This window comes from Thamnophis elegans, unplaced genomic scaffold (assembly GCF_009769535.1).
Source record: "Thamnophis elegans isolate rThaEle1 unplaced genomic scaffold, rThaEle1.pri scaffold_59_arrow_ctg1, whole genome shotgun sequence".
Lineage (NCBI taxonomy): Eukaryota > Metazoa > Chordata > Lepidosauria > Squamata > Colubridae > Thamnophis > Thamnophis elegans.
The window spans coordinates 189757-321977 of NW_022473899.1; the positions used below are offsets into that span (position 1 = coordinate 189757).

The 132221-nt window shown below is 57.5% G+C and overlaps 9 protein-coding genes across 16 annotated transcripts in view; 5 read left to right on the top strand and 4 right to left on the bottom strand.

Moving 5' to 3' along the window:
* The first annotated feature begins 7811 nt into the window (after window positions 1–7811).
* LOC116523585 (H-2 class II histocompatibility antigen, E-S beta chain-like) lies at window positions 7812–16093 on the top strand. Its single transcript, XM_032238698.1, has 6 exons — window positions 7812–7995; window positions 9274–9561; window positions 13365–13646; window positions 13799–13912; window positions 14152–14175; window positions 15248–16093. Exons 1-6 carry the CDS (start codon window positions 7911–7913, stop codon window positions 15259–15261), a joined length of 807 nt encoding a protein of 268 aa, XP_032094589.1. The 5' UTR covers window positions 7812–7910; the 3' UTR covers window positions 15262–16093.
* A 4986-nt stretch (window positions 16094–21079) lies between these two features.
* Window positions 21080–36855, bottom strand: LOC116523575 (ral guanine nucleotide dissociation stimulator-like 2). Its single transcript, XM_032238681.1, has 17 exons — window positions 36388–36855; window positions 35799–35894; window positions 35474–35703; window positions 35203–35262; window positions 34479–34761; window positions 31890–32105; window positions 31691–31794; window positions 30458–30542; window positions 25459–25542; window positions 25304–25378; window positions 24304–24339; window positions 24077–24198; window positions 23888–23980; window positions 23676–23805; window positions 23240–23473; window positions 22453–22567; window positions 21080–22203 (listed from the first exon to the last, which is right to left on the bottom strand). Exons 1-17 carry the CDS (start codon window positions 36514–36516, stop codon window positions 21998–22000), a joined length of 2298 nt encoding a protein of 765 aa, XP_032094572.1. The 5' UTR covers window positions 36517–36855; the 3' UTR covers window positions 21080–21997.
* Window positions 36856–37693: 838 nt separating this feature from the next.
* Window positions 37694–42736, bottom strand: RPS18 (ribosomal protein S18). Its single transcript, XM_032238708.1, has 6 exons — window positions 42590–42736; window positions 41565–41663; window positions 40192–40278; window positions 38229–38330; window positions 37951–38042; window positions 37694–37804 (listed from the first exon to the last, which is right to left on the bottom strand). Exons 1-6 carry the CDS (start codon window positions 42719–42721, stop codon window positions 37729–37731), a joined length of 588 nt encoding a protein of 195 aa, XP_032094599.1. The 5' UTR covers window positions 42722–42736; the 3' UTR covers window positions 37694–37728.
* A 292-nt stretch (window positions 42737–43028) lies between these two features.
* VPS52 (VPS52 subunit of GARP complex) lies at window positions 43029–55147 on the top strand. Of its 2 annotated transcripts, none has more exons than XM_032238683.1 (20): window positions 43029–43162; window positions 45803–45886; window positions 46519–46571; window positions 46659–46734; window positions 46853–46920; window positions 48547–48722; window positions 48844–48994; window positions 50453–50553; window positions 50767–50899; window positions 51022–51079; window positions 51253–51386; window positions 52062–52217; window positions 52487–52605; window positions 52713–52836; window positions 53118–53213; window positions 53648–53755; window positions 53847–53912; window positions 54209–54320; window positions 54409–54527; window positions 54614–55147. In XM_032238683.1, the coding sequence occupies exons 1-20, from the start codon at window positions 43075–43077 to the stop codon at window positions 54758–54760; spliced, it is 2169 nt and encodes a 722-aa protein (XP_032094574.1). In that variant the 5' UTR covers window positions 43029–43074; the 3' UTR covers window positions 54761–55147. The 2 variants fall into 2 exon arrangements, with proteins under 2 accessions (XP_032094574.1, XP_032094575.1); XM_032238684.1 differs by having other exon boundaries at window positions 43029–43161; window positions 45805–45886; window positions 46656–46734.
* A 2025-nt stretch (window positions 55148–57172) lies between these two features.
* Window positions 57173–98403, bottom strand: COL11A2 (collagen type XI alpha 2 chain). Its single transcript, XM_032238718.1, has 66 exons — window positions 98334–98403; window positions 90704–90874; window positions 90191–90401; window positions 88991–89153; window positions 88768–88893; window positions 85388–85666; window positions 84604–84708; window positions 81940–81999; window positions 81056–81097; window positions 80908–80970; window positions 80256–80330; window positions 79979–80068; window positions 79727–79783; window positions 79511–79564; window positions 79224–79277; window positions 79043–79096; window positions 78622–78675; window positions 78473–78526; window positions 78193–78237; window positions 77951–78004; window positions 77799–77843; window positions 77103–77156; window positions 76532–76576; window positions 76359–76412; window positions 76127–76171; window positions 75623–75676; window positions 75173–75217; window positions 74365–74418; window positions 74173–74280; window positions 74038–74091; window positions 73847–73900; window positions 73082–73126; window positions 72798–72851; window positions 72485–72529; window positions 72112–72165; window positions 71964–72017; window positions 70701–70754; window positions 70495–70602; window positions 70121–70210; window positions 69516–69569; window positions 68777–68884; window positions 68507–68614; window positions 68353–68406; window positions 68193–68246; window positions 67857–67964; window positions 66567–66620; window positions 66387–66440; window positions 66243–66296; window positions 65479–65532; window positions 65005–65112; window positions 64597–64650; window positions 64449–64502; window positions 63378–63431; window positions 62689–62742; window positions 62107–62214; window positions 61793–61846; window positions 61646–61699; window positions 61430–61537; window positions 61297–61350; window positions 61178–61213; window positions 60996–61049; window positions 60095–60371; window positions 59418–59530; window positions 58702–58770; window positions 57752–57994; window positions 57173–57319 (listed from the first exon to the last, which is right to left on the bottom strand). The coding sequence occupies exons 1-66, from the start codon at window positions 98401–98403 to the stop codon at window positions 57173–57175; spliced, it is 5340 nt and encodes a 1779-aa protein (XP_032094609.1).
* A 5224-nt stretch (window positions 98404–103627) lies between these two features.
* On the bottom strand, window positions 103628–110025 carry RXRB (retinoid X receptor beta). 6 transcript variants are annotated; one of them, XM_032238691.1, is made up of 10 exons: window positions 109790–110025; window positions 107575–107800; window positions 107344–107497; window positions 107038–107217; window positions 106667–106899; window positions 106363–106492; window positions 106114–106246; window positions 105865–105956; window positions 105487–105592; window positions 103628–105238 (listed from the first exon to the last, which is right to left on the bottom strand). In XM_032238691.1, the coding sequence occupies exons 2-10, from the start codon at window positions 107704–107706 to the stop codon at window positions 105091–105093; spliced, it is 1308 nt and encodes a 435-aa protein (XP_032094582.1). In that variant the 5' UTR covers window positions 107707–107800; window positions 109790–110025; the 3' UTR covers window positions 103628–105090. The 6 variants fall into 6 exon arrangements, with proteins under 6 accessions (XP_032094582.1, XP_032094577.1, XP_032094578.1 ...); XM_032238686.1 differs by having other exon boundaries at window positions 107575–107807; XM_032238687.1 differs by having other exon boundaries at window positions 109786–110025.
* A 141-nt stretch (window positions 110026–110166) lies between these two features.
* SLC39A7 (solute carrier family 39 member 7) lies at window positions 110167–113786 on the top strand. The gene is made up of 8 exons (XM_032238692.1): window positions 110167–110260; window positions 110427–110805; window positions 111059–111227; window positions 111319–111402; window positions 111642–111770; window positions 112212–112334; window positions 112442–112638; window positions 112775–113786. Exons 2-8 carry the CDS (start codon window positions 110431–110433, stop codon window positions 113024–113026), a joined length of 1329 nt encoding a protein of 442 aa, XP_032094583.1. The 5' UTR covers window positions 110167–110260; window positions 110427–110430; the 3' UTR covers window positions 113027–113786.
* A 1358-nt stretch (window positions 113787–115144) lies between these two features.
* Window positions 115145–119576, top strand: HSD17B8 (hydroxysteroid 17-beta dehydrogenase 8). 2 transcript variants are annotated; one of them, XR_004257090.1, is made up of 9 exons: window positions 115145–115252; window positions 115369–115562; window positions 115654–115770; window positions 116598–116693; window positions 116797–116886; window positions 117617–117701; window positions 117933–117975; window positions 119080–119154; window positions 119258–119576. XR_004257090.1 is itself a non-coding variant. In XM_032238705.1 (9 exons), the coding sequence occupies exons 1-9, from the start codon at window positions 115207–115209 to the stop codon at window positions 119272–119274; spliced, it is 759 nt and encodes a 252-aa protein (XP_032094596.1). In that variant the 5' UTR covers window positions 115145–115206; the 3' UTR covers window positions 119275–119576. The 2 variants fall into 2 exon arrangements, 1 of the variants encoding a protein (XP_032094596.1); XM_032238705.1 differs by having other exon boundaries at window positions 116801–116886.
* An 11060-nt stretch (window positions 119577–130636) lies between these two features.
* The window catches only part of RING1 (ring finger protein 1), a 4257-nt gene continuing 2672 nt past the window's right edge, over window positions 130637–132221 (top strand). Inside the window, exons 1-2 of the mRNA XM_032238696.1 lie at window positions 130637–130757; window positions 131664–131839. Of these exons, the coding sequence (XP_032094587.1) occupies window positions 131762–131839 (78 nt within the window). The 5' untranslated portion in view covers window positions 130637–130757; window positions 131664–131761. The remainder of the gene's footprint in view (window positions 130758–131663; window positions 131840–132221) is intronic.

Here is a 132221-nt window from a genome sequence, read left to right on the forward strand (position 1 = left end):
TCACAGCAAGGGCTGCGACCCCACCCCCCACAGCCCCCCAGCCGCTTCACCCGAAATCCCTCTGGCACTTAGCCAAGGCCCCTGGATCCAGAGGAACCCCAGACAGTCCGTGTGTAGGAGCCTCATCAGCATCTCCCGTTCCTGAGAGGTGATCTCAGGGATCCACTTGCTCTCTGCCCAACAGAGTCCGGACCACTTGGATCCTGCCTTGGATTCCCTCCCCCAGGATTCTCCATCTCTTCTCAAAGCTTTCAATCCACAGCAACTTCATCTACATTGCTGTTCTCCTGCTCCGAATCCCTTCGCTTTACTTCACTTTGCTATAAAAATAAACTATTTAGGAATACCCTGGAATCAGTCTTTCCTTCCTCCTCTTCCCTTCCCTTCCTTCAGACTCCAAACTTTTTCTCTGTCTTTTCCTCCTCCCTCCCTTTCTCCCTTCCTTTTGTCTATTTCTCCTTCCTTCATTCCTTCCTTCCTTTTTCCCTTCCTCTGGTCTATTTCTCCTTCCTTCCTTCCTTCCTCCCCCTCTTTTCCCTTCCATTTCTTCACTCACAATCTTTCTCTGTGTTTTTCTCCTTCCACTCTTCCTTCTTCCTTTCCTCCTTCTTCCTTCTTCCTCTTTCCTGCACCTGCAGGAGGGTCATCCCTGGACTGAGGTCAGAACTGGCTTAGGAAATGGGGGGGGCACATCCCAGGGAGGCGAAGAATATAACCTGTGTAACCAGTACCAACATGGGTTTTTCAAAAACAAAGAATTTCATTCTTTGACAAATAGACTAAATTAGGAGACCAGAGAAATACCGGTGGACATTGTTCCTTAGACTTCAGCAAGGCATTTGACAAAGTAGACCACAACCTGCTTCTTGGTTAGCTAGGAAAAAACGGGATGGAAGCAATGTTCCCTCTAATTTTTTTTCAGTGAGAGCAGAAATGTATAGTTTTTGAGCGGCACATTTTCATGCCTGAACACCTGGATTTTTTTCACAGATGTCACCTAAGACAACAACGAAATCAGTATTATTTGAAACTCAAAGTTATGTTTATCAAGGTACCCGCTTAATTAAAAGTGTCATATAATATCAGTATCACTTAACAACGCTCCTGCTTAGCAACCAAAAGGTTGGCTCAGAAAGTCTGGCATTTGAAGCACGCAAGTCTTAAAGCTGTCAAGTTACAAGACCTTTGCACCCCTACCCTTTAGGGGAAAAAAACCCCAGGGGTCTTCAAACCTGACAGCTTTAAGACTTGTGGACTTCAACTCCCAAAATTCCTCCTCCAGTCATTTTGTTCTTTCGCCTCGGCGCCGCTCTGGCTACCTCTGTCCGGACCTGGCAGCTGCGGGGACCGTCTCAGCCAGGATCTGCTCCAATCTTCGTTTTTTTCACCGGGGAGGGCGCCGCTGAAGATGCCGACAAGGCCCCACCAGCAGAATAAATGCTGCCCCGCCCTCCTCCTCCAACAGCACCACCGCATTTGCTGCCCGGTGCTGTGGTGGCGCCTCCCCCCTCCTCTCGAGCACCTGAGGTGGGCACCTCGTTACCCTGCCGCCGCCTCCTCCTCCGCCGTGCTTTTGAGAAGCCATGGGGCCTTTTTTTCCTGCTCCGCCCCCTTCGCCGCCTTCCTACTGGCTCCCGCGATGGCGTCGCTGTCAGGTTCCTCCTCATCACCTCACCTTTGCCAGCACTCGGGTGCCCGTTTCCCCTCCCGCGGTTGATCTGCTTCTGCCATCGAGCTCCTGCCCCCGCAGGAAAAGAAACCGGCCTCATGGCTCCTCAAAAGCACGGCGGAGGAGGAGGGGGCAGGGGTAACGTGGTGCCCAGCTCAGTGCTGTGAGCGGAGGGGGAGGCGGCGCTGACACGGGTGGGGCACCGGCAGGAGCTTTGGCGCTTGACCTCAACCGCAGGGTTGGAGGCAAATCTGGCAGTGGCTGTTGGGGGAGGAGGAGAAGGCAGCATATATTCCGGTGGTAGCGGGGGCTTTGGGGCTTCACTTCAGCGGTGGCCCTGCCCCCGGTCAAAAAACCGAAGATGGAGCAGATCCAGTCTAGGATTGACTGCCCACAAAGGACCTCCCTGGGCTTGCTTTGCTGAACACGGGGCGACTGGTGGTAGTTTGAGCGAGCGTGACCGGCGCCTAGGAGGTCCTAGGAGACTGCCGTGCCATGTAAGCTCCTACCACCCCCCCCCGCGTGCCCGGTGCTAACCCTAACCAGGACAGAAAACGGAGGCCCCCTCAGCTTCCGGAGCCTGTTACATTAGAAATCACTGCGCGGCAGTTGGAAACTGCCGCACGGTGTTTTCTTGCCACGTGTGCAGCGGTGGAATATTGCCCAGAGTATCCTCCCTGCTGCCTCTATCCCTGGTTTCCATAGTCCCCCCGAAAGGAAGAAACATAGTCCTGGTTATGAAAGGACGAACCGTAGTTCTTGCCCTCGAAAGGACGGACGCCTGGGACAAGAAGCCTTTTTTTAGGTGCGGTAGGGGGGACCTTCCTCTTCTCCTTATTCTCCACCAGGTACGGATCCAACGCATCCCCAAAGAGGCAACCGCCTTTAAACGGAGCAGAAGGCAGTCTCCACTTATGGCGCACATCGGCCTGCCACTGCCGCAGCCCCAGCAGTCTGCCTGATGCCAGCAATGAGGCCACTAGCTGCAAATCGTGCAGATGACAGGCGAATTGCACCACTGCCACTAGCTTCGCAATGTCCTGGTGTGCGCGTGTATATCCGCGATTGGGATACGCTGCTGAAGGTCGTGAAGCCAAAGAAGACAAGGGCGGGTGAGAAAGGAGGCCGTGGTAGAAGCCCTTACCGCCCAAGCAGCAGCCTGGTGTCCTCTCTGCAGGGTGAGGTCTGCTTTCTTCTCTTCTGGCTTCAGGACATCCTCTGGGGCTCCTGGCATCTGAGCCGGAGTGTACAGTGCAATTACAGGAGCGTCAATCAAAGAGATGGACATGAACTGAGCCAATTCATTAGCTGCATTGAAACATTTTTTATCTAAAGCCGAAGGGCCTGGCCCAGATGTTGGATTTGCCCATTGATGTTGAATTAAGTCCACAAATATTTTTGGCATAGGAACTGTTTCTGCTGGAAGAGATTGCTCCGAATACAAAGATTCAGCGCAGACAGTTGTTGGCCTGGGGGTTGAAGCCGCTGGCTGAGACTCAATCTTTGAGGCTACTTTGGCCTTGTAGAGCAGGGATTGGGAAAGAGTCGGAGGGAAGAGGCCTGAGAGGGCTTTTTGCTCCCTCTTCCTGCCCTCATCCTCCGAAAGCTCATCCTCCTTAGGTTCAGTGAGGTGGCACTGGCAATCATATCTTGAAGGTTAGGCAAATACATAGGATTGCCCCATAATAGCTGCATCCATCCTTTGGACAGCTGGTGGAAGTATGTCATCTCTAACAGGTAGAGGGGCTTGGGGCCCCTGAGGTAGACCCAGATATTTGAGACATCAATGGGGTATATTGGATTAGTAGAAGGCTAATCTCTGTTTTGCCTGACTCAGGGACTGAGTCTAAAGCTGGTCTACCTTTATTTTATTCTATTTTTTGTGGATTTGAAGTGCTTTTGACAGCAATTGACAGTCAGCTGTTGAATTGTATTGCAGTTTGGGAAGAGCCATCTAGTGGCAAGTACAAAGTACTACACCAGCTAATGAAATGGGGGGGAGGTGAGATTGCAGCTGTGAAGTGTGATCTTGGCTACAGGAAGGGATACTTTGAAACAGTGAGAATTGCTAAGGAGTCTTTGTTTTTGTAACATTGTTTGACTGCTGCAACTACCTAGAGCTGTGGAAGAAAACTTCAACTTGGACTGGACTGGATTAATTCTAAAATTGAGCAATAGAATTTGGAAGACCCTAAATTGGCAACTAAATGTGGTATAACCCCAAAATTTAAAAATCTGTTAAAACAATTAAACGTATAATGGAGATTTGGATGTATGATGACACTACTGTTAAAACTAACCTCTTATTATGGATATCTATCCATCCATCCGTCCATTATCTATCTCTATCTATCTATCTATAAATCTATCTATCATATCTATATCTATCTATCTATCATATCTATATCTATCTATCATCTATCCATCTATCTATCTATCTATCTATCTATCTATCTATCTATCTATCTATCTATCTATCTATCAAATCTAAATAGCCACCCATCTCACCACAAGTGATTCTGGGTCACATACAGCAAAGCTAAAAACAGGAATATACTTGAAAGTATTTAAAAACACATTCAAAGCAATGAAAAATACTTTAAAAAGAAGGAATATTAGGCAAAGAGTCACTTTTTTTTAGTGCCATTGTAACTTTGTCTGGATGAACCGTTATAGGTCAAGGACTGTTGTCTTCAATGTGCTTTGACTGAGGGAGAAGGGACTCCATCTAATCAGGAGGTCAGGAAGGGCCTCTTCAGCCACTTCTGGAGGCCCAGAGGAAGAAAGGGGCTGCCCCACCTGGAGGCTCAGCCATGGGGCAGAGGAGGACAGTCCCTGAGCTGCCCTGATGAAGAATGGAGGCTTGTTGCCTGATGGATCCTGGCCAGTTCCTCAGTTCCGCTTCGGAGGAGCCCAACGCTTCAGGCTGGAGAAGCGAAATTGGAGCGTCTCTTTAGCTGTTGGGGGTTGGAGGAAGAAGTGCTGCTCTGTGCGTGTGTGTGTGTGTGTGTGTGTGTGTGTTGGGGGAGGGGGAAGCATGAAAAGAGCCTAGAAGTTCTGCTTTAATCAGGAGAGCGATGGGCCTCCCACCAGAGTCTGCCTGGATCTGGGGCCAATTTTGTGTGTCCAAACACACAATTGTGGGACCCATTCAAACTCCGCCGCCTCCTTCAGCTGCAGGGGGGACCCAGTTCTGCCCTGCTGAGACCGGTGGGGGGGGCAGGGTAGAGTTTGACCTCTCGTCACCTCAGGACTGGATTACTGTAATGCGCTCTACATGGGGCTGCCCCTGAAAAGTGTTCGGAGACTACAGTTAGTCCAGAATGCAGCTGCGCAAGCGATACTGGGTGTACCTAGGTATACCCACACTACACCTATCCTCGGCGAGCTGCACTGGCTTCCTATTGGTCTCCGAGCACGATTCAAGGTACTGGTTATCACCTTTAACGCCCTACATGGCCTAGGACCCGGATATCTACGAGACCGTCTTCTGCCACACACCTCCCTAAGACCAATAAGATCGCACAGGATGGGCCTTCTCCAGGTGCCATCAGCTGGACAATGCCGACTGGCGACGCCTCGGAGTAGGGCCTTCTCTGTTGCCGCTCTGGCCCTATGGAATGAGCTACCCCCAGAGATCCGGGCCCTACCCACTCTCATGGCCTTCCGAAAAGCTATCAAAACCTGGCTATTCCGGCAGGCCTGGGGCTGTTGACCTCTTGATTGAGGTCCAGCCCCGCTTAGATTGGGTGCATGTTGTGTCTCTTTTAAATTTGACGTGTTTATCTGTTTTTAATCTTTTTTAATTTCCATTTCTGTAAGCTGCCTGGAGTCCTCCGGGATTGGGCGGCCTATAAATTTAATAAACAGTTAAACAGTAAACAGTTAAACATTTAGGAAAACCCTGGAATCAAACTTTCGTTCCTCCTCTTCCCTCGTGGCACGACAAAACCGCGCTCGTCAAAATAGCGGTGATTAAACCGCACCGTTAAAGCCGCAACGTCATCACCACGCGTCATCACCGCCGCGACAACAACGCGGCAACAGAAGGGCATTCTACATGCTTCGTTCTTTGCCTAACTGAACCTCCAAAGGTAGCCCTCCTCCTCCAGCTGACAGGGGCAGCGGGCACGGGGCAAAGCGGCTGCCCAGCAGCAGCAGCCCGCGGGAACGGGGGCAAAGCGGGCTTGCCCGGCGGAAGCAGGCCAACCCTCTTCTTCCTCAACAACATCTTCTTGGATGGACGGCCGCCGCCGCTGGGCAAGCCCGCTTCGCCAGCCCCGGGAGAGCCTCAGTCGCCGCCGCTGCCACGTCCTCCTCCACCACCGGAGCCTCCCCCGGAGGAAGAGGCAGGGCGGGAATTGTCGGCGGCCCCGCTCGGCCCACCCGTGGGCTTCCTGCTGCCCCCCGCGGCTGAGCTGGACCCTTCCCACGGGCTGCTGCTGCTGGGCAGCCCGCTTTGCCCCGTGCCCGCTGTCGCTGTCAGCTGGAGGAGGAGGGCTACCTTTGGAGGTACAGAGGCAAAGAACGAGCATGTAGAACGCCCTTCTGTCACCGCGCTGTTGTCGCGGGGGTTGGGTCGTGTTTTTCTTAGCGCTTCGGACGCCGCGGTTTGGCCTCCGCACTTATGTCGGCGCGGATAAGGGCTTCGCGGTTTTGTGGTGGAACCCTCTTCCCTTCCCTTCCTTCAGACTCTAAACTCTTTCTCTGTCTTATGCTCCTCCCTCCCTTCCTCCCTTCCTTTTGTCTATTTCTTCTTCCTTCATTCCTTCATTCCTTTTTCCCTTCCTCTTGTCTATTTCTCCTTCCTTCCTTCCTCCCCCCCTTCTCTTTCTTTTTCCCTTCCATTTCTTCACTCACAATCTTTCTCTGCATTTTTCTCCTTCCACTCTTCCTTCTTTCCTTCCCTCCTTCTTCCTTCTTCCTCTTTCGGGCACCTGCAGGAGGGTCTTCCCTGCACTGGGGTCAGAACTGGCTTAGGAAATGGGTGGTCGCATCCCAGGGAGGCGAAGAATATAACCTGTGTAACCAGTAGCCAACAAGAGTTTTTCAAAAACAAAGAATTTCATTCTTTGACAAATTGACTAAATAAGGAGACCAGAGAAATACGGTGGACATTGTATCCTTAGACTTCAGCAAGGCATTTGACAAAGTAGACCACAACCTGCTTCTTGGATAGCTAAGAAAAAGGGGGACGGAAGCATCACCCCCAGAGGGACTCCTAACTGGCTGACAAAACGTATCCAATGAGGAGCCCTTAATGGGTCTGCATCTACCTGGAGGAAGTGAGCAGTGGGGCACCCCAAGGTTCCGTCTTGTGGGCAGCATCCATGGGTTTCACTGGGGTCCTTCAGCTGTTGATGGGGGCGGAGCTGTTGGGGATCCCTGGAAGAGGAGGGGGGAAGGAGACTCCTGGTAAGAAGGGGGCTGGGAGGGACCCACGGATGCTGGGGAGCAGAGTGGGGAGAGAAAGGAGCTGAGACCCCCCAGGAGAGACTTTGGGGAAGGGGTTGGAGGGCAAGAGAAGTGGGAGCTTCAAGGCCCAAATCCCTTTGGAGCCCCCAAAGCTTCTTCCGTTAAAATAGGAAGGAGACGGAAAGCGAAAGAGGGAAACTGAGGCATTTTCAGACCTGAATCCACAAATGCCACCAAAACTCCGTATAAGAAAAAGAATTTGGCAGCTTCAGAAAATTCACTTTTTCTTCTGAATCTCAAACTTGAGCCTTTGAAAGTCAAGCAAGAGGGGAGCTTGGAGCCCTTTTGGGAGCCCCTGAATTTGGGGAGGGGACCAAGGACCCCCCACCCTATAATCCCCCATTCCTCAATCAGGACCTGGAAGGCGGGGGGGGGGAGGGGAGGCTTTGAGAGAAGGGCCTCGGAGATTAACTCCCCCAAACTCCCCCTTTTGTGAAGGGGGAGGGAGACCCTTCCTTTGAGGTGGTCTTAGAATATTCTGGGGCGGGAAAAGGGGTCTTGGGCTGAATAACCAACTCGAGTTTCTTCTCTGCGCCGAACTAAGTCTTCTATCGGGTGAAGTGGAGGGAGGCTCTGCCCGGAGACCGATGACGCTGCAGAAGGGAGGATTCCCATTGGTCCTCCTGCTCCTTCTGGACACTCCCAAGGCCGAAGTCCGAGAAAAACTCCTCCTCCCCCCAATCCAGACCCACCGATTCCGCCTCTGGGGCTGGAGGCATCGGCGTCTTTCTCCTCTGTCTTTGGGGGCGCTTGTGGGGCGGCATCCATGGCTTTTGCTGGACTCCCCCTGATGCTGCTGGTGGGGGCGCTGGCCCGGATCCCCGGAAGCGAAGAGGGGAAGGAGACCCCCGGTAAGGAGGGGGCTGGGCGGGGGAGGAGGGGGTTGGGGTGGGGAGGAGGTTGGGAAAGACCCCCGGAGGGGGAAAGGAAACTGCAGGGTCTCCAAGAGCTTCCAACAGCCTCGATCTCTGCGTGGTCTCCTCCCCCTTCCTCCCAAATTACCCCCCTCACAGGGGGACGGAGAGGGACCTCACCCCTTTCCCCGATGGTAGCCGAGGTGGGGATCGCAGCCAGGCCCCTCTCTCGGCCGTCCCCCTCCCCTTGTGTCTGGATGGGAGGGGGCTGCCTGGAAAGAGGAAGGGAAGCGAAAGCGAAAGAGGGAAAGTGAGGCATTTTCAGCCCTGAATCCCCAGAAGGAAAAAGATGCATTTGAGCAAAAGGATTTTGGCTTCTTCAGAAACTTCACTTTTTCTTCTGAATCTCAAATTTGAGGCTTTGGAGGTCAGGCAAGAGGGGAGCTTCCGTCCCTTCTGGGGGAGACCCTGAATTTGGGGAGGAGAACAAGGACCCCCCACCCCACATAATCCCCCATGGCTCCATAGGGACCTGGAGGGGGCGGAGGAAGTGAGAGAAGGGGATTTGGGGGCTCTGAGTCGCTCCTCTCAATTGGCTCTCAAAAACTGCCCTTTGTGAAGGGGGCTGGAGACCCTCCCTTTGAGAGGCTCTTGGGGGAGGGTGCAAGGGGTCTTTTGGGGGAGGGGATAGGAAACAGGTGTGAATCCCGAGGATCCCCCAAGGGAGGGAGTTGCGCTGAAGATTAGAGGGAAAGAGGGAAAGTTGGGGCGACCCAGGGAAGGTGGGGGTTGTAGGGCTGGGAGACCCCAGGAGTCTCAGTCTCAGTCTAGATGTCCTCATTGTGCCCCCTCCCCATGTTCCCCTCCCCCCAAAGGAAGGGAGGGTGGGAGATATGGATATTAGCTTCCCTCCAGCCCTCCCCCCATCATTCCTCCCCCTTTAGATCCAACGTTCCCTGCTCGACCAGCTGAGTTTCTGCCTGCCTTTCCCCCCCCTGGGAGGATGGGGGGGTCCACCAGGAGGCTCCTCCCACCCCTCCCCTCCCCTCCTTCTTTCCTGCCCCCCACCCAGACCCCCCCCCCGCCCAGTGAATCTGCCCCCCCTCTGGGACTGAGGGAGACCCCTTCCCTCCTCCAGGGGACGTCCTACGCCTGTCTTTTCCGGAAGGTGCCCCGCCATCCTCCGTTCCCGAGTGGATCCCTCATTTGCTAGCGGCTGGGAACGATGGGCCCTGGAGTCCCTCCTGACAGCCTTCCTCCTTCCCCCCATCGCAGCCCATTTCCTGCACCAGGGGAAGGGCGAGTGCCGCTTCCTCAACGGGACGCAGCGGGTGAGGTTCCTGGTCAGGTACTTCTACGACCGGCAGGAGATCGTCCGCTTCGACAGCGACCTCGGGAAGCACGTGGCCGTCACGGAGTTTGGGAAGGCGTTTGTGGACAAGTGGAACAGCGATAAGCAATTCATGCAGATCATGAAGGCCGAAGTGGATTCCTTCTGCCGGCACAACTACGGGGTGTACAGCTACAAGACGTCCAAGGAGGAGCGCCTAGTTGGCCGGAGAGGTGAGTCCGAGGGAGGGGGGAGTTTGAGGGGAGGGGGGAGAGTTGTGGGGCAGGGGGGAGTTTGGGGGCGGGGATGCGGGGACCCCCCCTTTTCCTCCCCTTCCCTTGACGGAGACTCTCCCGGGTGAAGTTTCCTTCTTTAGTTCTTCTCCTCCTCCCTCCAATTCTCCCTCTGAGCCTCATTCCCACAACTCCCCCTTTTCCTCCCAAATCTTCCCCTGCCCGGAATCTGGGATCCCCTGGATCCCCCTCCCAAGAGATCAAACCTCTTCATCCACCAACTTTTAGAGCTCAGGAAATAAGTAGGTAAGTAAGTAAAATAAATAAATACATGAAATTAAATCAACACATTAAAATTAAATAAATAAAATTAAAAATTAAAACTTAATAAAATAAACAAATAAAATATATACACAAATAATAAAAATACATAAATAATAGAATACATAAATAATAAAATAAATACATAATAAAATATATTCATAAATAATATAATATATAAATAATAAACTAAATAAATTAATAAACTGGCTAAATAAAATAAATAATAAACTAAACAATGAAATATAAATCCATCCATCCAGATAGAATTTGTAATCATGAATCAAACCGGAATCAAACCAGAATCACAAACAAATAATAAAATAAATACATACATAATAAAATAAATACATAATGTAATAAACAAATAATAAACTTAATAAATTAATAAACTGGCTAAATGAAATAAATAATAAACTAAACAATGAAATATAAATCCATCCATCCAGATAGAATTTATAATCATGAATCAAACCGGAATCAAACCGGAATCCTGGTCTGGCGTTTCCTCTGCCTTGAGCGGAAGCTGATTCAGAGGCTGAGAAATTCCATTCAGCTGATTTTGGGGGGTCCGGGAGAAAAGCCCCCCTTGGAGCCCCCTTTTTGCCCACAGACTCAGCTTCCCCTGCAGCCCCATCGCTTCCGTCTTCCTTCCTGGGGAGGGTCCTGATTTGGGGGAGGGGAGAGTCCAAACCCCCCACAAACCTTAAGACTGAATTTGGGGTCCCTGGATTGTTTGAGCGTCTCTTCCACCTTCTTTGCAAACTGCCCAGATTTGTTTTCCTAATTTACATTCTCCCCGTAATAATAATAATAATTGTACTTATTTCTATCGACTGATGGGGTTTCAGAGGCCAAACATGGTGGAAATGAAGGATTCCAGCTGCCCTTGTTGCCATCCGGCCTTTCCAGGGGGATTTTCCTCCTTTGATGGGAAGTGGGAAAAGGGAAGAATATCCTGAGTCTGAGCTTCCCATTGGGAGCCCAGGAGCTTCTCCAGAAATCATCTCTGACCACAGAGTGAAATCAGAGGTTTCTCCCCCATCAGAGGGAAAAAAAACCAGCCCCATCCTAAGAGAGAAAGGCCTTTGACGGGGAGATCCTGGGCTTTTCCTCCTTGCCTCAATTATTCCATATTTCAGGGGAACCGAAAGAGATTTTGTTCTGCACAGATTCCGTCTCATTCTCACTCCTCAATTCTTCCCAGCAAAGCCAGGAGGAGGATCACATCCATGTAAGAGGATCTCAGAATTAGGAAATGAATGGATAATATTCTCTCCTAATATTTGAGAGATTGTTTGAAATAGTTTTTACCAGCAAAGAGGATGTTTTCCTGGAGATAATAATCCCCTGATTGATAATATTCAACATTTAATTATTTCTTACTATCAATTCAACATTCTTGTCATCTGGCACACTTGAAATAATTCTCATTCCAGCAATATTTACCATAGAAATTTCCTCACTTCTGCTAATATATCTAATGATTTTTTATAACTCCTGAAAGTGCCTTTGTTCCGTTTCTTTTAATAAATATTCCGTGCATTTAGAGCAAATTGTTGTTCCTGCTGCAGTTCAGGAGACCTGAAATCACAGGATGTTTCTTGAGTCTCTTTGGGGAAATTTTCTCTTCCTTTTTCTTTGACTTCTGAGCTGACTTTTCTCTCCGGAGAGATCCGGGCGTCTCCTTCCCCCGAGGGGCCAAAGCTTTTCTCTGGCCACCAAGAGAGGCTCTCAGCCTTTCCTGAACTCTCCCCAAAATTAACTGAGCCTCGATTTCTCTGGGGAAAAATCCCATCTGAGTCTTCTGCTTGTTGTTCAATGAACCCCAACAAAGGAGCATCTCAATAATTGCAATACTTTAACCCCAAACTTCCAAAATTAGCATCAATTCTATGGGTGCTTCATCAGAAAGACAAACGTAACTCTGGGTCACATTTTTCACTGCATTCGTCATTAAAGTTGAAAATAAAGCTTGAATATCACAGTGTGAGGCAGACAAAATGTATTGTGTGTTCCTGCTGTTTTAAACTGGGAGGTCTCCAAATGTGCATTGAATTAAATTCCTGGATGGACAGAAGGAGAAAGTTGTGTTTCGGAGGAGGGTGGGGGTGTTTAAAAATAAAAAAATGGGACTTCTATTGGGTTTCAATCTGCCCCCATCTTTAGTTCTGAGTCTCCTCCACAAAATAAGAGAAAAGACAGAAGCCTTGGAAATTAAAATGATTTAATAAATTAGGCATACCAATAAATGATTTAGCATGAACAGCTGATTGGCGATTGGATCTGCCTTCCAGAATACGGCCTATCAGCTGTTCTAGGCTGCGGGGATCACCACCACGCATCACCGCTGTCGCCGCCCATCACCACTGCCTCTCACTGTGTGTGTTTGTGTGTGTGTTTGAGAGAGGGGGGAGGGAGGGAGAGAGGGAGGAAGGAGGGGAAGGGAGAAGAGAAAGAAAAAGAAAGGAGGAAACTTATTTAGCAAAGGAGAAAAACAAATGCTGTCACTTTAAATCGGAATTGAGCATGCCTCGCTATGGAATTCTGGGAGTTGAAGTCCACAAGTCTAAAAAAATTGCTGCCTCACCAGCCATAAACCTCACCGCACGTCACTGCCATTTCCACCTATCCCTGCCTCTGCAAACTCCATTTTCAGAATCTGTGCGTCCCACTTTTGACCTGTTCCAGGCGACAGGGATGGCTACCACTATCGCCACCACCTGGAATGGGCCAAAAATGGAGCACGTGGAGGAAGAAAATGGGGTCTGCGGACGCTGAAAATGGGATACGTGGAGTCCAAAAATGGGTGCGCGGAGGAAATGATAGGCAGTGATGATCCCTGCGACCTGGAACAGCTGATAGGTGGAATTTCGGGAGGTTTTTAAGGAGAGATTGGACAGCCTCTTGTCTGAAATATTACTGAAATATTATTAATTATATTACTTGTCTGAAATGTTTCCTGCCTGAGCAGGGGGTTGGACTAGAAGACCTCCAAGGCCCCTTCCGACTGTTATTCTGTTCTTCTGCTGTGGGATTTGCCTATTTTGACGATTCTTCCCTTTTGATGAGGTCACCTGATCCCAACCAGGAAGGATTTAGGTTTCCCCATTTTTCAGGATCCCTTTTCATCTCTTCCTGCAATTTGCTATGGAAGATGACTCCAAACACCGTCCCAGAGGTCTTTTCTCAAAAGGCAACTGGACTTTGTTTTTCCTTCAAGACATTTTGCTTCTCATCCAAGAAGCTTCGATTTGGGCCCTCGGAACTGAAGAAACTTCTCGGATGAGAAGCAAAATGTCTTTTGGGGGGGAAAAGCTCCTTTGGGACAACCATGACCGGGATTGACTGAGAATCTCCACAGAAACTCAAAACACGGAATATTTTTAAGAGAGAAAAGGAGTCTTGAACTAACCAACTTGGTCTTCTGTTCCGGGCCCTCCTGTGTCTCTCATGTGCCTCCTTCCCCTCCTTCCCTCCAGCCAAGCCCACCGTCACCATCTCCCCCACCAAGATGGAGCCCGATTCCCCCAACATCATCCTCCTCTGCATTGCGACGGGCTTTTACCCCGTGGAGATCGAGATCCAGTGGCTGAAGAACGGCCAGCCAGAGAAGGAGGGCGTGGCCTATGGGGAGGAGCTCCAGAACGGAGACTGGACCTACCAGCTCATGGTGATGCTGGAGACCCAGCCCCAGCGGGGGGACGTCTACACTTGCAAGGTGGAGCACGCCAGCCTGGAGGCCCCCATCACTGTCCAATGGGGTAAGCCCCTCCCGTCCTGCTCTGGGGACCCCATCCTATCCTGAGAAGGGGGAGATACCCTCCCTGTCTGGGGAGAGTCAGAATGGACCCTCCTCCTGGGGGAAGGTGGGCCTGATCCTCCTGCTCAGGTGAGGCTCCTTCTCCTTTCCCAGAGCCCCGTACCTCCAGCTCTGCCAAGAGCAAACTCTGGACGGGGATAATGGGAGCTGTGATAGGAGTGGCCTTCTTTTCGGTGGGGCTCTTCTCTTACCTGAGGGCCAAGAAAGGTGAGTCTGGGGGGCTGGATGAGAGGTTGTGGGGAGGGGACCATCTAGGGGAGGCCTCTCATGAAGCTCAGCAGGTGGCCAAGAGGGTCTCCTTGAGAAATATTTTTGTCAGCTTCTCTTGTTTGAGGGGCTTTTAAGGGAAGATCATGCAACCTATTATGGGCTATCGAAGGGGAGGGGGACCCCCTGAGTCCTCCAGAACCATGAAGGGTCCTGATTGGGTCTTTTTCTCCTTCCAGCAATTCCCATCCAACCTCCTGCAGGTGAGTTTCTCCTCTTCCTCCCTCATCTGAAGTCCTGTGGATACAGCAAAGTTATGAAATTTGGGGCAGCTTTTACTTACAGAGATCTGAAAAAGTATTGCAATCAAAAACGAAAGCTAAAATCTTGCCCAGAATCTTTCCATGTTTTGGGGAATTGCAAAAGGGAAGGGAAGGAGGGGCCATTCCTTCCCATTCCTCCCTCAAGGAGGAAGGACCCCAAGGTTTACATTCCCACATGCATTTTGTAAGCAACCCACCCATTCAGTTAGGCTCACTGTGGAAGGGGGTTCCTGAGGGTATTCAGGCAGGGGGACAAATCCCACCCCTGTGGCTATTTGAAAGGAGTGAGTCCAATGCTACTATGCACTGTGGTGTTGAAGGCCACTTCAGCAGATGGCAGGAGATGTTCCCACCTAAATTGCTGATAATTAATGTAGGATCTCAGGTATTGTTCTATCACTGCATTAGCTCGTCCCGCAGCTCCATTGGTGCTTGGATGGAAGGTGGAGCTAAGCCCTTGAGATGACCCCATCAACTTAATAAACTCCCTCCTAAACTTCGCCCTGAACTGGACTCCCCTCCCCCATCCGAGATGATCCTTCTTGGCCCCCCATTCAGACTCAATTGGGTTCATTAGTTGGAACCTTGACAGGCTCCTCTTCCTGACCCCCCCCCCCTCTTCTCCTTGTGAGAATTCACACAATTTCTGGCCAAGTGACCCATCGCTCCACCTTTTCCTGCCACCCCCTTTGTAGCCCCATCTTCTTTCTTCATATGGAAGGTCTGCAGGGAGGGGGGAGGGGGGTGTTCTCTTAATTAACCTTCTAATTAAGTCAGGGAGAATTCCAAAATCCCCTGGAGATGAAATGGGGAGGAATCCCTCATCCATCCCAGCCTTTTCGTTCCTGCAATGGGCACATTCTCCTTCTATCTGTCCCTGCCCATCAACCACCCCCCTGCAGTGTGGGGTCTGCCTTTGGGGTTGGGGGACTAAAAGGGAAGATAAATATGATTTTTACACTAAACGTTTCTCTTTATATTCTAATTTTCTTCCCCATCTCTTTTTCTACAGCACTCATGAATTAATCCTGTTCTCTGATGCAAAAGGAAATGATTTCTTTAGTAGCTGATACGTCAGCCTCTGCTTTGCTGCTGCTTCGGCTGCCATTGAAACGGGGAGGAGGGGCATGGTATTTGGGAGGGGTTACTAATTGTGCTGGAGGAAGATTCTGGAGTTCTGCTGCCTGTCGGACTGCGCATGCGGAGGAGGTTTCCCGCCAAGGCCAACGGCACCGACATTCCATCTTGGTGATGCCTTTCGAAGTTATCTCACACCTGACAATTGGGAGAATTATGATTGGACTGTAACTGGGATGCCAAGGGGTGGGGAATGGGTTATTCTATATATCGCTCGCTTTCGCGCCTAAATAATCAGTCTTCGCTTTGCTACGCTTCTGATCATTTATAATTAGTAAAAGTACACTTGATTTCTATCAATGGAGTCTTGTGGTTTTCTTTCCTAATTACTCAATGAAGGAGTGCTGACATGATGATTCTTTGTTCTGTTTGCAACCTCTGAGAAATGGAGGCTGAAGTGGCAGGTTGGGGAGAGGAGAAGAATTTCAACCTGGACCTTCTGCTGCTGAGACTCCCCCCAGGCTTCCTTTGAGGGCCTCCCTTTCTTGGGAGGGAGGCTTGCAGACAATCTAGATTGCCCCCAGGAATGCTGGGTGAACCTGTCCCTCCAGCCCCCTCATCTCTCCTAGCTTTGAACCCACAGCAGCTTCATCTACATTATTCTTACTATTAATCACTTCCCTTCGCTTTGCTATAAAGAAATAAACTTCTGATGTAAGAAAACCCTGGAATTCTTCCTTCCTTCCTCTTCTTCCTCTTTCCTGCCCCCACAGGAGGCTCCTCCCTCCGCTGCCTCTGGGTCGACCATCCTGGCTGCTTCAGGTCAAAAGCCAGAACTGGTTTGGGTGGGCATATCCAGGGAGGAGAAGGGTCTGGACTCCCTCCTGCTTGGAGGCCCCCCTTCCCCTCAAGGCCCCTCTTGAGGAGCAGAATGCCAGCAGACACAGTCGTCTCCAAGCACTTTTGGGGAGCCATTGGTGGCAATTTCCCCCTACACTCACCCAGCCATTTCAGCCAATTTCTCTCCTTCACAACCGGAGGCTCCTGCCCCATTTTGGCACCCAAAGCCTCCCTCCCTCTTTGGGGCTCAGATTCTAATGGTATGGGGTCTCCTGCTTGATGGTACAGATGGTGATGTGTCTCCCCTACTCGAGCAAGGGGTTGATCTAGATGACCTCTGAGAAATCCACCTGAAGCCATTCCTGATGTAGAAGACATTTGCCACGGAGGGGAAGATCAGCCCTGTGGGAAAGAGGGGTGGGTGGGTGTTCAATGGGACAGCCCTGAGTGGAGGACCTCTCGCTTCTTCCCAGCATCCCTAGATGATCCTAGTCAGCTCTCCAACTGAGCCTCGCCCCCTCCAGAGGTCATCCAGACTGGCTCTGCAGGACTCCAGCAGCCTCGATCTCTTAAGGGCAGAACTTTCCCCTCCCCTTCCTCATCTGGGGTCTTGGGGTCACCCCAGGAAGAATCGGTCAGTGTGTGATTTCAGGAATTGTCTCAAACACGGAGAAGATTTGGGCTCCTGTTGGAAATCCCTCCCCTTGCAAGACAGCGTGGAAGAACCTGGAAAAGGGAGAAACATCAAACATCTCAATGGCAGGAAAAAGAAATCAGATTTCCTTAACAAAGAAAAGACATTATTGGTGGAAGAGGCTTCATTGCTCAGGGGAACTGAACCAGCAATTCGTAGACAATCAAACCAGGGGGCTTAGCTGTTTCACAGGTGTGGGGAACGTATCAAAGACGTGACTGGGGGGCTTAAAGAAATAATGATGCCCACAGATTATTATTATCCCTTTTTCCTCTTTCATGCGGGGAGGAAAGAAAAAGACCCTGGAAACTACAGACCAATCTCGCTGTGTTGCCTCACCTCTAAAGTCACGGAATCAATTATAAACCAGCCCTTCGCCCTCCACTTAGAAACAAACAACTTTCTAACAAGCAGTTTGGATTCAGGAAAAAATTGTCCTCTAATCTGCAACTCCTACACTGCAGAAACATTTGAGTCACACATCTTGACCAGGGTAAAGCAATAGATGCAATTTACATAGACTTCTGCAAAGCCTTTGAATCAGTGGTACATGATAAACTACTGTTGAAACTAAGTTCTTACGGCATTTCTGGATTACTACATAAATGGATAGCCATACTCCTAATAAACGGAGTAAAGGTGAAACCCAAAGGCAGATGTCAATCAAGGAGAGAAGCAACTTAGAGCTAAAGAGAAATTTCCTGACACTCAGAAGAATTGATCAGTGGAACAATTTGCCTCCAGAAGTTGTGAATTCTCCAACACTGGAACTTTTTAAAAAGATGTTGGATAACCATTTGTCTGAAGTGGTGTAGGGTTTCCTACCTAGGAAGGGGGGTGGACTAGAAGACCTCCAAGGTCCCTTCCAACACTGTTATTCTATTCTAAGGAGGGGGCTGGGAGAGACCCACGGATGCTGGGGAGCAGAGTGGGGGGGGAGAAAGGAGCTGAGACCCCCCCAGGAGAGACTTTGGGAAAGGGGTTGGAGGGCAAGAGAAGTGGGAGCTTCAAGGCCCAAATCCCTTTGGAGCCCCCAAAGCTTCTTCCGTTAAAAGAGGAAGGAGACGGAAAGCGAAAGAGGGAAACTGAGGCATTTTCAGACCTGAATCCACAAATGCCACCAAAACTCCGTATAAGAAAAAGAATTTTGGCAGCTTCGGAAAATTCACTTTTTCCTCTGAATCTCAAATTTGAGGCTTTGAAAGTCAAGCAAGAGTGGAGATTGGAGCCCCTTTGGGGAGCTGCTTAATTTGGGGAGGGGACCAAGGACCCTAATTCCTCAATCAGGACCTGGAGGGGGGTGGAATTTGAGAGAAGCGCATTTGGGTGTCTGAATTAACTTCCCCAAACTCTCCCGTTTGTGAAGGGGGGGGAGAGACCCTCCCTTTGAGGGGGTCTTAGGGGGCTCTGGGGGTGTTTTGGGACAGGAAACTTCAACTGATCCCTTCCTTCTTCCTGTACCTTTCTCCTACTCCCACTCTTCCCCTTCCTACCCTCTCTCCTCCTCCTTTCCATCCTCCTCTCCTTACCTCTTTCTTTTCACCCTCTCTCCCTTCTCTACTTTCTTCCTTCCTCCTCTCCTTCTCCTTCCTTCTTCCCTTACCTCTCCTTTGCTCCTGTTCTTCCTCTTTCCCTTCCTACCCTTTCTCCTTCCTTTTCTCTCCCTTCCATCCTCCTTTCCTTTCCCTTTCTCCCTCCCTCCATTCTCTACTTTCCTCCTTCCTCCTCTCCTTCCCCTTCCTTCTTCCCGTACCTTTCTCCTACTCCTGCTCTTCCTCTTCCCCTTTCTTCCCACTCTCCTCCTCTTTCTCTCCTTTCCATCCTCCTCTTCTTACCTCTTTCTTCTTTCCCCCGTCTTCCTTTCACTCTCTCCTCCTCTCTCCCTTTCTTTTTCTATTGTTGTTGGTGCGTCTATTTTAAATCTCAGTTTATGTTTCCTTGGGATGGTATTTCCGCCAACCCAGACATAATTTAGTATCATTTCTTATTCCCTTACTTTTGCTAACCTGTCCTAACTATACTTCCACACACACAAACACTTTGTATCTCTCTGTTGTATATATACTTATATATTTGGTACACACAACAATTAAAAAAAAACACAAAAAGAAAAAAACCCATCATCACATATAGCATGTTGTTTGGTTACAGGTATTTTAGCATCCATATTCTCAAATGATATTTACCATCTCAGATTTTCCATCTAGTATAACTGAATACCTCCCTTTCATTTGACATTATATATTCAGTTACCATTAGTATTATTTTTTCCAAAAAATCATGCTTTCCATACATTCTTAATTATCTATTTGATAACAGTTAGAATTATTATAAATAACAAGATACCATTGTAGTACGTTCTTAGCGTTATACATTATATCACCAGTCCTCTTATTGAATATACATAAAATCATTATTATCCTTATCCTTTTTAAAGCAAAAAGTTCTAGAGTATTCAATGCATAGATATATTAGTTTTCCATTGTATCATTGTTAATTTATTTCACAGCATGATTGTGTTATCATTTAACTCCTTCAAGATTCTTCCCTCTTCCTCTGGGTAGGTTAATTTTGCTGGAATATTGCCTTTAATATAGAAGATGACTCCTCTTTTCTTGCAGTTCGCCAGTGTTGGAGACATTTTCCCAAGCTTCGGTTGAATTAGTAGATCTTCATTTCTCTTTTGGATCTGCACTCTTGTAGGCAACTTGTGGCAAGTTTTAACTTCTCTGATTTATAGAATGCTTTTTTTTCTTTTAGTTACCAAATTAAGTCCATTAATGTTAATTGTAATCATTTTTCTTTCCTCCATGTTTATACTTTATATACAGGGTTTATAGTTCCAGTAGATCTGGGTTCTCGTTTTTCTCTACAGCTTACATCCCCCACCCACCTTCTTCTTTCTCAATTCCACCTACAGCTCCTTCTATTTTTTCAGTCACAGTTGTGGGTGATTCCAGTAGTTGTACCACAGAACCATCTTTCCCAGTTTTCTCAGCCATTTCTCTAAAATATTCTGCATAAAAAGCTTCTGCCTTCTCAGTTGTATCTATCCTGTGTCTTTGTCCTTGCCATGTACATAGTAGACCTTCCGGTATGAGCCATCTGTAATTAACACCTTTTAAAATCAGAACTCTGGTCAGGAATTGGTATTCTCTTCTCCTCTCTCTCACCTCTCTCGGGATTTGTTTGAGGACTACAATCTCCTTGCCTTTGTATTCTAATTTTCTATCTCTCATTTTCTGTAAGATTTGTAATTTGGTTGTTTTCTTAGTAAATCTTACATGCACTTCCCTTGGAAGAGCATTCCTCATTGCATATCTTGTATATCCTCTAAAGGATTCGTCAATCATATCTATCATCTTATCTTGGGAAATATCTAATGCATCTATCAGAATCTTGGATATTATCTGAACTAAGTTCTCTCCCTTTTCTTCTTCTATGTTTTGAAATCTTAAGAAAAATTCAGACCTATCCATCTCCCATCTTAGTAGTCCACTACTCTCTCTTTCAACATCGCTTAGTCTGCTCTCTAGCTTCTTGGTTTTCTTCTCTCCTTCTTGGATTTTATCTTCAATTTTTTGAATCCTGTCTTCATATTTCGTCATCCAGTTATGCATACTTTCAATTTTCCCTTCCATTTTATCAACATTTTGTACTATGCTTTAGTTTTGTTGTTCCATTATCTCCATTTTTTTCCCATACTCTCAAACCTCTTTACAAGGGTGTCTAACTTGTCATCCTTACTATCAAGTCCTGTTTGCATTTTCTGCATCGCTTCCATGAGTGTTTCAAAATTTGCTCCTTTCTCTTTTTCTTGCTGAAGCATTGGCTGTATTGTCCTCTGGCCTCCCGCAAGTGAGGGGGTGGAAGTTGATATAGAGCCAAGGGGGGCTGCTTTTCTACTCACAGTCAGCAAGTTTTAGAAGGTGTAAGATTATAAGTACAATGCAAAAAAAGCGTAAAAGACAGAAAAAGGGGGGAGAGTGGAAATCTGTCTTAAGAGAGAAGATGAAAAAAGGAGAGACGGGAGAGATAGTGAAAGAATAAAGAAAGAGGGAAAGAGAGAGAAAGAAAAAAAACTCTTCAGATTGTTTTGCTCAAAATTTGAAAGGGCCGGATCCTTCCTCCCTCCGATCCCTGCCCATCAATCACGCCCCTGCAATGGGGGCCTTCGGGGGGGGGGGAACTGAAAGGGAAGGGGTCTGTTATCCCCCATAGATTCTCCACAAATACTTACACCAAAGATTTTATTTCATATTTTATTTTTCTTCCAAATCTTGAGCACTCGTGAGTTAATCTGGTTATCCTATGCAAAAGGGTATTATTTTTTTCCCCCTCTAGCTGATGGGATTTCTGGCTTTTTCTGCAATCTTTGGAAAGACGGATGCTCAACGGCGGCTGGACCTTCTCCTGCTGGGGCTCCCCGGCTTCCACACTTTTTTTTCAGGGAGGCCGTAGAGCCACCTAGTCTACCCCAGGCTTGCCGGTCGCCCAGACCCCCCCCCCACAATCACAGCAACAGCTGCGACCCTCCAGCTGAAATCCCTCTTGCCCTTAGGCAAGATCACCAGATCCAGGAAGATCCCAGAGGCTGTAGGGATCTCCAGGCAGCCTGAGATCCCCCATTCTTCAGCAGTGACCCATCCTGGTCGGCAGCTTCCCCTGCAACCTTTATCAACCCCCCCTCAAACAAAAGAACACAACTCCCATCACTCGGGGGGAAGGAGGACCAGACAATGGGCTGTTTCAGAGATGCTGGCAGGGCAGAGAAGCCATCAAGGGGGATGGGGGGAAACAGCCCCCTCCCCCATATTTGTATCTCAGCAAAGTCTCTGCTGAACAGGCATGCAGGTGTCCACACACACACACACACACTTCTCCTTAAAGAAGCCACAATGAAGGCCCTTCAGTCACCTGAGACCACTTGAGAGCCTATTCCGGGACTGACCACTCAGCCCCACAGCTGCCCCATAGTCCTTCCTGCCTTTGGGTCCTCTGGGCAGCGGAGATTCCAAGACTCTTGCACAGCCTGGGGTGCTGCTGAGGCCTTCCCCCCCCCACTTCATGTCCTGGGTGGGGGTCCCAGTCTTGACTTGGGGGGTCCCCAACAGAGCCGTGTGTGACCCCTCCTTTCACAGCTCGTCCCCCTCAGAAAAGGGCCCGGGCGATCCTTCGGCCGGTGGCCTTGATCTTCGGGAAGGTGGCGCAGATGTCCATCTCCCTGGCTCGGGGGCTCCTGGGTGGGGGGGTTGGAGGGGGAGTCTTGCTCGGGGGGCCCTTGGGCCGGAGCAGGAAGTCCAGGCTGAAGCCGTTCCTGGCATAGAAGACGTTTGACATGGGGGGGAAGACCAGCTCTGTGGGAGAGAGGGGGGGGAGGTCAAGGGGGCAGTCCCAAGAGGAAGGCCCCTCCCTCCTCCCCAGCAACCTCCCTCCAGCAATCCCCCCCATCTAGACCAGCAGGCCTCATCAGGGCTCCCACCCCATCTGAATTGGAAGACGGGAGATGTCGCCCCACCCTCCCAGGTTGGCTTCCCCCAAAAGCTCACCCCACCCACCCAGCCCTCCTTGTGGGGCAGCCCCACCAACAGCCTCCCCCTCCTTACCTCGGCCATCCGGCAACAACTGCACCAGCTCGTAGTCTTGGGCCAGATTCTGGTCCTGGTTGTGTTTCTCCAGCACCTTTGCCACCACGGTGGGGGCCTTATCCTGGCTTGTTACCTGGGGAGGAACATGGAGAAAGGGGGTCGGCCGGCGGCCCCATGGAGGCCTCCCCCAGAGCCAGAAATGCCATCCGGGGCTTGCCAAGCGAGACCCTTCCCATGCTTGGTCTGCCCTGTTCGGCCTCTGCAGCCCTTCCAGGGACCTCTAAGGGGAATGGCGGTCTGGCTGGTCAGAGAAAAAGCTCATCAGTGCTGGCTGAAAACTGGAACTCGGCCACTGAAATCCCGAGAGCCAAACTCCAAACATTGCTTAGTTTTAAAGACTTTTAGTTGCTTTTTATTTATCTTTCTACAGTCTATAAACTGCCCATCCAGCCGAGGAGACAAATTTAATAAAACTAGTAATTACAGGTATCCTTGACTTACAACCACAACTGAGGCCACAATTTCTGTTGCTAAGCAAGACAAGTGAGTTTTGCCCCATTTTTACGACCTTTCTTGCCACAGTCCTTAAGTGAATCACTGCAGTCATTGAGTTGGTAACATGGTTGTTAAGTGAATCCGGCTTCCCCCTCTACTTTTGCTCGTCAGAAAGTCGCAAAGGGGGATCCCATGAACCCGGGACACAGAAACTGTGTTGCCAGGCATCTCAACTCTGATCAGGTGACCGTAGGGATGCTACAACGGTCGTTAAGTGTGAAAACCCCCAAATCCCCCCCGCCTCGCTCACCAGGATGCTCTTGTAGAGGGTGCCGTTCTGCAGGGCCATGCTGACCCGGATGATGCAGCAGTCCGAGGGGGAGGCGCCTCCCTTGTCGGGGGCCTGGGGGTAGACGGAGCCGCAGGAGGCCGAGCGCCGGTGGCCCTTGATGAAGCCGCCCCCCGTGGCAGGAAGGGCGGCCAGGCCATCCGCGGGGGATGACGGGGGTGACGTGTCCAAGGCCGAGACGGAGGGCCACTTGCCCTGAGGAGGAGGGGAAGGGAAGTGAGGCAGCGGGAACTGGTGCTGGGTTCCGTGAAAGGGCCCTGCAAGGTCCCAGCCGTGGAGATTCTCTGGGGAAGCTGTCCTGTGACACCCTCCCCCACTTGAAAAAGGGTCCCTGGCAGAAAACTGGCCCTGAGGATCCAGGAGGAGTCTGGAGGAAGGACGGGCAGTCCTCACTCACCTGGACTGGTTGGGGGCCCCCCAGGGCGGTAGGGGAGGCAGCTGACGGGCCCAGGAGGTTGGGTGAGACCTGTGGGGAGCCACTTCTGTCCCAGGGCAGTGGGGCACTTACTCCCAGCGAAGTGATCAGGCTGGGAAGGAAACAGAGGAGTCAGTGGGAAATAGTGGGGGGGAGGGCAGAGACCCCAGAGACCCTCCCCTCCCGGTCCTCACTCTGTGCAGCGTGTGATCACCAAGGTGGGCTTGCTGGCCTTGGGGGCAGCCCCTCCCTCGCTGGGGGCCTCAATGGCGCAGGAGAGCTGGTAGCTGGAAGGGAGAGAGGGCGGTGAATCGGGAAGGGAGAGAGGGCGGGGGAAGGTCTGGGCCCAGCCCCCCCACCCTCTCCACAGTCCCTGCCCCCACCTCTGGGCCTCGCTGAGGGCAGGCAGGCACCGCAGCCATCGCTGGAGGGCCCCGTCAGGGACCAAGGTGTAGTTACGGCACTTGGCCTGCAGGAGGCGTAGCCGGGTGAGGATGTCAAACTCCTGCAGGGAAGGAGGAGAAGAGAAAGGAGCAGGGGGTCCTTCCAAGGGGGGAGGGGCCAAGGGGGTCTCCTATTACACACACACACACACACACACAGCTCTTACCTTCCGGTGCTTCTCAAAGTTGATGTAGCCGCTGTTCTGCAGAGAGAGCCGAGAGATGCCCAGTCAGCCCCCAGGCCTATGATGCCCCCCCCCACGAGAGCTGCGCCGGTCCCTGTTGAGTCCCACCACCTGCATCACACACACACACACACACACAGACATACACACACAGTTGATCAGCTGCAACTGTGTCGCCCACACCAGGGGTCTCCAACTGTGGCCACGTTAAGACTGGTGGAATTCTGGGAGTTAAAGTGGTTGGGGTTGGAGACCCCTGGCTTACCCAACTGCGGAGTTCCTTTTCAGGCATGTTCAGAGAGGCGCCTCCCCCCCCCCTCCTACAAACTCTTGTCGATTGATTTTTGCCAAAGTGACAGGCATCCCTGGTTGAATTCCCACCTCCCTTCGAAGCAGGCGCAAACATTTTGAAGCCAATCTTGTTGCCAACCTTCTGTTCCCATAATCCACAGCACCCAACAAGCGGGGGGGGGGGAAGCTGCTGCAGGCCCCCTTGGAAGAGGCTGACGCAATGCTACACATACATACACACATACACACAGAGTAGCCCTCAACTTACAACCACAATGGTACCCCAAGTATCCGTTGCTAAGCAAGGATGTTGTTAAGTGCATTTTGTCCCCCTTTTCTGACCCCTTTTTGACTACAGTTGTTAACTCCATCACTGCAGTTGCTAAGCGAATAATTGGTCGTAAGTGTGAAACCCAGTCCTGATTCACTTTTTCCAGTGTCATCGTATCTCTGAACAATCGACGGAGGGTTGTAACTTGAGAACCATCTGCACACACAACCTTCAGCCTGATCAGCCAACGCTTTGGGCACCCAACAGATGTGCCAGCTTTGCTGCTCTACACACACACACACAAACACACACAGACACGGACGGCCTGCAGACCCCTCCCTCTGCCACCCAAGCCCCATTGCTGGGGGAGGGGCAGCAGCAAAAAACCCCTAGCTCTTCCCCCCACCTCCCCGGACTCACCTGCAGGCGGGTGGGAGTGGCCACATCCAGCATCACCAGGTCCTTCAGGAAGGTGCCCAGGTAGGGGATCACGCCCTGCAGGGACACCGGAGGGTAAGGACCACGAGCCCCCTGTCCCCACCCCCGTCCTCGAGATCAGACTCCCCCCCCCTCACCAATGGCCGTTGTTCCAGTAGCCTCCGCTGATGCTTGCGATGAGGGAGCTCGGCCCCTCCTGCTGCTGCTCCAGGCCCTGCTTCCTGGAGGAGCAAAAGGGGAAGAGATTGAGAGATTGAGATTTGTTTTATTTATTTGCCGACCTATTCCCTACAGGGACTCAGGGCGGCGAACAACTCAAACGGGAAAGGGAACACACAAATACAAGACAAGCATTTAAGATAGCCAACAACCACACCTGTCGAGAGGGGAAGGGAGCTCGTCAACCCCAGGCCTGCCGACATAGCCAGGAAGGCCTGGAGAGAGGTGAGGGTCCGAATCTCTGTGGGGAGTTCGTTCCAAAGGGCCGGAGCTGCAACAGAGAAGGCCCTCCCCCGGGTCGTAGCCAGATGGCATTGGCTAGTAGACGGAACCCGGAGGAGGCCGACCCTGTGCGATCTAATGGGTCTTTGGGAGGTAATTGGCAGTAGGCGGTCTCTCAAGTACCCAGGTCCAATACCATGAAGGGCTTTATAAATGATAACTAGCACCTTGAAGCGTATCCGGAGACCGATTGGAAGCCAGTACAGCTCACGGAGGATAGGTGTAACGTGGGTGTATCGAGGTACACCCACAATCGCTCGCGCGGCTGTATTCTGGACAAGTTGAAGTCTCCGAATGCTCTTCAAGGGCTGCCCCATGTAGAGCGCATTGCAGTAGTCCAGTCTTGAGGTCATGAGGGCGTGAGTGACTGTTGCGAGTGCCTCCCGGTTCAAGTAGGGACGCAACTGGTGCACCAGGCGAACCTGGGCAAATGCCCCCCTGGTCACAGCCGACAAATGATGTTCTAAAGTCAGCTGTGGGTCCAGGAGGACTCCCAAGTTGCGAGCCCTGTCTGAGGGGCATAGAATTTCACCCCCCAGCCTGAGCGATGGAATACTAACCAAATTTTGGGGAAGGAAACACACCAGCCACTCGGTCTTGTCTGGATTGAGTACAAGCTTGTTAACCCCCATCCAGACCCTGACAGCCTCCAGGCACTGGCACATCACGTCGACCGCTTCACTGAGTTGGCACGGGGCGGACAGATACAACTGAGTAACGTCTGCGTATTGATGGTATTTTATCCCGTGCCGTCGAATGATCTCACCCAGTGGCTTCATGTAGATGTTAAACAGGAGGGGGGACAGGACCGAACCCTGAGGAACCCCATATTTCAGGGGCCTAGGGGTCGACCTCTGCCCCCCAACCAACACCGACTGCGACCTGTCCGAGAGGTAGGAGGAGAACCACCGCAAAACGGTGCCTCCCACCCCCACCTCTCGCAACCATCGCAGAAGGATACCATGGTCGATGGTATCGAAGGCCGCTGAGAGGTCAAGAAGCACTAGGATGGAGGAATGACCTCCATCCCTGGCTCTCCAGAGATCATCGGTCAGTGCGACCAAAGCGGTTTCCGTGCTGTAGCCAGGCCTGAATCCAGACTGAAAGGAGTCCAGATAATCGGCTTCATCCAAGGACCGTCGGAGTTGAGAGGCCACCACTTTCTCAACAACCTTCCCAATAAAGGGGAGGTTGGAGACTGGACGGTAGTTGTTCAAAATGGCTGGATCCAGCGATGGCTTCTTCAGGAGGGGTCTCACCACCGCTGTCTTCAATGCCGGTGGGAAGAAGCCCTCCCGGAGAGAGGCATTCACCATCGCCTGGATCCAGCTCCGTGTCACCTCCTTGCTGTTCGCGACCAGCCAGGAGGGACACGGGTCCAGTATACATGTGGCAGCACTCACCGCTCCCATGGCCTTGTCCACTTCACCAGGGGCAACAGGTTGAAAGTCAGTCCAGAGAAGAGCTGGGAGGGGGAGGAAACACCCCCACACACACACACTAATAGCCTCCCCAAGGCCTACAGGAGCCCCCATAATGCAGCACTGAGATTGGGGGGCACAGCAAACATCCAGCTTTGATCCACTATCAAGGCAACCTCCAAATCCCCTTCAAGGGTCTTGCAGGGACCCATCACCCCCTGCTAAGATGCGTCCCGGGACGATTGGATTTAAAAATCCAAGGATGGTGGGAGGCAGCCATCTTGTGTGCGCGCAAACAATCAGTACTTGGAAGCCAGGGGAATAATACCACAATTGTGTTTTCCATCCCTCCAGAAAACGGCCACCCCAGAAATGCAGATGTTAAAGCCCCGTTTATCTAAACGCGAACACCGGCCTCCAAGGCTGCTTTCTCTACCTGCCTCGGCCTCTCTCCCCTCCGGCCCTCTCTTCCCATCAAGAAACGTTTGGCCGTTTCCTGACGCAAGGAGGTCGCACCGGCAGCAGGAAGGTGGGTGGGCTTCGCTGCCTGTTACATACCGCAGGGGCCCCCAACGCCTGCTCCATGGAAGGGCGCTGGGCCAGAGCAGCCCCATCACGGGATGCAGGCAGCACACAAAACCCTCCGGTCCGTGGGAAATCTCCATGGAAATGGTCCCTGGTGCCCCAAAATTGGGGTGGGGGGGTCGGGCCCTGCCATACAGTATCTAAAGAGGTGAAAACCACGGTTTCTTCTTTTGGGATTAGCAATATTATTGCTTCTGTCCATGATTCAGGCATCTTGGCTTTTCCTAAAACTTCATTAAACATTTCCACTCCTAGCTCTTCCAATATTATTTTATTGTATTTGTATAATTCCACCGGTATTCCGTCTGGTCCTGGGGTTTTATTATTCTTCTGGTTTATCAGGACTAAGTCCACTTCGGCTAACCGTGATTGGCCTGTTTATCGCCTCCCTTTGTTCTTTTGAGATTGGTGTTATCTTTTCTGTGTTTAAATAGTGTTTTATTTTGGTTTCCTCCACACTATCTTGCGCTTATAGTTTTGCGAAGTATTTATGAATAATATGCTTCTTTTCTTCCGCTTTGTATTGAATTCTTCCCTCGTCATCTTTTAATTGATATATCATCCTTTTTTTTTCATTCTTCGATCTGTATTCCAGCAATCGTCCAAGTTTGCTGGCTTGTTCAAAGTAATTTTGTCTGGCTGCTTTAATTTTCTGTGCTAATTCCTTAGTTATTAAGTTGATCTTATGTTTTATCATGTCTCTCCGTTTAATATGTTCAGTTGCCATGTTTTTACCCGCGTTAAATACTTTCGGCCTAGTTGATCGAGTCTCCATTTACATGTTACATACAGTTGTTTGCCGCTACCAGGTGTGGTTTTTCGCCATGGGAGTTGTTTTATTTATCAAGTTTCTGTACCGCCCATCTTACCTAAGCGATTCTTGTTAGTTTTTTGGTAACGGTATTGTTTCCTGCTTGGCTGTTTGTCTGGGGTTAATCCCTGCTTATCTGGGCATTGGCTGTTGGGAGGGGATCTGCTCTGGTACTCTCCTTCCTTCTTGCCGTCTCGTTCGAATGGCAAGCGAACATGTTCCATCTCTTTGTGGCTATTGATGGCTGATTTGTCTGAATGCCAACCTTACAGGAATCCCCTAGGATTTTTAGTCTTAGTTTGGTCTAAGATGCTTAGCGGAAACTATGGTCAAGCCTGACCATATGCTGAGTTGTTGTGGCCTGTCAACAGCCGGCCTCTACACAGCCGAATCAGAAGAGGAGGAGGAGGAGGAGGCAGGGGAGGCAGGGTCAGTATCAAGGCAACCTGAGTGCTCCGAGGGGGAAGAGGGAATGGACCTAGCAGAGAGAGAGAGAGACAGACAGAGGCGGAACCTGGGCTGTCCGTCAGCCCTCAGATGGGGAGTCAACAGTCCCCAGGTCTGGAGGTGGCTGAGGAGGAAGAGGAGGAACAGCTGGGCCCAGTGCCTGACGTGAGGATGTGCAGAAGGCAGAGGAGAGGAGAGCAGTGGAAATCTATGGGCCGGTCCTTGGGACGGAAGAACTACCTCTGCTAATGAAGCTCCACCCTAGCTCTGGGGATAAAAGGCAAGGGGTGGAGATGAATAGATGTGGCAGACAACGATTCACCTTCCGGCCGGTTGGACTTGTTCGCCTGTGTTGAGAGAAAAACGTTTTGCCGGGGCTCCTGGCGCTCCTAATTAAAGGAATCTTTGAGTTAACTCCAGAGGGTTTGTTGTGTTTGGGAAGCTGGGTCAGAACATAAGTTGTCACCATTTGGTGTTCATGGATGCATCTGCTAATCTAGGCTAGGGTTAGGGTTGCCACGGTATCTGTTTTGCTGGAAAATAGCGGCCTGCTTTCTTTTTCTGGTGTTCTGGATTGCTGCAGTGTGTTTTGTATCCATCTGAATTACGTTCTTACAAAAGTTGGGTTGTTATTTGTTTACCAAGTTACTTGGAAACGAAAAGACCAACAGGGATGGGAACAAAAAGACTGGAATTCCTCCTTGTCAGCAGCCAACACCCAGATAAGCAGGGATTAACCCCAGACAAACAACCAAGCAGAAAACAATGCCCTAATCAAGGACTTACGGTGGAGAAAAATCACACTTACACCAACACTTACAGCAGCTACTGTGTGAAAACAGAGAGCAAATCACACACTCGCTAGCGCTGGAGGTGTGACCGAGTCTGGTAACAAAACGTCTGCAAGGAAACAACCAAAGGACTCCACAGTCCAATCGTAAACTACAGAGATTGTCTTCTATTGCTACCAGCCAGATAAACGTGGATTAATACCAGACAAACCATCAAGCGTCAAACAATATCAAGGAAGTACCATGGGGGAAATCACACTCCCACCAACACTGGCAAGGCAAGATATTCTACATAAATGGGGAGCAAACCCCACACTCCCTCACACTGATGATGTCACCTAGTTGGAAAACAAAACACCCTCCCCCCAAGCAAACAACCATGGTTCCAACAATCATGGTTCAATCCTGAGCTGTAGATATTTTCTCTTACTAAAAGAGGTTTATTCCCCCTTTTCTCTTGCTGAAATTCTTGGGGTGGGGCTGCATCCCCAGAGGAAATTTCAAAGCCCCTCCCATGCAGGTGTCGCACCCCCCAAGTCACAGTCCGGGCAGCAGGGAGGAGAGGACCATGGGGCCTTACCTGGAAGAGGAGCTGCCGGCTTTGGCTGTAGTTATCTTGCTCTGAGCAAATGGCGCTGAGCTCCTCGTAGCAACGGGCTGATTCCCTGCCAGCAGAGAAGAGGCATGGTTTTCTCGTGAGGGTGGGGGGAGCACCCCACCCCAGAGCCCAGAGACCAGTCTGGTCTGGAAGAAATGCTCCTGATTGCCATTACAGGACTAATGGGTCCTTGTTGAAACGAGGGGCTCCAGGGAACACAGAGCCCATCCTCCACTGCGGTTCCCGGAGGCAGAGGATCTGGGCCTTCCTGGGACGGCACCTGCTTTCCAGAATTCCCTTCTCCCAGCCCTGGCTCTGCCTTACGGGTATTCCTTGCCGTACGACCAGAACTGAGCCCAGCATTTCCGCTGCTAAACAAGCCAAAATGAATTACGGTCCATTTTACGACTGTTAAGTGGATCACTGTCGTTAAGTGAATCCAGCTCCCCCCATTAGCTTTGCATGTTGGAAGCTGGCTAGGAAGATCCCAAACAGTGATCATGTGACACCCCACACCCCAAGATGTGGCAACTGTCACAAAGACAAGTCAGTTGCCAGGCACATGAATTTTGATCACACACCCCTGGGGATGCTGCAACAGTCATAAGTGTGGAATGGTTGTAAGTCAAGGAGTAGCCGTATCGCAGCACACTTTAAAAGGGGGGGTGTTATACCCAACAAGCAGCACCCCCTTTTCCACAGGTGTCTCCTCTTTCCCTCACATCTACATCTTGACTGGGGCCCTTTCAATTGCCTTGCAAGGGTGCAGGGCAGGGGTGGGTTTCAACCGGTTCCCGGCGGTCCCTGCGATCCGGTTGGTCGCCGAACCCAGAAGTAAGTAACTTCCGGGAACGGCGAAGGCCCCCCCCCCGCGCCTGCGCGCGCCCGCGCCCGCTCCTTACCCGGTTTTGCCGAATTCTGCGCTTCCACGCATGCGCAGGACGCATACAGCGCCTGCGCGATCCCCCAGGAGCAGCTGGAGCATCGCACAGATGCTAGTACGCATGCGTGCGCCACGCGCGTGCACGCACATGCTGCGCGCATGCGCGAGGACGCCGCCGGCCTCATTCCAACCGAACCGGTTGGAACGGGGTGAGAAACCCACCCCTGGTGCAGGGCCCGTTTTCCTCCCACCCCACAGATCGGGGACTCGGCATGGGGCAGGGGACTGAGGGGCGGCAGCTAGCGGTTCCTTCCTGCCCCCTCCTCACCCACCTAGACGTCTCCTCCCAGGTCCGCTTCAGTCGGTGTAAAGACGTGGACTGCAGGGCGGAGACCACAGCGTACAGCGAGGAGAAGTTGCGCAGGAGGAGGCACTCCTGAGAGGGGGCAGAAAAAGAGAGAGCAGAGAGAGGGGGGCGTTGGGGGTCCGGATCCAGGAGGCCATTCCGGGAAGGGCCAAATCGGGACCCACCTCAGCCACACAGATCCACTTTTCCAGCAGCCGGGCCCGCTGGGTGGCACGCAGCCCCGTGTCCCACAGGCAGGTAAAGATCACGGCGTTGGCCACAAGGTTAAACTGAGCCACGGTGGCCCGGACGGTGGGGCAGTCCCCCTCGTGGCCCTTCTTATCGCGCTGAGACCAGGCAGAGCCAAGGCACTCGTGGGGCACCAGGCGCAGGAAGAGGTCCTGGAGGGGGAACGGACAGAGAGGAGTCACCGGAGATCATCCCTGTCTCTCCCCACCCCAAAACAGGCACCGCGCAACCACACTTCAGGGCAGGGATGTCAAATTCAAGGTACTTAGATCTGGCCCACAAGGCCGTCCTGGAAACGGTGAAGCCGTGGTGGCCTGTGGTGCCTCTGCCAGCAAAAGCAGAGCTCGAGAGGGCCACAGGAAGCCTGTCTGGACTCCATTTTCCCTGGCAAAGGGCTGCAGGCCATTGTGGCAAAAAATGGACCTTGACGGGTGACGTCAAGCTGGCCACGCCCACCCTGACCACGCCCACGGACATACAAACACACACAGACAAGGTCAAACACAACCCTGATGCGGCCCTCAATGAAATTGAGTTTGACACCCCTGGTCTATGGAAATTCTCAGTCATGCAGGACATGGTTGCCCCAAAGGGGCTTTTTCAAGAGGCAACAGAGACCTTTCAGGAGCTCCTCCATAACAGATAACAACAAACAAACAAACAAACAAATAAATAAATAAATAAATATACATAAATAAAAATAATAAATTAATAATAAATAATAATAAATGAATAAATTAATAATAAATAATAATAATAATAATAATAATAATAAATAAAAATTAAATATAAATATAAATAATAAATGAATGAATGAATAATAAATAATAATAAATGAATAAAAATAATAAATGAGTAAATAAATAAATAATAAATAAATAATAAACAAACATACATAAATATACATAAATAAAAATAATAAATGAATAAATAATTAATAATGAATAAATGAATAATGAATAATGAATAAATAATAAATTAATAAATAATAATAATAAATAATAATAATAAATAATAGATAAATAGATAAATAAATAAATAATAAAAATAATAAATAAAAATTAAATATAAATATAAATAAAATGAATGAATGAATAATAAATAATAATAAATGAATAAAAATAATAAATGAATAAATAAATAATAAATAAATAAATAATAAACAAACATAAATAAATATACATAAATAAAAATAATAAATAAATAAATAAATAATAAATAAATAAATAATAAACAAACATAAATAAGTATACATAAATAAAAATAATAAATGAATAAATAATTAATAATAAATTAATAATGAATAAATGAATAACTAATAAATTAATAAATAATAATAATAAATAAATAATAAAAATAGATAAATAGATAAATAAATAAATAAATAATAAAAATAATAAATAAAAATTAAATATAAATATAAATAATAAATGAATGAATAATAAATAATAATAGATAATAATAATGAATAAATAAATAAATAATAAAATAATAATAATAAAGAATAAAGAATAATAAAGAAAGAATGAATGAATGAATGAATACATAAAGCAACGTTGTCATTCCGTACGTTGCAGGCATATCAGAGAAGCTCAGAAGGATCTTCAGCCAACACAACACACACGCACACTTCAAACCCAAGAATGCACTAAGGCAGAAACTTCTCCACCCCGGAGATAAAACACCCAGACAGAAACTCAGCAACGTGGCGTATGCAGTGTATACAATGCAGTGAGACATTGGAGATGCAATGGGGAAACAAAAGAGCCGCTTCACAAACGCACAACAGAGGGGAACAAACCTCTGCATCAAAAAGACAAAGGCCGCCCTTTTGAAGACAGCGAAGTCCACCTTTTGGGCAGGGAGGACCGCTGATTTGGAAGAGGGGTCCAAGAGGCCGTTTACGTCAGAATTACGTCCCACAACAGAGGGTGGGGGGAGAGATACAATATCATCTCTCTCCAGCCCCCAACACAGGAGTCCTTTCGGCAGTTCCAAGGAGGCTCCACACCCATTTGAACCACTCAGGTGACCCTGAGGACAGAGATAAACCCCCACGTGGCCTCTTTGGGACTCCCTAAAAGAATGGAAATGACCAGCAAGGAATATAAATCCTTCCATTCCCCGTCAGCCCGGAAAGCCCAGTTGCCTCTTGAAAAAAAGGCACCTTTGGGGGAGCCACAGGTAAGAAAAGGAACACAAAGGAAGCCTGCGAAAGTATAAAAACGCCATGCTGAAAGGAGGCCGCTGTAGACCCTGCAATGGAGGCACACAACCTCCAGGTGGCGCACTGCAGGGAAATTTAAGTGCACTGCAGGGAAAAAACAACTTTCGGGTGTTCCACGGAGGGAAATAAAGGGGGCAGCTCAGCCAGGTGTGGGGCCTGGATACCTTGAACCCCATAAGCCACTGCCCGCTGCCGGGACGCTCCCCCAAATCCTCTTCCTCCCCACAACTCTGTGGGGGCACGGAGAGACGATGCCACAGCTGAAGCGTGGAGGCCCCAGCCTGGCCCTCGCACTCACCCCGTCCTGCGCTGTGAGGTGCGCAGCTACCTCCTCCGCCTGCAGCCCCAGGACGTAGTGGGGATCGGGGTCCACGTCTTGGCCGGGGCCCTCCTCTTGCCCGTGCTCAGTCGCCGGAGGGCTTCTCCTGCTTGGGGTGTCCGGCAGGCTCTTCTCGGGCCCCGGGCTGCTTCCCCAGGCCCAGTGCAGCCAGCTGACCAGCTGCTCCCGCAGGCGGGGCTCCAGCCCCATGAAGTCCTGGGGGTAGCCGTCCAGCCAGGAGCAGAGCAGCGAGGCGAGGGCTCTGTGGGGAGGGGGGAGACGGAGACACAATCGGGGCTGGACCACCACCCAAGCCCCAACTAAGACCAAGGGGGCAAACCCTCCCAGCACCTAACCTCGCTGGCCAACCAACAGGGCCCTGGTATTTTGAGATAGACTGCTCCTGAGGCTGGAGGTTCTGCAGAGCCCTCAGACAAAGGGCTGCTGCAGTGGGTCTTCCTTTGGTCTCCCCTCCCCGGCCAGGTGCCCCACCCTGGGTGGAGACCGGCAACCCCAAGGCTGGCCCCCTGCACAGCCCAGCCGAAGGACGGACCCTGCACAGAGGCCCGACCCAGAGCAGGGCTGCCTCGGAGCATTCCCAGGGTCAGCCCATCCTCCACAGCGAAAGGAGAAGCCCCAATTTTACCAGCAGAGGGAGGGGGGGTTGTTGGGGAGGGACGGGGGCCAGAAGGGGGAGACTCACCGCTGCAGGTCCTCCGTCTTTTGGGGGCTGCGAGCATTGGATCCGGTCACTGCCTGGAGCCTTTGGGGGGGGGGGGCGGAAACAGAGCAGCTTCAAAAACCAGAAGGATGACTAACCCCCCCCCCCAAAAGAAGTGGTTCTGTGGTATCTTCCCAACAGCCCTGTGAGGTGGGCCAGGCTGAGAAGGAGGTGCAGGGCCACTGGGCAGCACCTGCGGAATCCCATCTGCGACTCTCCCCCCCCCAACGCCTCCCCCGAGACCACCGCCCACCTCTCCAGGAGGAGCCCCAGAACGACGGTCGGCTGGGCGAAGCCGCGGTAGGTGGCCAGGAAGGCCGGCCGGTAGCCCGCGTCCCCGAGGGACGGAGCCTCCAGCAGGTGCCGCACCAGGCGGGGCAGCGAGCCGGCCTTCAGCGCCCGGGACTGCACAACGGCGGCGGCGGGAAAGGGGGATCCTGCGCTGCCCTCGGACGGCTCCGCTCCGCCGGCAGTCCCCGCGACCTGCAGGGGGAGAAGGAGGCAGGCGGAGAGCGGGAGGAAGCGGCGGCCCGAGCCCCGCGCGACCCCCGACCGACGGCCCCGCCGCCTCCACTTACCCCGCGGCCGGCGCCTCCGCGGGACCCCTCCGGCCCCCGCGCGCTGACGGTGTAGACGGCGCCCTCCTCCGCCTCCTCCCACGAGGTCAGCGGGCCCTGCGGGGAGGGGAGGAGAAGAGGGTCTGCAGCCGCCCGGGAGACCCCCGCCCATCCCTCGCCCCCCGCCCACCCGCCCCCGCTGCCAGCCAGCTACCTTGGCGGGCAGGCAGTACCAGCGCGTGCGGGTCAGCGGCGGCCCCTCGCCCGCCACCCCCCGGCTCCAGGCAGCCCCCCAGGCGGAGGAGGCCCTTCATGGGTTTGGGGGCTTCCGCGCGGGACCCTTCGGGGGCCGCCACCCACCGCCGGGCCTCGCCCGCCCCGCCAACTTGCTGCGCCTTCCGCTTCGTCGCCGCCCGCCCGCCCGCCGAGCGCCACTTCCCCAAACAGGCCGGGCCGCATTCCAGCTCCCGAGCCGCAGCAGGCAGGCAGGCAGGCAAGCTCCGGGGCCGCCCAGCAGCGGCTCGCCCGCCCCGCCGGAGCCCGGCCCCGGTTGCCCCGCGCCTGGGGTGGAGGGAAGCGGAGGTGCCCGCAGAGCCCCCCGGCTGCTCACCGGCTCGTCGTCCGGCTGGCGCCGCTGCTGGGCATCGGGGCTGCGGCTGCGGACGGCTCGGAGCGTCACCGCCGGCTGGCCCTCGCCGTCGCCCGGCAGCAGGAGGGAGCGGAGGGAGCGGTTCAGCATCCGGACCCGCCGCGGCTCCGGGAAGGGCTCTCGGGCGGCGCTTCCCGTGAAGGAGCCCCTCGCCCGCCGCTAGCCGTCCAGGCGCATCTCGGGGAAGCCGGGAGGCTGCGGGAGCCGCGCGGGCGGCGCGGACAGGCGAGAACCGGAGCTTTCCGGGCGACAGATCCGCGGTGCCCGGGCGGCGGCTCTAGCGGGAAGCCGGGGGGAGGCGATGCGAGGTCGGGTGGCGCCGCGCCAAAGGCTGGAAGCGGATCCGGCTGGAAGCGGAGAGGCGGCCGCCGAGCGGACCGGCTGTTGGGACGTTTCCTTCCTGCCTCGTTAAGGCAGGGCGAGCGCTGGGCGGACCCGGGAAACGCCGCAGTCGCCCGCCTGGCTGGCTTCAGGGCTGCGGGCAGGGCGGCGGTCGAGGGCGATGGGAGTTGTAGTCCCCTCCGACGCCTCCCAAGGCCACTTAGCAGCTGGCTCCCTCCCCCCCTCGGGAAAGGGCACACGGGGGCTGGGGGGGGCGCCTGTTGCCTCCAGCAGCTGCAAACCAGCCAAGGAGGGACCCCCCCTCCCCACATTCTAACCTGGGTTAGTTGTGCCAACCCAGCCAGAACCAGGCCTGGCCAGAGACACCCCCCCCAAGTGGAGGCACCAGCAGGAACCCCACAGGCGCAGTCTAACCCCCCCCTCCCCAAGAGCCATGCAATGGAGTCACCTGGTGTCCCCATCCAGCCGCACTACAGCAACCCTCATCCCCAGGCAGAAGCACCTGGGCATTTCATGGCCTCTGGGCCACATCTGGCTCCCCTTGTCCAGCCCACACGAGGTCCGTCAGGAATCAAATGTGTATAAAGAAACACCAGACAACGGTTGGCCTCCGCTTGAAAGTGGCCTTTTTTCAATTTACATTTTGTGTGTGTCTGTGTGTGTGTGTCCATCGTCCGTGCTTGCCTGCGCACCTTCACAACCCTTCAAGTTCCGCCCTCCACAACAGCCACAACTTCTCCTGTCGGAAAATTAAGGGCCCACCCCCAGAAACCCCCAGCCCCAATTTGGCAATGGCCCAGTCCTGCACTCTCCATTCTGGATGGGAGACCACCTGGAAGCCCCAGGCCCCACCCCTTTGGCCCCGCCACAGCCCTCACCGGGCTCCCAGCTCTGCCCCCCCCCCCCAAGGAAGAGACGGCGAGAGACCCGTGAGGAAAAGATTTTATTAGCACAAAAGGTTTACTTCTTCTTGGAGACGCCCACAGTTCTGCCACGGCGCCCGGTGGTCTTGGTGTGCTGGCCACGGACACGGAGGCTGGCGAGGGGGGAAAGAATTGGGCTAATGAGGACAACAGATCAGGAAGGGGTCCCTGCGGCCACCCCCTCCACCCACCCAGCCCAAAGTGCAGCTGTTGGGAGAGGGCTGGGGCCCCTTCCCCCCCCCACGCCTCCCCCACTCACCCCCAGAAGTGGCGCAGGCCGCGGTGGGCCCGGATCTTCTTCAGGCGCTCCAAATCCTCGCGCAGCTTGTTGTCCAGCCCGTTGGCCAAGACCTGTCGGGGGAAGAGGAGGCGGCCTCAGCAAAGGGGCCGTATCTCCCCTGGGGGCTCTACTGCCCAGAGCCCCCTGCCCGGCCTCTGCTGTGCCCAAACATCCCCAAGGCCCTCCGGCTGCCAGTTCCGGCTCCCTCTTTGCCACCTCCCCCTCCGCAAGGAAAAGTTCCAGGCGCCGACTCTCACCTGGCTGTACTTGCCGTCCTTGACGTCCTTCTGCCTGTTGAGGAACCAGTCGGGGATCTTGTACTGCCGGGGGTTCTGCATGATGGTGATGACGCGCTCGACCTGGGGAGACCGAGAGGTCAGAGGGCCCCACTGGGCAGGGCACGAGGCTGGGAGGGAGCCGAGGGTGGGCAAGGAGGGGCTCCCACCAACAATGTTAATTTTTTTTTTCAGTGTGAGCAGAAAAGTATAGTGTTTGAGCGGCACATTTTCATGCCTGAGCACCTGATTTTTTTTCACAGATGTCACCCAAGACAACAACGAAATCAGCATTATTTGAAACTCAAAGTTATGTTTATTCAAGGTACCCGCTTAATTAAAAGTGTTATATAATATCAGTATCACTTAACAACGCTCCTGCTTAGCAACCAAAAGGTTGGCTCAGAAAGTCTGGCATTTGAAGCACGCAAGTCTTAAAGCTGTCAAGTTACAAGACCTTTGCACCCCTAACCCTTTAGGGAAGAAAAACCCCCAGGGGTCTTCAAACCTGACAGCTTTAAGACTTGTGGACTTCAACTCCCAGAATTCCTCCTCCAGTCATGTTGCTCTTTCTCCTCGGCGCCGCTCTGGCTACCTCCCTCCGGACCTGGCAGCTGCGGTGACGTCATCAGCCTGGATCTGCTCCATCTTCGGTTTTTTTCACTGGGGGCAGGGCCGCCGCTGAAGATGCCGACAAGCCGCCTCCTCCTCCTCCAATAACACCACCGCATTTGCCAACTGGCGCTGCAGCTGAGGTGAAGCCGCCAAAGCTCCCACTGGTGCCCCCACCCGTGGCAGCAGCGGCGGTGCCTCCCTCTCCATTCGGAGCACCTGAGCTGGGCACCACGTTATCCCTGCCGCTGCCTCCTCCTCCACTGTGCCTTTTTTCCCTGCTCCCGCCCCCTCCGCCGCCTTCCTACTGGCTCCCGCGATGGGGCCGCCGTCAGGTTCCTCCTCACCACCTCACCTTTGACAGCGCTCTGGCAGCCTTTTCCCCTCCCGCGGTCGGTCCGCACCTGCCATCCAGCTCCCGTCCCACAGGAAATAAAAGGCCTCGTGGCTCCTCAAAAGCACGGCGGAGGAGGAGGGGGTAGGGGTAACGCAGGGCCCAGCTCAGGTGCTCCGAGCGGAGGGGGAGGTGCCGCTGCCATGGGCTTTGGCGGCTTTACTTCAGCCGCAGCGCCGGGTGGCAAATCCGGCAGTGCTATTGAAGGAGGCGGCAGCAGTTATTCCGGTGGCGGCAGAGGCTTTGGGGCTTCACTTCAGCCACAGTGCCGGGCGCAAGCGGCTAGCATTGGCTGCCCACAAAGACCTCCGGGCTTGCTTTGCTGAACACGGGGCGACTGACGGTAGTTTGAGCGGTGCAGCCAGCACCTAGGAGGTCCTAGGAGACCGGCTGTGCTGCGTCATCCCCCCTCCCCCAGCACCCATGCTAACCCTAACCAGGAGAGAAAAGCTGAGGCCCCTCAGCTTCCGGAGCCTCCGACATTAGAAATCGTGGCAGTTGGAAACTGCTGCGCAGTGTTTTCTTGCCACCTGCGCGGCCGCACACCTTAGAGGGAACTTTGCCCACCAGGTGATCAGCTGGACGCCATTTCAACCCCACCCCATGGACACGTCCCCCTGCCCCAGCTGGCAACGAGTCCTGGGCCGGAGGCCGGAACGATTTCTGCCTTGGAAGTAAGAGACAAGGCCTTGTTTCGAGGCTCCAGGCCCCTCCCCTCGTGGGGTGCCTAAGAAAGCGCTGGGGGTAGAATCACAGAGGGACCCAAGAGGTCATCCAATCCCTGCATTCAGGATAGCTATTCTGCCTCCAGAGGGACCATCGGGGTTCCTGGGCTCCCCTGCTCCCCCCAAAAAAGGCACTCCAGGGACTCCCCCACCCCACCCCCTTCACCCGGCCCGAAATCCAGACCCCCCAGAGCTGCTCCCCAGCTCTTCTCACCTCATCCTCCGTGAGCTCCCCAGCCCGCTTGGTCAGGTCGATGTCTGCTTTCCGCAACACCACGTGAGCGTAGCGCCTGCCCACCCCCTGCGGAGGAAAGCGGGAGACGCTCAGAGGGGGACCCCCAGGGAAGCCAGGCAGAACACACACACACACACACACACCCTCTCTGCGATGGGCTGCCCCAGTTGCTTGCACCCCCAGGACCATCACGATACACTCCGCCATCAGCATTCACAAGGCACCTGGCTTTATGAATCCACACAACTTAGCGAGTGGGGGGGGGGTTGTCTCTCAAATTCAAGGTGCAGGAGGGAGGGGGGAGTGTCACGTTTTCATATCTTAGCAGAACAAGGGGGGGGGGGCTTCCACTGCAGCTTTTCTGCCCTCCCCCCCCCAATTGAAAGCCAACACAGCAGAGCCCCAACGGAAGTTGAGCCAATGCACCAATAACGATAAACGTGATTTTTAACCGATCTGCGTTGCACAGCTCAAAATTCCAGACTTCAAGGATCTTCGCTTGGGCGGGTGGACCTGGAGCAGCCCCTCAATAAAGACCCACGAAGGGGGTGACCACACCCAAGACCCTCACTCAGCTCTTGGGGAGGAGGAGGCCGGCCTGGCCGGAGCAGAACCGGTCTCAGGGGAAGCATCAATCAGTTATTATTAATGTTATTCGATTTCTACGCTTATGCAATCAATTGCCTTTTCTCCGGCATTGAACCTCCCGAAGGGAAATCCGCGGGGACCCTGAACGTCCTCAGGTAGTCCTCAACTTACAGCCCTTTACTTAGTGGCCACTCTGAAGTTACAACTGAAACAGGTGACTTAGGAGCGTTTTCCACACTTACGACCACTGTGCCATCCCCATGGTCATGTGATCAAAACTCAAGACACTTGGCAACTGACTTGTATTTACGACAAAGTGTCCCGGGGTTGCGACCTCCTGACGAGCAAAGTCAAGGGGGAAGCCAGATCCGCTTAACAACCGTGTTACTAAGTTAACAAATGCCAGGATTCCACTCAACAGTGGCAATAAAAGTCGTACAATGGGGCAAAACCCGCGTAGCAAATGTTTCATTTAGCATCTGAAATTTGGGGCTCTATTGTAGTTGCAACCCGAGGACTTCCCGTACGTGTTATTAGGGGCTCCAGAGAGACATTGGCAAGAGCCGCAGGGAAGACGCCGGACTCTGACCGGGCCCCCTGGCACCACCTAAGGCTCGGACGGCCCAGCAAAGGCCTCACCACTTCTCCGTCCTCTCGCCCAGCTCCAGGAAGGAAAGGGGCCACCCCCCCACACACACACACCCCATCGCCCCCTGGCCGTCACACAGCAGCCCCACAGCTCTGCCAGGCGGCTTCTCACCCACCTTGATGGCGGTGATGGCGAAGGCGATCTTGCGCCGCCCATCGATGTTGGTGTTCAGGACACGCAGGATGTGCTGGAACTTCTCTGGGATCACGAGAGACTTGTGGGGAGAAGGAAGTGGGGTGAGAATCGGCCTTGCAAGCGGGGGGGGGGGGGACACTGGCATGAGACCCCTGTGCTGCCTCCATTGCGGCCCCCCCACCCCACCCCCAGGACCAAGAAAGCCCCACTGAGCTCTGCTGCTGCTCCTCAGCGCCAGAGACCAAGGCTGGAGAAGCGCCAGGACCAGGTTCCATATTTGGCACCCTGATAAACACTGATACACAACGCTAATAACCTGCACTACAGATAGTTCTCAACTTACAACAGTTCAATTAGTGACCGTTCAAAGTTATAAGCAAGGGGCTTAGGGCTGCTTTGCACAATTTCAGGTGCTTTGCACAAACGGCTCATATTTACGACGGCTGGAGCGTCTCAATCCCCCCCCCTTTTGCGACCTTCTGACCAGCAAAGTCGAGGGCGAAGCCAGATTCACTTACCGCCCGTGTTACTAATTTAAAAGCTGCAGTGATTCACTTTACAACGGTGACAAGAAAGGTCGTAGAGTGGGGCAGAACTCAATTAATGCCTCACTCAACAGCATAAAAGGTTGGGCTCAATTGTGGTCGTAAGTCGAGGAACATAGGCATACGAGCAAACCCAATCGCAGGTTTAAACAATGCGCGCCTATAAACTACGTTGGCAATACAGCAGACGAGAGAAAGCATTAAACTAGGATGAAACCATGATATAACCGTCATAATGTAGATCCCCAGAATGTCACGGAGGGGCGACACAGGCCCTCTCGGCCAGGTAGAAGCTCAATTCAACCTGGAGGGGGTGAAGCTCCGCCTCGCACGGGGAGCGACCCATTCCAGCCCCGTCCCCCCCGCAGAAGACCCCCGGCACCCCCGGACCCACAACGGACCCTCCGAGCGCGGCCCCCGAGGCGGATGGCGGTGGATTATTGGCCTCCCCATCGCTCACCATGGCTGCGGACCGGCTCCTCTCGCTCTCCACTCGGCCGGAAAAGGAAGCGGCGCAGCGCGAGAGGCCCCGACGATAGTCCCGCCCCCGAAGCCGAAGTGAAACTACCCACACTTCCGGTGTGGCGACCATAGAGTCAGACACGGATGAGCGTCTCTCGCCGCAGCGGCCTTACACTATGCCCTACACCATAGAGCGATAAAATGTAGAGAGGCGCCCTGCGTATCATCTCTGAGAGAGCGAGGGACGACGTGTGTCCTCCCTATTGTGTTCGGAGGGGAAACTAGAACGGGGAAACAAAAGTTCCGACCCGCTGAACACTTAGAAGCGCCCTTTTTATTTCTTTTTCCAGTCGGAAGGAAGTCTCAGTGACTCCTGCCGCGGACGGTAACGTCGCTGCCGGAATCCCTAGGAGTCGCCCAAAGGTTTAGCGGGGACCGGAAGCGTTCCTCCCGCGACCCGGAAGTGGTGCAGCAGGTGCGGCGATGGCGTCCGCGGTGGGCTCCGAACCGGAGGAGACGCGGCGGCGCCCGCAGGGACACCTCGGCCCGGGGGACACGGAGGAGGAGGAGGTGGGCGGCGCTCGGTCCCCGTCCCTCCCTCGGCCCCGCTCCCGGAGCCGCCCGTCTTCGTCCTCCCGACCGAGGCTCCTTTCACCTTTGACCCCGAGCCCCCCGCAGCCTTTCCTGGGGGGGGGATGCACCGGGCGGGTGGCCTCCTGCGACCCTGGGGGTCCCGGCCTGCCTGCGGGACGGGCGGAGATGCTACTCCCGTGCTACGTCCTGGGACGCCCCCTCCCTTCTTCTGGGGTGGGTGGGTGTGAAGGGGGGCAGAGGGGGGGGGGGGGCTGAGCCTGGTCTGCGCATGTCAGCCCCACCTGTGCCCCACCTGCCTTGCCAGGGGCGCCCCATAAGCTGAAGGGGCTGCAGGAGGGGCTCTTCCCCATTCCTCCACCTTCCATGGTTGGGGCCCCCAGATGGGATAGGGGTGTTGGGCCGACCCCTCCCCCCATATGACAGTGGGGGGGAAGAGACCCCCCCCTCTTTCTCTCATACACACACACACGCGCACACAGAGGCCAGGGGGCCTTGGACACCTGCCCCATGGCGATTCTGGGGCTCTTAACAATTATGGTGATTTTACCATGGTTTCATTCTGGTTTTAACGCTTTTATCTCCTCCTTCCCCTAATGCCAACGTAGCCTGTTGTGTAAACCTGTGTTGGAAGAAGTCTGGCTCCAGTTCCAAGTTGGGGGGGCGGGGGGAAGACACCCTGGCTTCATGGAAGTTGTTTGGAAAGAAGGTTTTAATGGACAGGGCCACGTGGTCCTGGGGAAAAGGGGGGGGATCCCATGCCTCAAAGATGTTGGAGGAGGAGAAGAAGAAGAACAAGAACAACCAGCCAGAGTCCCTGGGTTTTATGCCCTCTCTGGGCTCTTCCTGTATAAGAAATGCATTCTGATTGGTTGTCAGACTCCCAGGGATTGTGTGTGGGGGGGGTGTTTCTTAGCTAACTTTGTAGGCTGTCCTGAGTCCCAAGCTTGGTTGAGCCTTGCTGGGTGATGCAATCTTCCCAGGTGCCCGTGTGGTGAGATGGGTAGAGGGCTAATCCTACCTTTGTTGGCTCTCGGGTGAGGGCATTTGCCTATGAATAGACCCAGCTGTCTCTTTCTCTCTTAAGTGCCCTGCTGTGGGCTCTTGAGGAAGGTGGGGGCTATTAAGAACGAATCTGCTTCCTGCTAAAAAAAAAAAAAGATCTTTCTCCACTTCTCACCCAGGGAAATACAACACTCTGCCTTTTCAGTATGTTTCATTTTTCTAGGAGAGGGCTGGGTGATCACTTCCGCCACCTGAAATTGGGTTTGGACACGTAGTCCTCAACTTACCACCCCAACGGAGCCCAAAATCTCTGTTGCTGGGCGAGACATTAAGTGAGTTTTGCCCCATCTTGCTTGTCACCGTTGTTAAGCGAATCCCTGCAGACTTTAAATTAGTAACAGAGGCGATAAGTGGCTTCCCCCATAGACTTTCTGGGTTGGAGGGAATAAAACCCATAAAGGAGAATCTTGGCAGCTGTGAGTTGGGATGAGGGTCCCTGGGTGCTTGCTGGGGTTTGGGGGGGGGGGGCAGATGTTTCATTACCCGACTAGGAAACGTCATCAGGGCTAGTAAGAAATGGGATTTGCTTTCTGTTTATATTGGTGATTCTTTAGTTGGGCTGTTTCCTTTCTTTTCAATCAATTTTTTATATATATATATATATTCTTCATACATAATCAGCGTGTGAATGGTGTGGTAACTGGGTAACAAACATTTCAATGCACGTGAATATAGTCTTTTTATTCCTAAATATTTCATTTCCTTTCCTTTCCATCATTTCATATTGTTTATACAAGCTTTTTATTATCGCCTTTTGTTTCTGAACCGTCTTTCTGTCCTTTCGTATATCTTAACATATTAATGTATAATTATTATTTCCCCCCACTATTTTCTATCCCTATTTTAACTCTTTTCCTGGTTGTTTACTGTTGGCTTCTTTGGCAACTAAGGTGATGAAAGGGCCTGGAGACTAAAATATACAAAGAACGGCTGCAGGAACTGGGTATCTCTAGTTTAATGAAAAGAAGGATTAGGGGGGACACGTAGCAGAGTTCCAGCATTTGAGGATCTGCCACAGAGAAGAGGCAGTCAAGCTGTTCTCCAAGGCACCTGAAGGCAGGACAAGAAGCAATGGGTGGAAACTAACCAAGGACAGAAGCAACCTGGAACTGAGAAATTTCCTGACAGTGAGGACAATTAGTCAGTGGAACAGAAGTTGCCACCAGAAGTCCTGGGTGCTTCGTCACTGGAAGTTTTTAAGGCTGGACACTCACATAACTGAAATGGTCTCCTGGCTGAGCAGAGGGCTGGACTAGAAGACCTCCAAGGTCCTTTCCTGCTCTAAAAGCTCCTCGAGGGAGGGGTAAAAGCACAAGGGGCCACTCTCCTTCTGGCCCTCTGCACTACGTGGCCCATCCTCCCCTGCTGAATGGAGCCGCCTTCTCTGGAGCAGCCCCGGCCCAGAGCCACAAGCGAAACCCTTCAACCCCTGCCGGCCTTGCTGAGAGCAGGGTGGGCGGTGGGGTGCGAGTCCCTTTGTATCAGGGCTGCCTTGCTTGACCCTCCCCCCCCACAAACCAGGGGCATAACGGGGTCCTTTGCTGTCCCCCCCCCCAGGGCCAGAGCGATGAGGCGCTGCCCCTCAACCTGGGGGAGCTGGACCTGACCTCCGAAGAGTTCATCCTGGACGAAGTGGACAGTAAGCTGGACATAATTATTTTTTGTGTGTGGGGGGGTGTCCTCTCTCTCACCCCACCCCTGCAGCCCCTCGACAGCTGGGACTGTGGTGGTTTTCGGTTGGAGGAAGGGGTGGTTGATGGTTTAACAAGGAAAACTCCCCCCTCCCCAAAATATAGAGTAAAAGAGGGTTTCCACACTTTATGGCAGGGGTCTTCAACCTTAGCAACTTTTAAGACTTGTGGACTTCAACTCCACCACCAGCAAAGCTGGCTGAGGAATTCTGGGAAGTCTTAAAGTTGACAAGGTTGGAGACCCCTCCTCTATAGTCACCTTCAGACAGGGTGAAAACTCAGGTGCCCAGGAGAAGCCACAATGATGTGGTGTCCATTGTAGCATCCTTGTCACACACCCCAGGGGAAATATGTACAGAAGAGCCGTTCCCAGTTCTCCCAGTAAGAGCTGCTGTGCCTCAACAGCCCCCCTCCCTCCCCACAGCTTGGCAAGAGGACCTTCTTACTGGTGCAGCTGAGGAAGGGGAGGTCCACTCCCAGGGCACTACCCAATGGAGGGGTCACTTCACCTGGGGAGGGGGCCAAAGTCTGTTTGCTTTAGGCCTTATTTCTCTCCCCTCCCCCTCTTTCTCTCTCTCAGTTCACATCCAAGCCAACCTGGAGGATGCCTTGGTGCAGGAGGCCCTGAAGACGGTGGGAAAGACTGGGGAATGGGGGGGGGGAGCCATGGGGTGGAAGTGGGGGGGCTCTCCTCACTCACTCCCCTCTCTGCTTTAGCAGGGGGTGGATCTCCGCCAGTACTCCAAGCAGGTGGAGCAGGAGCTGCAGCAGATCGAAAACGCCTCCATCAAGGACTGTATCCTTCGCCTGCTCAGGGGAGGCTGATTCCTGGGGGCTTCCCGAGGAGCTAGTACCCCGAGAAACCCCCTCCTTCACACTTTCAGCCCACTTTTGTCCTTAACAGGCCCCCCCAGACATTAAGGAGAGCAAGAACATTGCCTCCCTGCACACCCAGATCACGGCCTGTGACGCCGTCCTGGAGGTGAGCGCGGAGCCTCCCCGCTTTCCTCTCCCCTCAGGGACTTTTCCCTTCCCCTCTCTGGAGGGAGGGACTGGGCTTCCCTGCAGTGGGGTGGGAGGGAAGGACTCTGCCAGTGGTGGGATTCACATTTTTTTACTACCGGTTCTGTGGGTGTGGCGTGGCTTGGTGGGCGTGACGGGGGAAGGTTACTGCAAAATCCCCATTCTCTCCTGATCAGCTGGAACTCTGGAGGCTGAGAATGGATGGGGGCGTGGCCAGCCAGAGGTGGTATTTACCGGTTTTCCAGAACTGGTCAGAACCTGCTGAATACCACTTCTGGATTGCCATTAGAGCAGGGGTGTCAAACTCATGGGTCTAAGCACCCTGCAATACCTTATACGGCCTGCGGGGCGCTTGGATCTGGCCAGTGGGCCTGCCCTGGAAACAGCAAAAAACTGGCCCGCGGTGCCTCTGCCAACGTAAATGGAGCCCTGGCACGCGGCCTCCTTCAGCTCCATTTTCACTGGCCGAGGGCTGCAGGAGGCTGTCGCAACCATAAACAGAGCTTTGATGAGTGACATTTGAGGTGATCCCCTGGCCACGCCCCCTCCAAGGTCAAACACAACCCTGATCCGGCCCCCAATGAAATCAAGTTTGACAGCCCTGCATTGGAGGTTTCATGCGCTCACCCAAGGGACCCCAAAGCCCACCGGCTACCATTGCATAAGGTCAAGACGGCTTGACTCCCAGGTGTCCTTCAGGCAGAAGACCAACCCTACTTAACCAGGTCTGTCCTAATAAAGGAGAATATTTGTAGTCCCCCTTGGTGCGTTCTGGGCACTGATGATGTTACCTCCCCCAGGGACCCCTCAAGGCTGCCCTGTTGTGTGAACGGAGTCCCCAAGTAGCCTGGCAGGATTGGGATTCTGAGGCCAGACTCCCCCTCCCCAGCACTGGGGCTTCTCCCAGGGGACAAGGACTGGGGGGCTTCTGGGTGGATGCCTGCTTCCCCCTTCTGGTAGAGGTTAGGGGTTCCATCACAAAACCGCGGTAGACAATTGCACGCTCGACAAAAGCGCGTACGTGACATCATCACAGCGCGACGAAAACATCGCGCTGTGAGCGGTAAATTTAAAAATAAAGCGAAAACCTTACCGTAACCCCCCCAAACCTAACCCTAAACCTAACCCTAACCCTTAACCTAACCCTAAACCTAACCCTTACCTTTATGTGAATCGGCTTGCTTTAATTTATTTATTTATTTTTTTTTATTATAAAGATTTTATTGGTAAAAAGAAAATACAACATCCATAACTTGTAACAAACAATACAACTACATTTCGCGATATTCCCATACTATCAAATCATTATAAACATCAAAGGTTAGGTATCTTTAATTTTAATTTAATTTATTTTTAATTTTTTTCGTCGCGCTGCTGATGACGTCAGGTACGCGCTTTCGTCGACCGCGGTTTTGACGGGTCACGGAGGTTAGGTAGGCTGATCTAACGGGGCTCCTGTGTGAAGATCCGGCCGCATTCCCTGCACCGCCAGAATGCTTGTCCTGGGAGGATAAGATGGGTCTGTCCTGCTTAATCCGCCCCTCCTCCCCGCAATACTGAGGGTGGCCCCTTCCTCCCTCCCCAGCGCATGGAAGCCATGCTGAGCTCCTTCCAGTCCGACCTGAGCAGCATCAGCTGTGAGATCCAGACGCTGCAGGAGCAGTCAGTCGCCATGAACGTCCGGCTGCGCAACCGCCAGGCTGTCCGCGGCCGCCTCTCCCAGCTGGTGGACGAGCTGGTGGTGCCCAACGTCATGATCAGGTCCGGCCGGGCAGAAGGGCCCGTTGTCCAGGGAGGGGGAGGAGATCTGGCAGAGAAGAAGGAGAGCGGGGGGGGTGAATCTGTAGGGGGACGCCCCGTTGATGCTCCTTCCCGTCCCCAGCACCATCCTGGAGACGCCGGTGACTGAGCAGGCCTTCCTGGAGCAGCTGCACGAGCTGAACAACAAGATCAACGCCGTCAAGGAGCAGGCCTTCCGCGAGACCATGGCCTGCACGGACGTGGCCGACATCCTGGACAAGCTGAAGGCCAAGGTGAGAAGCCGGGATCCTGGCCGGGGCCATGGGGGAAAGTGAGAGCGGGAGTGGCAGGGCTCAGATGCTGGAGTCCCCCACTCATCACCCCTTTTGGTAGCATCGCACATAGACTCACATACCGCTTCACAGCCCTCTAAGCGGCTTACAGAGTCAGCCTATTGGCCTGAACAACTTGGATCCTTTTATCTGCCTCGGAAGGACGGGAGGCTGACCTTGAGCCTGGTCAGATTCAAACTGCCAAATTGCAGTCAGCCGGCAGTCAGCAGAAGTAGCCTGCAGTACTGCATTCTAACCACTGCGCCACCGTGGCTCAAGAACGGAAGGAAAGGATGGATGGATGGATGGATGGATGGATGGATGGATGGATGGATGGATGGATGGAAGGAAGGAAGGAAGGAAGGAAGGGAAGGAGGGAAGGAAGGAAGGAAAGGTGTTACAATAGCCCTTACACTTATATACCGCTTCACAGTGCTTCTACAGCCCTCTCTAAGTGGTTTGCAGAGTCAGCCTCTTGCCCCCAACAATCTGGGTCCTCATTTTACTGACCTCAGAAGGGCGGAAGGCTGAGTCAACTTGGAGCCTGGTGAGATTCGAACTGCCAAATTGCAGGCAGCCGGCAGTCAGCAGAAGCAGCCTGCCCTTTTCATCACTGTGCCACAGGATGGCCCAAATTTGGAAACCAACGATGCACAAACCAAAAACATTTTTATTGTAAGAAGTTATAGGAAAAGAATCCTGCACAACTGCCCCAAAGGTGCTTTTTCAGGAAGCAAGTGGAGTTTTCTTTTTTCTTTTGAAGACATTTCCCTTCTCATCCAGGAAGCTTCTTCCACTCTGACTGGAGGGTGGGGAACAGAAGGATTTATGCTTCGTGCAGACATCTGGTCATTTACATCCTCTTAGAGGGTCGTTGAGGCCACTTGGAGGTGACCCTGAGGACACAGATAAACCTCCAGGTGGCCTCAAGGACCCCCTAAAAGGATGCAAATGACCAGCTGTCTACAAGGCATATAAATCCTTCCCTTCCCCAACATCCGGTCAGAGCTGAAGAATCTTCTAGGATGAGAAGAGAAACGTCTTCAAAGAAAAACAAGAAAGTCCAGTTGCCTCTTGAAAAAAGCACCTTTGGGACCACCACGACCGGCAGGACTGAATGCCCCTCCCCTTCCTCTCCTCTGTCTTTGTGGGAAGCAGGGAGGGTCACGTCTGAGTAGCTTTCTCAAGGTATCCGTTCTGGCCCAGACTCCAGTTTCATTTATCTGCTGTCAGTTGCAGATCTTCCTTCCGTCCCTCGAGGTTCTTCTCTCTGCCCAGTGGTGTCACCGATGCGTTCTGTCCTTGGCTGCAGGGCTCTGGCTGCCACATTGCCAGGGGAGAGTGGGGGGGGGTCAGACGTGGGGGTCCTGGTGCTTTTGGCTAGAGGCGCCACACGGGTGGTTCTCCTTCCTTCACCAGGCGGTGGCCAAGATCCGAGAGTTCATCCTGCAGAAAGTCTACTCCTTCCGCAAACCCATGACCAACTACCAGATCCCCCAGAATGCCCTGCTCAAGTACAGGTAGGAGGAGGTTGGTCTGCCATGTCTCCCAGCATGCCCCGGGGTTCCCATCGTCTGGGGTCTCCCAGAATGCTCTGGGCATGATCCCAGCCCACCCGCTTTGGGGAGACCTGCAAACGTTCCTGCTGGGTTTAAGGACAGCAAAGTGGGACCCCCTCCTCCTCTTTTACGGGGTGGGGGACAAGTGAAGGTTCTCCTCTTTGGGGGGGGCAGGTTTTTCTACCAGTTCCTGCTGGGCCACGAGAGGCTCATCGCCAAGGAGGTGCGGGACGAGTACGTGGACACCATGAGCAAGATCTACCTCAGCTACTTCAAGTCCTACACCAACCGGCTGATGAAGCTCCAGGTGGGCTCCCTGGGTAGGGGGCCTGGTCTACCCCCTCCCTCAATCTAGATGCAGGGTCCCCTCCAACTCCAGAGTCCCTCCGTGCCAAGTGGTGCCCCGTTTTCTGTCCCCTGTACCTGCAGTACGAGGAGGTGGCTGAAAAGGACGACCTGATGGGGGTGGAAGACACCGGCAAGAAGGATATCCTTTTCGAGGGGGCTGGACGGACAAGTGAGGGGGGCTTTGGTGGCAGCTTGGCTGCGTCTCCCCTCCCACACCTGCACCCCTCCTGACCTGTGGGGGAGGAGGAGGAAGGGTCCTGACCTGGGGGCTGACACAGTGGTCCCTTTCTCCTTGACTGCGGCTGGCTACACGCTTCTTCTCCAAGCCGTCTCTCCGCAGCCGGAACACCATCTTCACCCTGGGCAACCGGGGGAATGTGATCAGCAGCGCCGAGCTGGAAGGACCCATCATCGTGCCCCACTCGGCACAGAAGAGCGACGTCCGGGTAAGTCCGTCCTTGCCCTGCTGTGGATCAGACCGGTTAAAATGGGAGGTCCCCAGGAGGGCCCAGAGCATTTGATAAGTACACCGCCCCTGCCCCCCCCCCCGTTAGTGACAGCAACCCACTTCCCAGAATGCAGTAGGGCCGTGTTCCCCAACCTTTTTGGCTTTGTTGGGACGGTTCCATGCAAGTGGCAGGTTAGTGCATACCCATGCAACTCTATTTGCTTCTGCGGCCTGCATCCAAAACTTCCCGGGGTGAGGTTTGGGGACCCCTGAAATTGGGGGGGGGGGCTTCCTCAAGGCAAGGGTCTTGGCTGACCTGCTGCCTTTTCTCTTCTTAACCTTCTTCCCTTTAACTCCGTCACTGGCTGCATTTCTATGTCCTTCAGGGGCCTTTCGGTTTATGTAGAAGAGCCTCGTGACACGGGGGAGGGGAGCCTCCAGACCCATAAACAGAGCCTGGCTGAGAATGAGGGTAGCTGTAGTCCAGGGCATGGGAGCACCCGGCTGGGAGTTGTTCCATTTGGGGTTTGCTTGCTTTTCCTGTCTGACGGAAAACGTCGGGAAGGAAGGGATTTCTGTGGAGGAGGGAGGTGTAGGAGCTGGGGAGAGCCGGGGATCCTGAGGGTCCTGCCCCTTCAGCCCTGCCAGCATTGACTCCTCTCCCCCTCCCCAGTATCCGTTTGAGTCTCTCTTTCGGAGCCAGCACTACGCCCTGCTGGACAACAGCTGCCGGGAATACCTCTTCCTCTGCGACTTCTTCCTGGTGGCCGGGACCCCCGCCCTGGACCTCTTCAATGCCGTCATGGGCAAGACCCTCACCATGTTCCTCGTGAGCATCTGGGGCCGTGACCGGTGGGGGAGGGGTCGGACCAGGAGGGCTCCGTCCCTTGGGGGGAACCGAAATTTCAGGCATAACTTTGGAGACACCCCCTATCCACGTCTCTCCGGATCCTTCTGGCCATGGGACCTTTACAGGACCTTAACGCCCGGCTCCATAGGATTCCCACTGTCCTAGAACCCTTTGGGGAGAGTTGGGGTCCAAGAGGCAGGGACACCCCCACCATGCATCTCCTCTCTCCTTCCCCCCTCCCCCTGCAGAAGCACATGGACGCCTACGTGAGCGACTGCTACGACAGCATCGCCGTCTTTCTCTGCATCCACATCGTCCTGCGCTTCAAGGCCCTCGTGGGGAAGCGCAACGTCCCGGCCATCGACAAGTGAGCCCCCTTTTGCCCCCCTCCCCATCTGTTCTTCTCCCCAAGGCTCTCCCTTTGTCAGCCAGGTCAGGTGGGGGTCTTTGGTGACACATCCACACCCCTTCCAGATACTGGGACACGTTGCTGGAGCTGCTCTGGCCGCGATTTGAGTACATCCTGGAGCTGAACATCCACAGCATCCAGAGCACGGACCCCCAGAAGCTGGGCTTCCTGGACACGCGGCCCCACTACGTACGTGCGCGTGCGGGAATGGCACTCCCCCCTCAGGAAGGGAGGGGTGGGTGCCCCCCATTCTTGGTGGGGAGGGAAGAATCTGAGGGCTGAAAAGGCGTGGGGGCTTATGACCAAACAGCCCCTGAGTTGCTGGAGGGGGGCTGGCAGGAATGCCGGGACGCTCGCCTGCCTCTGGTCTGGCCAGGAAGGAGGGGGCTTCTGTGTCTGTGGAGCTCAGAGGCCCCTAATCCCGCTTCTCTGCTCTCCTGACCCTTCACCCACCACTCACCCACCCACAGATCACCCGGCGGTACGCAGAGTTCTCCTCGGCCATCGTCAGCATCAACCAGACCTTCTCCCACGAGAGGACTTTGGCCCTGTTGGGGCAGCTTCAGGTGGGCCCTTCTGCAGGACAGGGGAGACCCTCCTTGCAAGGGGGGCAGCCTGTCAGTGCTACTGAAGACCCAAAGATGGGCCAGAGGGCTGCCTCAAGGGGGCCTTTCCTCTCTCTGACTGTTTCCTTGGGCATCACCCACAGTGTCGCAAATGTTTGTGAACTGTCCGCTTTCCTGGTTCTCTACATGCCAGATGTGGCCAGGGACTGAAGAGGGGATCTCTGTGAGGGGGAGGGGTGAGGGCCTGGGCGGATATTCCCCTGCATCCTGCCTGTCCTTGGTCCTTCTTGCTAACCTCTGGCCTCAGCCTGCCCGTTGGGTGTAGGGCAGTGTCCGTCTAGTATTGGGAAGTCTTGCATCTCCTAATGTTGGGGGGAGTGGTCTGGAGATGGGGGGGGCTGCTTCTGATGCTGCCTGCTTCTTTCCCCCACCAGACCGAAGTGGAGAACTTTGTCCTGCGTGTGGCGGCCGAATTCTCCTCCCGCACCGAACAGCTCATCTTCCTCATCAACAACTACGACATGATGCTTGGCGTCCTGATGGTACGCAGGACGCCGAGGGGGGTGCCCAGAGGGAGGAGGGAGGGGTAGAAGAACAAATCTTCCTCACCTCTCTCCCCCTTGCCGTACCCAGGAACGAGCAGTGGAGGAGAGCAAAGAGGTGGAGGGCTTCCAGCAGCTGCTCAATGCCCGGACACAGGTGGGTCAGGGGTGAGTGGGTGTTGCAGCTTCCATTCTCAGGAGCCCCCCTCTCCAAGAAGCTGGGGGGGTCTCCAGCCATGCCTCAGGAGGTGAGGGTAATGGGGGAGAGGTCTATGTCACACCAGGTGTTGACATAGAGCTGACTCAGATGCAGGACTGATGTGTTATCCCTGTGTAGAGTCAGGGAGTTGATGCGTTCAGTGGTAGAGTGAGGGGCACTCCATCCCCTGAAATTTGGGGAGGGGTCCCTCTGCCTCAGCTGAGCCCATTCTCCCCCTCCTCCTTCCCTGGCAGGAGTTCATCGAGGAGCTCCTGGCCCCTGGGTTCGGGGGCATGATTGCCTTCGTGAAGGAGGTGGAGGGGCTGGCTGAGCGGGGCCAGCTGGAACGCCTGCGAGGGGAGGAAGGTGAGTGGGGCACGGACTTGTGGGAGGGAGGTGAGCAGGAGGAGGAGGTCCTGGCACCACACCTTTCCTCTTCCTCCTTACCCCACAGCCCGGGTGACACAGCTGGTGCGCGGCTTCGCCGCAACCTGGAAGACCTCAGTGGAGACTCTCAGCCAGGACGTCATGCGCTCCTTCACCAACTTCAAGAACGGGACCACCATCATCCAGGTGAGGGAGGCGGGGGCCCTGGGGAAAGTGGGACCTGGAAAGGGGCGGGGCTGAGCTCCTTCTCACTGCCCCACATTTGCCTGCAGGGGGCGCTGACACAGCTGATCCAGTACTACCACCGCTTCCACAAGGTTCTGGCGCTGCCCCCCCTCAAGTCGTTGCCCGTCCGCTCGGAGCTGATCAACATCCACCACCTGATGGTCGAGGTGAAGAAACACCGGCCCAACTTCTGAGGGTGGAACCCCCTCACCTCCACCCCCGCAGCCCCCTTCCCCTTGTACCCTCCTGTGAATAAACTTTATTCTGACTCAGGCGGCCTCCCTGGAACCCAGTGGGGAGTGGGGGGGGACTGGAATTGGGGGCCAGGCTTACCCACCCTCGTCCCTCTCCCCCCGCCCCATCACCACGGGCGGAGCTTGCTGGTCGCTGCTCTTGTTCAGGGTTGGTGAGTGTGTGTCACGTGAGCTGGAGCCCAGGGAGTCCTCAAATTGAGCCCAGAATCTCCGTTGCTAAGTTAGGCAGTTGTTAACTGAGTTTTGCCCCATTTTACAACTTTTCTTGCCAGGTTTGTTAAGTGAATCACTGCTGTTATTAAATTGGTGAGATGGTTGTAAACTGAATCTGGTTTCCCCATTAACGTTGCTTGTCAGAAGGTCGCAAATGGGGATCACGTGACCTCGGGACACTCCATCATAAATATGGTTGATCAGCAGCTGAATTTTGATCCCGTGAAGATGGGGATGCCGTAAGTGTGAAAAACGGTCGTGTCCCTTTTTTCCAGTGCTGTTGTAACTGAACAGTCACTAAATGATCTGTTGTTAAGTTGAAGCAAAGAGGTGTCTCTGTGTTTGTGTGTGAATGCAGCAACTGACAAAATTGACCCAGGTTAGCATGCCGCAGATTTGTGACGTTACACTTCTTTGGGTACCAGATGCAGGCAGTTCAGGATGTACAAGCACAATTGGGACTGGCAAATTCAACCTCAGGCCACGCAGTCATTAAGTGAGGCATTGCATGTGACCACGTCCAATTTTACAACCTTTTTTAGCCGCGGTTTAAGGAAAGGTGTCAGCAGCTACCATCTGCCGTCTTTCCCGCTGGCTTCCCCATTGTCGGAAGCCGACTGAGAAGGCTGCCAATAGTGGTCACAAACGCCAAGCTAAGCACCCAAATTGCAATCACAGGACTCTGATGAGGATGCTGCAACAGTCTTAAGTGTGAGGACTGGTTGTAAGTCACTCCAGCACCATCACAATGTTAATCGCTAAACAAACGGCTGTAAGTTAAGGACCAACTGTATTCCATTCCTATCCAGAGAGGTTCTGAGAAGACCCTCAATACTACATATTCAATTTGTGGAACTCCCCACCACAAGACGTGACGATGGTGGCCTCCTTTCAGTGGCTTTGGCCTCTCCTTGCCTTGTCCCACATCAGCTGTGGTTCGACAGTCACACAACCCACCAGCAGAAAAACTGCTTCTAAAACTCGTGAGAATGCGGCTGGTGCGTAGCAAAGGACCCAGCTGGCAGGGAGGAAAGAGGCCATATTGAATCAGGAGGGTGGTTTGCATGCACACACCCACAAATGTGGTGCATTCCAAGCTGGGGCTGTCCAACCTTGGCCACTTTAAGACTGGAGGACTTCCAGAATTCCCCAGGCATCATTGGGAGGAACCATCTCCACAAGGAGGGGCGACACCTGGCATTGATGGACCTTCCCTTTAAAGCAGGGAAAGAGGAAGTGGGACCTCCCAAATCAGCAAAATATAAGGGTGATCTGCCCAACACTCAAAATGTCCACTCGCCGCTTTTTGCAACTCGGTCCCTGGCCGTTCGGACATTTAGCCGACCAATAGAAAATTCAATATATACTTCTTTAAATTTCCGGCAATCAGAAATGGGATCTCAAGCTCCTGTACCCCCCCCCCACTCTCCTTCCCACACACACACATACAGACATCCATTTTCAAGATTACAAATTTGCAGCAAGGAAAAAAATGTTCTTTTTAATATTGATTCCATTAAATAATATAATTAATTTATTATTTTTTTTGTATAAAAACAAAATAAAATCTACGGTTTCCTCTTCTTCGGACTTTTTCTTCTTACCAATTACTTTTGTGCGGGATAAAAGGTGGGGGGGGGAGGAAGAAGAGGGAAATGGCTGGGGGTGGGGGGGGGCTTCGATGATGGGGAACTCCACCCCATTACCAAGCCTGCCGCCGAATTCAAGGGGAGGGAGGCAAGGCTGAAATTGTGGGGCTGGAAAGGGCTGAAGTGGGTGGGGCTCCGGAGGGGTATAGTGTGGTGGCGTCCATTGCTGGCTAGGGACTCTGCTGTTTGGGGGAGGTGTCTCCATCAACATAGATGGAAGGAAGCACTGAAGCAGGTTATGGTCCATTTGGGGAGGGGGGGACAGCGCCCTTTGGGGGATTCTGCAGCGGGGGGGTTGCAGAGAGGAGAGAACATTTCCATGGGGGCTGGTGAGTCCCTGGGAGTAGGGGGATTTCTCTGCACTCCACAGATCTTCTGGTTGCTGGGCCTCTGGCTGATCCCCACCCCACCCTTCCCATGGTCTCTGTTGTTTGGTGGGCACCAGGAAGGTGGTCGTCCCACTCCTGCCGGCTGCACTGGGGTCTCCGCTCTAGCCAAGGAAGCAGGCGGCCCCCACCTCAAAGCCGAAGCCCTGCCCGGCCTGCCCAAAGTCCATCAGGTGCACATCCAGCAAGGGCAGGTGCTCCACTTGGGGGGTGTTGACCTCCAGGAGTGTCTCGCCGGATGCTTTCCTTGCCTGCATTGGGGAGGAAGAGAAAGGTCACCACTGGAGGTGGGTCACTTCCCCCCTCCCCATAGGGAAGCCGAGAGCCCTGCTTTACGCCAGCCATCCACCGGTCAGTAAGATGGAAACCAGGAACGTTGGGACCTCCCTTTGTGGGAACTGCTTTGTCCTGAACCTGGCAGCCCCCTGCATCCATTCCCCCCCCCACACTTGCCCTCCGCGGAGCCAAGGAGGGGCCCCAAACCCCCATTGCTATGGGAGGGGAGAAGCTCCAGCAGCCGATAGCAGGAGAAAAGGAGGCACCTGGGGACCCGCAGAATCCATCCATGTGGGGATGAAAAATGCAAGGCCTGCCATCCCGCCATTTCTGAGTAGAGGTCCCGTCCCCCACCCCACCCTTGCGGTTGTTGTTCCTCCCATCCGCGTCCCCTCCCGGGCACTCACCGCACAGCCATCCACCAGGGCCTTGATGTAGGGGCTGTTGTCGTAGCTCAGGTCGTCCTCGTTGGCCCCCCGGAAGCGCAGGGCCTGCTGGTAGCCCTCCAAGGTGGGGGACCCCGAGCTGTGCCAGGCGATCGAGTGCTGGCAGTGGTAGGTGAAGTTCTGGCGGGCAGAGGTGCTCAGCAGGCGCAGGAAGGAGAGCTGAACCACGCCCAGAGGGTGGCCCTCCGCATCCACGTAGGAGAACTGGGGAGGAACCAGGGATGAGGAGGAGATGAGGATAAGGGGAAGGGTGACTGCCCTCAAGCAGAGGAGGCCAAATCCTAAGTGGGACGGTGAGCTGGATGGAGTGGAGGGTTCCATTTTGGGGTTCCCCTCCCCACCTCACTGCACGGAACTGCTTCACACAGCAAGCACCCTGCACTGGGGAAGCCTGTTTACTGTGTTGGTGTCCTATCCAGAATCAACCAAACGAGTTTGCTTTTGCATAACTCACCAAGTTCTAAGAAAAAGGAAGTCAATTCCCCCCCTCACAACACACACACACACACACATACACACACACACACACACCAGCCTTGGCAAGTTTCACAAATATCGCTCCGGGTCCTTCGGAATGAAATTTGGGGTGTCGCGTGAACGCAGCACAAGGACTGAGCCACTGAGTGGCCACCATTGTCAGTCCTTTATGGAAGGAGGATTTCCCGGTAGAGACCCATTTCCCGCCTCCCCTCCAGATCCCCGCCCCAAGTAAGAGGTCTCCCCCATCACAAGCTTGGAGGTCAGGCACCCCTCCAGCCCAGGAATCCTGGCTGCCTCCTGGGATCGGAGCCCTCTTTCCTGCGTGTCTTTCCAACACCCTCCAGGAGGAGAGATTCGGGTGCAGGAAAGGGGGGCCCTCCCTTCCTGAGAGACGAAGGGGGAGGACCCCATCCCCCAGCCAGGGGACTCACCTGATGGCCCTTCTGGAACTGGCTGAACCACCTCGGCGGCATCTCCTCCTCCCAGGCAGCCATTGCCACCTGCAAACGGAGTGGGGGGGGTAGGAAATCAGGGGACTTTCTTGAGCCAGGAGGGGCCGAAGCAAGCTGTGCCATGCGTGGCTTGGTTTTCTGACCCACAGAGAGAGGGGGGCACCCAAAAGCAGCAGGGCCTTGTGGTGGCTGGCCCCAAAGGCAAATTCTGCCCTTTGGCTTTCTGATGGGGTCCATTCCCCCCTCTGCAGAGGGCTTGATCCATGGGGCTGGGACCCATGGCCACCCTGCCCCATTCAAAGGCCTTCTGGCCTTCGCAGGACCAGGCTTGGTTCGTACCTGGATGGGAGACCAAGAGGCAACCACGGAATTGCAGCCTCAGCCGGAAGAGGCTCGTGGCAAAGCCCTTCGCCCTGAAACGCAGCCTTTGCCCCCTGCCCAGACAGGCTGTGCCCACCACGGCCATTTGGAGCAACGCAGGGGTGCCCAGACTGGGTGCTCTCCGCCCTCCCCAGGAGGGCCAGCCTAACATTGCCAGGAGTGCCACCTTTCCTATTTCAGTACCCATCTTGGTTTTCATAAGCTGCCCACCCCACAAATGGCAGAAACGGGGACATCGGCTTTCAGGGTTGGGGCTCCCCAAGATCCCCCAGTAGGGTCAGTTCTAACCCCCCCACCCATGATCCCCTCCTCACCTCTCGAGATTCCCAGCTGGGGAAGACGCATGTCTCACCCCCCGCCGTGAAGTTACAATAAACCTTGAAGGAGTCGCGGGTACAGCCCTGGTTGGGGTCGATCCAGTATTCGCCTGGGGAGGAAGACAGGCCAAAGTTCCCCACCAAGGTTTCAGTTGGGGTGGGGTGGAGGTCCCCACAACTCCAGTAGCCCCTTGGCAAACTCATGCCCCTTCCCCCTCCCCCGCAAAAAAGAGAGTGCACCGTTTGATGGTGAAGGTGATTTGGAGTGTGAATATCCCCCCAGGATTTCACATTTGGCTTCCCAAGGTTTCCCCAAGGGCTTACAGGGAAAACCCCGGGTGGAGTCCCGGCATGGGGAGAGGGAGGATGACAGATCAGAGGATCTGAGGCTTCCCCCCTCCTCCACTTGCAAGGGCTGCTGGGTGTTCTAGTTAATCCAGCAGCTTCTGGGTTTTGACGAAGGCACCAGCGGCTCAACAGAGTCCATGGGACACGCCGCCTTGCCAATCGGGTTGCACTCCCTGCCCAGGACAGAAGCCATGTGGGTCAAGGCGGGAGGGCCAGGGAATCGCCCTGGGGGAGGCAAGCAGGCCTCTTTTCCAGAAGACCCCAGACAGCGTTTTGTCTGAAAGGGTGTAGGGTCCCTCCCACCTCTGTTATCCCGTTACACCCACCGTCGGGCAGTTCAGGCTGGCTCAGCCGGAGGTCCTGGCAGGTGCGGGCAGGGCTGTCCTGGGTGCCCAGTGGCTTCCGCATCCCCTCGATCTCCTGGCGGAGGGACTCCAGGGAGCCGTAGATCTCCTCCACACGCCGGGAGGTCGGCTGTCCCGCTGCCCCATCGGCCGCCATCTCCTCCACCTCCTCTGGCACCAGCTGGCTACCATCCACCGAGCGCCGGCTCTTCTTGTGGCGCTGGATTGGTAGGGGCTGGATGGCTTCGCCTGGTGGACCCTGCCAAAGAGTTTACACTTGTTCACACAACGCCTGTGGGGTTTGGCCCAGTGGTGAAATTCTTTTTTTTTTTACTACCGGTTCTGTGGGTGTGGCTTGGTGGGCGTGGCAGGGGAAGGATACCGCAAAATCCCCATTCCCTCCCCATTCTGGGGCCAGCCAGAGGTGGCATTTACCCACTCTCCGAACTACTCAAAATTTCCGCTACCGGTTCTCCAGAACCTGTCAGAATCTGCTGGATTTCACCCCTGGCTTGGCCCCATTTAGGGGGTCTCAAGTAGATTGGCCAATGCAGGGAGTCCTCACTTTACGAACACAATGGAGGCCAAAATGTATGTTGCTAAGTGAGACATTGAGTTTCGTCCCATTTTATGACTTTTCTCACCATAATTGTTAAACAAACTACCGTGGTAGATTAGTAACGCTTGTTGTTAAGTGACTCCCATTGGCTTCCCCAATGAAGGTTGCGAAAAGGGATCATGTGACATTGTGACTGTCGTAAATGTCAGTCAGTTGTCAAGCGTCTGAATTTTGATCACGTGACTGTGTGGACCCAGCCTTCTCCCAGACCTCTCCTCTGCCGAGGGGAAACCAAGGCAGGGTGGAGTGAGTCTGGGGTCTTACCGGCTTCCCAGGGGGGCCAGGAATGCCCCGCTGTCCTTTGGGTCCGGCTTCGCCCTGGAATCAAATCGCCAAGAGGTTAGTCCTCAAGGAGAGACTTTCCTCTCTTTTTTCTCCCCACCCCTTTGCTCCTTCCCCCCACCCCACCCACCCCAAGCGCTATGGGGCAGGGCTACGTCGCTCACCGTGGCTCCTTTGGCACCCTGAGGACCGGGAGAACCCTAAAAAGAGAAGGAGAGAGTTGGGGTCCCCGTCCCGGAGATGTAAGAGGGTTTGGGGGGTGGTGGAATCAGGCGCTACTCACAGGAAGTCCAGGGGGCCCTGCGGGGCCAAGAGGGCCGGTCGGTCCAGGGATGCCCTGCAGGGAGAGAGCAAGAGGTTAAGGTGGTCCCTGTCCCTCCAGCCCCCTCCCAAGCCCCCCTACCCCCAGCACTTACAGTCTCTCCTTTAAGCCCACCACTCCCTGAGGGCCCAGGGGCCCCTTGGTCCCCTTTGTCTCCTTGCTCTCCAGCCGGTCCAATCAAGCCGATGAGTCCCGGGTGGCCCTGTGGAGAGACGTAGGGGGGGTGAGCAGGTGGGGGGGATCCCTCCCCTCCCAGAAGGCCGTTCACTCAGGGCGAGCACCAAACCCAGCTCGCCTGTCTCCCTCCTACCTTCTCTCCTTTGGGGCCCGTCTCGCCCTTCAGTCCAGGCAGTCCAGGGGGGCCCTATGGGAAGAAACACCCCCAAGGAAGCTTAAGCACTTCCTGTGACTTACAGACCCCCTCCCATTGGGTCCCCCCCAAAAGGTGGCTACTCACCGCAGGTCCTGGGGGCCCAGCCTGGCCTGTGGTTCCTGGTTTGCCTTGGGCCCCCTACAAGAGACCGAAGATCAAGACGTGAATGTGATCCCCCCCTTCAACAAGGGACCCTCCACTTCCCCCTTTCTAGCAAGCCAGAAATGGGTTTGCCCTCTGCCCGCTAAGAACTCTGGCCCCCAACCCACCCTCCAAGGATCCGTGAGTCTGGAATTGGCTCCGTTTCTCCCCCCTGACCCTCCCAGACTCTTCCTCCCCCCCCCCCCCGCATGAGCCGGAGAGACCCACGCAGCCCAAGCAGATGCCTTCCCCCTTACCACAGATCCAGGGACGCCTCTCAAGCCCTCCATGCCAGGTTTTCCAGGTGTCCCCTGGGGTCCCACAGCTCCGGTTTTGCCAGGGGGCCCGAGGGCTCCCGATTCTCCCTGGAGAGGGGAGAGTCAGGGTGGAATCGTGGTCAGACCGAGGGAAGGAAGGGCTCCCAGGAGAGGGCTTAGCTCAGCTCCTTCCAGCTTTGATGCGGTTGGATTGCACGACCTCTAAGGTCCCCCTCCACTCGCACGCCCTGCAATGCCCACTCAGGATGGAGTCCCCTTCAGCCTCTGGTCCAGACGGAAGCACCAGCAGAGCAATAGCTGAGAGGGGCCATGCGGCGTGAGCGGCCCCCCTCCCCAATTCTGGGGCCGAAGAACTCCTGCCCAACAGCCGCCCTGCCCCATGGGTGCAGTTGGGACCCCCCATCTGTCCTGCCCCCTCATCTCCCCACCTTCCCTTTTCTCCCAGGGAAACCCCTTAGTGGGGATTGAAGGCTCCTTAGCCGCCATCCAGAAGGCCCAGTCCAACCCCCACTCCTTCTATGGGGCGTGGTGACCTCCCCACCCAGAGGCAGCCCCACTCACCTTCTTGCCCTTCATCCCCTGCCGTCCCTCGGGGCCGGGAGCTCCAGCGGGGCCCTGTAGAGAGGAGAACGAGAGGTTGGTTGAGTCGGGGGGTCTTTGCCCCTCTGGAGAGGTGGGGCTGGGAGGAAACAGAGGCCAGAGCAGTCCGGAGTCCTTCTTTTCTGCTTTCCCTTCAGAAGGGAGGGGGCTTTTCTTGGACCCCTGCAGCTGAAGGAGTGTGTGGGAGGACACGGCGTTAGTTCCTGCTGATTCGGGACAGTTTGGCTGAACCGGTAGTAGTTTTGGCGGCCTGGGCCACTGGAACTGGCAATGACCCAGGCCTGCCACGCCCCGGAAGCGGTTCTCCGGTTTTTTGGTTCTCCGCATGCACAGAGCAATCTTAGTTGTATTGCACATGTGCGTGCAGTGAGCATCAAGCAAGCATTCGTGTGCAAAGCATGCACACGCGTGTGCCACATCTCTGAGTGAACCGGCAGTAGTCTGTGCCGGAACCCACCACTGGTTAGACCCCAGAGGAGACGTGGTTCCCGAGTCCGGATTTTGGGGGATGGTCTTTTGCTGGGGGCCTTGGAGGGGCCCTGGCTGCCTTTCTCTTCCCCTTGTCCCGTGACTCCCAATCCCAGGCCCCAGTGCAGGGGGCGGGGGGGACGACAGGCATCTCCTCCCCAATGAGGTGGACCCCAACTTACCCGCTTCCCGAGTGGCCCAGGGGGACCAGCCTCACCAGATGGCCCCGGAGACCCCTGAAAAAGGAAGGAGAGATAATAAAAAAAGCTATTAGATTGTGCAGAGATGAATAGGTTGACAATGAAAATAAAGGATAAAGAGGAATCGTGGAGAAGATTTTATGACTGGCAAGAGAAAGGAAACTAGAAAAGAAAATAGGGAGAAGATAAATACTATTAAATGGAAAAGGGGGGTGGGAAGAAGGGGAAAACAGAAAAGGAAATATTAAATATATAAGTATATATTCAAGAGTGAGATATAAAGTGGGGGAACATAACTAGGGCAGACTAGTGAAGGTAAGGGAATAAGAAATGATACTAAATTATATTTGGCTTGATGGAAATGCCATCCCAAGGAAACGTAAACTGAGTTTTGAAATATATACACCAACAATAATAGAAAAAGAAAGAGAGAGAGGAGGAGAGAACGAAAGGAAGATGGGGGAGAGAAGAAAGAGGTAAGGAGAGGAGGATGGAAGGCAGAGAAAGAGAAGGAGAGTGGGTAGAAAGGGGAAGAGGAAGAGCAGGAGTAGGAGAAACGGAAGGGAAGAAGGAAGGGGAAGGAGAGGAGGAAGGAGGAAAGTAGAGAAGAGAAGGAGAACAAGGAAGTGTTTCAAAAGGAGGAAGGAATGGTAAATAAAGCAACCCAAACTGAACATTACAACTTATTAAATGAAATAATTAATGTATAAGAATTATAAATGTAAGGAAGAATAACAATTATGGGAATGTATTCTTAAAATGCTGTGTAGGAGAATAAAAAACGTCTTTGGGGGAAAAAAAGGAAAAAAGGAAAGAGAGAGATTAGAGAGAGATTAGCTGCCCGGAGTCCTTCGGGATTGCGCGGCCTATAAATTTTATTAATAAATTTTATTAATAAATAGAGTCTGTACTGGAGTTTCGGGGCACAAGCAGGAGGCCCCTGAAGGGGTGGGGTGCAGTGGGAAGCCAGGGGGCAGATGGCATCCGATTCCTGCTGGACCCAGCCATACCCTAGGTAGGGTTTAAACCTTTCCCCCCCCCTCAAATGCTCACCGCCTCTCCGGGTTCCCCGTTTTCTCCTTGCTCGCCTTTGGCTCCGTCTTGGCCCTGTGGGGAGAGGCACATGGGTTCTGGTGCTCTTTGGCCCTTAGCGGAGGGCGGGCTCAGAGGGGCCCAGCCAAGAGGGGAGGGTCGTACTCACCCGGGGCCCGATTCCTCCGGGGGGTCCGGGGTCTCCAGGGAAGCCGACTGGGCCCTGAGCCCAGAGAAAAGTCAAAGGTCACCAGAGTCCCCATTTCTCTCCCCTCCCCCGAGATAAATGTTGAATTCCGCACTTTTAAGGCTCATCTAATCCTTACATTTCCCCCCCACCCCCCAAAAAAGAAAACCCTACAAGGCTTTTTGAATACTTGGACAAAACAGGCCATTACGTCAGATTTATTCACCGCCAGCTTCCCCCGACCCTAAACTACAAATCCCATGTCTTCTCTGGTTCTGGGATTACTGGGGCTTGTAGTCCACCTGAGTCTAGAGTGGGGGAGGAAGTTGCTCCCAGTCCCAGACCTCCCTCCTCCACACCAGCCCCTCCCATGTCTGCTGTTTCCCTTACCGGGTTCCCCTTGGGCCCATCGTCCCCGACAGGGCCTCTCCCTCCGGGGGGTCCAGCCACACCAGCGCTCCCGGCTTCCCCTTTCTCTCCTTGCTCACCCCGTGGGCCCTGAGGAGAGAGGAGGGGCTGTCAGAGTCAAGGGGCCCACCCGGAGCCTCCAGACGCAGGCACAGTATACCGCTCAAAATGCAGGAAGTGGAAAAGAGGGCACGCTGCTGCCCCAAAGCCCCTCTTCAGCCTTGGACTGGGGAGAGGCAGCCAGGCCTTATCGGGGGGGAGGGGGTCTGTGGCACCTGGGGCATATGGTGGCACACTTTCCCACCCCGTTGTGTAGGCAGGTGTGTGAAGACTGCTCCACATGGGACTTGGGGCCACGGACTTCTGGTGCCAAGGGGCAGGAGGAGGGGAAGAGGGGCACGGGGAATGCAGCATGTACAGCCACACAATCATGGGGGGCAGAAGAAAGAGACGTACCTTCGGGCCAGGCTCTCCGGGGCCTCCAGGCCCACCCTGCTCTCCCGATTCGCCCTGCGATGGGGAAGGGAGGTTAGTGGATCAGGCCCCTGTTGGGTTCCTGTGCTACCTTTTGCCTCCTGGCCCTCCAAAGTCCCAAGGAGTCGGCTGGTTGTGGACAACCGTTTGGTTCCCGGACACGGAGGTCCCAACAATGCGCTTGATACAACCCAGGAAAGCCATCTTTGGGAGGGCAGGAACTGTCCCGGCTAGGGCTGGGGGTGATGGGAGGGATGCTCTACCCCAGCTGGACAAGCAAAGGTCGCAAGAGCTGAACCGTCTAAGACGGCGGTCTGCCATCTTTCCGGCGTTGCAAACCAGCAGGGCGGCAGAGAGGGGGAGGTTCCGTGTGAGCAGTGGATGAGCGCATAGCTCCATTTGTGTGAGTGGCAAGTATGTGCGTCCACTGCTCACAAAAACGGGGCCGCGTGTGTGCGCTTGCAAGCCCGCCCGTTGCACATGCAAATAAAACTGTGTAGGTGCACATGCCCGACACTTCTGCGGCCCGGTTCTGAATGGGCTGGGTTGGGGACCCCTGGCCTAAGGGCCTCAGTGCCCCCCACGGGAGAGGAAGGACTCTGTGCAGAGAGAGCCACGAGGACCATGGCCTAGATCCACCTCTGACGGGAGATCCTCCCAAGGAGCTTGGAAAAGCCCCACCTTGGGGCCTCGCCCTGAGACCCCAGGCCCTGCCCTCTGCCAAGCATCCCCCGGAGCCCATGTACCTTTTGTCCTGGTGGACCCTCGTTTCCAATCCCTCCTGGGGGGCCTTGCGGACCCTGTGGGAAAAAGAGATCCAACCGGGCTCAGCCTTGGGAATCCATTGAAGGAAGGAATCAAGTGGAAAAGAGGGTGGAAGGCACACTCACGCTAGCTCCGGAGGGCCCAGCTGGGCCTCGGGGTCCTGGGGGTCCTGGGGGTCCCTGCAAGAAAATACTGATGAGCATCCACATATCTTGTTTCCCGACAACAGAGCTGGGTAGGAACCATGTGGGGGGGGGTTTGAGGGTCTGGGAGGGATTCCCCTTAGGGAAGACGGTGGCACTTACTAGGGGTCCACCGTCGCCTGTCTCCCCCTTCTCCCCAGATGGTCCGGGCAGCCCCTGTCAAGAAAGACTGTGTGTAAACTGGCATTTGAAATAAGAGGACAAGAAGACGAGCAATTTTATAAGATGTGGGACTGGTTTTATCAGTGGCTGGGGAAAAAAACTTGGAAATGAAAAATGTTTTACTTACGTTTTAATTGAAGGAGATAAGTAATAATACAATTATGTTCTCAAATAGATTAATAACGATACAATGAAAGACTGATATATATATATATATATATAGAGCCAAGGTGGCGCAGTGGTTAAATGCAGCACTGCAGGCTACTGCTAGATCAGCAGGTCAGCGGTTCAAATCTCACTGGCTCAGGGTTGACTCAGCCTTCCATCCTTCCGAGGTGGGTAAAATGAGGACCCAGATTGTTGGGGGCAATATGCTGACTCTCTGTAAACCGCTTAGAGAGGCCTGAAAGGCCTATGAAGCGGTATATAAGTCTACTGCTATTGCTATTGCTATTGCTATTGCTATTGCTATTGCTATTGCTATTGCTATATATATATATATATATATATATATATATATATATATATATATATATATATATATATATATATATATATATATATGAATTGAATAATTTAGAACATTTTGTTTTAAAATGAAGGACAAGGATAATAATGATTCTATGTACATTTGATAGAGGATCGGTGATATTAGGCATAACTCTAAGTAGTGATGTATATTGTAAAGATACCTTGTTGTTGACAAATAATTTTAATAAGGAAGTAAAGATTGGTATATGTATGAAGTGAGTATTTAGAATACCTTGTTGAAAAATGAAGGAATAACATCTTTGTTTGAATGTATGAATATACAAGGACAACAATGAAGATAAGCACACTCGATAGATGATTGGCGGGATTATGCATAATTGAAAGTAGTGATGTATAAACATAAACAGTTGGTAAATTCTTTTGCACTGTAAAAATATTCAGAATCAGATAAGGGATTACAAAAAGGTATATTGTTATTAAACAGACAATCAAGAATGTAAGGGAATTGGGTTTGTTGAAAAGAAATATTAATCGTAATTGAATATAGGTTGTACAATGAAAGTGAGGTATCTACTTAGACGGAAAATCTGTGATTGTATAATTGAGAATATGGATGCACAAACGCTTGTAACCAAACGACATGCTGTATGTAATGGATGAGAATTTTTTTTATGTCGTCTTTTATGTTTAAAAATAAAATAAAAAATATGGGGGGAAAAGCAGGACTGTGTTTGTTACCTGTAAGCCAATGGGTCCTGGTGCCCCATTGAATCCTCGGATGCCGTCGTCCCCCTTCGCCCCATAATGGCCCTGGGCGCCCCTCGCTCCTGGCTCACCATCCGCACCCTAAAGGCGGCCGAGAAGGAGGCAATCGGAGAGTTAGGACCCAAAGGAGAGCCAAACCCAGATCTCCCTGCCCCCCCTCTCCTGCCCATTTCAAGGCGGGGGCTGTCTCCCCAGAGGCCAAGGGCCTCCTTGCCATACTCCGGAGTCGCCCACGGGGTGGCGTCCGGAGGACCAAAGGTATAACCGTGGGACCCCCAGGAAACAAGGGGAAACCCCGCAGACACTTACCGCCGGACCCGGCTGTCCAACCGAACCGAGGGAGCCTGGGGGCCCCGGGGGACCCTGCAGGAGGAAGAGGAGCTTATCAGCTGGGCGACGAGCAGAGTCACAGCGGCCGATCCCGGCTCCCTCCGCCCCACTGCGATTCCTGCGCGGGGGTTAGTCTTACCTGCTCGCCTTTGCCGCCTTTGGGCCCCTTGCGACCCGGGTCCCCCACTTCTCCCTGCAGAGGCGAAGAGAAGACAGAGGGGAGGGAGGCTCAGTCCAGGAAGGGGGGGAAAGACGAGGATGCGCCCACGGGGGTCAACCCACCAGCCACTCACCTTATCACCGTCCTCACCCGGGGCCCCGTGTGGCCCTGCAGGGCCGGGCAAACCAATGGGGCCCTGGGCACCATCTCGGCCAGCGGGGCCAATGGGTCCTTTTTCACCCTGGGGGAGAAGAGGGAAACTGAGGCTGAGAGGATGGACTCTCCTCTCCTCTGGCCCATCACTCCTCGCCCCCTTCCTCCTCACCCACAGACCCCCAAGCGTAGCTCTTCCGTGTCCCCTTCCCTTTCTCCCCACCATCGCAAGGCATGTACCCCTACTCACAGGCACGCCCTTCTCTCCCCCCGGGCCATGTGGCCCCTGGGGGCCAGGTCTGCCTGGAGGCCCAACGGGGCCTCCTGATCCTGCGGGACCCTTCTCTCCGGGAGACCCCTGGAAGGAGAAGGAAAATGACGGTCAACCCGGACACAACGGGCACAAAAGGAGAGAGGCAGGAGGTTTCCATGCTGACCCTGCCTCTCACTCTAAAGCCCATCCTCCCCAGCCAGTGAAGGAGGCTGGGACCAGGCAGAGAGATGGTGGGGACCAAAGGCCTGGGAATCTTCTGCAGGGAGGGGGGTGTCTCCTTCTTTACTCCGGGCCCCTCATGAAGGGGGTGGATCCCTCCCTCTTTCCCACCTTAGCCCCCTGCCTTTGGGGGTGGAAAGGGGGGGCTGGGGGCGGTAGTGAAATTCAATTTTTTTTACTACCGGCTCGGTGGGCATGGCTTGGTGGGCGTGGCAGGGGAAGGCTGCTGCAAAATCCCCATTCCCTCCCCACTCTGGGCCCAGCCAGAGGAGGCATTTGCCGGTTCTCCAAACTGCTCAACATTTCCGCTAACGGTTCTCCAGAACCTCTCAGAACCGGCTGAATTTCACCCCCGGCTGAGGGTCAAGGAAGCAGCCCAGCACCGGTCCAGGTTCAATTTCCGATTGTATCGTGGAGGTGAAATCCCAGATCGTGATCTCGTAAGAGCTAAAACCAGATCTCTGGGTGACCGGAAGGAAGCGGCTGAAATACTCACCGCTGGTCCTGGGGGGCCGGCAGGTCCCTCGTTGCCTTTCAGTCCAGGGCCCCCCTGCTCAGGAAGAGAAGAGGCTTAGCAGGCTCCCCTCCCCTCAATGGCACTCCCCCAGATGAAGGACGAGGGGGGGGGAACCAAAATCCCCTCCCCCACACCCGCCCTCAAGATCTCCTCTCTCTTGCCTTCCACTCCCCCCCCAACCCTCATGTCCGGGCTGTTTCCTTGGGGGGGAGGGGCGGTGTCTCCCCATTTCTGACCAAAGAGTGACCAGCCGTGTTGCTTCAGGACCCATAGAAAGAGGCCCCATCAACCCAGAAAGGGGGGCTCTAAATGAGGTCCCAGAGCCAAGGCTGGTGGGCCCCAACTTTGAAGAGGGGCCCTTCTGAGTGACCCCAACTGAAGCTGACCATCTGGCAGACCTGGAATTTCGCTCTCCAGGGGGAGAGGGGGCAAGAAAGAAAAAGAGAAGTAGAAGGAGAGAAAGAAAGAAGGAAGGAAGGAAGGAAGGAAGGGCCTCGGTGGGGGCTTCCTATTCCTGCTCCCTCCCTAGATGGGGTCTCCCCCCCCCAACCGTCCCCTCGAGTGGGGGGGGGGCAGGTACGTACAGCCGTGCCGGGAAGGCCTCGCTCTCCGGGGAAGCCCCTCAGCCCTGGGGGTCCGTCCTTCCCGGGGCCTCCGGTGGTTCCTGGGTCGCCCTGAAAGACACATGGAGCGTCACAATGGGTTGCCCCCCCCGCACCCCACATCGGAGGACGAAGGCAGACACCCCCCCCAATACTCTGCACAGCCACAAAAAGAAAACCCTCGCAGGGAGGGTCCAGTGGACGAGGACTAGCTGGCGGGGACAACTGCCAGTCAAAGGGGGGATGGGGTACCCAGCCCTGAGGGCCCTGGAGACCTCCCTCCGTAGGGGCCAGGGGAGGGGAGGGGGACGGAGGGGCGGCAGGAAGCATCTGCCTGGCTGGCCACGGTGGGTTACCTTGGTTCCTTCCTTCCCGGAGGGCCCTGGCAGGCCTTGTTCTCCTGGAGGTCCTGGGGGCCCCGAGTGGCCCCTCTCCCCCAACTGGCCCGTTTCCCCCGCAGGCCCCTGTGGGAGGAAGCACCAGGGAGGGAGAGCGTTGGAAGGGCTGCTGCCCCTCCCCTCCCCTCCCACCCACCCACCCACTTTCCGGCAGCATCTGTTACCTGTGGCCCCACGATCCCGGGGCCACCTGGAGAGCCGGCCTTCCCTTGCAGCCCCTGGAAGACAGAAGAGGAGAGAGTGGCAGGGAGGGGCTGGGGGACAGCGACATCCCCTCCCCTCTGAACCAGGCCCCACCGGGGCTGAACCTCTTCACTCCTGGTCACCAGTGTTTGCCCCGGCCTAGCTGGGAAAGGGTGGGATTCGCACACAAAGCCTTCTCAATGCGGAACCGGAGTCTTCCCTGCTAGTCTCCAAAGCCAGGAGTAGGCCAGGGAGTGGGGGGCATGCGGACGAAGAGTGTCAGGCCTGCCCCACTTCCTATTCTTCTGCTATCCCTTTACTATGGTGGGGATTGTACGGAGTTAGATGCTACGTAGCCATAACAACATTCTTTCTAGAAAGCCAAGGTCATTATCCTTTGTTCTCTGCGTCTCTGCACCTGACCGGAACTGGATGGGTGGAAGCTGCCAGCATGGCAGGGGGAGATTGGCCCATGGGGTGGACTTGTGGGTGTTGGGGGCGAGATCTTGAACTTTCAACTGGGTGGGGAAAACCGGGAAGCTTTCAGATTCAGGGTTTTCCCAGATGTGCCAACATGGCTCTCTTCATCAATGGGAACTCTGAGGAATCCTTTGCCTCGGACTCTGATTTATTTTGGGGTGCTATTTGGAACCCTGACACTGAGGTCCCTTGAGCATGTGCCAAGTGCCCTGAATAATTCTGAGTACAGGCCTCTCGCTAGTAATCTAGCAGATTTATTGGTATATATATATATAGTCCTCCGGGATTGGGCGGCCTATAAATCTAATAAATTGAATTGAATAAATTGAAATTATATATATATATATATATATATATATATCAGCCTTTTGCTCTGCACAGCTGGAGGTGGCCTAATTCCTGCTTCCTCTTCCTGGACCCTCCCCTCCCCAAAAACCCAACCCTGTGGGGGTGGGTGGGATTAAGTTAGAAAACTTCTCTAAATAAAACCTACAGGGAATTTGCACAATGATTATGTTAATCTCAAATGTTGGGCGCTGGAAGAAGGAAGCGTTTGGATTCAGACGTAAATCTAAAAGGTTTCAAACTTTAAAATAAAGACTGGGTTTTTTTTGTGGAAAATCAAGTTCTGAAGCGTTGAGGGGCGGGGGGTTTGGGGAGAGGCTCCCAGGGGCTAATCTGAGCCCCACATCGTCCCACAGGAGGGGGGAACAGCTGCCTAGGGGACCCTCGCCAGGCAGGGCCACAACGGGGCCGTCGCTCACCACTTCTCCACGCTGTCCCGGGTGGCCGGGCATCCCGTCCTTCCCGGGGGGGCCCTGTGGGCAAAGAAAGGGGGCAGAGTCAGTGGCTGGGGAGGGGGGAGGAAGACAGGGGTGGGGGGGCAGAGGAGGGGAGGGGTCCGTGACTCACCGGCGGGCCTTTCGGTCCGGGAAATCCGTTCGGCCCCTGAGTTCCTGGTTGCCCCTGCAGGAGGAAGAGGAAGAGGAAGAGGAGGAGAGACCCCATTAGGGGTTGTGTCCCCCGCAAAGCTGAACCCAAATGAGAACTCTGCAACCTCCAGACGGCCAGCAGGAAACCTGGCTTGGAAAGGATTATGGTCTCTGAGGCTCTTGAACCCGCTCGGCTTCTTCCAGAGAGGCCCCCTCCCCAACCCAGCCGGGAGCCCCCCGTGGCGGAGGACGGAGGGCGAGGGGAGCTGTCCTTTCGCCAGGTGCTTTACACCGGTTGGGATGACCTGCCGGCTGGCCAGGTGGCTCCGGCCCAATCAGGAGCCTGGGCTTACCCGTTCTCCTGGGGGCCCCGAGGGCCCTTCGCCACCAGAGGTGCCCTGGGGGGAGAAGAGGGAGGGGTCAGGAAGAAACGCCCGCCTGCCCACAGGGCAAATCCATACATCCCTGTTTCCGTGCGCAGGTTTTGTTGATCACGCACAAAAACGCACGCACGACCTGCGCAACCCGCTTCCTTTCCCCTCCCCAATTTTTCTCTCGGATTCTGAAAAATCTCCCGACTTTCCCCTCCCTCCCTCCTTCCCGACATGCGACCTCCAGCTGCAGGAGCAGTCTACCTCCGAATCTCCCCATCACCATCGGGCTCACCTTGGCTCCGAACTTCCCGGTGGCTCCTCGTGGCCCATGCTGGCCCCTGGGGCCCTGGGAGAGAGAGAGAGAGAGTGTGTGTCTGTCTGGGGGGGCCACAGCGCCACGCCCTGGGGGCCTCCCCGATGCCCACCCCCACTTTAGAGCCCCCAGCAGACCATCAGACCAAAAGACCGTCCCCCCACTATCCTTCGCACTTGGTGCCGGAAGGGAAAGGGGGAGGGAAGTGGGGGGAGAAAATCCCCTGCCAGACCCCTCCCCCCAAATCCATCCCTGTCACTCACGGAGGGTCCTCGCTCGCCTCGTGGTCCCATTTTCCCAGAGAGGCCCTGCAGCGGGGGAGGAGGAGCAAAGACCCGTCAAAGAAGCAGCCCCCTCCCCCCCCACCCCCCACCCCCCACACACACACCCTGCCCCTCTGCGCCCAGACATCCCAGGAGGGGCCCCAAACATGGTGGGAACCCCAGCGCCACTAACACAAACTGAAGCCTTCCTTCCTGACCCCCCACAGGTTCTTAGGGAAAGAGAGAATCCGAGGGAGACTTTGCGGGCCGTTCTCTGGTGACTTTTGGGAAAGGGAGAGAGAAAGAGAAAGAGAGAAAAAGGAAGGGAGGAAGGAAGAGAGAAAGAGAGAGGGAGGGAGAGAGAAAGAGAGAGAGGAGAGAGAGAAAGAAAAAGAGAGAAAGAAAGAGATAAGAGGGAGGGAGAAAAGAAAGGAAGAAAGAGAATGTGGAGAAAGGAAGGAAGGAAGGAAGGAAGGAAGGAAGGAAGGAAGGAAGGAAGGAAGGAGAGAGACCAAGCCTCCATAGGGACAAAAGACAGGATTGAACACAAACACACACTGGAGTTGCAACCCACAACAGCACCCACTACGCACCCCTTTGAGTAGGGGGTGGGGGGCTTTTGAGAGGTTGTGGGGCTGGGGGACCCTTTGCGCCCCACTTCTTCCCTGCAGCAGCTCGGCCCCTCCTCCTGGCTCCCTTGAGGGCCCTTCCAGGCCTCCGAGTGGCCCAGGAGCCCCCCCCCAAAAAAGAAGGGGTGCTACTTACCCGAAGCCCCTTCTCTCCGCCCGACCCGGGGAAGCCGGGGAAACCTTGGGAGCCCTGTGGAGGAAAGGGGAGGGTCACAAAGGAGGGGGAGAGGGGCCATTGGGGGACCAGCCCCCCCCTCCAGCTCACTCGGCTACTTCAACCCCCAATGGGGACCCCCAGTTCTCCCGCTCGCTCCGGCTCCCACTCACCTTGAGGCCCTGTCGGCCGGGATATCCGGGGAGTCCCGGCACACCAAGTTTGCCCTGCCAGGAGGGGAAGGAAGAGGGTCAGCAGTGGTGGTGGGGGGTCCGACTACGAAGCCCCCCCCCTGTCCCGTTACGCACCTTCTCTCCCACCAGTCCGGAAGGGCCGGGGTCTCCAGGGGGTCCCGTCCGCCCCTTGGAGCCTTCGGGTCCGTCTTCTCCACGGGACCCTGGGACCCCCAACTCACCCTGCGCAGAGAAGGCAGACGGTCGCACGAGGGGCTGCCCAGGTGCCCCCCCCCAGCCCCCCCCCTCCCCCGTGGGTGGACTTACCCTGTCGCCTTTCGGCCCCACGTCTCCCTTGATGCCCGGGAAGCCTTCTTCGCCCTACGGGAAGGGGGCAGCGTTCAGCAAGGGAGGGAGGGAAAAGCGGGACACCAAAACAGCCCCCCCCCCAGGGCCCCCGGACCCAACCTGCCAGCTCAGAGTCAGAATTGACAGCAGAAGAAAAAGGAGACGCTCAAGGAGGGGGCTTCAAACTGACCCCCTGCTCCGCTGAGACACCCCCTCCCGCTGCCCCCTCGGATGGGGGGGGCTGGCAGAGGGGAAGGGCTCAGAGTAGGGGAGCTGCGCTCCAGGGGTGCCCATCAAGCTGATTCACAGAGGGGTCGGTTCACAGCAAGGAGGGGGGGGAAACGGGGCATCCCACATGAAAGCACCCAGATCTGCCTCCTCTGGGGAAGAGGGGGTACCCCAAGAAGGGGCTGGGTTACAAAAGAGGGGACACCCCCCAAAATGCCTCCCCTCTCTTCAGGGCATGAAGCCCATCGGCCACAACTGCAGGAAAAGCAGATTCTGGGCAAGGGAAGGTCGGCTGGATGACCTCAAGCAACCCTGGCTGCATCATGGGGGGCAGGGCAGCTCCTCCTTTGCAGAGGGTGGGCTATAATGCAGCCACCAGGCGTCAGAGAGGGGAGGGGACCCCAATTCCAATCCACCCCATCATGGAAATCACCAGGTAACCCTGGGACCGTCTCCCGCCAGCTGCCTGGCCCACCTCGCAGGGCTGTCGTGAGGATGCCAGTGAGGTGGAGGGTGGGGGGTGGGGGGGCAGAGCCTTAAGCCGAAAGGAAGCTCTCACCTTCTCGCCCTTTTGCCCTTTCAAGCCGCGGACGCCGTCTGTACCCTGAGGGGGGACACGGGAGTCAGCGACGTGGGTTGAACTACAAGCCCCATGCTTCCCAGCAGCGACCCCGGGACGAGGGAGGAAGTTCTCCCTGAGTGCACGAACAACATGCCGCACCGGATGTGCCCATCGGGGAGGGGGCCCTTTTCTGGATTGAGGGGGGGGGCAAGGGGGGCTCCGGAGAGTCCTTCACTCTCTCAATACCCCCACCCTTTTCTCCCTCCGGAACTCTCCTCGCTTCCACACAGCCCCCCCCCTCAGTTTTGAGGAGCTTAGCCCCTCCCCAAGGGGGGGGGGGAAGACCCAGCATGACCCCCCCCTTTCCCATCAGTCACATATTGCCCTCCTCCTGAGTACCCCCCCCCACAAGCTTCTGGGGAGGGGGCCATCAGCAGACACACTCACCTTTCCTCCACGAGGACCCGGGTAGCCCACCAGGCCTTGGGGGCCGGAGGGGCCCTGAAAGGGGGGAGGGGAGAGGGAGGATCAGGGCCACACCACAAACTCATCCCCCCCCACCCAAGAATCACACCTCCCTCTTTTCTTGAAAAGCCCCCCCTGCTGGAGAGTCGAGGAAGTCGATGGATGCTTCCCCTGGTGGCCGAAAGGGGAACTGCACCTCCAAAAGGACCACTGAATACGAGTGGGGGGGCCCTAATCGTCTCTGCCCCCCACTTTGCAGGGATTTCTCACCTCCCCCCCCTCTCAATTATAGGACACATGCCCACCCAGGCTCACCCAGGATGGGGCCCTTGGCATCCACGAAGCCGCCCTTTTCATGCCCCCAGGGACTCTCCTGGGCCCCCCAAAGACCCCGGAGGCAGCTTGGGGAGGGTCAGCCGGGGAAGGGAAGGTGCCACCCGCAGAGGCTGTGCCAACCCAGGGCTGCCGCCACCCCCATCCACTCACCGGGTTGCCTTTGGCGCCAGGAAGTCCCTCTTTGCCCGGGTGGCCCTGCAGGGAGAGGAGGACCGGGGGGGGGTGTGTCAGAGGGCCCCCAAAATGTTGGGGAAGCCCTACCAAGGGCTTCAGCCACACCCCACAGAGGCAGGGGTGGGGCAGAGGATCAGGAGGGCCAGATTGGGGGGGTTGGCCCCCTCCAGAAAGGCCAAGGTTGGGGCGATGGGGGGGGGACACTCACCGGGGGTCCATCCGAGCCGGGCATCCCAGGAAGGCCAGATTTCCCTTGGGGTCCCTGCAAGAGACGGGGAGACCCTGTTGGACCCAGAAGTCCAGGAAGCCTCTCCCCCCCCCCAACAACCACTGGGTGGTGGGAATAGGGGGCTCCCTGCCCAGCCGCCTCCCCTCTCTCACCTTTTCCCCCGGGGCCCCCATGGGGCCTTGTGGTCCCGGCAGACCCTGGAAGCAGAGAAGGAGGAAAGTGGGGTGAGGGGCATCCTGTAGGCCAAGACCCCCACCTGCCCCTCCCCCCCTCACACCCAGAGGGCTGGAGTTGAGGTTTTTGGGGGGCTTCAGGTAGCAAACAGAGATGAACTGGAACCAAGCCAGGAATCAGGGTTTGTAAAGCTTCAGCCAAGACACCCTCCCCCACCTGCCAACCTCACAGGGCTGTTGTTGGGGAGGGGGAGGGGAGGCCAGCAAAGCAGCTCCCACCCCAGGCAGCCTTTCTTGGGGAGAGGAGGGGGGGCTGCCCTTGCCCCCCCCTCCTGTGTCTGCCAGCCAAGTGGGGGAGGGGCATTTTCCAGGGCTAATGAAGAGCCCTGGTGGGGTTTTTTGGGGGGCGGGGGGACACCTGCTTCCTTCCCATCTGCCCTGGGGGCACTCAGGGCACGGACAAGGCTGCGGAGTGACAGAGGGCTCTTAATCCTCCACCGAACCTCCATAGTCAAGAGCAGTCTACCTTAAGCAACCGCCTTGGACTTACCTGAGTTCCAGGTGCCCCCTGTTGGCCAGGGGGTCCCGGCTCCCCTTGCGGACCCTGGTTCAGACAAACAGAGGGGGGGGCTGTCAGATCAAGAGGGAGCCCTGGGGGGGTGGGGGCTGTTCTTGGATGTACCATAGATATTTCCCCACCCGCCTAAAGGAAGCGGCTTCCCTGGCCTGTTTGGGGGGCGTTTTGGATCTCCTGTTGGTGCCCCTTCCACGAACCGATCCCATTTCAACTTTCCAAATCGGTTCCCCGAGAGGTAACTGGAGATCATCCAGCCCAACCCCTTCCCTGGGCAGGGATCTACTCCTGCACCATCCTCTCTGTCTAATCGTGAAAGAGCCCCGTGCGTCATTCCTGGACTGCAGCTCCCATCATCCCTGGCAGCTGCTATGGGACTACAACTGCCCTCGCAACACCAGGGCCAAGGACGGCCACAGAACCGCCCCAAAGGGCCCGGACCGAGCATCACGGGCCCCGCCCTCTGCGGCTGCAGAATTGGGGAAGGGGCTGCGTCTCCCGCCGAGGGGTCTTTATAGGACCTCAGAAGCTGCTGCCTCCCACCTCCGACCCTCTGAGGCTGCCAGGAAGGCGGGTGGAGAGGACACTCTGTGCATGCTCAGAAGCTCCTCAACATGTCCTAGCCAACCCTCCCAAAGCCCACGGCCGCGGCTTTTGCCTCCGTCCACTTACCAGGCCCCCCTTCGGTCCGTGGGGGCCGTCCACGCCACGCACGCCCTGCCAAGGGAAAGACAGGGCTGTAGCCGGTGGCCATTGGTGGGGCCAAAGGAGGCCCCGAGGGTGGGTGGAGGTTCCCGGGGGACTCCCTCCTCCCCAGCACTTACCTGTGGCCCCGGGACGCCCGGGGCCCCTTTGGGGCCAAGCAGCCCTCTTGGTCCCTGCGAAGAAAAGGCATGATGGGTGGGAGGGAGGAGGCCAGGATCACCGTACCCCCACACACACACTCCTTGCCTCTGGGGAACCCCAGAGAACTGAGGTGTGGAGACATGGGTGAGGGTCTTTCAATGCCCGGAAGAGCACAGGACCTGCTGTCCCTCCACCCTTCATGTCCAGGGATGCTACGCACCGGTTCTCCAGGGGAGCCACGGGGCCCGATCTCTCCATCGTCACCCTGCAGAGGGGAGGGGAGGGAAGAATGTCTGCAGGGGGGCAGATCGGCTTCCATTTTTATCTCCCCTCCCCCGTTTCGGTTTCCGGAACACCCCCCCCCCAGCAGACCCTCCCCTGAGGACCTCCCCTGGGTCCGTACGGAAGCTCCCGTTGCTAGTCTCAAGGAGGGGGTGTTTTCTGTAGAAGGGTGTCTGCACCCCCTCCTGCCCTTCCCCTCCTGCCCTCACAGGCCTTACCCTCTCGCCGTCTTCGCCCGGGGGTCCAGAGACTCCTTGCGCACCGGGGTCTCCCTGCCAAGGACGGAAGCAGCACCATGAGGGGCCCCGCCAAGAGCAGCCTGGCAACTACCCCCAACCCTCCCCCTCCAACCCTCCTCCTCACTCACCCGATATCCCTTGTCCCCCGGGAGGCCAGGCAGCCCGTCGAAACCCCTATCGCCCTGCGGGAGAAGAGCGTGAGAAAAGGGGGGCAGCAGATGCGGGGCCCCGAGGGGCCCCAAGGGGTGACAAGGAGACCCTCCCCGTACGTCCTGGCTCTGCTCGCAAAGGGAGGGGCAGGAGCAGCAGAAAAAGCTGGGTGTGGGGCACGGGAGGGGATCCCCACCATTCTGCAGTGTGGCAGCGCAACCGAGAAACGGGGGGTCCCCCGAGGCAAAGGAGCCTGGGAGGGTCCCCCCCCACACAGATGTCAGTGAGGGGCTGAACTCCAGAGTGCTTGACTGCGCGGCAAGCACTGTCTTCGTGCAGCTCAGGACTGGGAGAGCGGGGTTCGAGTCCTCCCCCCCCTTGTGGAAAGAGGGTCCTTACCTTGAGGCCAGGCACTCCAGGCATCCCCCGTGCGCCGTCTGCGCCCTCCCTGCCCTGCGGACACACAGAGGGGGGTCAGGAGGAGCCCCCCCTTCCACTCAGAGACTCCTCCCTCCTCCCCTGTTGTGCTGTGATTGCTACACAACTTTTGTTCCCCCACAAGTAAGAAAAGGGGACTTACGCGACGGCCGGGCTTCCCTGGGGGGCCACTCAGTCCCTGTTGTCCCTGGGGCCCCTGGGGGGCAGAGAGAGAGAGAGAGAGAGAGACCAAGATTTAGTGGGTCAAAAAAGGGGTGACCTACCCGAGACATCGGAGGGGACCCCCCACCTCCAGGAGCTGACCCAAAACAGGGACCCCAATTCCCAGCTGCATCGGGGGTCTCAGCAGAGTGGGGAGCAGAAAGTTATCGATTGCCCTAGAGACTGAGGCGGTGGGGGGGACGGACGGGACCCATAAGTCCACCTTACCTGTTGGCCAAAATCTCCGGGCTCCCCCTTCACGCCGGAGACTCCCTGTTCACCCTAGGAGAGAGGAAGCACAGGGGGCAACGTGGCTGCCGGGCCCCTGGGCACGGAAGGGCCCAAAGCAGCAAGCGGCCTTCTGCAGCCAGGGCCCCACCGGAGGATGAAGCATTGAAGGGCCCGAAGGCCACCCCTCCCCAAATCCACCCCCTCCCTACTTACCATGGGTCCTGGGCGGCCGGTGTACCCCATGGGTCCTGGAGGGCCACGCAAGGATAGCTGCGGCAGGGAAGGAAAGGGGTCAGGAGAGCAGCCCAAACAGCCCTGTTTACATCGGGGGCCACCCAGAGGCTCAAAAGCAGGGCCCCTGATTGGGCGGGGGGCTCCCACATAGGGGACTCTCATTGTTCTCTCCCAGATTCTTCCGTTCCCCTCCCCCCCCAAGAGCATCGGAAGGGGGCCGGCTGGACTCACGCGGGCCTGCTGCAGGAACGCCTGGGCCTGGGCCTCCTGGGCCATCGCGACCGGCCCCTTCTGGCCCCCGGCGGGGCTCCCGAAACGGAACTGCGGTCAGGAGGGGAGAATCGAGCGAGTCTCACAAGAGGAAGGACACGAAAGGGCCAAGACCTCCGGGATTCAGGGGCAGAACTGGCCCCCATCCGGACGCCCCCCCCCCCAAACTCCCCCAGCCACCACCACCCCCAGGACATCCCCAGCTCCAGCCACACAGGCCCTCCGTTTCCTGACTCACCGGAAGCATCATGGAGGTGCCGGGGGGCCCTGGACGTCCGTCTGACCCCGGGAATCCGGCCCGTCCAGGGGGGCCCTGTGAAGGAGGCAGAGAAGTTGCCGGAACACACAAATCCCCCCCCACCAAAGTCTGGGCCTAACTGCACTCCAATCCCTGGCTGTGGCCCATGGGGGAAGGAGTCCTCCTCTGGCAAGAACGTCAATTCCAGCCCCCCTTGGTGCCCTCTGCGTTAGCCGGACTACAATCCCCATCCTCCTCCTGAAACCTTGAATTCAGCACAGCTGGAAGGCAGCCAGAGGGGAGGGGGAAGTGCGGGGGGCAAGCAGCTGTTCACCTCGGGCTCCTTCCAGGCAGGCTATTCGGGGGGAAAGCCCCATAATCCCCAGGCTCCAACCTCATTGAATGACTGGGCTGGGCAGCCAATGGGGAAAAGGGCACCTTGGTCCATGTGCAGAGTGCCTTTGACACTCAGGAACCATTGGCATTGCTGTGATTCCAAGAGGTGGAATCGGGGACTTCTGGCGAGTCACAATAGAACTCTGCACATGCTCCGGAGCTGCAGGTGCACCCCCACTGTGGACACGCACAACCCCCAGCCCACCCTCTGCTCCTTTCGAGACCCCCCCCAATGGGGAGGGTGCGCCCCACTCACCCGCTCTCCGGGGTCGCCAGGAGCTCCGGGCATCCCCTGGGTGCCAGGCGGCCCACTCGCGCCCTGCAGAGGGGGAGAAGGCGTCTCTTCAGCCGTCTCTGCCCCACCTGTGCCACCCTTCCCATCGCCCATCGCCCACAGCTCTTACCCGGGGTCCTTCGGGGCCGGGCCGGCCGGGCACAACCATCCCCTGCAGAATAAAAAGGAGGTCAGGTGGAAAGACCCCCTCCCCCTTTCTGTCGGGGAAAGAGGGGCATAGGGGAGCCTCCCTTTGGGGAAGCCGTCAGAGGCACAAAGCGGGCAGGATTCGGAGCGGGGACCCAACCCACCCAGAGGAGAGGGAGGGGGGGAGGGAGGGAGACGCAAGGGGGGCCAGGAAGGGATGCTGATCTTGACCTTTGACCCCCTGCAGTGACCTGCAACGATTGGGCACTAACCTCCCCCTTCCTCCCGCCCCCCCGTGGCTTGGGCTTGGTTCCCAATGTTGGGCGCTTGAAGGTGGGTGGAATTCTGGGAGTTGGGCAATATAAATTTTTACTGCATGGAACCCAATTTGCTCATTGTCTCCCGAGGGCAATTACAAAACTGCACCCCCCCCCCAAAGGACACCCCCACCCACCAGCCCAGCTCTGACCCCCGTTGAAGGACCCCGCCCCTTTCCCAGCAGATTCCTTCCTGCCCTGGGATCTCCTGAGGGCCTCCCATCCCTGCCCCTAAAGCCCAGGATTTGCCGTTCTCCCTTCCCATCAGCCAAAGCCGGCCGGAGCCGGGGGGGGGGGGAGTCCAGACAGCGTCCAGACCACTGGGGGCCTTCATCTCTGTCCCAAGTGGGGAGGGGGCTTGGGGGGGGGGCAGGACGACCTCTGGAATTCTGAGATCAAAAGGCGACCAAACGAGATTCGGAGGGGAGAAAATCCAAAGCTGGGATTGTGGATGCGGAAGGGAGCGGATGGAGCCAACGTTTCAGGCCGCCTGCCCCACAACTCCCCCCCTCACACACACACAAAGACACCGACAACCACGGGAACTTACAGGTTCAAAGACGGCTGGTTCCCCTTTCTCTCCCTTCAGGCCACGGGCTCCGAGAACTGCCTGGTTGTTACACACATGTAGCCACAGGAAAGAGATTGTCAGCATTGTGTTGCTGTAGCACGCACACACAAACATGCAACACACACACACACATGCACACTGAGTGCCCCTCCTTCTGCACGGAGAGGTGCCACGCACGATGCCAAAGGAGGGCTCCAACAGGAGGAAAAACAGAATTGTGCCCTTTCACACTTAAGTCTTCCGCACAACCAAAACGTTACAAGCTCAACCGTTGCTGGACTCTCCTTCGTCCTGGGCAGGAGGGGTGGGCTAGATGGTCTCCAGGGACCCCTGCTAGCCCTTGTCTTCTAGGGCTCTTGAGAAAGGCCAAGATGCATCGCCTCTGCCTTATTTAAACTTCCATTTGAGGCTTTTTATTTCAATCCCACTTGCTTCCGGGAAACCCCCTTCCCTCCAAAAAAATATCCCGACTCTTGTTCCCGCACCCCAAGAGAGGAGGAAAAGGGGGGCCTGGTGAGAACGTTTGTGGGAATACACCTGTGCAGAGTCTCCCTCATACAGGTGGTGGTTGTCCTCCAAAGGGGGATTTTTCCCCCCCAAAAGGCAACTGGATTTTCTTGCTTTCCCCCCCCCCCCACTTTGAAAACATTTCGCCTCTCATCCAAGCGCCTGAACCGAAGAAGCTTCTCGGATAAGAAGCGAAACGTTTTCAAAGAAAGGAAACCAAGAAAGTCCAGTTGCCTTTTTTTGGGGGGGGGGGTGGAGAGCACCTTTGGAACATTAGAATAGAATAGCAGAGTTGGAAGGGACCTTGGAGGTCTTCTAGCCCACCCCCCTGCCTAGGTAGGAAACCCTACACCACTTCAGACAAATGGTTATCCAACATCTTTTTAACAACTTCCAGTGTTGGAGAATTCACAACTCCTGGAGGCAAATTGTCCCACTGATTAATTCTTCTAACTGTCAGGAAATTTCTCCTTAGTTCTAAGTTGCTTCTCTCCTTCATTAGTTTCCACCCTTTGCTTCTTGTCCTCCCCTCAGGTGCTTTGGAGAACAGGTGGACACACGGACCCTTCTTGGGGGCGGCCCCTGAAGCCCCCACATCCATAAGATAATTCAATGCGGCTGCTAAAGCCAGGGATAACTCAAAAAGGCTCTTTGACCCACTGAATTCAGTCAACCAGCCATTCATGGCTACTGTAGGAATGGCAGCCAGTTGGCCATGGTGATGTTGAAAACCAGGAGGCAGGGAGTTCTAGTCCTGCCTTGGGCACCAAGCCAGCTGGGTGAACCTTGGGCCGGTCGCCCCCCCCCCCCCCCAGCCCTGGGAAGGAGGCAATGGCACAGCTTGCCAGGAGAAAACGGCAGGGGTTATAAAACAGGGGGTGACATAATGCGAAGTGCCATCAGCCGTTTCCTGAGCTGAGGTTGGGCATCCGGTTCAACAAGGGCCCTTTTCAAGGCAGGAGCGTCCGTCTCTGAATATTTAAGAATTGCTAAGAACTTTCCAAGTACGTTAGAAGTTCCCTGGTGGTCGAAGGCACCAAGGAATCCGCTAAGGAAGCGTCTCCGAAAGGAGGACCCAGTGGGTCCCACATGGGTCTACTTTCGAATTTAAAAAAATATCTGCCAAAATACACAGGAAATTCTCAGATTTTTAAAGAGAAAAATATATTTGGAACCAAATCCAATTAAGAAAAAAAATGTTATTGAAATGCTCTGGATTGCAGGGGGGGGGCAGGAAGGGGTTGGAATTACGGTGTGCTAATTGTGGGGTGGGGAGGCCTTTTCCAGTATAGCAGGAACTGGGACCAGTGGCGTTGTTATACTGGAGAAAAGGCCTGCCTGCATTTCCGTGGAAATCAGCTTTGTGGTTAGAGAGATTGAGGCATAAGGATGGGCAGGTACCATCCTTACAGGAAATGATGTCATCAAAAGCATGATATGAGATATGGGCGGGTCATAATTCATAGGAAGTGACATCATCAAAGGGGGAGGTGATGTCACATGATATAACTTCATATGAAGTGACATCATCAACAGAGTGACATCACCGTATATACTCCTTAGGAAGTGACATCATCAAAAGGTAGGGATGGGACAGGATGTAACTTCATAGGAACGGACATCATCAACAGTGATGTCACCAGATAGAACTTCCTAAGAAGTGACATCATCAAAAGGGGTGATGATGTCACAGGACATAACAGGAAGGAGAGACGGGAGACCCAGCCATGCAAATGAAGCGCCGAGGAGCAAGTGCAGGAGAAGCCAGAGCAGGTCAAACCACAGAGGGGGAAGCCTAGAGAGGGGCTCAGAGCATGGCAAAATAAGGCAAGGGGGTAGGAGGGGCTGCTGCTGCCACCCAGTGGTGGGAGGTGGAAAAGGCAGGAGGAAGCCAACACAGAAGGACCCATATAAACTAGAAGGAAATCCGCAGCCACCCACCAGAACAGGACACGGGGACACACGGGAAACACTGACATGCCCACAACGACACACGTGGTTCAGCGAAAGACCCGCAAAAGAAGGGAAACTCCCACCCCCAAAACAGCCAGCCTGCAGCCCAGCCTGAATCATGGCACCAGGACGGACGGACGGACAGAGACAGTGACACAGGGCACAAGGGAGGCTCCCACTTACGACGGCTTCGTAGGGGGCCTGGGCTGAGAGCAGGGGGCCCATCTCGCCGGGGTTAGGATCGCCGTTTCCATAGTCCAGACCCTCCTCCACGTCAGCCGCCTCCTCCTGGCCCAGGCAGGAAGGGAACCCAGGGGGAATTTAGCCCAGGAGAGGGAGGGGATCTGCCGCAAGCACCCTGTGGCACCTGAGCCCTCGTCCGGTACCCACCGGAGGGGCAGCTTTCCCCACCAGCAAGGGATTGCCCCCCTCCCCATCCCTCCTGCCCCCTGGGCCGAGTCCCTCTGCACCAGCCCGGCAACATTTACCTCCACCCGGGGCGGCAAAAGGGCAGGCGGTGAGGTCTCCCGTGCGGGGACCCTCTGCTGGGAGGTGGCCTCAGGAGGTGGGGGGCGGCTGGGGTGCTGGCGAGCCCCCAGGGGCTGCCCAGTGGGAAGGGGGCCGGTGTCCTGGGAGGCAGGGAGGGGGGTGAAACGAAGGGCAGGCGGAGAGTTCAGAGAGGGAAGAAGCGAGAGAGGAAGAGGATTAGTCAGTTACTGGAAATGTCCCCGTGGGGCTCTGGGGCCCAACTCTGCAACGGGGAACATTTAAGCCCAAAGGAGCCAACGGATTCCAGTCTAGGATCCACCGGAGGCTTCAGCGGCCGCGGGGGGGGGGGGGCTGGAGCAGCTGGGGCCCCCTCCCCCTGCAATCCAGGCCAGCCCAAGGAGGGAGGGTGTTTCTCCTTCCCGGGGCTCCCCTCTCCCCCCTCCCCCATGCCGACCCCAGCCCCTCCCTCTGGCTCTACCTGTTGGTAGCTGCTTCGTGGGCCCCGGGCTGCCTGGGCCGGGCCCCCTGCCTTCTTGCCGGCCGAGGCCGCCTTGGCACTGGGGCTGGTGGCCTTGGGGGTTTTTCCGGCGGCCGAGGCCTTTCCGTTGCCAAGCGGTTTCCCATCGCGGGAATCCTTGGGGCCGCCGAGCCGCTTCCCTTCTGGGGCTTCCGTCCTGGGGGCGGTGGGCGATGGGCCGGGCAGCTGGCGCTTCTGGGGCTGCTTGGCGTGGGTGGGGGGCTTCGTCTTGGGCAGCGTCTAGTGGAGACCACACAGGCAGCGATGGGGGAAGGTGGCCGGAGGAAGCCGAAAGCAGAGCCAAGGAGCCCCCCACCCCCGAGACACCCCCTCCCCAGGAGAGACCCACACTGGGCCCCAGGCCCCCCTCTGAGGAGCTCCCCCCATCGCTTCCTCTTCCCCCCTTCAGTGCTGTGGGGAGCGAATGGACCCCCCCCCTCCTCCTCCTCCTCTCTGGGGCAGCCCCTCCCTCAAGTGATGCCTCCCCTGGCGCTCCTCTTCCCTGGACCGGCCAGGCCCCCTTCCTGCGACCGTCCATCGTCCCTTTTGGCCCCCAGCCCCCTAATTGTTTTTTGTCGCTCCTCTCTGTACAGGTAGTCCTCGACTTACGACAGTCCATTTAGTGACAGCTCAAAAGTTACAACAGCACTGAAAAAAGCGACTTGTGACCAGTTTTTCACAGTTGCGACCTTCCCAGCATCCCCACGAACAGTCAATCAAAATTCGGATGTTTTAGCAACTGACTTGTGCTTATGACGGTCGTAACATCCCGGGGCGGTGTGATTCCCCTTCTGATAAGCCAAGTCAGCGGGGAAGCCAGATTCGGCTAACGACCGCGCTACTAACTTATCCACTCCAACGATTCACTTAACGACCGTGACGAGAAAGGTCGTAAAATGAGGCAAAATGCGCTGGAATGTCTCGCTTAACAACGGAAATGTTGGCCTCAGTTGTGGTCTTAAGCCGAGGACTACGTCTACTGTCTCTAGAGTCTCAATGTTTTGTTTTTTTTAATATCCTGCTGACCAGAATCCGGGCGCAGAATTCCAATTTTTTTCAACTTAATCTGAATTGAGTGGCTTGGCAGGATGAGTCCTGGCCGGACTTCAAAAGGCCCAGCTCTGCGGTCGGCCCCACAGAGGAGAACAGTCCACAATGGGCTCCTGTTGGGAGAGGGGGGAGAAGGAGCCCACCCCCCCCCCAATTGAGCCCTGGGGAGAAGATCCATTACAGCCTCTCACGAAACTTTCAGGGACAAAAATGAGATATATATTTTTTTGCAAAGTTTGAAGCGAAGTTCCCTTCATCTGTCCCAGCAACGAAGGTGGGGTTTAACCCCGGTTTAAATGGCAGAAACTTCCTTGTTGGTGGGTGCACCCCCTCCCTTTTGTAGTGGGGGGGGTGTCTCTAATTGTTTTAGCGTCAGAGAAGATTCAAGTTTGGCCACTTAGTGTGTTGAAAAAGATGAGTTGCAAAAGGCAAAAAACCAAAAAAATTACTAAGAGGTTTTTAAGAAGAGGTTGGACGACCAATTATCTGAAATGGGATAGGTGCAATGGGCTGGACTGGAAGACCTCCAAGGTCCCTTCCCAGGTATCATGTTAAAAAGGCTTTTTAAAAATAAATCTAATTCCCCCCCCCCCGTAGGTAAATTAGCTCCACCCTATCAGCATTTATGAAATCCCCCAAAACTTGGTTGTCCCAGCAGTTCTGGGGGTCCCAGAGAAAGTGGGGGAGAGGGCTACGCTGTACAGCTAATATTCAACTTACAACACACTTATTTAGCAATGGGAAATTTCGGTCCCGGCTTTGGTCATAAGGTGAGGACCACCTGTACATAAAATGCTGGGCCATTCTCCCAGTTTTATTTTAATTTTAATTGGCAACTATGCCTGTTATTAATTATTGTTTTAACTGCTCTGGCTGTTTACTCCAGGTAGACCTCACGACCATGTTTAAGCCCAAACTGTTTTGTTGGTAAGTTGTCTTTTGGTTCATTTTGCCCGATTTTACGACCTTCCTTGTCGCAGTTGTTAAGTGAATCACCGCAGTGGTTCAGTTAGCAAGACGGTCGTTAAGTGAATCTGGCTTCCTCATTGAATCTGCTTGTGGGAAGGTCGCAAAAGTGGGTCGGGGATACTCTGACCATCATAAATACGAGTCAGGCTGCTGCAATGGTCACAAGTTTGAAAAATGGTCATAAGTCACTATTTTCAGTGCGGTTGTAACTTTGAATGGCCACTAAGGAACTGTTGTACGTTGAGGACTTATCTGTGTCAGATTTGTGAAATGGATGGCTATATAAATCTGTTAATAACGAAGTGATGAACGGTTGCTGAAGAAGATCCTCCTCCGTGTTCCCCAACTGGCCGAGAAAGTTGCCAAAAGAAATTCCGGAAGTTCCTTCTCAGAGGTCAAGACTTCTCCCGGATTTATTGAAGTTGTTTATTTATCCCTTGGAGATCCTGCACTGAGAAATCCACCGCCATCTTTGATCAGGTTCAGGGGTGAAATTCAGCCAGTTCTGACAGGTTCTGGTAGCGGAAAGTTTGAGTAGTTTGAAGAACCGGTAAACACCACCTCTGGCTGGCCGCGCCCCCATCTATTCTCTGCCTCCCGAGTCCCAGCTGATCAGGAGGGAATGGGGATTTTGCAGTATCCTCTCCCACCAAGCCATGCCCACCAAGCCACGCCCACAGAAAGAAGGGCTCAGGGGGATCAAGAAGGGAGGCCAGTGTAGGTGGGGGAGGGGATGGTTTGACTCATAAGCAAGACGGGACTTCCTTGTTCCCAAGGAAGAGACCCGCGTGCAGAAAGCAGATTCAGGCCGAGGCCTCTTGGGCAGGATATCCAACGACAGGTCTCCTTCCCACGCCACCGTCTGCTTGGGGAGTCTCGTGCTCTGGGGGGGGTTCAGTCTAGATGGCCTCAAAAGGACCCTCCAACTAAATTTCTATGAACCCTGAGTTCGAAACTCTCTATTTCGCAGTCCAGCTGGAGGCTTCATCCGAGGTTCAGTTTCGACAAAAATGCATTTATTTATTAATTGATCAAATTTTAAAACCGCTCAGCACCCTGACTGACTCTGTGCCGCGGCAGCCCCCGTGGGCATTCAACTGTGGCATGGAGTCCAGGTGTGTTTTCCCTGTTCAGAAGAGCCCAGCCTGCGCCCCCTTTCTCCCTTCCCCTCTTATTAAAATTGGGGCGATTGTTTCTGGGGCGTAGAATCTGCGCCAGGCCGTTTCCCTTCCCACAAAACCTCCTTTTGACCTTGAGTGCCAAACGCCGGCGAAGGAAGACACCCGCCCCCGTCCACACACACCGCTTGTCCCCCTCCTCACCTCAGGCCTGGGGGGCCTCTGCTGAGCTTCCTGGGCTTGGGGCTTCTGTGGTGGGCCCCCGCAGTCCGGGCAGTAACTGTGGGCGGCCTGGGGGTTGGAGCTGATCCGCAGCTGCTGGATGTCTCCCTGGGGGAGAAGAAGGGCCACAGGGGGGGGGTGAGGTGGGGCTGAGGCCCCCAACAGGGGAGGGCTGCAGGAAGGAGGGGTGGGTGAGGCTCCCTACCTCGAAGACCCCCTCGTCCAGGATCCGGGCCCCGAAGATGGTGATGCCCTTGGTGTCCAGCAGGGGCTTGTTCCCCCGGGGGAGGGGCATGGTGGCCTTCTTCTTGCAGTCCAGGAATAGCGTCACCTGCTTCTTCTTCACACTCAGTGCCACCCGATGCCACCTGCAGGGATAAGGCAGGCCCTTCCTCAGCCCCCGCAGGCCACACGGGCACCGGAAGGCTGAGCCGGGCATCCAGGGAAGGACTGGCAGAACGGCGCCTGGCACCCAGCCTGCCAGGCGCCAACTGATCTGTCCACCTCTGCAGTGCCAGATAAAGAGCTACTGGCCTTCTGGGTGGGTGTTTGGGGCCGGAGCCTCCGGCAGCCTCCCCCTCCTTCCTCCCTGTGGGTCCCAGGCCCAGAAGTTAAAAACTCCCTGCTTTGGCTCCTGTCTCTCTTCCCCCTGCCCCTCCTCTGACACCCACCCACCCCAAGATCTGAAATCTAAGGAAGAGTTAAAAGCCCAGGCGTGCCAGAAGGCAGCCTTCATCTGCAGTGGAAAAAAGGACACCAAATTTTCTTCCCTGTCCCCAGTTCTGGTTTTGCCAACTCAGCCGGAGCCAAAGGGCCCTGGGGGGAGGGGGAACCCCAAGACCGAACGCTCCTCGGCAGCGTGAGGAAGACCCCGGGGCCTCTAGCAGCCTAGGAACATGAGCTGCGGAATCCCAAAGCCAGAGGGCTCCGTGAGATCATGCAGTCTACCTCCTGGTCCAAGCACGAAGCCAAAGTCAAGACCCACCAAGTGAGGGTCTCCAGTCTCCACTCGGAGCATCTAAAAAAAGGGGGAGGGGACCCCACTTCCACTACAGGCAAGACTACTCGACTGCCTTGAGCCAGCTGGGGGATAGAGGAGGCTGATGGGCGAGGAAGGAGACTCCCTATTTCTCCGTCGCAGTGGCCCCCAACAGAAGCTGCCTTCTGGGGTCCCACAGGCTGTTCTGTGACCCAAGGACAGCTTTCCAGCCATGGAAGGCAATGCCCCCTCTAACGACCCCTCCTTTCCTGGGAGAGACGGGCTTCACTGCCACAACCGCTGGATGTTGTGTCTTGCCTTCCATGGCCATCACTCGCCCGCAGAGTCTCCCCCTGAGAGGAACCCCCCCCCCAGAGCCGGGGCAGCGGGGATGACTGGGCTGCCCCTATGGCAAAGGGGACTCACCTGCCGTCGGTCAGGTTGGCCCCGCGGAAGACCGGGTAGTCCTCGGGGGCGGGGTGGCCGTTCTGGTCACGGTAGAGGAACCGGAGGGAGCGGCCGAGCTCAAGACCCAGCTGCTGCACGCCGTGGCGATCGTAGACGGAGAGCAGGAAGACGGGACGGCCCGGCTTGGCCTTCAGCAGCGCCATCACGGAGAAGTCCTCGGGGAACTCACCTGGGGAGCGGGGAAAGAGCTGTGAAGGGGGCTTGGCTGCAGGCAGGATGCGTGGCTGGGTGGGAGGGGGAGATGTCCGCTGCCCCTTCCTGATGCCTGGGTTCCCAAGGCTGGTTGGGGAAAAGTGACGGCCACCCTGGACAGCGCTGCAGGCCGAAGCTCACCAGGTGAGGCTTTCCTTCCTGCGCTAATGATGTGGCAGCCAGTTGGGGGATTCCTGTATCACTATTTATCCAGTTAATCGCCTTTTCTGGGCTTGGGTAAAAATCCCTCCCCCACTTGCACCCTTGGGGAGGGGGTACCTGGGAAGAGCTGCCGTGTTGGGGCACTGATCTGGGCCCGTCTGGATATCCGGAAAGCCGCGTCTGGTCCGGAGCCCAAGCGCTTCTGAGGGCAGAAGCCCGGTGTTTTGCGGACTCCCTCGGGCTCCTTCTGCAGCTGTAGCACCGTCAGGACGTCGACCACCGAGTCTGCTGCAGGAAAGGGGGAGGGGGAGAGACAGGCTGGCTGAGGACAAAGCTCCCTCCCCTTGGTGCAGCTTCCCCCCCCCCGCATCCCCAGGCCCCACGGCCAGGCCCTGCACCCATCAAGGGATGCCCGCTTCCCCTCTGACTGCTTCTGCCCAGGAAAGCCCCATGCCCATGCCCTGAGCCTGGCAGAAGGGAGTCCCCGAAGGGCTGAGGTCCTCCAGTGACATACACTCCCTCTACATGCCTCCCGAGACCCTCTCCATCCTCCCACCGGCTCTCCGTGTTTTCAGCCTTTGCTCCTCTGCCTGGCACAGCTGGAGCGGGCGTAGCGCACCAGGGCTTGGCAGAATCCCCCATGGCCAGGGTCAGTATGGATGATCTCTGGAAGCCCCACTGGGAGACTCGACTTACAACAATTCCTTGAGCGACCGTTTGATGTTACGGTACTGGGAAAAAAAGTGACTTACGACCATTTTTTCACACCTTTCACAACCGGTTCACATTTATGACGGTCCCGGGGTCACTTGATCTCACTTTTGCGACCGTCTGACCAGCAAAGTCCCTGGGGCAGCCAGATTCACTTAACAACCGTGTTATTAATTTAACGACTGCAGTGATTCACTTAACAAACGTAGTGAGAAAGGTTGTAAAATGGGGCACCACTCACTTAACCAATGTTTCCCTCAGCAACATAAATTCTCAATTGTGGCCATGAGTCGAGGACTGCTTGTACCAAAAATCTGCTGCACAGAAGCCGACCCCGTTCCCAGCCCTGGCCAGGAGCAGAGGGGGCAGCGCAGGGCGGTGGGGAGGCCCCCCGGCCCAGCTGCCCCCTCCCTGTTCCCCCCCCGGGTGACTTCACCCACTGGGCCCCAGGGGGCCCTGCTCAGTGGGCCCCCTTATGCCCTGGGCAGGTTGGAGGCTGCCTCCTCTTTGGGGGGGGGTCTCAATTTGAGGCAGCCCCCCCCCTTTGGCCATCAGTAGAAACATCCGATGGCCACCTTGACTCTTGCCAGGCCAAATGTTTTATTATTATTATTATTATTATTTTAGCAGATTTGTTTTATTATTTATTCCCTTCTACAAGACCTTACAGTCATTACATCAACATTGTTACGTCATCATACCTGTACATGTATATAATATTTCCCTTCTATATTTACACACTTTATACACAGTTCTATATATATTTATATATATTGGTTTTTGGCTTAATTAATTTTGTTCCTATTTTGCAGCCATTTGTACCAATTGTTCCAAATTTCATAATATTCCGACTCTTCTTTATCTTTTAATTTCACTGTTAATTTGTCCATCTCTGTACAATCCAAAGGTTTTTTTTATCACTAATTCGTCCGAGGGGTTATTATTTTGTTTCCAGCATTGGGCAAATGCTATTCTAGCTGTAGTTAGCAGATGTGTTAATATGTACTTAATTTTCTTTGTATATTTCCCTTTGATTATTCCCAGTAGGAAGATTTCGGGTTTGCATTTTATCTCTTCTCCTGTAATTTCTTGCACCCATTTCCAAATTTTGGTCCAATATTTTTGTGTTTCTGGGCCAGGCCAAATGTTTTAATGGGCATGAAAAGGCTCTTTGTTCACGCCTGCACACTACGCACACATGCTCACACACACGTGCACAAACACACACACACACACACAGCAGGAAGGAAGGAAGGGGGCACCTCTTGTTGTGCATCTGGAAGCAAAGGGGGTCCCTTGCGGGGAAGAGGAGGCCACAAAGTGATGCCTACAGGTTTCTGTGTCGTCCCCTCCCCACGAACACAGGGGGCACCACGAGGCCCTGAAGCTGCTGGGGGACCAACCGGGAGGGGGTCCCCTCTTGCACCCCACTCAGGGCACAGCTCCAGCCCAGCCCCAGGGGAGGGGGTGCCAGGGTGGGAAGCATATTCAAGGGTGCACCTCCCCCCCTTTGGGCCAGTGGGGGGGGCTTCTGGGGCTGGTGTTGAAGGCCATCCTGCAACCCCCCCAATTCCTCCCCTCCCTCAGGAGGGTTAAGCGGGGGTCTTCCATAAAGTCTCCCTGATTCTCCCCCCACCCCCGGCTCCATGAGCAGCCTATAAACTTTATAAATAAATAAACCTCCCCCCGCCAGGAAGGGGGGCACTTTTTCATGACAGCCCCTTTCATGGGGGCAATCAGGGGAGGGGAGATTTGGCTGAGGTGGGCTCTGCCTCTTATTCCCTTCTTGATGTAGATATAGATAGATGAGAGAGAGAGAGAGAGAGAGAGAGAGAGAGATGAGAGAGAGAGAGAGAGAGAGAATGGATAGAGAGATTAGATAGATAGATATAGATAGATGATAGATAGATAGATAGATAGATAGATAGATAGATAGATAGATAGATAGATAGATAGATAGATAGATAGATAGATGATAGACAGACAGACAGACAGAAAATAGACAGATGATAGATAAATGATAGATATATAGATGATAGATAGATGATAGATAGATAGATAGATAGATGATAGATAGATAGATAGATAGATAGATAGATAGATAGATAGATAGATAGATAGATAGAAGAGAGAGAGAGAGAATAGATAGAGAGATTAGATAGATGGATGACAGACAGACAGACAGACAGACAGACAGACAGAAAGACAGACAGATGATAGATAAATGTTGGATAGATAGATGATAGATAGATAGATAGATAGATAGATAGATAGATAGATAGATAGATAGATAGGAGAGAGAGAAAGAGAATAGATAGAGAGATTAGATAGATAGATGGATAGACAGACAGACAGTCAGATGATAGCTAGCAAGATGATAGATAGACAGATGATAGCTAGCAAGATGATAGATAGATAGATAGATAGATAGATAGATAGATAGATAGATAGATAGATAGATAGATAGATAGATAATGATAGATATTATAAGATAGATATAGAGAAGGAGAGAGAGAGTTTTAAACATTTGAAAAATAAATCAGGGACAAATCTTATTTGGGGGGGATTTTCTGATCCAGGAGATCCCAGATTCCAGGCAGGAAAAAAAAACCTTTGGACCTTGGGAAGAAAAGGAATAATTTTTCTCCCTTTTGATGTTCAATTGTCATTACTGTACAATTTTGAAAATTTTAGCCGTGATTTAATTTTTAACCTTAATGTTAATTTTTATATCTTTTTTTTTTATTGAGGGGTTGCATTATGTTGTGCTCCTCCTGGAGGGGGGAGGGGAGGTTGGGAAATGCCCATCAGTGAATTCCAGTGAATAAATCCAGTAGATCTGAGAAGGCGGAGTTTATAGGAGGAGCAAATCTTTATAGCCAACGGAGCCAGAAGGGCCTTAACAGCATCAGAATAGCCTTTGGCTGATAGGGGGGAAGATTTGCCCCCTGGAGGTTCATATTATAAAAGGTGAGCGATGATGATGATGATGACGATGGTGGTTTAGCATCAATGCCTGTCAACCCTGGACTCTGGAGCAGGTGAATGGTTTTAAGGCCGCCCCCCTCCACGGCCAGAGGGTCTGGCTTAGGCCCAATTAGGGCTTAGGGGAAAGGGCACCACCTGGAATACCCCTTGATCTTCAAGGAAGCCGAGAGGGCGTGAGTCCATCTGACCGCCTTCCCAGGCAGCCTCTCCTGCCCCACCAGCTGCCCCAAAGAGCTGCCTCATCCGGACCACCATTCACACGTGGGGGGCAGCATGGGGGGGGGAGGAAACAGGTCCAGCCAGATGACCTCACGGGGGCCCCTCCCATCCAACACCTGTCCAGGGCCTTGAGAGGGAACCACAGGGGCCCTTGGGAGAGTTTCGGTGCAAAGCCTTGCCAGAGAGATGGGGGGGGGGGTGTCTCCCTCTGCCGCCACCCCCTGGGAGGGAGACCTCGGAGGGCTGCCTTTCCCCTTGGAAGGGGTGTGTGTGGAGGTGGGAGCTCTGGGTCGACTCCGAAGTCCCCCCCCCCACTGGACCTGAGGGAGCTCTTGCGTTGTTGTTCCTCCTGCTCTTTCTACCCGCTGTGGGGCAGCCCCAGGACTCCTGGTGGGGAAGGCAGGGAAGATCCCCAGTATTCAGCCCCTCCCCTTCCCCAACCACAGCCCCCTCCCTTCTTGCTGAGAGGGGGGGCAGGAGCCCTCCAGAGCCAGCCTCCCAGAGAGTCAGAAGGCCCAGGGCTCCCGGCATCTTCTCCAGAGGGGTCTCTGGGGGCGGCAAGGAGGGGCTGAGCCCCCCCCCACCTTTCTTTCTAAAAGGGGGCTGAAATCTCCTGGTCTCCTGAACTGAGCCTGACTGGTCTCTGCACAAGGTATGGGGCAGGAATGGAGTTATGGAAGGGAGGAAGGGAGGGTGGGAAGGAAGGAGGGGAAAGGAATGGAGGGAGGAGGGGAGAGAGGGGTGGGGGAGGGAAGGAGAGAGGGATGAAGGAGGGAAGGAGTGGGTGGGGAGGAGAGGGAAGGAAGGAAAGAGGGAAGGAAGGAAGAAGGAGAGAGGGGTGAGGGAGGGAAGGAGGGAGGAGGGAAGGAAGGAGGGAAGGAAGGAATGAAGGAGGGAAAGAAGGGAGGGACGGAGGGGGAAGGAGGGAGGGAAGGAAGGAGGGAGGGGGAAGAATCAGAGGGTGGGAGGGAAGGGAGAGAGGGGGGAAGGAAGGAAGGAGTGAATGGGGAGGGGGAGGGAAGGAAGGAGAGAGGGAAGAGGGGGGGAAGGAGGGAGGGGGGGAGTCATCTACACTTCAGCTGAAGTCTATTCAGAGTGTAGAACAGGCAGAAGCCCAACAGGTAAAGTCCCCTAAACCTCAGCAGGACCGAAACCTTCCTCCCTTCCTTTGGGCCTGAATTCTGGCAGGTGGAAGGGGGTGGGAGGTGGGGGGGCTGAGCTGGCAGAGGGTTCTGGAGGGCCCAAAACCCTCCAGGAAAAGCCCAGCGGGGGGGGGGGGTCCACGGGGCCTACGGACAGAAGTCCAACCGAGGCAGTTGTGCCACCCTTCATCCTGCCGTGGAAGAGAGCCTGGGAGGGTCATAAAGCCCCCCCCCCCCATTTTCCAGGCAGGAGGCTGGCCCAATCGCAGGGATTACAGCCATGAGCCACAGTGGCCCAGCGGTGAGAGTGCAGCATTGCAGGCTCCTTCTGCTGCCTGCAATTTGGCAGTTCGAATCTCACCAGGCTCCAGGTGGACTCAGCCTTCCGTCCTTCCCAGGTGGGTCAAATGAGGAGCCAGATTGTTTGCAGGCAAGAGGCCGACTCTGTAAACCGCTTAGAGGGGGCTGGAAAGCCCTGTGAAGCGGTATATAAGTCTAAGGGCTATTGCTACCAATAGAATTCTACGGCTAGAAGGGACCTCAGAGGTCTTCTAGTCCAACCCCCAGCTCAAGGAGGAGGAATCCCTACATCATTTCAAAGAGGTGGCTGTCCAGACTCCTCTTAAAAGCCTCCAGTGTTGGAGAATTCACAACTTCTGGAGGCCAGTAGTTCCACTGATTAATTCTTCTGAGTGTCAGGAAATTTCTCCTTAGTTCTAAGTTGCTTCTCTCCTTGATTAGTTTCCACCCATTGCTTCTTGTCCTCCCCTCAGATGCTTTGGAGAACAGCTTGACTCCCTCTTCTTTGGGGCAGCCCCTGAGAGATTGGAAGACTGCCAGCATGTCCCCCCTGGTCCTTCTCTTCACTAGACTAGCCATGCCCAGTTCCTGCAACCGTTCTTCCTCTGTTTTAGCCTCCAGTCCTCCCTCATCCTCTTTGCTGCTCTTCTCTGCTCTCTTTCCAGAGTCTCCGCATCTTTTCTACATCGTGGTGACCAGAACTGCATAAAATACTCCAAGTGTGTAAAGCCATAGTATCCCTTTCCGTGACCTTGGTGCTACTGTCCTTCTCCTGACAACTCTTAGGAACCACACAGATTTCCCCCATCATGATGAGACCCCAACCTGGTCCCTCCCAGGTCACCTGAAGGTCCTGATGAGAAGATGGACTAGATGACCTCTCCAGACCCCCCCATGCCTTCCCACCTGGTTTTGAGCCCCCCCCCAGTCCAAGTGTGTTTCCATTGTGGCAGGGTGAGAGGGGGGGACTGTCTGGTGTACCCACCCCATCATCCAGGGCAAGAACGTGACATGGGAACATCAAGTGGCAATGAGTGCCAAGGTATCTGGGCAACACAATGGGAAAAGAGCCTTTCTCCCCTTCCCCCTTGATTTATTAAATTTATATGGTGCCCATTTTACTATCCCAAGCTATTCTAGGCAGCCCCTCCTCACAAGCCCCCCTCCACCACCGGGGATGCCTGAGGATGGGATGGGAGAGGGGTGGGTGGGAGATGCAGGTGGGCCAGGGAGGGGGGACCCCCGAACGGCCCCAAAGCCAAGCGGAGCGCCGGCTAAATGCGGGCAAAGCAGAGTGCCGGACAGAGGGAGCGTCGGAGGGGGGGGGGCATTGCTTGCCTGGCATGGGGAGGGGGGGGCGCGGCCGCCACGGAGTTTTTTGGGGCCGCCGCCCAAAGGCAAACAAGCCGCTCCCGGGAGGCAGCGCACCGCACACTCGGCCTCTGTTCCCGCCGCACAAAGGCCGCCCTGTCTGGGCAGCGCCGCGCCGCAGCGGGGAGGGACGAGCAGGCGAGGCGGACGCTGCCAGCTTAGCTCTCCGCCTGCCTCGACGCTCCGCAGCCGCCGCCGCCGCCGCCCCGTCTTCCCCTTCCCAGCTCCCCTCCACACGGGACAGGCGCTGCCTAAGGGGGCTTGGAGCGGGGGAGCCGCTCTACCAGACGGGCTTCGGGTCGCACCTCCAACCGGGCGCAGCGTCCGCGTCTCCACCGCCTGCCCCCCACCCCCACCCCTGGCCGGTGTCCGCCGCCCGGTCCCAGTCGGGCGCCCAAACCACCCACGGGAGGCACATCACCACGTGGCGGCGCCCGTCGGACACGCGCCCGCCACCTGCAGGGCTCGAGGCGAGCGGCTAAGACAGGCGGCTGAAATCGTGGGCGCTCCGTCACTGGGGGGGGGGGGGGGTTTAAGAAGAGACTGGAACCCCCCTTTTTTTTCTGGAATGGTCTACGGTCCCCTGCTTGGCCAGGGGGCTGGACTAGAAGACCTCCAAGGTCCCTTCCAGCTCCGTTCTACTCTAAGCCTGGAGGTGGCAAGGAGCGCGCCTGAGACCTCGACGGGCAGCGGCGGCCAAATGAGCTCCCCCCCTCTCTCTTTCTCCCCTCCCTCCCTCCCTCCCTCCCTCCCTCTCTCTCTCTCTCACACACACACACAAAACGTCCTAGCGGAGCTTCTCCCCTCAAATTAAGCGTTTCTGCCCCCCCCCACGCAGCCTGGCAACCCCCCCCCCCAAAAAAGCGGAGACCTGCTCCCGGCCCGAGGAGACGGCGCGGGCGGGGGAGAGGAGGGCTGGCCTGTCGGGCAAAGACCCAACTCTCCCCCCGGGCAGAGCCCGACCTCCCCCAGCCGCCTCGAGGCGGGCGACCCGATGGCGCGTCCGCCCCGCTTACCTGCTTGAGCGGCCAGGCAGGCGGGCAGCGCCAGCAACGCCAGCGCCAGCAGCCGCCGGGCGAGCTCCATGGTCCTCGGGGGGCGAAGCGAGCCTCGGAACGGGCGACCCGTGGGGACGAGGGGCAGCGGCGGTGGTGTCTGGGGAGGAGCGCAAGAGCGGCGGTGTCGCTGTAGCTCCGGCGCAGCCCCAGGCAGCCTGGCTCGCCGTCCGGTCCTTCTGCCTCTCGGCCGGCCTGGACAGCCCCCGCCCCGCCCAACCCCCAGGGCCGCCCTGGCCTGACCGCCCCCGCCCCGCCAGCCACCTTCCCGCGTGGGCGCCGCCCTCCGCCCGCCGCCTCGCCTTTCCCTTTGAGCGGCTCTGCACCGGTTGGATGGCGGCCCTGGAGCCCGCTAGATCCCCTCTGGGGGGCCCTCGAGGCAGCTGAGACATCTCCCCTTTTCCTCCCACCCTCTAGCTCCATCCTGCCCCCCAAAAGATGGGAGAGCCCTTTTTTCTTCGCAGTTTCTGGTCCCTTCTTTGAAACCCCCCCCCCCCACATCATGGGAAGGCTGGATACAGCAGCTGCTTAGCACCCACGGATCCCCCCCCAACAGGGACCCCCAAAGGAAGCACCAGACCCAGATTGCCCCCTTCCTCTGCAGACCCCCAAGTGGGGGGCTGAGGGCGGCCTTCTGTCTCCCCCGTTTCAGGGCAAGGTGGGTGCTACTTCCTTGACTGATGCCCCCCCCATCTTTTCTGCCCCAGGGGGTGCTGAAGGAGGGCCCAGCCCTCGGAGGTGGTGCAGCTTCAAATCCACATTAAAAGTCCACCAAAGGGGGGGCCTCTTTACAGAACAGAGCCTCCCGCCCCCCACATCCCCAGGCTGCACCCGGCTCAAGGAAGTGAGCCCAGCCACAGGGAGCTGCAAGATTCTCCCAAGTTTCCTGCTCTGACAGCAATACCCAGAACTGTTCCCCCCTCCCAACCCCAGGGGTCCAGTCTCCCAGGAGACCCCCACAGAAAGAGTTGCTCTTTTTGTTCCTGTAACAGAAAGAGGGGGAGGGCATGGGGGGAAGGGCTGAGATTTGGACAGGTGGGCAGGGTCCAGAGGTAGCCTCCCCGGGGGGCTTGGGGAGCGAAGGGTGCATCTCACATTGTCAAGAGAGGCTCCTTTTGGGGAACCCCCCCCCCAGCCAGGTAGGGGGCAACTCCTCAGGCACAGAATCAGCCTGGGGTCCTTGCAGAGAGGCCAGGGGGGGGTCCAGAACTCAACCCTCCCCCTTTAAACTGCAGGGGGCTTTCTCCATCTGCTCCCAGCCTGGGAAGATTCCTGTGCGACAGGCAGAAAGCAATGAAGTAGTTACCTTGAACTCTGCACCTTCGGGTCTGGATGCCTGTGCCTGGCTCTGCCCCAGAGATTCTGCCCCACAGGAAACCCCCACAGGCCGTGAAGAGCCTCTGATTTGGCAAACCAAATTCTGGACCATGAAGTAGGAGTCTGTCTCGTCCTCCCCCCCCCCTTGGCTGAAAGGAGAAAGGCCTGCAGCCTGGCACACCTTGGCATAGGGCTCCTCCTCCCATTGGCCCCCTCCCCTGGGCACTGGAGGGCTCTCCCCTTCCTCCAAATCCTCAGTCGCGGCCCCGCCCCCCCTCCAGTAATTTTCAGTCCCTTTTTAACCCATCTGAGCCCCTGGCCCTCTTTGTGGCCGTGAGTTCCACAGGCCAGCATTGTGCCACCTTGCTCAGAGCGGCTCTGTGTGTGTGTGTGTGTGTGTGTGTGTGCGTACGTGCCGAGGCACCTTTGCTGTTGCCCCACGGGAGGCAACCCCATTTTCAAACGGCAGCCAGGAACCTCCCTCCCTCCCCCCCCACTTCTGCCCATCAGCCACTTCTCACAGCTGTGCCCGGCGGGCCCTGCCCCGCAGCTCTTCCGCCTCCAAAGCCCTCTCTGGCCACAGCTGGATGTCCCTCCAGCAGATGTGGTCAGGCTTCACAGCCTCCCCACCCCCCCACCCGCCCCCTCCAGCTGAGCCCGGAGTCCAGGAGAGACACTGTAATTAGGAAGCCGAAATTAGCCGGCCGCCTTCCTGTCCTCCTCTGTGGGGCCGGTGCAGGAGGGGGCGATGGGCCAAGAGATCCTCCCAGGCTCAGTTGTGGTGATGGTGTCTGTGTGTGTGTGTCTGTATCAGGAGCTGAAATCAGCATCCCTCACTGCACATTGATATTGTACAAACACAACATTTGGAAAATTCAGTTTTCCCTGCCTGGGGGGGGGGCGCCCCTGTGTTCCCCAGGAGGCGCAGGGGAGGCTACAGGTGCAACACCCCCAACTTTCTCAAAAGATGCTAGCAGGTGGTGGGAGGGGGAATCCCAGCTGTGCCCTCCCCTCCCTTCCCCGGGGCAGGAAAGGAGGCCACTGGAAGGAGAACGGCCCCACTTCCATCTCAGCCGGAATCCCTGTGCGCAAGCACACACACACACACACACACACACACACACACACAGAGGATCTGGTGTTTCCTGGCCCAGCAATAGCAATAGCAATAGCAGTAGACTTATATACCGCTTCATAGGCCTTTCAGGCCTCTCTAAGCGGTTTACAGAGAGTCAGCATATTGCCCCCAACAATCTGGGTCCTCATTTTACCCACCTCGGAAGGATGGAAGGCTGAGTCAACCCTGAGCCGGTGAGATTTGAACCGCTGACCTGCTGATCTAGCAGTAGCCTGCAGTGCTGCATTTAACCACTGCGCCACCTTGGCTCTAAGCAGAAGGAGATGAAGGCCGGCGTCGCACACAATGCGGCTGCTTAAACCATGGTTTCCTGCACAAACCGTCATTCTCTGCATCCAGAGAAATCTTTATGGTTAAGCCAAACCAACGTCTCCCTGACCCTCAGTGTTAGGTGGGGGGGTCAGGCTGAGGTGGGGCCGGTGGGGAGAGCAGCCCCTCCCTAGTCCCAGCTCTCCCTGCAGAGTAGCATCAGGCGACACCCCCCCTCGCTCAGTCCCCAATTCTCCCTCCAGTTTGCAATGACGAGGCCCCCCCCTCACCTCTGTGGCTTCCCCACCTGGGAGTCAGGCCTCTCTGCCAGTGGTGGGATGCAAAAAACATTTACCACCAGTTCTGTGGGCGTGGCTTGGTGGGAGTGGCAGGGGAAGGGTCCTGCAAAATCCCCCTCCCCTCCCCATCAGCTGGGGCTCGGGGGGGGGGCAGAGAACAGGGGGGAGAGGGGGCAGCCAGAGGTGGTATTTCCCGGTTCTCCTAACTACTAAAACTTTCCGCTACCGTTTCTCCAGAACTGCTCAGAACCTGCTGAATCCCGTCTCTGCTCTGGGCCCTTCCAGACTCTCCAAGAGGAGAAGCAATCCTGCCCCTCATGTCCCCCTCTGGTGTGGGGGAGAGGGAGGGGCAACGCCATCTCCGCTCCTGCCGTGGAGCTAAGCTGCAGCCCTCCCCAAACTTTGCAACTTTAAGACTTGTGGACTCCAACTCCCAGAATCCCCCAGCCAGCCACGCACGCAGGACGTCCACGAGCCCTTAAAAGGGGCCCCGTCTGGAGCCCCCTCCCCCCCCCCCGAGCTGCGCCTCGACGCGCAGCCTGGCCGGTCCCTCTGCATCTCCCCAGCCAGGCCGGTGGCCTCACGGAGAGCACGGGGGGGGGGGGAGCTCCAGCGATGAGGAAGTCAGGAGAAGCCAGCAAAAGGCAGGTGGAGGGGAGGGGGGGGCGTCCTGTGGGTCTCTGGTGACTCTGGTGGCAGAGCTGCAGGCGGGACGGTGGGGGGGGCATCCCTCGCCCTGGGGACCAGCCTTGGAGCGGGCGGGGTGCTGCGGCCGTCCGACTCCACCCGGCTAATTGCAGCTTTCTTCTTCCTAGGATCCGGCCGGCCCTTCGTCCTCTGGGGCCCCCCTCTGCCCAGACTGGGTGAGGCGGGGGGGGGGGCTGCTACCTTAAGGGTGGCTCACCAGATGGGAGGAGCCCCCCCCAATGCCCAGCTCCCCCATTTCTCAGCTCTTTGGTAAACCCCTGCAGCCCCCCTCGGCCTGCCCTGTAAAGGGGAGGGTCCCATCGTGGCTTCACCCACCACCTGTCAAGGGAAGGGGCTTGCCCAGCAAATGAGCCACAGAGAGCCCCCCCCCACTTTGCAGAGGCAGGCGAGGCAAGGAGGCCAGGGCGGGTGGGGTCGTCTTGGCCTTCGCTGGAGGAGGCAGAGAGGGAGCTGTGGGGGGGGGAGGCGGCAGGGCACAAGCCCCACGGGAGACGGGGGGACTCCGAGCCCGTCCTCGGGTCAGCCTCCGTCCTACAGGGTCGCACTTCCAAGCACCAGGGGCCTCTGAGCACAAGCAGAGCGCCCTCGCTTCCCCGGCTCGCGTGGGGAGCTCTGGGCGATGCCGTGGGAGGGGGAAAGCCATTGGAGGGGGGAGGCTGGGCAAGGGGGGGGGCAAGCCCAGACCCTTCCTCTGCTTCTCACGAAGCCCACCCACCCCCTCTGGCTGGCGCCCTGGGTGGAGCCCGGCTGGACGGCGAGGAATGCGCGGCCGGCTATTCTGGGCTGCGGGTGTGGCGGCTCCGGCCGCAGAGCCTCTCCCCGCCCTGCCAGCCACGGGGCCCTGGGCAAGGCCGGGCGGAGAAGCGCTCCGGGGACCCCAGCAGCAGTCGGGAGCGGGGGGGGACAGCGCTGCATGGGCCCCTCAGCCGCCCGCCCTTTGCACGTGCCCAGGAGGTCCGGAGCTCAGCCCATCGCAGGCTCCGCCCGGCTGAGTCCCCGTCGGGGGAGACGCACAAGGCCCTTCTGTGCGGCTCAGAGCCGAAAAGGAGCCGCAGAAGGCGGGAGGAGCCAGTCGGAAGCCTCGGGGGAGACGAGCGCAGCCCGCCGGCAACGGGGGTCAGCCCGGGCCACGGGGGGGGGGGCGGTGAGAACCCGGGCTGTCCTTTCCAGCCGACGGCATGCGGGGAATTTCCTGAAGGGGGGGGCAAAGGAACCGAACCTGCGCCCTTGCGGGGGTGGGTTGGCGGGGCGCCCCGAATCCCTTGAGCCCCCCTCCCCCAACGAGAAGGCAGAAGTGGCTTGTGGGATGCTTTGGGCCACGGGAGACCCCCGACCCAATTCCAACATAGCGAGGGGAGGGGCAAGAGACGGGGTGAAGGAGTTTCCCCTAAGGAGGCGCAGGTGAGAGGGTGCGGCTGCCCCCCAGCGGCCGAGGAAAGAACTGCGGGGAGTAACTCAGGAACTTTTCCGGACGTAGGGGGGGGGCGTGAGGGAGAATGAGACGGCTCGGGGCTTTGCACCCAGTGAGAAACCAGACTGCTCCCTTAAAACCACAATACATGGTTTATTTGCGTGGTACGTAATGCAAACACAACAGCTGTGTTTTATTAACCAGGTTTGAGCAAAAGCCACAGAGAAACCTAACTAGGATTCCAAACTATCGAAAGGTAGTCTGTTGCGCAGAGGCGGCCGCCGGATGTCCGAGGACCCGGCTGGCAGGTGCCGGGAATGCCGGTCTCTCGCCTGGGCTGGGGAACCCGTGGCCCGCTTCCAACCGCCTGCGGCCACAGTCCATGAGGTGCTCGGAGGGGGGGGGGTCCCCCAAAGTTTCAACATCCGTGCTTCCCCCCCCCCCTCAAGAGGCGGAGAAAAATCTCTTCCGTAACAGCCGGGCAGCCTCTGGCGACATCGCAGCCTGGCGCTCTGCACATGCTCAGAAGTTCTGCATTCCTGATTCCGGGGGAGGGGGGAGCAAAGGGAGTGCCCCGGACGCCCAATTAAAATGGGGGAAGAGAAACAAAGCGGGAGGGGGGGGCAGCTGAGGTGGGTGGGGGGCCCAAACGATTTGCCCTCGGTTGATTAAACCAACATGTTCCCCTATTGGGGGAAGGTCACATAAATGGGGGACGGGGGGGGGGAGGAAGCAGCAAGAGGCATATGGGCCTGCGGTGGGGGGAGACAGGGGGAGACACCCCCCCTTCTCCCCCCCCCAGGCCTTACAAAGCCAGTGCTCGGAGCGCAAGGGAAGGGCATCAGCCAAGGGGGGCAGGGAGGGGCTTCCAATTCGGCCAGTCAGGGCAGCCCCCTACCTTCCTGGGGGGGGGGGTTGAGAGGGGGAGCTCTGCCCCAGGACACCCCAAGGACGTGGGGCAGTGGGCTCCTCTGTGTCAGGAGGGGGGGGCGAGCAGGCTGTCCGGCATGAGGGGCTGCCCCCCCCCCCAGGACGTGCCCCTTGCATAGATGAGGGCCGATACAGTCAAAAGTGCTAAGCCAGAAGAGGAGAGGGAGGGGGGGGCTCAATGGAGCCCCCTCCCTGCAAGAAACGGGAACCATTTCAGAACCGTGACAGGGGCTGCCAGAAACCCACTGCCAAAAAGCCGGCTTTGGGGCGGGGTGGGGGTGGCAAGGCAGCAGGACGGGGGCCACTTCCCAAGCTGCAATGGAGGGGGGGGAGAAGCCTACCTCCCCCCCCCCCAGGAGCCCGGGAAACGTCCCATCCTCAGCCCAGGGGGCTTCCCACACAAGCCGATTGGGGGGAGCAGCGTTACGGGAGCCCCTTTCCCAGGTGAGGGACCCCACCCCAGCACTCAGAGGCTGGCTGAGGGGGACCCCCGGGATTTATGCAAAGGTGGGGAGGGGGCTAGCCCCCACCCCACCGTGGCTGGGAAGTCCAGCCGCCTGCCCCAATGCAGAGCCCCCCCCCGGGGGGAGGGGGCTGTGAGTTCCCCGGCGGTCTTGGCAGCAACCCTCCGGTCCTCGGGGGAGTTGGGGTTGGGGGGGTGCGGGGTCAGGACATCTGGTGGGGGGCTTCCAGCATCTCCATCAGGAAGGTGTCGATGGGGGTGTCCCCGATCAGCTTGAAGAAGAAGAGGTGCTCCAGGCACTTCAGGCCGATGGACCGCAGGGCGGGCAGGCGCAGCAGCAGCTTGGCAAACCTGGGGGTTGGGGGGCGGCAGGGGGGAGGTCAGGCCCTCGGTGGGGAGGAGGGGGCTCCCCCAGGAGGGCTTTGAAGGGCCCGGGGTCCCTCCATCCCCCCCCCCAATGAGAGAGCATAGGCAAGCAGGGAAGGGGGAAGACTCCGTTGACCCTAACACAGCCAAAGCCCCTCCCGCACAATGGGCTTGGCCCCGGGGGAAGGGGTGAGGTCTCCGGCCCAGCTCCCCTCCCCGCCAGCCCTACCGACCTCCCCTGCTGATCCGGGTACTTCTGCTTGCAGTAGGACTCCAGCGAGGCGTAGACCTTCTCGCGCAGCAGCTCCACCTCCCCGGGGTTCGAGAGACCCTTGGCATCTGGCGGAAGAAGAGAGGAAGACCAGAGTGGGTCACATCATTGGTGGGTCCTTAACAGCTTTACTGCCGCTTCGCTGCGAGGGCGTTTAGCGCATGTGCAGGAACATGCCAGAAATGGGAGAAGAGATCGGGGAACCGGTTTGGGGAGCGCGGCAGCCCTGGGTCACCGCTGGTTCCACTACCGGTTCAGCCAAACCAGTCCGAACCAAAAGGAACGCCCAGGAGGTGGGGGGGACGGGACGGCGATGCTCCTGGGGGGGAGAAAGGCCTACCTGGGTTGAAGAGGATGATGGCGCGCAGACAGCCCAGCTCCGTCTTGTCCATCCGCATGTCGCGCATCTTGGACACCAGCTCGGTCAGCACCCTGGGGGGAAGGGGGGGGCAGAAGAGCCAGCTGCCCTTGGTGGGGGGACCTCGGCTGCCGGGTGGAGAGGCAGGGGGAGCCCCCACCGAAGGCTGTCCCTTTCGCCCGTCTGCAACTGGGCTCTCTGCCCCCCCAGCCGCCCTCCCCTGCCCCTCACCTGTCGAAGATGGCCCCCACGCCAGCACTGTGGGCGCTGTTGCGGTGGACGTGCAGCCCGGTCGCCAGCAGGATCCCGTCCTTCACCGAAATGGACCGGTGGGAGAAAGAGGCGATCAGAAGCTCATTCCAGCCTGCCGGGGGGAGGGAGAGAGAGAGAGAGAGAGGCTGCCGTGAGACCAGGGTCTCGTACGTATCCGGGATCCCCTCCCAATGGCCGACGTCCAGGCCGGGCCCCAGGCTGACTCACCGGCCCGGAGCAGGATGACCTGGTCGTCCAGGGGCAGCTCCGAGAAGTGGGGGATGCGCTTGGCCCACTCCACCAGGGTGAAGAGCTGTTTGTCTGCCGCCTGGCAGATGTTGGTCACCGGGTCGTTGGGCTGCAGGAGAAGAGGAGGGGGCGACAGGCAGGCGGAGGGTGGGACGAGGGACACTTGAGCCAGCACTGGGACCGCCCCCCACAAGCCAGGCAGAGCCATTCCCCGGCAGCTCTCCCTCCTCCCTCCTTGCCCCCCCCGCCCAGCCCCCTCCTCCACCCCACCCGGCCCCCTTACCTCGTCTGTGTCGGTGGGGTGGTGGAGGGACCGCTCTGATCCCGCTGCTCCCCTTCCCCAACTCACCGAGCTGCCCCCCGTGCCGGCTCCGTCGACGCCTTGGTCCGACTTCTGCTCGACGGCCAGCTCGGCCTCCAGGATCTTCTCCACCGGCATGTCCTCATTGGCCCCGGTGCCGGCCAGCTCCCCCTCCCCGTCCTTCTCCTTCCCCCGCTGGCGCTCCTCCTGCACGGCTGCACCGCGGCGGAGGCAAAAGAGGGGGGGGCCAAGCGTTGGTGGGGGGCAGAAGGGCCGGGAGGCAGACCCTCCCTCCCTCCCTCTCCTGAGAGGCTACCCCGGAGGCCCTCTGCTGGCCACCCCCCGTGCACTACCTTCGCGCTTCATGCCGGTGGCCAGGCACTTCTGGTAGCGGCAATACTGGCAGCGGTTGCGCTGGCGCTTGTCGACGATGCAGTCCTTGTTGTCGCGACAGGTGTAGGTGAGGTCCTTCCGGATGGTGCGCTTGAAGAAGCCCTTGCAGCCCTCGCAGCTGTACACCCCGTAGTGCTTCCCTGGGGGGCACAGCAGGGCTCACTCCATGCCCGGAGCAGACCCCTCCCTCCGCAAAATCCCAGCCCCCCCCCCATTCCATTGTCCCCCCCCCCCGCAAAAAAAGAGGGCAGCTCTGCCCCACCTACCCGAGGACCGGTCCCCACAGATGGCGCAGAGCCGCTTCCCGGGCACGAGCCCGCTGTGGGGGTGGCCTGGCAGGACCCTCATGCCCACCGGAGGCTTCACGTCTTCGGAGCTGCTGACCGAGTGGAGGCCGGACAGGTTGACCGTGGAGTTGATCTGAAAGGGGCGGGGCGGCCGTCAGAGGCGGGGCCTGGGGACCCCGCGGCCCCACCCGCCCGGCCTCCGCTGCTTACCTGGGGGCTGCTGACGGGCCCGTAGCCGATGGAGGGGGTGGCCGGGAGTCCCGGGGAGCCCATGGAGGAGCTGATGACCGGGAAGGGGGAGCCCAGCCCACCGATGGAGCTGGTCATGGCGGAGCCGATCATGGAGGGGTGCAGAGGGGGGGGAGGCTCAGGGGGCGGGGAGGCTCCCAGGCCCCGCAGAGGGGGAGAGCTGCTGAGCGAAGAGCTGTCGGGACTCCTGCAGTCTTCAGGGGGGGGGGGGCGGAGGGAGAGGGAAAAGAAAGGAGGGAGGGGGGGGGCGGGTTAATATAAGAGTCGGAGGCCCCCCAGCCCCCCCCACCCAGATGCCGGGTTGCAGAGTCCCTCCCTGAAGACTTCCTCCTTAGCCCCCACCCGCCCTCCCACAGCTTCCTCCCTCCGCGGGTATTTTGCAAGGCGACCGGCAGTCACATGACTGGCTGGCGCTTGGCAGCGGCTGCGGCTTCCTGGGACATGGGGGAAGAGCGAGGGGGGGGGTCCTCGGGGCTGCCACTTCTTCTCCCCTGCCCCTCTCCCCCCCCCCCGTGGAGGACGTGGATGGTTCTTTCCCTTCCCCTCTTCTGCCTGGACGGGAAGGGCAGACTCTCCAGGCACCCTCCTGCCCCCCCCCCCAACACACACATCCAGGTGGGCACAGGTGGAGAATTCTGTCCCTGGCCAGCCCCCTCCCCACATAATCAGCACCTGGGGGCACTCGGGGAACCTTCCTTTCCTGCCCAGAAAGACTGGACAAGGCCTGCCCCAAATCCCAGCAAGGATTTTATGTTTGATTGGAGGAAGGGGGAGAGCACTCAAAGAAAGGAGGGGGGGGCTGATAAAAAAAAAAAAACAACCTCAGTAACAGTGTCAAAAGGGTCCCTGGAGGTCATCTAGCCCAACCCCCTGCTCACACAGGAGACCCGTACTAGGGATTCAAACGGCCGACCTTTTGGATGGAGAAGCTCAGCGTCTTGAGTCACGGAGGCCCCCCCCCCCAGCATTGCAGAGCTCCTGGGGGTGGGGAGGGGGGCTTCCCGAGCCACAAAGGCCCAAAGGGGTCACCGTTGTCCCAAAGAGGCTTTTCACCCCCCCCCCAAAAAAGCAACCTGAATGTCTGGGGTTTGTTTTGATTTTTCTGGTGGATTTCTTGGAAAAGGTTGACAGGTTCTTTGGAGAAGCTCCTTGGGGGGAGGGTGGGGGGGCGTTTTCAAAGGAAGAAAAAGGCCCCCTTGGAAAAAGGGATTAAAGAGGGGGGGGGGAATGACACTTTCCCCACAAGGGACCGGAGGGGGCCAGCAGCCCCTCCTCTCTTCTTCTTCCCCCTCCCCTCAGAGAGAAATGGGAAAGAAAGACACCCCCCCTCTTCCTGGGATCAAGGGGGAAGCCTTTAAGGCCGGGAGGGGGGCTTCCAAGGGAGGAGGCGGGGCTGCTTTAAGCAAGAGGGAGGCTGCCAACCGCACCGGGGGGGGGGGGGTGAGACCCCTCCCCAAAAAGCCTCAAGTCTCCGGGTGCGGAGGGGGGGGGGGCTCACAGGGCAGCCCCTCCCCCGGGGAGAGTGGCCAGAGAGGGGGGGGAGGGAGGCCCCCCCCCCGAGCCGCTTCCTGGATGGATCTCCTTTCGGGGAGGGGGCCGCTGGAGGGGGCGTGGGGGGGGGATCAGGCGGGGCCCCCAACCTCCCCTCCGCACCCGGGGACCGGACATTTCCCCTCCGGCTCCCTTCGCTTAAAAGAGACCCGCCTCCTCCCTTGGAAGCGGGGGGGGGGAGGGAGTCAGGCCGACCCCCGCCCTCCAGAGGCCCCCCCCCCACCCTGCCCCAAAGGAGACCCACCCACCCACCCACAGGGAGGCTTCCGAGCCCGGAAGGCCGCCGCCGCCGCTCCTCCCGCAGGAGCCTCCGGCGCTCCCGGCCAGGGGATCCCGAGGAAGGGAAGGGAGCGTCGGCCGCCGGGAGAAGCGGCGATCGGAGGCTCCCCGGGAAGAGCCTCGATCTTCCGCAGGGCGGGATCCGCGGAGGCTCCCGCGGGGGGAGGGGGGGGGAGAAGCGGGACCGGCGGCGGCGGCGGCGGCGGGGAAGGAAGCCCCCGTACCTGCTCCTCCTCCTCCCCGTCCCGAGTCCCCCATGGCCGCGCTGGGTCCCGCCGGGCGCCCCGGACTCCGCCCCCGCCGCCCCCGCCCCTGCCGGGCGCCGCCGCCGCCGCCGCTTACCCACCATGCACCGCGGGGGCCTCGGCGCGGCTCTCCGGCCTTGGCCAGACTCCCGGCATGCCCCGCGCCCGCCGACTGGCCCGGGCGGGGGGGACTCCCGGCGTGCTCCGCGGCGAGCCCGAGCCGCTGCGACCCCCGAGCGCGGGGGGGGGGAAGGAAGCGAGGGAGGGCGTTCCCCGCCAGGCCTTCCGGCGCCTCCGAGAGCGGAGATGGCGGAACCCGGGGAGGAGGAGGAGGAGGAGGAGGCTGGCGGGGAAAACCTCCCTCGGCCCCGCAGTCAGGGCGGCGGCGGCCATCTTTGCTAAGGGCGGGCTTCTGCTTCCTCTACGGGGCGGCCGCCATGATGCGGGCGGGCGGGCGGGCGGGGCGCTCTCTCTCTCTCTCTCGCGAGGGTTGGGAGGGGCGGTGGGCGGGGCCTGGGTGCCACGTCTGGTGTGAGCCCGGCGCTTCTGCCTTCTCTGCCTGCGGGAGCCGGGTGAGCCTGGGGGTCCCGCGGGGGCCATAGAGCGCGGGCGCAGAGGGGCCCCAGTGGGGGCGGGGGAGCGCGGCCATAGAGCGCGGGCGCAGAGGGGCCCCAGGGGGCGGGGGGGAGCGCGGCCATAGAGAGCAGCCTCCCGCTAAGGCGCCTTTCCGCTCCGCAGGACGATGGCCAGGAACGGCGGCGGCGGCGGAGGGCTCCGAGGGGCCCCGGTGGCGGCCCTGGCGGTCTGCGCGGCGTTGCTGTGCGCCGCCTCCGCCCAGCACGGGGACGCGCGCCACGGGCACTCCCACGGAGGACACGGCTGCCACGGGCACACGCACGAGCACATCTGGCACGGCCCGGGGCCCGGAGGCCCCGCCCACGAGGGCCACAGCCACGCCCACTCCCACCAGGGCCACGCCCACTCCCACCAAGGCCACGCCCACTCCCACGGGGAACGCCTGCACGAGAGCCCCGCGGGGTCCCCCAAAGGCTCCTTCGGGCAGAGGGGGGCCCCGGCCAGGAGGGAGAAGCTGGAGCCCTTCCGCCTGTGGAGCTACGTGAGTGGGAGGGAAAGGGACCCCCTCCTCAGCCGGTGTGGGGTGCAGGTCCCCGCAGGGGAAAGGGTCGGGGGGGGGGGGCTTCCCTGCACCGCCTCCGACTCTGGGGGGGGGGAGGAAGGCGCCCTCCTGGTTCCCTCCAGCCAGGCGGAGGTGGGGGGGTCCCGAGTGGGGGGCTTCCCCCTTTGCTTCCTCCCCCCCTGGGGGTCTGGAGGGTGACCGAGCCCTCTCCCCTTCCCCCCCTCCCCCGCAGGCCCTGGGGGCGACCCTCCTGATCAGCGCCGCCCCCTACTTCATCCTCTTCCTGATCCCGGTGGAGTCCAACAGCCCCCAGCACCAGGCCCTGCTCAAGCTCCTGCTCAGCTTCGCCTCGGGGGGCCTCCTGGGGGACGCCTTCCTGCACCTCATCCCCCACGCCCTGGGTGAGTCCCCGCTACACCCCCCACCCACTCACTGGGACGGTGACAGGGCCCGTGTGAGGTCCCACGGCTGGTGCTTCTCTCCCCCCGGCAGAGTCCCATGCTCCCCACGGAGAAGAAAGCGGCAGCCACGGCCATTCCCACGCCAAGCCCTCCGGCCACGGCCACTCCCACCAAGGTAGGGACCGAGGCAATGCCCTGGGGGCTGAAGAGGGGGAACTCTGCCGCCCTTCGCTGAAGTGGGGTTCTGGGCGCCTGTCTCCCTGATGGCCGAACTGGGGGGGCAACTAGAGGAGAACCGGTCCCTTTCCTCGGCCTTTACGGGGCAGGGGGGTTGGGGAGGGCGAATCCTTAAAAAGAGAGAGCCCTCCCCACCCCCTTGCAAGCCCCTGAGTGCTGCCCCTCGCCTCCTTCCAGGCCCCAAGCACCAGCACACGATGGCCGTCGGCCTCTGGGTCCTGAGCGGCATCGTGGCCTTCTTGGTGGTGGAGAAGTTTGTCAGGCACGTCAAAGGGGGACACGGACACAGCCACGGACACAGCCACGGTGGGTACAGCTGCCACGGACGGCATCCCAGCTGCCTCCGATGCCAAGATCCAGGGTGCTGGGGAAGGACTCGGGAGCTGTGGAGTCTCCCCCCACATGGAATGGGGAGGTGGATCCCTCTGGAATCCCTGCCCCATAGCAGCCCTTGGGAGCCCACCGTGGGGCAGGGTTTAGAATGCAGCACTCTGCTCACTGCCAGCAGTTCAGTCCTGACCAGCTCAATGTCAACTCAAGCCTTCCGTCCTTCTGAGGCCCGTAAAAGGAGGACCCAGATGGTTGGGGGCAGGAGGCTGTCTCCATAAGCCACTTAGGGAGGACTGTGAAGAAGTTTCTCCTCTGGGACATTTGGGGCAGGCGAGCACAGCAGAAGTGGGGACCCCTCAGGGCGGCCCCGTCCTTCAACGCCTCCTGTTCCACGCTCTTCCTTTGCCCTTCCTGCAGCCGCCAAGGCCACCAAGGCCAAGAGCAGCGATGACGAAGGGGAGGAGGAGGAGGGGGTCGGAGGGCCGGCAGGGGAAGCAGCCGCCCCAACTGCCAGGAAGACGGAGGAGCCTCCGGAGTCTGGTGAGGGGGGCTCAGGGCATCGGGAGGGAGGGAGGGGCGTGCTGGGTCCGTCCAGCCAGAGCACCCCGACTGATCTCTCGCTCCCTTCCCCCCCTCCCCTCCCCCAGCCATGCGTGTAGCCGGCTACCTCAACCTGGCCGCCGACTTCGCCCACAACTTCACGGACGGGCTGGCCCTGGGCGCCTCCTTCGTGGCGGGCAGCACCGTCGGCGCCATCACCACCCTCACCGTGCTGCTCCACGAGGTGCCCCATGAAGTGGGCGACTTCGCCATCCTCGTCCAGTCCGGCTGCACGAAGCGGAAGGTGGGTGGGGGCGGCCCAAAGACCCGCGGGCTCTTCCGCACGGAGCTCCCTGGGGACGGAGGGGCTGCTGTGCGGGTGTGTGTGTAGGGACGAGGGCCTCCCTGGTCTCGGCTGACCGGCCTCCTCTCCCTCCCAGGCCATGAAGCTGCAGCTGGTGACGGCCCTGGGGGCGCTGGCGGGCACGGTCTGCTCCCTGCTGGCGGAGGGCGTGGGCGAGGCGGCCACCGCCTGGATCCTGCCCTTCACGGCCGGCGGCTTCATCTACGTGGCCACCGTCTCTGTGATCCCGGAGCTCCTGCAGGAGGCGGGGCTGGTCCAGTCCTTGATGGAGGTGCTGAGCCTGCTGGGCGGCGTAGTCATGATGGTCTTCATCGCCCGATACGAGTAGAGAGGTCGAGGCGGAGATGCTGGCGTCCGGGGGGGGAGGGGGCTGCTGGAAGGAGCCAGCCGTGCCCGCAGGGGGCGCCTCCTCCTCCTCCCCCACGCTGCTCCAGAGGATTCCACGGGAGGCCCAGCTGTCCCCGTCCTCCAGGGCAGCGACAGGAGCAGGAAACGGGTCTGGCCGTCCAGGGGACCAACTTGTCTGTCCCACGGGGCACCCTGGGAATCGGTGCACCTGTACTGTACGTGTGTGTGTGTGTGTGTGTGTATGTGTGTGTGGGAGGGGGTGACGAGTTGGACACTTCCTTGCAATTCCAGGGGGAGGATTTGCACAGCCCCCCCAATCTTTCTTCTGGACGGTGCAGATCGCATTTCCTGCGTTTCCTGTCTCTTCCTCCCACGCCTGGCCTGCTGTGGGAAAAGGGGCAGAGGGGAGGAAAGAAAAATCATGCTTTTTTGGGGGGGGGGAGCTGCCATGTTTGTGTGCGAGTGAGTGTGTGAGAGGTTTCCTGCATACATTTCTTTCCTATCTCCCTTTTTTTTATATGACGGTGGGGTCAAATGGGGGCAGGATTTGTAAGCAGAAGGAGCGGGGGGGGGGGGAAGGGCTGCCCCCTGGAAAGCTGCCAAGGGCTCCCGGCCTCTTATCTAAGGAGACGTGGCCATCGGTCACCCGGCTGAGTTTCCGGGAAGGGGGGGGGGAGGAGGAGGAGGAGGAGGAGCCCTGAATGGGAGCAAGGACTTCAATAAACACGTCCAGACTCAAAGATCGCTGCTCCTGTGGTGTTTTTTGTGCTCTGGATGCGGAAACCCCTCCGTTCGGCAGGGGGCTGGACTAGAAGACCTCCAAGGATCCCATCCGGCTCCCATCCGGCTCCCCTCTGCTCTTTGCACAGAACTCGATTGCGTTGCGCTGTCCTACAGAAGGGCTCTCGGCCCCTTCTTAGCCGATCGGGTTGGAAAGGAGCAATCGGGCCTCAGGCGGAAGGGTTCCCAGGGTGCCCCATGGGGAAAGGGGTTCCTTCCGCAATGCAGGAAGTCCTTGACTTACAACCATCTGCTTAGTGACCACTCGAACCTGCAACGGCACTGAAAAGGGAGGCGACTTGGGGCCCTTTTTCACACTCTGGTGACATGGTCAAAATCCAGACGCTGGGCAAGTGACTCGTGCTTATGATGGTCGTCGTCTCCCAGGGTCACGTGATCCCTTTTGCGACCTCCTGACAAGCGGGATTCACTTAACAACCGGGCCGTTAACCTGTCAAATGCGGTGATTCGTTTAACCACTGTGGCAAGGAAGGTCGTAAAACGAGGCTCAGTCAAGAGACCTTTGGGGCTCAGCCGTGGTCGGGAGTCGAGGGCTGCCTGTAAACCCCCCCCCAGACTGGGAGGGGGGTCTCCCTCTGGGGCCCATCTCCACCCCGCTTTCCATGGGTACAGGAGCCGGGGTCCTGCCCTGGGAGGCTTTCAGCCCTCCCTCTCCCAGCAGGCCTAGTTGGGAGGGGGCAACCAGGGGGGGGGGGAGCCCTTGGTGGCTTTTGCAGTGTGTGTATGTGTAAGGGAGGGATTTGTCACTCCTACAAGCCCCTTGGGGTCCCGCTCTGTGGGGGGGGGGCAGACACCCCCAGCTGTTCTTCCCTCCCTTCCCCCCCCACCCCCGAATGTTTTCCCCCCCCCCCAGTGCTTGACCCGTGATTTACGTGCACTGAGAGCATCTGCACCCAAGAGAAATTCCTTGTGTCTCCAATCCCACTTGGCCAATAAAGAATTCTGTTCTATTTCTAACAACTCCCGTTTCTTATTCTAATTCTTATTCTATTCTTCTATTTCTATTCCAATTCTATTCCCTATTCTATTCCATATTCCATTCCTAATTTCTATTCTTTTTTTCTATTCTTTTATTCTGTATTGTTTTTCTTTCTATATTTCTATTCTATATTTTTCTTTTAGTCTATATTTTTTTCATTCTATATTTTTCTTTTATTCTATATTTCTTTTCCTTCATTCTATATTTCTATTCTATTCTATATTTCTATTTCTAATTAGCACCAAGAGGGGGGGTTCTGGGCAGGAGAAGCTGCCTTGATTTGCGCCTGCGCGCCCTCCGCTCCGCTCCCTCGGGGAGGACAGAGGGCACCGAGAGCGCCCCCTAGAGCGTCGCCCTCTTCCGGGAAGCGGCTTCCGGCCATGGCAGCGCAGCTGAGGCTCCGTGGGGCGCTGGCGCTGGTCACCGGTGCGGGGGGGGGGAGGGGGCTGGGCGGGGGGGGGGCGTCCAGGTGAGGAGGGGAGGGGGCGTCCAGGGGGGCGGGGCCTGACGGGGGTCTCTCTCCTTCCCTCCCTCCCTCGCAGGGGCCGGCAGCGGCATCGGGCGGGCGGTGAGCCTGCGCCTGGCCCGCGAAGGCGCCTCGGTGGCGGCGGCGGACGTGGACGAGGCCGGGGCGGCGGAGACGCTGCGGGCGCTGCCGCCGCCGGGGGACCACCAGGCCGCGCGGGTGGACGTGGGCTGCGCGCGGAGCGTGGAGGAGCTCCTGCGGACGGTGCAGGTGGGCGGGGCTCTTGAGGGGGAGGGGCCTGCGTCCGTTGGCCCCGCCCCCTCCTCACACACACCCCCTCCCTTCTTCCTTTTCTGCGCAGGCGCGCTTCGCCCGCCCGCCCACGGTCTGCGTGAACTGCGCGGGGATCACGCGGGACGAGTTCCTGCTGCGGCAGAGCGAAGCCGCCTTCGAGGCCGTCCTGAGGGTCAACCTGAAGGTGCCCCCCCCCCACCCCACCCCCCCACAAGGGGGACCCCCCCCCCATCCCTCCCTCCCTCCCTCCTTTGGATCCAAGGGTTCCCTTCCTGGCAGACGTCTCACCACCCAGCCAGGCAACGGCATCAGCGCTCACGGGAGGGAAGGAGGGAGAGGCTGGCATTTCCTGACTATCCTGAGTGGTTTCCCCTTTCATCAGGGCAGCCTTTGTCTCTCCCCCCCCCCCCAGTTATGGGGGGCCCTTCCAGCCCAGGAGCCTCCTCCGCCTTTACCCCACACGTGGATTGTGTGTTTATGTGTTGGATGCACTTCTACCCACACAGGGAGGGAATCTATGCTAGTAACTGGTCCGTTTCACAGGACGAGGATCCTTTGGAGGCCAATTGGGGGGGGGGGGGGGGCTTTTAAGAAGAGGCTGGGCAGGGACTTCCTCTGAAATGGTCTGGGGGGGGGTCTCTTGGTCCAGCAGGGGGGGCTGGACTAGAAGACCTCCAAGGTCCCTTCCGCCTCTATCCCCATTCCCATTCCCTCTTTCTAATTCTATCCTATCCTATCCTATTCTATTAGTCTATTTCCAATTCCTTCTATTCTATTCTGGTCAGTTCTTATTATTTTGTTCTGTCCTGTTCTTATTCTATTCTACTTCTATGCTATTTCTATTCTTATTCTATTCTATTTCCAATTCCTATTCTATTATTCGATTCTTATCTTGTTCTGTCCTCTCCTATTCTCTATCCCTACCCCACTTCTATTGCAACGCCCGCAACAAACCCAGGAAGCTCAGGGCCCACCAAGGACCTCACTCTCCCTCTCCCTCCCTCCCCACAGGGGGCCTTCCTGGTGACCCAGGCCGTGGCAAAGGCGCTGGTGGAGAGCGGGGCCACGGGGGGCTCCATCGTCCACCTGGGCAGCGTGGTGGGGAAGGTGCGTTGGCCATCGCTTCCTGTTTGGGGGGGGGTGGGAGGAGAGGCTGGGCCCCTCTCTGCCAGGTGGGCCCCCTCCCCACCTCCTCTCTCCCTCTCCCCAGCCAGGTGGGGAATCTGGGCCAGGTGAACTACGCGGCTTCCAAGGCGGGGGTGGAGGCGCTGGCCAAGACGGCAGCCAAGGAGCTGGCCAGGTGAGGCTCCCTCTGGGGGGGGTGGAGGGGGGGTGATTGGGCCCTCCGTGAAAGAGATTCTCCTCCCCATCTTCCCCCTTGACTCCTACCAGGAAAGGATCCCCCCCTCCCCCCATCCTTTTGCCCTGCAGTCTTTGGCCAATGAGCCCTGGTCCTTGACCTACGACCACATCGGAGCCCAGCATTTCTCTGGCTAAGGGAGGAATTTGTTAAGTGGTTTTTGAACCATTTTACGGCCTCTCTCGACACGGTCGTTAAGTGGATCGCTGAGGTTGCTAAGTTAGTAACCTGGTTCTTAAGCGAATCCGGCTTCCCCGTTGACTTTGCTTGTCAGAAGGTCTCCAAAGGGGGATCACATCACACACACACACCACACACGGGACGTTGTTATAAATAGGACTCAGCTGCCGAGCATCTACATTTGCATCAGGCTCCCTCCCGTGTGGCTCCTAAGTGTGGGGAAGGGTCCTAAGTTGCTTTTTTCAGCGCCATTGTAACTTTGGTCGCTAAATAGAACTGTCGTAAGTCGAGGGTCTGCTTTCAGAGGGAGCCTTTGGGCGGGAGAGGTGAGGACAAAGGCTTGAACTAACATTGGTGCTGTTGTGTGAAGTGGGTGATCGGGGGTGGGGGTGTCCCCCTTGAGAGAGAAGCACCAAAGCCATCGCCTCCTCTTCCTCCTCCTCCTCCTCTTCCTCCTCTTCCTCCTCTTCCTCCTCTTCCTCCTGCCCAGGTACGGCATCCGCTGCAACACCGTTCTGCCGGGTTTCATCCGCACCCCCATGACGGACAAGGTCCCCACCAAAGTCCTGGATAAGGTCAGCGCCTCCTGCAGGACACACCTCTGTGTGTGGGTGTGTGTGTGTGTGTGTGTTTGAGAGAGAGAGAAAGAGACAGAGAGAGACAGAATGAGAGAGAGGGAGAGAGGAGGGAGAAAGAAAGAGACACAGATGGAGAAAGAGACAGACAGAGGGAGAAAGAGAGAGAGGGAAGCTGGGGGGGGGGGGTCCCAGGGTCTTGTGGCCGATTTCCTTTCCTTCCTTCCCCAGTTCGCTGCGATGGTGCCGATGGGACGCCTGGGGGAGCCCGAAGGTCAGGCCTTCGTCCTGCTGCCGCAATTTGGGGGTGGGGGCCCTTAGGGACAGGGGGGCCTCTGCTCACCCCCAGAGCGCCTCCCTTGCCTGCTGCTCAGGAGAAGCCGGCCCTCCCCGTCCCTTCTGGGCCTGGGGAGACACTGGGCAGAGGTCTTCTCTGCTGGCCCCCACCTCCCCCCAGAAGAGGTCTGGAGTCTGCTATGGGGCAAAGAAAAGTGGGGAGAAGAGGCAATCCTGCCGGGGGGGGCTGAACCAAGGGCCTGGCTCCCACCTGGGTCCACACAAGAGGCTGAACTCCGAACAGAACAAAATCCCAGAGGGAAAGGACCTTGTGGGTCATCTAGTCCAACCCCCCTCCCCCCCCCACTCAAGCAGGAGACCCTACCCCACCTCTGACGGGGGGCAGTCCAGCCTCCTCTTGAAAGCCTCCCACAACCTCCGAAGGCAACTTCTGTTCCTTGGGATGTGATGGTTCTCCCTGTCGGGAAATCCCTCCTTATCTCCAGGTTGAATCTCTCCTTGGTTACTTTCCACCCACGATTCCTTCTCTGGCCTTCGGGGGGGGCTTTGGGGAACAGCTTCAGCCCCTCCTCCTCCTCTCTGTGGCAGCCCCTCCCTCAAATATTGCTCTCCTGTCTCCCCTGGTGGTCCTCTTCCCTAGACCAGCCAGGCCCAGTTCGTCCTACGTTTGAGCCCCCAGTCCCCTCGTCATCCCGGCTGCTCTTCTCTGTTCTCTTTCTAGAGGAGGGGTCTCCACCCTCCTAGGAACTCTGGGAGTTGAAGTCCGTTCGGAGACCCCTCCTCTAGAGTCCCAACCTCCTTTTCATCGCGTGGGGACCAACGGGGCTGGCAGGGCCTTGTGGGGGAGGCAGACCTCGGAGGGCGGAAGCCCCTCCCTCGCCCAGAGACTTTCCAGAAGCTTCTTCCTTAGAATAAAACTTGGGCTTTCCGGATCCTTCCGAGATCTTGCAGCTGGGGTTGGTGGCTAGGAGAAGAGCCCGCTTGGCCCACCCTGGGCATCTGAGGTGGGCTCCGACCTTTGCTCTCTTCCCTTCTGGGGGGGCTCACTCTGACCCCCTCCCCCTTCTCCTCCTTCCCCCAGATGTGGCCGACGTCTGTGCCTTCCTCGCTTCGGACGAGAGCCGGTATATCACCGGTGCCAGTCTGGAAGTGACAGGTAGAGCCAGAGTGGGAGAGGGGTTGGGGGGGGATGTGTCTGGTCCGGCATTGATCTTCCCAGCTCTGACCCCCTCTTCCTCCCCCTCCTCTTCCTCCACCAGGGGGCCTCTTCATCTGAGCCTCTGCCGCCCCCTGCTGGGGAGACCCTCACGGACACGCTTCCAGGAAGGACTCTGCCCTCCACGGACGGACCTGGTGCTCGGCCGATGCCCGTTCCCTGCCAGGGGGCCATAGGGGATGAGCCCTGGACTTGTACGGAAGGGAGGGGGGCTCTTCCGGCCCAGGCTCGACCCCCCCCCCTCCCCGCAGCAGAGAGCTGCAATTGCTGTTTCAGGCTGGTGGTGGCTAGGAGTTGTTTTATAATTCACCTGTGGATAAACGGAGCGATCGATTGAGTAAAGGTGCTTTTTTAAAGACTTACGCTGGAAAAAGGCCGGCATTTGTGTGGGAGCGAAGGCCTCGGAGAAGAGGCAGGCTCCTTCCCCAGTCCAGGGGCAGCCGGGGAGCCTGCAAGCCACGGACGAGCTACCCACGGAGGGATTTGCACAGGGAGAGAGGGGTGGTGGGCGGTACGAGGGAGCCTGGACACGCAGCAGCAGAGCCAGGAAACAGCTTTTTCCCCCGGGGGTCTCTGGGGAAGGCTGAACCAGGTCCAGTGCCAGTGCAAATGCCCCCCCCCCAATTGACAGAAGAGGAAATGGGGGTCGTCCAGGCTCTGGGAAGCTCCTTGCTGGAAGGACCCTGCCCTCCCCCAGGGCCCCCCTCTGGGCTCTCTTGAATACCGCTCACCGTCTCTACCCACGACGGCAGGCCCAGCTCAGAACGTTGCTGAAGGATGCAAAGAGCCCGATGACCAAGACCCTTAACAGGCCTCCCCCCCCTCCCCTCGGTCCTATTTCCAGAACCAGCAGGCTCCCCCAGGGCTGGTTGTACTGTTAGAGGGCTGGTACCAGTGCCAGGCTTGGCACAAGGGGCCAGAAGGCCTCTCTGGCAGCTTTCTCCAGCCGGTCTCTGCCCTGCGATTCAATTTCCGGGGGGGGGGGCTTCTGGGAAAAATGGAGGAGCCTCTCCTGGGTCCCCACCTTCAATCTCCCAGGGATGGGCTCTCGGGGGTCTCCCCATGGGATCTACACTGGGAGGATTGGTCCTACTGGGAACACAGCAGGGGCAACTTTTGAGCCCCTCCCCCACTTGGCAGGGTGCTTCGCTGCCCCTCCTCCTCTCCCCTTCGGCCTGGCTGGGCCTTTGCCACGTCTCCGGCCAGTCCATCACCGTGTGGGCACTTTTGCCATATGGGAGATACTCGCCCCGAACTGTCCAGTGGCCTTCCCCCCCCCCATGGCTTCCCAGGGATGGGGAGGAGAGGAGGGGCCTCTTGTGCTCTCCGCGACCTCATTGTGGTTCTTTTCCCCAAAGGCTTGTGGGTTGAGGGGGGGGGCAGGTGCCATCTGCAAGTTGGGGGGGGTCAGCGAGCTCCTTCCTCCCAAGGATTACGGAGAGCTGGGCTGGGGATGCAGGCACACTAACCAGTGTTTGCCGAAAGGATTACTGGGGTGTGCGTGGAAGGATGGTGTGGGGTAGGGGATTAGTGGGGGGGGGGCTCAGGCTCCTTCAGACCATTTGGGACTCTTCCAAAGATTAAGCGGGGGGGGCGGCCTCTCTGGTGCCCCCCACTCAGCATGACAGACCAAGCAGAAATGCTCCCCAGGCCTTCACAGTGGCTGCGGTTATAAAACACAGGACCCCAATTGCCCCCCCCCACCCTTAATCCGGGGAGCAAGAACGCAACACACAACTTCCCACAATGCACTGCCCCGTTTCCACCTGGGCCTTTTGTGAGTTGTGCCAAATTGGAGCTTCTGGAATTGGACTACACCTTCCATCACACCCAGCCAACGGGCTCCCAGGAATGGGCTTCCATGGGGCAGACCCAGTGGGCTGCATCAGGCCCCGTGTCCTGTGTCCAAACCCTGGCCTTCCCTTTTTCTGAACCTGTGTTTCGTGGGGGGGATCCCCCATCCCTGCCTGAAGGGGAGGCGGAGGGAGTGTCGGGCCTGCCTCAGCTCAGCTGATCAGGAGAGAAACCCTCGACTCCCGCTGGAGCGGCAGGGATTTTTCCTAAGGTTCAGTGTTTAGTTTAGTTTAGTTTATTTGGATTTATAGGCCGCCCTTTTCCCTGAGGGGACTCAGGGCGGCTTACAATCATTAGGGGGGGGGGGTGAAATTCAAAACAAACAATATGTGCACAAAATAAGTAAAATAATAAAAACACAACTTGCATTCAACATTCACACTCGGGTGGGACAAATCGAAGACTTATCCCCAGGCCTGTTGGGATAGCCAGGTCTTAAGGGCTGCGCGGAAGGCCTGGACGGTGGTGAGGGTGCGTATCTCGACGGGGAGATCGTTCCACAGGGTCGGAGCTGCAACAGAGAAGGCTCTCCTCCGTGTAGTCGCCAGTCGGCATTGACTGGCAGATGGAATTCGGAGGAGGCCCAGTCTGTGCGATCTAATCGGTCGGAGGGAGGTAATCGGCAGAAGGCGGTCTCTCAAGTACTCAGATCCACTACCATGAAGGGCTTTAAAGGTGGTCAACAGGACCCTGAAGCGCACCCGGAGATCAACAGGTAGCCAGTGCAGCTCGCGGAGGATAGGTGTTATGTGGGCGAACCGCGGTGCTCCCACTATCACTCGCGCGGCCGCATTCTGGACTAACTGCAGCCGCCGGATGCTCTTCAAGGGCAGCCCCATGTAGAGCACATTGCAGTATTCCAGCCTAGAGATCACAAGGGCTCGAGTGACTGTTGTGAGAGCCTCCCGATTCAGGTAGGGTCGTAACTGGCAGACCAGGCGAACCTGGGCAAATGCCCCCCTGGTCACAGCCGACAACTGATGGTCGAAGGTCAGCTGTGGATCCAGGAGGACTCCTAAGTTACGAACCCTATCTGAGGGGTATAAAATTTGACCCCCCAGCCTGATAGGTGGAACATTAGCCAAATTGTTGGGAGGGAAACACAGCAGCCACTCGGTCTTGTCCGGGTTGAGTACCAGTTTGTTAGCTCTCATCCAGTTCTTAACGGCCTCAAGACCCTGGCTCATCACATCCACCGCTTCATTGAGTTGGCACGGGGCGGACAGATACAATTGCGTATCGTCCGCATATTGGTGGTATTTTATCCCGTGCCTCCGGATGATCTCGCCCAGCGGTTGCAGAGGGAAGTTGGTCCCAAGCGCAAGCAGCACTACTGAGGGAGGGGGGGGCTCTTCCCTGGGAGCACTCAGGGCTCTGCCTTGGCAGTGGGGAAGGGGCTTCCGGGGGCTGGAGGACGGGCCAGGGAGGCCAGCTATGGCCCTGGACCCCCCAGTTGCCTCCAGGCACAGAAAGGGCCAGGGGGATTTCTTCAAAAAAGAACCCCTCAGCCCCCCTCAGGCAATCCATACCGCAGGGTGGCTCCCCTGGGAAACGTCCTGAGAAGCCCAACAGGCAGGGCGGTTTGGGGGTGGTCTTTAGTGCCCTTCCCCCAAGAAGCAATTCTGGGACAGAGTGGAGCCCAGGGAGCCCGCTGGGGAAAGAGGCCGGCGTTTCTGGGCCAGGCAAAGCTGGGGAGTTGGGAAGAGCGGCCATTTCTCTCTCTCTCCCAGGTCAGGCCCCGGAGGGGGGGACCCAGAGCCTCCTTTCCCCCCACCCCCCATTGCTCGAGGGGGCCCCACGGGATGCCAGGGCCCCTCCCCACTTGAGTCAAGCAAAGTTTGTGGAGGGGAGGAAGATCCCCCTCCCCCAGGGGCAGAAGGAGCCTTTCCCTTGTAACTCTCCCCCTGCCTGGTGCTCCCTGGAGGGGGGGGGGGCAGTGGGAAGCAGTCCCCATCGTCCCCAGCAGTCGCAGATCGCTGGGTGATGGGCCTTCTAGTCCAACCCTTTCGCAGAGTGAAAATGCCCTTAGAAAAATGGTTGCGCTGGGAAGGTTTTGGGTGGGTTCCCGAGTGCTTCACCAATCGTACTTCCACCTGGCACAGAGCTGGGAAAGGTAGAGGACGCCAGCCAGGCCAGGCAGGCTGAAATGTGGGGGCGGGGGGCGTTGTGTTAAGAAGACCCTATTCTGGTTCTGCCATCCCACTGGATGTCTAGATGGGGAGGGGCTCTTCCCATCTAGACATCCAGTGGGATGGCAGAGCTCATTCACTAAGAGCCAAGGTGGCGCAGTGGTTAAATGCAGCACTGCAGGCTGACTGCTAGATCAGCAGTTCAGCGGTTCAAATCTCACCGGCTCAGGGTTGACTCAGCCTTCCATCCTTCCGAGGTGGGTAAAATGAGGACCCGGATTGTTGTTGGGGGCGATATGCTGACTCTGTAAACCGCTTAGAGAGGGCTGAAAGCCCTATGAAGCGGTATAGAAGTCTAACTGCTATGGCTATTATTATTCCCCCCTTCCCCCTCCTCCCCTCCACAGAAGATCAGTTTGGCCTCCTTGCTTGTAGGGAGCTCCCAAAATTGGGATATGCCCCCCCCCAGCTCTCCCCCCCCACCCACCTCACACACAGACACACTCGGGAAGAAGGCCGGGCAGTTTCCCTTTCTTGGCCGGGATGAATGGAGGGGGCGGGCAGAGGCCGGGTGGGGGGGGAGGGTGAGGAGGTGGGGAAGGCGGGAGGGATTAGCCCGGGGGTCTCTATTCTCTGCGCCCCGATTGAAGCCGCCGGCTCCCCATACCTCCCATTCACCGCCTCGTCGCCCGGGGCAACCGCAGAGGGCATAAAAGGGGATGCGAGCGGGAGCTAGTCCGCCTCCCCCCCCACCCCAAACACATCGGGGCCCGAGGTGGCTGCTCCCCAACCCCAGGGGGGTCCTCGGGCGCCCTCGCCTCCCCCCCCCGGGCCTTCCTTGGCACCCCTTCCCATCTCCAGGGCAACGGGCGACCCCCGTCTCCCTGGGTGGCTCCGGGCCCCCCCCCTCCTCCCGCGCGGGGACGGAAGGCGGCCTCTCCCCTATTCAGCCGCTCGCCTCCCCTCCCTCCCCCTCCCCTCCGTCCTATTGTGGGCACAGCTGCCCAGGCCCCCCGAGAAGCCAGCCGGGCCAGGGGGAGGCGGGGAGATTCTCCCCCAAGGCGGGCAGGAGAGAAGGGGCAACTTTCCTGACAGCGAGACCCCCAGGAAGCAAAGCTGGGTGAAAATTGGGGAGGGGGCGTCCCAATTTTTTTTAAAATCTGCATCCACACGGGAGGGGGGAAGCCCACCCCCATTTGGGAATACCAGAGGGAATAACTTTCTGGGGGCCCTCCCCAACTTCCCCTGGGGGGGGGGGGCGAGGGGCGGGGCTGAGCTTTCCCTGGAGTCGTCCGAGGGATTAACGGTGCCGGGAACTTGGAGAGAAGCGCCCGGGCGGCCGTGGCGGAGAGCGGGGCGCGGAACTCCGCGGGAGGCGAGACAGACCGAGAGGCTTCGAGGCGCCGCCGGAGAGGCGCGGGAAGGACGCTCCGGGTCCCACGACCGCCCAGGATGGCCTTGGAGCGGGGAGGCCGCCGCGCCCTCCTCGCCTCCCTCCGCCCCGGACCCGGACCCAGGGCGGCACCTGAGCGAGGCTACCGTGGCGGCGGAGGCTGAGCGAGCGGGCTGAGCGCCCCAGAGCGCAGGGAAGGAGCCGCGGCCGGAGCGCACCAGCCGCTCGGCCACCAGGTCAGTCGCAGCCTCGGCGGGCGCTCTGGCGCGCGGAGCTGGACCGGGGACCATTTGCGCAGCCCGGGCGGGCGGGAGGACTCAGAAACGGGGGGCGCGTGGCTGGGGAGTGGGTGGGTTAGAGTCAGTTACCGGCTCCCCCACCGCTGCCCTTATTTGGGGGGGCTCCGCTCCTTCTAGGAGGTTGCGGGTGATTTGGGTCCCGTGAAATAGAGACGGCTGCCAAGATCTGCTATTCCGGGGTAGACTGCCTTTGAATGTGGAGGCTCTGTACAGGCGAGGGCGGCCTTTTGCCCGCCGGCTGCTGGCCCCGCATCTCTCCTTCTTCTCTCGTCGGAATCCGCTCTCCCGCGTCCGGGGCTCTGGAACAAGGGCGGCCCGCGCCCGGTGAGGGCGTCCTCCTTCCAAGCCTGGGGGGTCCCTCCTGCGGTCTCGGTCGCCCCTTCCCTGCTCTTGTGGAGCGCCTGGAACGTCCCGCCGTTCCTCTGGGGCCGAGCCGCTCCCGAAGCAGCCGCTCTCCCGGCTCCCAACCCGGGGGAGAGAAGGGGCTCGACCGGCTTCCATTAAGCCCCCGCCCCCCCGCCAGGGGCAGAAGACGCCGTGCGAGGGATGGTCCGGAACGCTGTTTCTTGGGGGGCAGGGCGGATGCCGGTTCTGGTCCGGGGGGGGCAGCCCTGCAGGGGAGTTTGGGGGGCAGAGCTGAGGGAGCGTCTGGGGCGGATCATGTCACGGAAGGGACATTTTGAAAAGGGAGCGCTCCAGTTCTCCCCCCTCTTGAGACGGGACCCCGCTTTCAGACCCAGGGGAATGGAGGGGTGCACCGAAGCTCTCTGACCCCACAAGGGGAGCTGCCCCCCCAACTGGCCCCCTCCTTAGTTCTGCCCATAAGCAGATGGGCTGTGGCGGATGGTGCCCGGAATCCCTCTGCTGCTATCCAAGTTAAGGGAGTAGCTGGCCGAGGAACACGTGACCGTGTGTGTGTGTGTCTGTGTGTCTGTGTGTGTCTGGCCTGGTCCCCATATTCGCTGCAGAGACGCCTGTTACTTGCTTCCCTGGACCAAGCAGGGGGTTGGACTAGATGGCCTCAAGGTAGACTTCCCATTCTTAAGCTACGAGGATACTCTGCATTGGACCACAGCTCCCATATGCTAGACGATGGGAACTGTAGTCCAGCCCCAGTGGGATCCCACGGGCAGAGGAGAGGGGCAGCCGCTGGTCCCTTGCCTGTCCCTGACTCCCCTTCCTTGGTCCCCCCAGCCACCCTGCGAGGGAGGCCCGCGTGAGAGGAGACGATCCCAGGCACCGATCTTGCTAAGCTTCCTTTAGTTAAAGGCCTCCAGGCCGCTTCCTCGGAGCCTGGCGCGGGCTGCCAGTCTCGGCGCGCGGTGGGGGGCCAGCCCCGCTTGTTCTTAGCGCGGAGCTGACGCGGGTTGGGGAAAGGCGCGCCGTCTGAATCAGGCTATCTCGCGGGTTTCTGCCTGCCGCTTTTTGGGCAGCCCTTCCGAGTCGCCTTGGTCGGCCGGAGGGGCAGGAGGGGAGCCGGCGGGAAGCGCCGCGGGAGCACCAAGGGAGCCGCCGCCCCTCACCCGCCTTTTAACGGGACGGCCTTAGCCGGGAGGATGACGTCACTCGCCCCCCCCCCCCGCCCGGGTTTCTTTTCAGGAATTGCTCCGCGCACATCTGGAGGCCGGACGGAAAAGCGGCGGAACTCGGGCGGCGAGAGAAGCTGCGGACGGAGCCCGCGAAGGAAGGCATCGTGCGCCAGGCCCCGTCGCCCCGGCTGTGGATGGAGCAGCCAATGTAGGGGGATGTGGGGCCTGGAAGGGGGGGGGTCCCAGCCAAGGTTGAAATCCAGCAGGTTCTGACAGGTTCTGAAGAACCGGTAGCGGAAATTCTGAGTAGTGTGGAGAACCGGCAAATGCCACCTCTGGCTGGCTCCGCCCCCCCCGCCCCCCCATACAGCATCCTTTCGCCAAAGCCATGTTTGCACGCGAATCCTCCAGGGGGTGAGCCCCCTGCTTTCCCCAAGGCTGCTTCTGGCCCCTTTGCCCTTAAGGTGCCAGGGCTGAGGGATGCCCGCCTGGGAGGGAGGGGGGGAGGAAAGGGAGGCGCCATGGGAAGGCTTTGGCCGTCCCATGTGCCCTTCTGTGTGGTGAGTTTTCCTCCGGGCAGCCAGCAGAACCGCCCCCACCACCATGGTCTGCCCAGCAGCTGCCCTGCCCTTTGGCATCCCCCGGGTTCCCCAGAGGTCCATCTAGAAAAGACACACACAGCTCAGGGCACTCGCACGTCCATGCAGCGGGGGGGGGGGGGTCTCCAACCTTGGTCATTGGAGCCTTGGCGGACTTCAACTCCCAGAATTTCCCAGGCCAAGTCCGCCAAGGCTTCAAGTGGCCAAGGTTGGAGACCCCCCCCCCCGAGTTGGGGGGTTTCCTTGTTTCAGGGGATCAAAACTTCCCTTTGGACGCACAGACCAGGCAGGGGGGGGGGGCTAGCAGGAAAATCAGAATGCGTGGAAGAGGCTTGGTTTGAAGGAGAGAGAAGCCAAATTGATGTGGATCCCCCCCCCATAACATTATTAACATTTGCAAAATCAAAAAAAAAATTTTAAAAGGTGGGGGGGATAAATTTTTGGCACAAGAGGAAGGGGTTGGGGGCCCAAGGTAAGAGACCCTGCCTGCCCCCCCCTCCTTCCCACGCCTTGAAAACGACGCACACGACACGCGTCCAACACAACACATTTAATCCGAAAAGCTCTTAAGGGAGACCCAACGCGGGGGGGGGGGCAGACTCCCCGCCGCCACAGGACAGGAACCGCATAACTGCAGGTGACGGGAAGCGACTTCTCGTGGGGGGGGTCAGCGGGACTAGTGGTTAGAAGGGGAAATGGGATGTCCAGTCTAGAGAAAAGAAGAATTGGGGGGGGGGGCAGGGTAGCAGCCTTCCAAAATTTGAGGGGCTGCCCCCAAAGAAGAGGAGGGGGCCAATTTGCTCTCCAAGGCACCAGAAGGCGGGGGGGGGGGGGAAGACGGAACGGATGGAAACTAATCCAGGAGAGAAGCAACGTGGAATTAAGGGGAAACATCCTTAACAGGGAGGACAATCAACCAGCGGGACAACCTGCCACCAGAAGCCGTTTGGTTGGAGGTTTTCAAGGAGAGACTGGAGAGCCGTTTGTCCTGGAATGGCACATCGGGCTTCCTGCCCGAGCAGGGGGTTGGACTAGAAGACCTCCGGGGTCCCTTCCAAAAGACTTTTATCCTATGGTCTCTCCCTGGAAAGATTCGCACCGGCAGAATTGGGGGAAACCGGCCAGGGGCAAGAACGGAAGAGCGCCTGCCTTGGGGGGGGGGAGTGGGGGGGGCACACCGCACTGTTCACCTCCTGTCCGGGGCCAGCCGGGGGCCCAGAGCGCTGCTGAGTCCAATGGCGGCCTCTCGGTTCTCCCCCCCCCAACAACAACAACAACCTGGAGCCGTGGCTCGTGATTGTCCGAACGCAATTCTTGTGTCTCCACCCAGAGTTGAGTCTGGACATCAAGAGCCGCGGCTGGTGGTCAGCAGCCCGAGAGGCCCCCAGGGGCTCCGCCCTCCGGAGGATCTGCAGCACGAGGAGTCCGGTTCTTCTTCGGCTGGGGGGGGGAAGAGGGGGGGACCTAGAAGCAAAGGAATTGTCCGAAGGGCCCTCGGTGCTGTGTCCGAGTGGGCGCAAGCAGCTCTTCTCCGGCCCCACACAGCCCTCCCCAGGCCCACCCAGAAGCCCCCTTGGCTGCGACCCACAAGCGCTCCCCCTCCAAGGAAAAGGCCCCCCCCCCGTAAGATCCGCCCTGCGGCTGCGCTGCCCTTTCGCTGAGAGTTGCCCCCGCGTGGGGAATGGCAGCCCCAGAGGTTTCCAGGGACCAGGACAAGTGGGGCGGTCCCACTGGGAGGGCGTGGCTGTGGCCCAGGGAGAAGCCGAGCCTCCTGCTCTTCCCCGATGCCCCTCCTTCTGTGGAGTGCTGGAAACTGACCGGAAGCTGCTCTCTGGGCAGCCTGAGCAAAGAAAGGATGGCCGTTCCCCCAAATCCCCCTCCTCCAATCGGGTGGGCCCCTGTTCCTCCACAAGCAGAGAAAGCGGGGGGGGGGGGCTTTCCCCTCCCCAGATCTCTCTTGGCCTCAGCTTCCTGGTGTGTAAAATGGCTGCAGCCCCCCACCCCCCACTTCTCTCCCTGAATGGCTGGGAGGCCATTTGACATTTCCCATGTGAAAAGAATGGGGAGGGGGCTTCCCATCTCTTTGGGTGGGAGGGGGGGGCAACAGAGGTCGATCCCCACCCCTGAGCCTCATTCAGCCTCCCCCCCCCTCTCCTGTCCCCCCCTCTCAGGCCCCTTCCTTGTGCCAGAGTGGGCGGGCTGCGCCTGGGTGGTCCCAGCCCCTTCAGGACCCTGCCAGCCCCTCGCCCTGTCCAGGCCCTCCGGACGCCCCCCCCCCCACAGCAGCCGGGAGTGAGATCCTCCGCAGAGGAGAACAAAACTCAGAGCCCCCCCCCCTCCTGAGGCTTTGGGCCCAATTGGTCGCTTTGCCCCCCTCCCCCACATTCACTGGGTGGGTGGGGGCGTTTGAAGCTGGCCTTTAATTTCTTTCCTAATCTCCCCTCAAAGACTCCAAGGGGAAACACACACACACACACACCCCAATTGGGGGGTGGGAGGTGGGCATTTCTGCAGCCCCAGGCCGGTCCCTCTGATTCCCATCCAGCCCCCCCCCCTTGCCCACCTCCACCCAGAGACCGGCTCAGCAGCCAGAGTCAATCCCCCCCCCCCCACTCCTGGCTCTCTTCCTTGGGAAACGGGGAGCTGTGGGAGCCCAGAGCCTGGAGGGAGGACCCCCTCCCCAGGCTCAAAGGGGGAGGCTAAGCAGCTTGGCTGCAGCCCCTAGAGGGCGCTAACTGGCAGAGGCACTCCTGGGGGGGAGGGGCAATAATTGGGGAGGGGGATCGCTCTCCCACCCAAGAAGCAGCCGGGGGCTTCTCCCCTCGCGCCTGGCCAGAGACGGAAGGAAGCCAGACCCCCGTGGACCGCCCCCCCCGCCCCTGGATCAGCCGTGCTTGGCAGGAGCCCTGGATGCACCTGGGGCACAGCCTGGGATCCCCTGGTGGTCCCCCGTCCCTGCTCCGAGTTCGAGCTCAGCCAAGCGCTCTTGCCTTTTTCCTCCACTCGGAGTAAACTGTTGGAAGGAAGGAAGAAAAAAACACCCCACTTTTTCCCCTTTTGGGGGGCAAACATATCAGGTTCTTCTTGGCATTTGAAAACGGGGGAATAAAGTCAGGGCAGGCGGCCGGGTGGCTGAGGAGGGCGGGGGTCATCTGCCCCCCCCCCCCTGGGAGGTCGAGAAAAACCACCCACCCCGGGTCCTTCTTTCTTGCGGGAGACGCTCCCGATTCCTCGGAGGGAAAATCCCCCCACTTAAAACCAGTGGGGAGAAGCCCCCCCCCCTTAACCCAAACTTTCCGGGCGGGGGGGGGGACGGCCCGAGCACCCTCCGCCCTCCTCTGCCCACCCTCGGTCCGGGCCCCCCCGAAGGGCAGGAGCTGCCAGTCCCCCCCACGCGGGACGGACCCTCCGCGCCCCTCGCCCACTGGGGAGGGGGAGGAGGAGGAGGGGAGGGGGCTCCTCTGCACCTGCGGGTCTCGCCGGGGGGAGGCGGGGCCGCCCGCGGAGCAGCTGTCCGGGGGGGCGGGGCGACTTTGGTGGGGGGAAACTCCCCCTCTTGTGACGTCACGGGGCGGGGAGGGGAAGTGACGCGCTCGGAGGTTCCCACCCTCTCCCGCCCCCGCTCCTCCCCCCCCCCCGGCAGGGAAAGACGGAGCGGGAGGCGGAGGACGGAAGAGCCGGGAGAAGCCGCCCCTGCTGCCCCCCCCCCAAAAAACAGCCGCCGCCGCTGCGGAGAGAAGGTGGGGGGGGTCGCGGCGGGGCCCCGAGGGCGGGGCTGCAGCGGGGGGAGGGTCTCGCCCCCCTTCCCCGGGAGGAAGCCAGCCTCTTTTGTTAGCGCCCGGGCGGAGCGGCGGGGACGGCGAGCATGTGCAGAGGGCGCCGGCTCCGAGCCGAGCAGCGGGCGAGGGGCCTCCTGGGCGTGTGCAGAGCGCCCGGAGGGAGGGGAGGCTGGCCGGGGTTGCAGGAGAGCGGCGCCCACGGGCGGGGGGTGTGTGTGCGGGGGTGGGGGCGGAGAAGGGGTCCTCTGGGCGTGCACAGAGCGCCGCCGGGACTTTCCCAGCCAGGGGACGCGGAAGGCATCCCGGCCCGACTCGGTGCAGCTGGGAGCAAAGCGCGGAGGAAAATGTGGGGAAGGGGAGACCCTTTCCACCCCCACCACCCCCCGCGCCAAAATAGATGTGGCGTTTCCCAGGCCAAGGGGGCGCAGTTGGGACCCCGGATCCTCCGCTCGGCTCTGCTCCCGGAGGGGAGTCTCCTTCGATCGGGGCTCTCCGGGGGGAGGAAGCCAAGAGCGCCGGCTGCTTCTCCGGTTCCACCAGCCCCCACCCCCACCCCGCTGGGTGTGGCTGATGGGGTCGCAGCCTCCCGGCCACCCCCGGGGTTCAAAAGCCCAAGGCACGGGACCCATCCTTCCCGGCCATGGGGCTGATGGGTGAGGGGCGTCTGGCCTTAGCAGCGGCTCGGCTGCTGCAAAGCCAAATCAGCCCCAAATCCTCTCCTGCTTCCCCCCATCCCCAGCTTAAGCCCTGCACCGGCTGGACTAGATGACCTCCGGGATCCCTTCCAGGCCCTGCGTCCCGAGATTTGGGGGCTCCTGGGGGCCGCTGCTTGGTAGCTGAGCTGCCTGTTTCCGAATTCCTTTTCAGGGTCGTTCTCGGGAGCCGCAGACACGGTTCGTCCAGGGGGCTTCCCTCTCTGCTCAGCCCCCAGCCCCGTCCCGCCCCCCCTGGGCCCCAGCACTGCCATGGCCGCCCCCGCCAACGCCCAGACCACCAGCAAGACCTGGGAGCTCAGCCTGTACGAACTCCACCGCACCCCCCAGGTGAGGGACCGCGGGTGGGGGGAAGGAGCGGGGGGCCAAGTGGCAGGAGAAGGGCAGGGGGGGGGGGTTCAAGGCCCCTTCCAGCCACGGGGCTGCTTTCCCTGGAGCCCCACTCCGGTCGAGGGAGCCTTGGGGGGGGGGAAGCACACAAACTCCCCTCCATAAAAATTGGGAAGGCCTTCAGGGCGGAGGGAGGGCACCAGTAGGCCCCACCCACCCTCCTCCAAACATTGGCATGTGATTGGGGCAGGGGGGGGCGTCTCACCCGTGGCCGTACCTGGCCTGGTCTCTTGATTGGCATGGCACCCCCCCTCCCCCAGACACTCAAGCTAGGGAGGCCTTTGGAGGTTGCGACCAGGCCCTTGCGTCACACCTCAGAAAC

What these genes read in the sequence shown, in the direction of transcription:
- VPS52 (XM_032238683.1), top strand. Translation starts at nt 43,075, where the DNA reads ATGGCGTCCGCGGTGGGCTCCGAACCGGAGGAGACGCGGCGGCGCCCG. An exon ending in TGGACACGCGGCCCCACTAC is followed by an intron (nt 52,837 to 53,117) that starts GTACGTGCGCGT and finishes ACCCACCCACAG; the next exon opens with ATCACCCGGCGGTACGCAGA. An exon ending in TGATGCTTGGCGTCCTGATG is followed by an intron (nt 53,756 to 53,846) that starts GTACGCAGGACG and finishes TGCCGTACCCAG; the next exon opens with GAACGAGCAGTGGAGGAGAG.
- COL11A2 (XM_032238718.1), bottom strand. Translation starts at nt 98,403, where the DNA reads ATGGAGCTCGCCCGGCGGCTGCTGGCGCTGGCGTTGCTGGCGCTGCCC. An exon ending in ACGGACCGAAGGGGGGCCTG is followed by an intron (nt 77,157 to 77,798) that starts GTAAGTGGACGG and finishes TGTCTGAACCAG; the next exon opens with GGTCCGCAAGGGGAGCCGGG. An exon ending in CCGGACCGAAAGGCCCGCCG is followed by an intron (nt 72,018 to 72,111) that starts GTGAGTCACGGA and finishes CTTTGCCCACAG; the next exon opens with GGCCCCCCCGGGAAGGACGG.
- SLC39A7 (XM_032238692.1), top strand. Translation starts at nt 110,431, where the DNA reads ATGGCCAGGAACGGCGGCGGCGGCGGAGGGCTCCGAGGGGCCCCGGTG. An exon ending in CCTTCCGCCTGTGGAGCTAC is followed by an intron (nt 110,806 to 111,058) that starts GTGAGTGGGAGG and finishes CCTCCCCCGCAG; the next exon opens with GCCCTGGGGGCGACCCTCCT. An exon ending in CAGCCACGGACACAGCCACG is followed by an intron (nt 111,771 to 112,211) that starts GTGGGTACAGCT and finishes CCCTTCCTGCAG; the next exon opens with CCGCCAAGGCCACCAAGGCC.
- HSD17B8 (XM_032238705.1), top strand. Translation starts at nt 115,207, where the DNA reads ATGGCAGCGCAGCTGAGGCTCCGTGGGGCGCTGGCGCTGGTCACCG. An exon ending in AGCTCCTGCGGACGGTGCAG is followed by an intron (nt 115,563 to 115,653) that starts GTGGGCGGGGCT and finishes TTTTCTGCGCAG; the next exon opens with GCGCGCTTCGCCCGCCCGCC. An exon ending in CCACCAAAGTCCTGGATAAG is followed by an intron (nt 117,702 to 117,932) that starts GTCAGCGCCTCC and finishes TTCCTTCCCCAG; the next exon opens with TTCGCTGCGATGGTGCCGAT.
- RXRB (XM_032238686.1), bottom strand. Translation starts at nt 109,844, where the DNA reads ATGCCGGGAGTCTGGCCAAGGCCGGAGAGCCGCGCCGAGGCCCCCGCG. An exon ending in CGAGGCCCCCGCGGTGCATG is followed by an intron (nt 107,808 to 109,789) that starts GTGGGTAAGCGG and finishes CCCCCCCTGAAG; the next exon opens with ACTGCAGGAGTCCCGACAGC. An exon ending in CACCGGCATGAAGCGCGAAG is followed by an intron (nt 106,900 to 107,037) that starts GTAGTGCACGGG and finishes GCCGCGGTGCAG; the next exon opens with CCGTGCAGGAGGAGCGCCAG.
- RPS18 (XM_032238708.1), bottom strand. Translation starts at nt 42,721, where the DNA reads ATGGTCGCCACACCGGAAGTGTGGGTAGTTTCACTTCGGCTTCGGGGG. An exon ending in GGAGCCGGTCCGCAGCCATG is followed by an intron (nt 41,664 to 42,589) that starts GTGAGCGATGGG and finishes TCTCCCCACAAG; the next exon opens with TCTCTCGTGATCCCAGAGAA. An exon ending in GGGAGCTCACGGAGGATGAG is followed by an intron (nt 38,331 to 40,191) that starts GTGAGAAGAGCT and finishes CGGTCTCCCCAG; the next exon opens with GTCGAGCGCGTCATCACCAT.
- LOC116523585 (XM_032238698.1), top strand. Translation starts at nt 7,911, where the DNA reads ATGGCTTTTGCTGGACTCCCCCTGATGCTGCTGGTGGGGGCGCTGGCC. An exon ending in AGAGGGGAAGGAGACCCCCG is followed by an intron (nt 7,996 to 9,273) that starts GTAAGGAGGGGG and finishes CCCCCATCGCAG; the next exon opens with CCCATTTCCTGCACCAGGGG. An exon ending in CCCCATCACTGTCCAATGGG is followed by an intron (nt 13,647 to 13,798) that starts GTAAGCCCCTCC and finishes CTCCTTTCCCAG; the next exon opens with AGCCCCGTACCTCCAGCTCT.
- LOC116523575 (XM_032238681.1), bottom strand. Translation starts at nt 36,516, where the DNA reads ATGCTGAACCGCTCCCTCCGCTCCCTCCTGCTGCCGGGCGACGGCGAG. An exon ending in GCGGAGGCGCCGGCCGCGGG is followed by an intron (nt 35,704 to 35,798) that starts GTAAGTGGAGGC and finishes CTCCCCCTGCAG; the next exon opens with GTCGCGGGGACTGCCGGCGG. An exon ending in GGGGCCCCCAACCAGTCCAG is followed by an intron (nt 23,474 to 23,675) that starts GTGAGTGAGGAC and finishes CCTCCTCCTCAG; the next exon opens with GGCAAGTGGCCCTCCGTCTC.